The following is a 142,795-nucleotide window of genomic DNA, read 5'->3' as shown; positions in this document are numbered from 1 at the left end:
GCCCCTTTCTGCAGGGACGCAGGCAAGTCTCTTGGAGCAGGGCCTGTCTCCATGTGCCCTTCCCTGCTGGAAAACAAGGGCAGGCTTCAGAACTAGCCACTGCATGGGACTCATTTGCCCTGGTGAGTAAAATGTTGCCAGTTCTGCCTGTGTTAGCTGGGTGCAGTGGATGTGAGCACTGTAGGGATATAACCTGCTTGTTGGGACATAACCAGGCAGGCTACAAGCATTTCAAGTGCACAGTGCTTTATGTTGCATAGTCTGATGCCATGTCCTGTAGGAAAGCCAAGTTGTTTCTCATCTTTTCATAGAATTATAGAATCAGAGAATCATAGAATGGTAGGGGTTAGAAGGGACCTTTAGAGATCATCTAGTCCAACCCCCCTGCAGAAGTAGGTCAACCTAGATCAGGTCGCATAGGAACATTCAACCAAGTATTTTTGCAGCCCTTAGGCTAGCAGGTGTCCCGAAAGTAGTCCCCCAGCTTTGTCCATGCAGAGGCAGCTCTTGGAGCAGAGAAGGACAGGTGTGGCAGTGCCAATGCTCTCTGCACAAAGAGTGCAGATGGCCAGAGGTGCTCAGCACACCCCGTGCACCCCAGTCGATGGGGAGGTAACACAGGTCACTCTGGGGACTTGCAGCATCTGGGCCACCTAAAATCCAGCACTTCTCTGCAGAGAAGTCTGTTACATTTTCACTCCAGGGACAAAACCAATGTCTATCACGTCTGTCACTGGGAGCATGCAATGGAGCAATCCCCAGCCTGGCAGGAAAGCCAGCACAAACCCATGAACTGAAACATCTGCACCCAATCCTCGCTGCAAACTCGGAGGTTCTCTGCCCCACCTAACCAAGCGCCTGAGCTGTGTCCTCTGCTTCAGCCCCATAAACCATCCCACTGATTCACAGGGAATTTAAGAGCCAGCTCTAAAACCTGAAAATGAGTGTACATGGGAGGACTGATATCAGTTCTCTGGTGCCTCTCATGCTGCAGGGCTCTCAGCAGTGGGCTCCTGCTCACATGAGCCTGCGGCAGGACCACACTAAGTCCCCCAAGGGCCCTGGTGAAACTGCCAGGCTGGAGTGTGGCTGAGCAGGCCCCTCACCAAGTGCAATTAAAATCAGCACAGAGCAGCCACTCTATGTGGCTCCTCACTGCTGCCTGCCCCATGTGTCTGCCTGTGTTGTAGGCCTGTCCTGCCACAGGACAGCTGGAATGTGCCAGGTTTGCCCCTGTGTCTGGTCAGAGGAGACTATCCTCCTCCTGCCACCCAGCATGCCACCTCCAGCCCTCACCCTAACGCCGGGAGGGTAGGAGAAAGGCAAAAAGCTCAGGGACACAGACACTCAGACAGGTGTTCCTGAACAATAGGAAGATACAAAAAAAACCCCATAAGTGGAGAGATAAATGCAAAATGTAAAGCAATCCGATTTAAGCAAAACTGGCACAAACCATCATCTACCAAAGTAGTGGACTGGGTGATGCTATTGACCTCGTGTACCCCCTGAAGCACCTTTGGCAAGCTTCATCTGATGGGTGTCCCAAGGCCATGCCTTGCCTAAAGTCTGCTCCTCTTCCTTTTCAGCAACCAGTGTCACTTGGGAGCTCCCCACCTGCCAGAGGCTGAAGACAAGCAGAGATACAGGGGTTTAAATAACAGCACAGAGCTACAGCTTTTTACAAAAGCCATGTCAATCTTGTAAAGAGGCAGCAGTGGAGGAAAAACGGGTTGGCTAACTTCTTTCAAACCTGGTCTAATTTTTCATTTTAAAGATAGTCATATGGGTTTTGGATAGCTCCCTGAATGTTTGGATATATTCAGATTTATGTCTAAAATGCTTTTCATGTTTATCATGAGACACGTGCAGCTGCAGTTCAGAGGAGCACTGGGCATGTGCCTTATCTCATTGACTCCATAAGGATTTATACTTGTGCTTTGCTGCTTCCCTGAACTGAAACATTCCCAGGGCCTTATGGTGGGTCTACACGGAGACTTCCCCTAAGGTAAGAGTCAGCTTAAACAAAAACCTACCAACCTACCTACCCTCAGCTACCTGGGGAGTTGAAACTCACATTGCAAGGTGCAGGGTTGTCCTGAGGGCACAGGCATCACGCTTTGCCTTCCTGCAGCACTGCTGTTCTTGAATCTCAGCTTGTTGAAGGAAAAAGAAAGGCAACACTAATTTCGGCAGACAGAATATGCAGAGGTCAGAATTTACTTCAGTGTCAGATATTACAAACTAAGTAGCATTTCAGAGCTGAAGGCAAATAAATGCTAGCCTAAAAACTGTTCTTGGGCTACAGAATGTCAAGTCAGCCTAAAATTATTTGCTTCCATTGCATTTTTTCCCCTCTCGCTGCTAACCAGCGGTGAAACGTCTTGGATGTCTGGGTGCTTTGCAGATCAAGAGGATTCTGTGTCTCGGGCTGGACCTGCAGTGACATCTCGTGGTCCTCCGCAAGAGAAGGTGCAGATTGCCAAGCAGCACAGCCGCCCCTCCCGACTCAAACCCAGCACGGATGCCTCTGGACCACAGCACTGACCAGCACAAATGTGCCAGGGGACTGACCTCCGCCTGGGGCGGCTGAATGCTCAAGCGCGGGAACACACACACCCCTCCTCCCGCAACATCCCTCCCCCTTCCCTTGCAGCACCATGGGAAACTCCGGAAACCATCCTTTTATGCGTGAGGGTAAGTAAATCATGCAACTCCAGTCATTGCGCGGAGAGCCCGTGGATGGGCCGTTTGCCTGCAATGCCGGCGTGCTTTTAACTGGAGACAAACAGCAGAATTCATCTGCTTCCTCCCACCTTCGTGCCTGTCTGAGGCTCCCACGTGAGCAGGGTACTATGCGCTTCGCCACTTCTTTTGTTGTGACTCCCAAACGATTTCCTCGCAGAAAACCAACATGCTTGTGTTTGGTGTCTTAGTGGAGGAAATTAAATCTGACATTTCAGTGTTATCCAGTTTCTCATCCCTCTACACCGTCGTAAAATTTCACCACCTACTCGTTTGTTTTCTTAACACACAAGTACATTGGCAAATACGCAATCCTTGGCATCTTTTAGTCAGAGAAAGGCTGTAATCAGCTTGGACAGAAGTCAGACAGTTAACTTGCTTGAAAAGAGGGAAATGCAATGCAATAATTTCTTTCCTGTGAATTGAGGGCACAAAAACAATTATGGCAAAACTGCAGCATGAGAAGGAACATGGTTGAATAACTCAAAGCTGCTCCTGAACTAGTGCACCAAAAATAACATGAAAGCCAGAGTAAAAGACCCGATGCATTAGATGTCTTCTGTGTTCATGAAAACAAAGTTACAGGAAAAGAGTCATGAAATTTTCATAGGGTAAAATACCTAGACATGCCATCAGGTGTATCAACATTCAGGGTCAGATCATCGGTAACTGAGTCATGCTGGGACAACATGAAGAATGTAGGCACCTACGATCAAAACAAGGATTTGAAAAGCTTCTCCACACTGTCTAAACCATCAAAAAAATTCAGTCCTGGGACAGAGGAGAAGCGTGGTGCTCTGGTGAGTGGCCAGGGCACTGAGTTTAGGGGTTACACCAAGAGCCTGTTCTCTCAGGCATCTTCCTTTGACCAGACCTGGCTCATAGCACAGAGGAGCACCAGGCACAGGCCAGCACCTCGCTCTGCTGGCAGCCCTGCAGGCAGATGGTCCCATGAAGACAAGGAAACCCTCTAACTGTGGTATGCACAAATGCAAATGCTGTCCTCCATCTCGTACACTTCTCCAGTGAATCAGCCTAGGTTTAACGGGAGCACATGATCACAAGTGGCAGGACTAGCACTTACATTTCTTTCTCTTGAATATATGCAGCTATTCTAACTTCCTTATAGACATTTATATGTATATAATTATCTAGGCATTGGGGAAGACCCTTATTGCAGCCTTCCAGTACCTAAAGGGGCCTGTAAGAAAGCCAGAGAGAGACTTTTTACAAGGGCATATGGTGACAGAGGGGGGAGATTTGGATTAAAGGGTGATGAGGCACTGACAAAGGTTGCCCAGAGAAGCTGTGGCTGCCCCATCCCTGGCAGTGTCCAAGGCCAGGTTGGATGGGGCTTGGAGGAACCTGGTCTAGTGCAAGGTGTCCCTGCCCATGGCAGGGTGTTGGAACTCAGAGATCTTTAAGGCCCCTCCCAACCCAAAACATTCTGTGATTCTATGATTTATGCAAGTTTCACAGCAGTTTACAGTTGAAGATGTTACACAAACATAGTTGGGAAACATATATTATATCATAATACTCCGGTTCAGATAAAGTCAAATCTGCCCTTTCTTCTAATCCTTTGACAACTCTTGAGAGCAAGAGTGTGATCAGTCCTACTCCAGTAATTTTCCAGTTCACACGACATTCACTGAAATAAGAGAAAGCTTGGCTGGAGAGAATGTCAGGAGATTGTACAGGCCAGTCACCTGCCCCAAGGCAGGATTTACCTCTGGCTAAGGCCTCGTGGTCAGATCTGTGCCTGATTGCCATCTGCACACCCAAAGAGCTACCCTTGGTTATCTTTTCCAGTGCTCCACAATCTTCCCTGTTACAAAGTTCCTCCCTTGTGACTAATCCAAATCTTCTTCGACTCAATGAACCTATTATTTCCTTTCTAGCCATCACAACCATAAACAACACTAAAAAGATGAAAGGAATAAATTGTTCTCATTGTGTTTGGAGACTTTCCTTTGAGTATTCTGTAGGCAAATCTACTTAAACTCCTTCAGTTTTCTTCTTATATTTCTCATTCCCATGCATTTATGTTCTCATGTTTTCTATATTTCTGCTAAATCTCATTGCCCTTCTCTGAAATACATCCATTTCTTTCCTGGGTATAACTTTTAAAACTAGACCTGATCCTTCATCTGATGCCTCTTTAGAGCTGAGCAGAAAGAGGCATTTTAGGTCAAATGGATGATATAGTCTCTAATACATCTCAATGTTACCGTTAATTGTGCAGCATTAGAATGGGTCACAAAATGAATGCCAGCCTGACCTTTTTCTGTCAAGCTGATCTTTAATTCCTGTCTTTCCTATTTGCAAAGTTTGTTGGTTCTGTCCAATTTCTTGAGATGACTTTGAATCCTAATTCCACCCTTCAACACCCCTGCAACCTCACCTACCTCAACACGTAATACAATAAGTTTTTCCCTGCTGTGTATCCTGCCTGAAATAGATCACAAAACAGTCACCAAATCTCTCTTGTGCATATGCATCCTACAATCCAACAATCAGTACTTATGATCTCATTTTCCTGTATGTTTCCAGAAAAAGAAGAAAACCCAAGACACAAAGTTGTTTTGCCTGTTTGTTTGGCCTTAAAAAAAAACAACAAACACAAAGAACACCAAAAACCCACAGTATTTTTTACTGTAAGCATTCGTAATAAAACATAAAACAGTGGAAGAGTAGACTTTGTTCCGCACAGGGACAAATATAGGCACTTATGGCATGTTTGAAAAGTCTCTGTGCTGTGACTCTACACAGATTTAGAGATTTTACAATATTAAAACTAATTTGTAATTCTGTTTAAGACAGTGCTGTCAATATTTGCTAAGGAGAGTTCAAATATAACACTCAGAGGAAGACAGAATAGGAAGACTTGCCCCATACTTTAAGCACAATTCTTTTCCTCCTCAACTTATTTTTCATGTTTACATTAGGAGGAGCAGGTTTTGAACTCAGGATGGAACCAGCTCTATATTTAAGTCAATTATTAAGTAAGTGGTTATTTCACATTGTTTAGCATAGTTATTCCTCCTATTTCACATTTTGATTAGACTACAAAACTTTGGTCTAAGTGCTTCAGAGTCCTGCAGCTGAGCATCTCAGCACCCTGGGACTGGATTCAGTCTACCAAAGCTGTGGATTCCTACTGTCCTGACTCAAAAAAGTGTTTTAAGGGATGAATTTGACATTCACAGTGTCAAAGTTACTGCAAGCTTTGGTAAAGATGTTAGAGTGAAAAAAAGATTTGTTCAGCACCTTAATTTCTCATTAAACTAGAGCAAACCAGGAAACTAAAATCAATTCAAAACATAAATACAAATGTACATTAAAATTCAAGCTACTACAGATCTTCTTAGTTCAAGTCCTTCTGTCATCAGAAAAGATCATTGATATGCTAGCAAATTGAAGCCCTGCATGTTAAGGCCATATTTCCACCTTTACCATTTAAACTTTTGGCTCCATTCTAAGCCACTAGCAAGCTGGGCTTAACTTGTACAACAAATTAACTCCATTCAGCCATGTTGGAGTCAGACCAGTGCTAGTGCTGCTTTCTGTCACCCCACGACAAACATCACATTCACTCACACTGCCATAAATTCTTCACTGTGTCAGAGGGAAGAGACAGACAACAGCCCAACTGTCAGGGGGCTGACAAGGTACCCACAGGAAAATGATATACCAACTTGGACCATGAGTTGCTCTGCCTTTGCAGATTCCAGCAGGTATGGAAAAGTTGCTGGTGGCTTAAAGAAGTTTGTCCCAAAGAGGAATATCTGTAAACATAATAATAACAACTCATAGAAGACATCTTGTGTAAAGAAAGGGGGAAAAGAGTTCATATGGAGCAAAAGAGAAAATCAAGGAGAGCAGTGGGAACGACAGAACAAATTTAGCAGCTGAAAAGTGCATCCAGAGGATGAGATACTTGGAACCAAGTGAAAATCTTTGAAAGAGACCTTTCAGAGAGTTACAGTCAGTGAAACACTGAAGCATTTCTAGTCCAAAGAGATGCACACGAATCCTAAATACAAAGTGCTCTCACAGTGACACGACTGGTTAGGATTCTGTGTAATAATACAGCTTCTGACCACAGAGCTCCTCATGTCACTGGCTATTTTCACTTGGACACAGAAATTAACATTTGTTAGCTCTGAAAATACTTTTGCTTCATGTGCTCTTGAAAGAATAAAGTTAAAAGGAGGAGAAAAGTATGAAATTTGGTGGCCAGCAAACAGTCTAGAAGACAGAAACTCTTTTAGACTCTGGAAATCCCAATATTACACGATGTCACTAATTGCTGTGTGTAAAGGAGTCAGTTCACTACAGAGCCACCGATTCTTTCCATGACTAGAAATAACTGGTGACCTGAAAAAGAGCCACAATCCGTACAACCCACCATCGAGCTGAGTTGCAGTTGTTTTGTGAGCTGAAGGAATGACTTCACATACAACCTTGAAACTCCTGATGATGTAAGTCAGTCCTTCCTGTCACTGATGAGGAGGAATGTTTCCTCTAGTACTAAGAATGCAGTGCCTCAGATGTACTGTTCTTCATCTCCTCCATTCATGAGCAATGACCACTTGTCTCCTTCCTCCTCCACAAAACCATTACGTCTCAGTAGCTTGTCCGAAGTCAAGGAAGAAAAAGACACTTGGCTACTCTGGTCCCAAGGAGCCAGTCTAGATGAATCCCTTCTCCTATCATCCATTCCAATGTGAACACTGATTTGGGAAGGAGTAAGTGGCTTCATTCGGCCTTGAGCTTGTGCTTCATAACTTTCTGTGTCTGGCTTCTTATAACTAAGAAAAGAAAAAGATGTTTAGTACCAAGACATCAACATGTAGAAACATCTTTGACATGAGAACAAATCAGAAGCTTCTGACAACCTAAATGTTACCTGCACCTCAGACATAATATTAATGGCTAAGAGAACGGGTCACATGGCATTAAGATATTTGGATACTGAAAGGGAGGGACTTGTAATAAAAACTATGTATTTGCTGTGTTATGAGAGGGTTCATAGCAGACAATTGCAGGGGAAAGTACCCCAAAATAATTTTCTGATTCAATAGCCAGTAATAGTGACAGGCCCTTTTTCTCCCTCTCTACTCTGCCCTGGTGAGGCCTCATCTGGAGCCCTGTGTCCAGTTCTGGGCTCCTCAGCTCAAGAGGGACAGAGAACTGCTGGAGAGAGTCCAGCACAGGGCCATCAAGATGAGGAATAGAGCATCTTTCATATGAGGAAAGGCTGCAGGAACTGGGGCTGTTTAGTCTGGAGAAAAGGAGACTGAGGGGAGATCTTATTAACATTTATAGATATCTAAATGGTGAGTGTCAGGAGGTTGGGACATCCCTTTTTTCTGTTGTATCTAGCAACAGGACAAGGGGTAATGGGATGAAGCTGGAACACAAAAAGTTCCACTTAAACATCAGAAAAAACTATTTCAGTGTTCAGATGAGCGAGCCCTGGCACAGGCTGCCCAGAGGGGTTGTGGAGTTTCCTTCCTTGGAGGTCTTCAAGACCCGCCTGGACGTGTTCCTATGCGACCTGATCTAGGTGAACCTGCTTCTGCAGGGGGGTTGGACTAGATGATCTCTAAAGGTCCCTTCCAACCCTAGCATTCTATGATTCTATGATTCTATAATGGTGAATATGCATCTTCTTCTTCACATATATGTAGTATGATGTTCTTTGGAACTTGAAGTTCTTTTCAGTTGAAGTGAAGCTTCAAGAAAGATTACTGTCCTACAGAGTATACTGTAATAGAGCTTCCATAAGTCTGAAGCCAAATATGTACTGGGGGAATTCTCAATATCTAACCACAATGATGTCTGATGCTTCACGTAGTCAGCATGAGACCAAAAGAACTAGAGAATAAAGGAATCCCTTCACAGAAATTTCTCATCCTTTGTATTTACTACACACAGAAAGTTTTTAGGATGGAAATCTTGTAATGATAGGGCTGATTCTGCAAATGGACATGAGCACGTATCTAACTTTTATTCTAGACTGTGGTTCATTGAGCATTTGCAGGATCAGAATCAACATGCAGCAACAAATTTCCTATATTAGTTCATACCATATTTATTATTTTCCTGTATTAGTTTATACCAACTACAGCAGACATATTTGAAGTTTTGAACTAATTTCAGACACCAAAAAAAATCTTATTTTTGAAAGAATTTTGCTCACAGTGCTGTTAAAAGCAGATCCACTGTAACTGCACCCAAAAAGGGCACCTGGAAAATGGAGCATAAAAACAATTAATAGAATTTGAAAAATGTTGTTATAGTTCAGGAATTGGTTTGCTTCCAAAGAACTTGAGCAATATCCTTTATCTGTAGCAAGATGCAAAAGAACAAATACACTGCTTCTCTATTTCCTTCTGGCTAAACTAAATAATCACAACAAGTTCGTTCAAATCTTTTTTAAAGCATCCACTGCTACACTAAGGAGAACTATCTTTTGAATTATTTGTTCACTTGATATTCACAGCAAAACCAGTGCTGTCCATTCCCTCACTTGGTATCAAACTAGATCTCCAATCCAGGTGCCCAGGTGGCACCCAGTCACATTTCTGTAGGTTAAAGAATGCTCAGTACTGTCTTGGTCCAGGGGTGTTTGTTATAGTGACACCTCACCTACCTCTTTTGGAGACAAGCATTAGACAGAATGACCCCAAGCTAAAGGGCTGTCAGGTACTTTTAGGTATACAAAGCTCAAAGTAACATCTCTTTTGAGTCCCAGCAGCAGTGCTGCCTGCAGTTCCCCAACCGATCAGTGCAGGATGACTTGCCATTTCAGCTGCAGGGAAGACAGCACAACGGACACAGAAGAAGCTGCCATTGCAGCTGATCCCATCCAGGGCTGAAGCACGAGGCCAACAGGCATGAACACCCCTAGCAAAAAAATGCATTGATGTGAGCCAGAACCTCCTGTCCCAACATAGATGTTTCTGTCCCTGCACATAACAGAACAGATCAGCAGTTCTACACCATGACTTGCTGAGTCCTGCATCAACACAACCACATTGATATATATATTTCTTCACCCATTTTTAAGTATATCCCTTCCATTGCAAGGGATGACCTTTGCACCAGTTCAGCTACAAGACCGCAGCCACAAAGTAAGACTGTTTGCCCCTTCCAGCTATTCTGCACATATGGAACAAAGCAAAAGCAATGGAAGGAAAAGGCAATAGTCTAGGCAAGGGAGGGAGCAGCTACTAATAAAGAGGAATGCTTGAAGTTTTAAGGAGGAATTTGGAACATAAGAAGGTGTCTGGTAGAATACAAGTAGTAGGAGAGAAAATGTGTGATTCAGGGTGAACAAAAGAGAGAGGACTCAGAAGTGGGATGATATCTCGGACAAAAGCTGGGTTTGAATATACGGAAACTAATCCCCAAGTACTGCCGTGTGAAATAGGAGCATGGTTCTAATTTCATCATCAAGAATTTATTTCTAAGAGTTTAAAATTTGGGGGGAAAAAAGTCTTTTTTCTACAATATGAAAAACAAAACAAAACAAAAGAATGTTATTTATTTTGTCCTCCTGCCAAGTTTCAAAGACTCTAGGAACCTCTCCTTGGTTCTTTGAGCAGGAAACCCTGCGAGAAGCACCACAGAGCTCAACTGTGCTGCTATCTTTGACAAGCTGAGCTCTGGCAGTCACATACCTGCTGCTATGGGTATTCCAAGCAGGTTATAAATTAAGGCAAGAATCAGATTTATTCGTATTCTCCGAACTGTTCTCTTTGACAGGTGAATACTGGCAACTACATCCAGTAAGTCGTTCTGCAAGACAGAAGAGCATTGAAAGTTTTCCATGTGCAGTCTTCAGAATATCAAACCAAAGAGAGAAGTGTCAGTGACAAAAGAGGACAGGTCAAAACTGCAGTGCTCACTCGGATAAGAACAACATCTGCTGCTTCAATGGCAACATCAGTGCCTGTTCCAATTGCAATTCCAACATCAGCCCTGGCTAGTGCAGGGGAATCATTGACTCCATCACCAACCATCGCAACCTTCTTCCTCCCATTTTGGAGCTCCTGGACTTTTGCAACCTTGTGAGAAGGAAGAACCTCGGCAAAGACTTTTTTGATCCCAACCTATATAGGAAGAAAGAAACATATCCAGTTGGTGACATGCTTCATGCTGAAAGAAAGAGCCATTTGCTGTTCTGGGTGAAAGGGAAATGAAGCTCAACCAAGCTGATTCTGGTGGAGGCAACATTTGCAAGCTACACAAAAAACTGAGGGCAATATGCCTTTGGTATAAGAAAGGGAGAGATGCAGTGATGCTGGTCTGCTCGTAGAGGCTCGGCCTGCAGGGCTTCTGAAGCTCTATTGCCCTGGCAATAAAGGTTTGACAATTAGAAGAGCCTATTGTCAACTAATTATACTGCTTGATGCACTAATAAAGATTTCAGTGAAATGCAACACAGAAACTATATGATGAGGCAGTTACACGAAAGGAAACACAGAAATGCCAAGGATGTGCAAGTCTCAAGGAAACTATGAAACTAAAGCAGATGGCTGGCTGAACACTTGTATCCATCCACATCTCAACAAATACAGAGTTGCTACCCATGGCTTTAGTGCTTTACTTTAAAAAAAGGTGGGTGTACTGAAGAGGGATGGGATAATGCCCCTGGTTTGGCTGCCTCACCATGCAGAAATCAGCTTTTCACTACACAAGGCAGAAGCTCTCTTTTAATCTTTCTCTTTTTTTGTGTGGTTTGGGGTTTTTTTTTAAAGTTTTTAGGACTGGCTTACTATTTTTTAAGGAAATAAGTGCCAAAAATGCAATTAAAAATTAGGTTGTCACAGGCTACACTTGTTTGAATATATCACTTGAATGCCTGGAAGCACAAATTAAAGATAGTTTCTGAAATAGTTCTCTCGACAAAGAAAGGTGGGGTAGGAAAGTGCTTTACCACAACTGAACACAAAAGCAAAAGTGTGAATCAAAATAGAAGGATTAAAGCATGGCACTGGGAAACAAAGCAGACCTGACAACATATGAGAACATGCACACCACAGTGCTGGCTGAGGCAGCTGTGTGAAGGGACACCTTAGGAAAGCAAGGGGACACACAGATTAGAGGTTAGAAGCAGACTGATGCAAAGGGAAAGGGGGAAATGAAGATGGAGAGAGTGGCAATGTAGTAAGGTAGAACGAGAATCTGGCTTTGCCTTTGAGCTAAAGTTATAGTTTGAGATCAAGGAAATCTCATATAAACCCAATCTCTTTTAGACTGCTATGCTTCTTAACAATAACTCTTATTATTATTACCATGTTACCCCTAAAGATAATGACAAATCCCCATTTCTCTTGTTGTGAATAGGACTTGACCTTAAAGGAACTTTCCTTTGTCACTAACCAAACATGACTGCCCTTCAGTGAAGGGCTCAGCAGCAGACTCATTACTGCAAGGAGCTCTGTGCCTCTGGAGAAGAACCGACTGCATGTCTTCAGTGGGATCTTAATGCAGTCTTTACTATTCCATTGTACTTGACCTGATTTTCAGTCCAATTCAAGGAATTTTATCTTTATTTAATGTATCCAAGGAAACTCTGAGTTCTTGCTCCAAATTCACTGGGGTAAGCAGAGTTTTAGGACCTCATCATGTGGGGTTTTTAGAAACACAAAGAAGCAGATACCTGAGTAGCAATGGCTTTTGCAGTTTTCCTGTTGTCTCCAGTTATCAGCACCACATCTATTCCCATGTTTTTCAGCGTGTGCACAGCAAGGGCTGCCTCCTGCTTGACAGTGTCTGCTATTGCGATCATTCCACACAAGGTGCCTGCACAAAGAAACACCCTCTGTTAGAGAGCTGCAGCAAGCAAAGTGACAGCAAGAGGACAGGACTTCCCTCCTTCATACCACGGCAGCTTGTGAAATAACACATTCTGGGCAATAGTGACACTCATAAGCCTGAACAGCTGCCTACAGTTTAATAAGTTATGGGCTCTTTCTTACACATACACAATTTTCTCATTTATGTATTTCAAATTGAGCAACAAATGTTGGTATCTAGAGACCAAGAGGAAGGGAAGAAGAGGAAGGTAGCTTTTAAATACGCCTGACTTTTAGGTTTTATGGCATGGACAAATAGGGTGCAAGACAGGGAAATGGTCTAGTGGTTGCTAGGGCTAGGACAAAGGCTGGACTTGATGCTCTTAAAGGCCTCTTCCAGCTGAAACGATTCTATGATTCTAGGTCAAGCCTTGGTATTTGTGCCCAGCTCAGATGTTGAAGCCCCTCCTCCAAGAGGAAGCATATGAAGTATCTGCTTTTATGTTGCCTAATCTTTCTGGGTTGGATCTCTGTTATAATTAATTACTTTCATACAGAGATGTTGCACCTGCCTTCCAACATAAACTCAAAGGTACGTCCACATTTCCTTCAAACAAAAATCTCATGTTGGTTTATCACTGCATGTGACTTTTCAAAAGTAAGGACTGAAGCAGATTTGGCACCCCTGTATCTCTGTGTACTATATCACTAATAGCGATAGGAATGCCAGCTGTACACCAGAGCCCTTATTTCCATGTTGAGAGCACTTGATTTCCCTGGGCTGCTGATGGAGCCCAGGCTGAGACATGCAAATTCCTCTCGAAATTGCTCTGGAGGAGCACCAAGAACATTTATTCAGTGATTGAATCAGAGGCCCCATTTCAGATGCACTGGGAATCTATTCCAGTTACAGCAGTTTCTCATATTAAGATATTGTCTGGGATCTCTCCCATAGAACAGAACCCCTCAGGTAAAACTCATTCAGTCTAATCTATTATTCCTGAATGGTCTAATGCATCATCATATATATTCATGAAATGTTTTTAAATTAGTGATGCAATAGGTTTGTCATGTGAACCTGAAGTGATGTAAAGCCCAGATGGGACATGGCACCACACTGGCACTGCTTTTCTGACAACAGTCTCAGACAACGGGAGGTTCAGAAATTAACACTTAACTTAAAAACTACCCAACAAAATCTTATAAACAGTGTTCTGAGGTGAAAGCTTCTTTTAAGAACACTTTGATGCTTTCCAGTTCACAAGTATTTCTGCACTAAAAGATTAGTAATTTATTGACACTAAGCCCCTGATCAATTTCCCCAGAGTTTATTTTAATCCATTCCATGGTAGGATCAATCAATACGTGTTAAGTCGCTCCAAACAACAGTAGTTACCATCTATAGCCACTAGTATGGCAGTCTGTCCTTTCGTTTCATGGTCTGTCATTGCATCATTTACATCACTTGCAATGTGCAAGCCATTGCGTCGCATCCACTCACGATTTCCAATCAACACCGAGTATGTGTGAGAAGCTGATGGACCTTTGTGCACAGACAAAAAGAAAAACAAGCAGCTCAGAAACAGGGCACACAAGCCAGAGGATGACTACGTCAAGCAATGTTAACTATAGAAAGATATTCTGAAGAGGTTTTCCTACTTCATTTTTGTGTGTGTTCCAGGCTGGCAATGGTCACACCCAAGACACAAACAAAATTAGTGTTGTTGCTGTCATGGCCAAACAGAAATGCATAGGCACCACCTGAAGACAGCCTCATAAAACTTTTCTCCTTCAAAACTCAATCTGTGCCTGTTTATATACAGAACTGCATCATAAGCTTAATGAAAGTACTTGCCTGTATTTGCCTTTGCCATTTGGCATTTTTTTTCTAAGTGCAATATGCACACTTAGCAAATGCCAAGCTGCTTTGTCCTCACAACTAATCATTTCTTTTTAATATAAAGGCTATTTCTGGTAAGAAAAATATAGTTTTGTTCTAATGAACAATGAAACAGTATGTGAAGCACCTCATCATGAATTCAATCCAACTTCACAAGAGCTGTATGAATCAGTTGCGAAAATATTACATTAACACCATTCACAAACAGCACAGTTCTGATGATTAAAGTTCTTATTTTATTTAATTCTTCTAATAGCTTTCTCCAAAAGGTCAGGAGAGCCACAGTCTTCTGAAAAGAACTGTTGAGCTTCTTAAGGAAAGCTTTAAATACTTTGTTTTTCTCTCCTGCACTACAAAAGAGCAAAGTGGATCCCACAGAGCATGAAATGAAAACAAATATATGGGTGTAATCAAAAACATCAGGCACTGAAATTTGGTTTGCAGATAGAACACACTTATTGTGCATCTGCTGAATAGTTGGGGTTTTTTCAAGTGCCTTGAGAGATACGTGAATAGAAAACAAAAGGTCAAATTTAATATGGCACTAAAAGGTAAGATATAAAAAGTAGGAGTAAGATAATATATGTTAAAGAAAACAGCTCTAAATAGGAAGATAATGCTGAGGCAAACTTTGGTCTCTACTGGACCATTCTTCTATCCAAAAATGACATTGGTGGGTACGTCTTATTGCCTATGTATTGTATGGACTTTTCGAGTACTCATCACTGTATTGTCTAAATTCTTACTTAGGTTTCTGAATTGCAGAGATCGAGAGCAGGGGAAAGACAGAGCTTCGATTTCTGTTAAGGCACATTTTTATCCCTCATGTTCTTTGCCTCCTTCTGCTGTAAATGTACCTTTCTGTTGTTCCTAGTCAAGGGGACTGTTTTACAGTGGTCAGCACTGTTAACCCATCAGCCCTCTCATTGCGACTGGTAGTCATGTTACGGGCAGACATACCGAGTGATTCAGAGAGTGTGATCAGTGCGTTATCTCCCGGAAGAGCACTGCTGTTTCTGCTCCTGTTAGCATCCAGCTTACTGAGATCCTCCTCAGCCATGCCCAGGATGGCCTCCACACCTCCGACCTTGCAGCTGATGCCACAGCCCGGAACTGCCTGGAAGTCAGTGCAGTATCCCAGGCTCTGCGTGCCAAGCTCCTGTAGACATAACAAGAGTGTTATCATCAGTCTGTGCTGCCCTAGTGGAGGACAAGTACTAGATGACTCCTGCCAAAAAGAGGCCTCATTCTTCCTCTTGGCCGACCATTGGAAAAGCAGCACGGAGTATCAGTAGAGCAGAAACAAGAATAAGGATGTTCTGGACATGCCGTGGTTTAGACTTCTAGCCAGGAGCAGCCATCTCATCCAGGTCTCAGCCCCAGCAGCAGCAAACCATAAAGAACAGCTTTTCTTGGTAGTTCGAGGATGAAAGGTTCATGACCTCAGCCATGACTAGGAAGTAAAGAGAAATACTCTAACAATAAGCTATACAACTTCTGAAAAATGCAAGTTCTAAGTAACCTCACAGACAACTGGCTGTGGGGAGTCAGCCCTTTTGTATATATGTGAAAAACTCTCTCTAATTCCTGGAGTGATCTGGGTGGATGATAAGGAAACTGGATCTTTCTGTTGAGTTACAGAGAGAAGGCAGTGGCTACCTTCAAGCTGAGGAAATGGATAACCAGGGCCCTAGAAGTTATAGAAATAATGGAGAAAATACACATTTATAAGCAAGATATTTCAGGTTGTCTCTGGAAATTGGAATTACATGTACCGTTCAGTGACCTTCTAACAAAACAGGGATGAAAAGGCAGGTGCTAAGAATATTAGCAAACAGAATAGCAACTCATATAAGCCATGGCCCAGGTATGACTGGGATGACTACAAAAGTGTTGGGGAACTAAGGCAAATTTGAAAACAGACAATGTAAAATACAAGAGAAGCAACTGAATCGTTATCCATATCCTCTTTTTCCTGCTAAATTCCCGTTGTTAACTTCCAAATTTTACCACTGAAGGATCTATCATGAATAAGCCTGATATATATTTGCCAATGAAACTTCCCATAAGTGAATTAATGACATGTCTTAGCAGAAACAAATTATTTATTCAAGCCAGGCTTCCTATTTTGGTTACTATTTGTGCTTTCATTCTTCCTGAAGCATTTGAGGGACACATGCAATACATGAATGACTTCTGAAGATTTCCAAGCTTTGCAAAGAAATGAGTAATTTGTTAATTAATTTGTGAAATCCACAAATGCCAGTTTAGGATTCAGGTTTTTAGGTTTTTTGCCTGATCTGAAGCAACTAACAGAAGTGACTACAGGCAGGTAATGTATGAGATGACATCACACACATTTGCTTCACAATCCTATTTTAAGCATAAATATTCCTCCTGCACATATTCCACAATCCTTATTTTCCCACTAGCTCAGCAAAAACTCAGCAAAAACCTGGTATTTCCCAGACTAAGATGCGCAAACATAAAATCTGACAGCTTTCCAGTCTGCTACTTTTCAGGCAGGCCTGTTCTTCTGGGACTTGATCATTTTATACAACACTGCTGCATTTGCACAGATCCCTTCAGGCCTTAGGTGAAATAGGAAGGCTGAGTACCTCTTTGCAATATTTAGTGACTGCCACTCCTAAAGGATGCTCACTGCTGGCTTCTGCAGTGCCAACCACAGCCAGCACCTTCTTCAGAGAGAGCACAGCCCTGTCTCCCAGCAAAAGCACCCTCATGACTTTAGGAACTCCACAGGTGATGGTCCCAGTTTTATCAAACATCACAGTCTTGATCTGCAAGAAATAACCAGAGTTACTGACTCATATGCTTTAGGCACATAAATAGTGGCAAGACCTTAACAATCAGTTAAATATATATCCACACCAAGACTTCTGTCTTTCCAAAGTAAGGATTCCTGTATATACCTTAAACTATCTGTACAGTAGGTCTCTTTACGCTTTCTTATTCATTCCCCATACAGGGATTTCACTGAAGTTACAACATCACCCTGTACTTATATTAGGATCTCAGACAACAGTCATTGCAGGACTTACACTGTCCTTTATGTATGCATATGTACACATGCAGCATTCACATGACATCTTAATCACTTTTACCACTGGGTATATGATGCAAGGAAGGCTTTTATGAATGCTGTTCTAAACAATTTACATTAGCACTGAAGAAAGAGGACTCAGGAAGTTATTTGGCGATAAGAGCAGGCGGGAAGGCTGCAAGAAGCTGCAACAACAACAACAACCTAATCAAATCCAACCTCAAGCTATTCATCAAATTCAACTATCATTTTTTATCCAGCCCAATGGGTCTTGAGGAATCGGGAGTGACTCAAAAACACTCCACCACATACACTGAAACCCAAAGCTGAAGTCAATTCTAATCTTGAAAACAAACACCACAGAGAAACACACGAACCAAAAAGCTCCACAGTGTAGGCACTTTTTCCACTGGCAGCTATTCTAACTCATCAGCTTTGCAGAATTCAACAGGTCACCTAATTTGCCGAGCCTTGACCCTAGCCTCGTTTAGATTTCAAAAGGTGAGGAGTCCATACACTAATTAGCAGTAATCTGGGGGAGGGGGGTTTGCACAGCCATGGGAAAACTTCTGTTCTATGCTTTATAATGTCCACTAAGAACAAGAATAATCAGTCTGATTAACTTATTCTTACCATCCTTTTCACTAATTTTATGTCTAATGCAGCCTTCCAGAGAATGTTTTAAACTCCAATTCTTTTAACTGGCTGTGCACATATCAAACAATCTCCTCCTTCAATCTCCCCTTCATCACTTTTCTACCTTTGAAGGGCTGTTTCTGCCTTCCTTCCATCTTTCTTGCTATACACTAAAAGAACTTAAAAATCATTCTGTTTTTCTCTTACATCCTACATTTTAAACTACTCTTCATAAACAATATGCAGTTCACAATAGCCTCTCAAGGAAAGAAGGAAAACACTGGGTTATTTGGCACTTTGGCAGAAGTAGTAAAGAGACTGCTCAAGTCAGAAGCCACTGAGGTCATGCAGAAGATTAGCAGCCTCACTGGCAGAAGATTACAGGAACTGTTGTCTCTCAACACTTTGTTGTTACTACTTTGAAGAAAGAAGGTCAGATCTGTTTTCTTCAGATTAATGAGCAGCAACCAATAGAAAACAAACAAACAAACAAATTCTGCAGCCTTTCTCTGGGCCAGCAAGATTTCCTGGGAAATTATATTCCATGTGGTTACAGCTGGGTAAGCTACAAAAGTACAGAATGAACTGTTAACCTTGTGTGCCATTTCCAAGGGCTTTCCACCTTTGATGAGAATACCATTCTGCGCAGCAACTCCTGTGCCCACCATCACAGCTGTGGGAGTGGCCAAGCCTAAAGAACAGGGGCATGCAATGCTCAGCACGGTGATTGAGGTTTGAAATGCAAACCTCAGGATTAGTTCAGCTTTTGAAACGTGTTCGTTCTGATTCTGCAAGAAGAGGGAAAGGAGTGGGGAGAGGAAAAGAGAGATGTATGATTGCTGATAGAAGATGACATAGATGTACAATCAATCATAGCCACTGTAAAAAACACATTTACCTGCAAACTTCCAGTATAGGAAAGCAATCTATTATTGTTACTGTAATGGTAGAGAAAGGTCAATGTTATGAATTGTTTATGGCAGTATTTTCTGGCTGTTTTTCTGCTCAGGCATACATATGCTTTACTCTGCTCTCAAGCTCCCACGTGATAATGTTAACTTGTCGGCATTTCCTTTCCAGTTTTGCAAAGGAGAACCCTATTTCCAGGTACACAGATCCCCACAGTTGCTGAACATAGCAAACATATATCCTAAATATAACCCAGGTTCATCTTCTTTCCACAGCCAAATCCACTATGCCATCAGGAACATGGATGTCCAAAAGAATTTCAAGCAATATAGGTGTGGCTCAGCTCCTTGCAACGCAGCTATAGATCGTGTTTAGCCCAGAAAGACTGCCAATGATTACAGTTTGTAGGAACCTCATACAGAGCTGAGGTTGCAATATCAAAACTTATACACAAAAGGTATGTTAATTACATTGGAAGATACCCTAAGAGCAAAATCCAGCTCATAATGAAATTACTTACAGGAAAATATTTTTGAATAACATCAAAATTTATAAACCCAATTGTGATCCATACTATCAATGTCACTGTTGAAATGGTGATGATAAATGGAACAAAATATCCACTAAACTTATCTGCCAGTTGCTGGATGGGTGCCTATAAAACAAAAAAACGAACATGCATTTATATGTTTATGATCAAAACACATAAGTATGAAGAGCTCATGAAAATATAAAATATTCCTCACCTGATTCTTTTTTGAATTCTGGAAAACATAGTTTTTTGAATAAGCAAATATAAAAAATATAGAATCCCTTTCTTATATAATCAAAATGTTTGAATAAGTTTTCTTACCTTTGACATTTGAGCTTCTTCCACTAACTTCACGATTTGTGCCAGAGTGGTATCATTGCCCACATGAGTTGCATTAACAAGGACTGCACCATGTGCATTTATAGAACCAGCAATCACTGTGCTCCCAGGCTTTTTAGTGACTGGCATAGCTTCCCCTAGAAAGAAAAGGCAGGAACAAATGAGGCAATACTCCTAATAATAGTGAACATAGTTGATTAGCACACAGCTCATTGTCTGCTGGCAAAATCAGCATAGAAATGACAAGAAATCACATACTGTGTATCTCTGTCTAGTGAAGACAAGTGCTGTCGTACTCCTATAAATCTTCTTCTAGGTTTATTTTCAAAGACAATGCCATTTCCTTGGTCCTAGCCCTCCAGTATGCCACCCCTCAAAACATCAAGTAAACTGGTTGTAAAAGGACCTGCTAAGAATTTCTGCAATGAATCATAGAATCACAGAATGGTAGGGGTTGGAAGGGACCTTTAGAGATCATCCAGTCCAAACCCCCTGCAGAAGCAGGGTCACCTAGATCAGGTTGCATAGGAACATGTCCAGACACGTCTTGAAGACCTCCAAGGAAGGAGACTCCACAACCCCTCTGGGCAGCCTGTGCCAGGGCTCCCTCACCTCAACAGTGAAATAGTTTTTTTCTTATGTTTAAGTGGAACTTTTTGTGTTCCAGCTTCATCCCATCCCCCCTTGACCTGTTGCTAGATACAACAGAAAAAAGGGATGTCCCAACCTCCTGACATCCACCATTTAGATATTCAAAAGTGTTAATAAGATCTCCCCTCAATCTCCTCTTCTCCAGACTAAACAGCCCCAGTTCCCGCAGCCTTTCCTCGTATGAAAGATGTTCCAGTCTCCTGATCATCTTGGTGGCCCTGTGCTGGACTCTCTCCAGAAGTTCCCTGTCCCTCTTGAGCTGAGGAGCCCAGAACTGGACACAGGACTCCAGATGAGGCCTCACCAGGGCATAGGCATGGAAGTTTGAGTAATCTGGCTTTATTTCTACCACTCTCAGTTTTCAAAGACTAGAAAAGTTGTCTCTGTGGCAAAGCCCCTGTTTTCATGCTGCCTTTCTGAGAATGTCAGCTCCACAAAGTCTTTTATCCCTTTTTAGCATTAGTGATAATGATTGACTCTCTTCAACTAAGTGTGTCCCTGTTCCCTAAGAAAAGTAAATGCATAACTAAAACAAGTAAGCCAATGCCAACGTAAGGTTTTTATATCCTTTAGTTTATTTATAAGAATTGCATGATCCAATATTTTTCTATAGTAGCTAGCAACAGGACAAGGGGTAATGGGATGAAGCTGGAACAGAAAAACTTCCATTTAAATATAAGAAAAAACTATTTCACTGTTCAGGTGAGGGAGCCCTGGCACAGGCTGCCCAGAGGGGTTGTGGAGTCTCCTTCCTTGGAGGTCTTCAAGACCCGCCTGGACATGTTCCTATGTGACCTGATCTAGGTGGACCTGCTTCTGCAGAGGAGTTGGACTAGATGATCTCTAAAGGTCCCTTCCAGCCCTACCATTATATGATTCTATGATTTACAAAATGAAATTAAAATCTCAGAAGCTGTTGAGAAGTCCTTAATGAGTATCAGCATGATACTCATTGAGTATCAACATTCCTTGTCCACTGGGAAATTCCTGGCATAGCCCTGATCAGTGCTGATGCATACACACCCCAATATCTCAGCAATATATCCCCCTCATCCTTTAGAAGTTATTTCTGAAAAGGTGCCATTTCTACAAATATATTCCAGACAAACTCCCAATCGATCTGTGGAATAATGACCATTATGTTTAGCTCTGTCCATCTCATCAATACATCAGTAAAACTGACCAAACTGAGTGGAAATTATTCAGCTTTTTAGGGTGTGTGCAGACACAGGATTTAGATTCAAGCTCACAGAGGCCAGGCACAGCGTCCATTAAGGTGGGATGTTATTCAGATAGAAGTTTTTGGGTTGGGTCTGATGTCTTGTTAGAAATTGTTCTAGAAGACTTCACTTCTTTGCAGAAGTGTAAGGGAAGTTACCAGTAATGAGAGACTCATCTGCCATAGAACTCCCTTCAATGACCTTTCCATCCACCGGGAACTTTCCACCAGGAACAACCTTTACAATATCACCTCTTTGAACCAGTTCAACAGCTACTTGCTCCTCCCTGCAAAATACACAAGTAGAATAGACAAATAATTTACACCATCTGATTCAAAAGAATATTAATGCTTTCACACTAACTGCATCAAGCCTGGTCTGTGCTCCCAGGCAGGCAGGCCTAAGGGGATTCCATTCATAAATGTATACCTGACAATGGAGTGATCAGGTCCAAGTGTCACCACAGTGGCTTCTGTGGCTTGAAGTGATATAAGTTTAGCAAGAGCTTCTGAGGTCTTACTCTAAGAAAGAGAGACAAATGTTTAAGATATATCGAGATATATAAATGCTGATGTCTACTCAACACAGTGAACTCTAAATGACCTTGTATAACATAGGCTACATCAGAAACATCTGACACAAAGTTCCTCAGAATAGTTTTATTCTACTTTCATCACAAATACACAATAATAATTAGTGTGAAGATGAGTTACCTTTGCTATGTGTTCCAGCCACCTCCCAAGGGCAATAAACACGAACAGCATCGGGGGAGTGTCAAAGAAAGTGACAGGGCTTTTCTCTGCCTTTTCAACTATTGCCACCAGCAAGATGACACACGAATACACATAAGCAATTGTGGTGGCCAGTACGATGAGCACATCCATATTGGCTGTCTTGTGCTTCAGTGATTTGTAAGCTTGAACGTAAAAATACCATCCGCCAAGAAACTGTTGGCGTAAGCATGGACAGACTTGTATTAAGATCACAGCAGTAAAAGCACAGCACGCAATACTGACTGTAGCAGAATTATAAACACATAGTAGATACAGCAAGGCATTGCTGTCCCATGCAATGTTTATATGGAAATAACTTCAGTGGACTGGTCTATTAGGGCTAGGCTGGCTCCATTGTCATCCTCTCACTTGTCTTGCAAAGTAAACAAGGCACAGAAGTTGAGGGGATTTACCTACAGCTACTCAAATAGTTTGCAGTTGAACAGGTATTTCTTGACTTTAACACTACCTTCCCCACCTGGAAAACTATCTGAAGCAACCTGAGCAGGAGCAAGTGCTGTGAGCAATTACAGAATGGATAACTTACAGAAAAGTGCCACTTCATTCTGCATAGGTGGTACAGACACAACAGCAGGGCTGATTCACTAAACCTTTCTAGTCTCCTATCACATCAGATTACATCAATGAGAGATGAACAGAAAGCAAACCCTTAGGAAGTACTATGGACATACCTGAACAAAAGTGCACAGGACAAAGAAGAGAAGATTTAAAATAGATAATCCAGGAATGAGATTCTGCTCCAGTGCCATAGACCCATGGTGTTCACCGTCGGGTATCAGCATATAGATCATTAGGATTAAGACAGGGATACCAAACACAAGGCTGCACAAGAAAGATTTCCTCCACCTGAAAAGTAGAAGCTGTAAATCCCTGGTTGTGGTACACTCTGAAGTACTCAGGCCAAACAGCACGGTTGCAGTGCAGAGCTTGGGGTATTAACACACAGCTTTCGGATATTTGGGAAAGATCTCCCACTTTGGGACAGTTACTCTGCCTCCTACATGTTTAGCTTCATAGACTTCTAGCAGTTAAAAACTGAAACTAATGAAAGCAATAAAAGTACTTGAACCAATGACAAACCATAAAATTAAATATGCTTTACACAAGGATAAGCCAAATTAACTGGGAAGAGGTCGGGGAGGTGAGTTGCAAGAGATGATCTATACATGCTCATTAGTGAGAGAGAAAGAGAAATACTTACTGCTGTATTTCTTTTTTATGATCCAGATTATGTGCATTTGGAACTTTTCTAGCCACGGAAGCATGAAACCCAATTTCCTTTTCATTGAAAGCAGAGGAAAGATGAGTTAATTTTGATTAAACTAACCATATTACTTACATTTAAATGATACTACTTTTAGAAGAAATGTCATAAAAGGACACTGTTCTGTATTTAATAAAGGCCAATTTCTTATTTGTTTTTAGAACCTGTCACAAATGAAAGGATATTTCGGCCAGTACTCAAAATGTGGAGTGCAAAAGATTTCTGCTACCTATACATGGCCAGAGTGTATAGATGCAGTACGTGTTCCAAGTTTCTCAGGCACAGGAGGCCTCCACTGACAGCTTGAGTTCTGCTCCCCTCTTCCTCAAGTGAAATTTATGCCCTTTCATCTCCACTGGAATGAGACACGAGAAATACCACAAAGGGAGGTAAAAATGTACCAGCCACTGGGCTTAGTCAACCCTGCAAGCTTCCCCTGAACATTACAGTTGAGAATATACACCTGAAGTTAAAAATCAAAGTGTCTAGAACCAGTTTAAACCTGTAAAACAACAAACTGCAAGGCAAAGCATCCCAGAAGTAAACATGTTCAAAAAGCCAGTTTTGACTGACACTTCTTTGAATTACTGCAGTAGAACCACCCCTCCCACAAAACCTCATCAAAAACTCAAAGCACATTTGCAAGTATAATATAGTGTAACTTTGTATCAGCCTAAGATGCTCTTGTGGCAAGATGACCTTTACAGAACTACTCAGACAGTCTGAGGTCTACTGGTTAAGATCTTAATTACTGCTGCCACTTCCATTCTGCAGTCTAAGAACTTTTTTTTTCTGAGCAAATACCTTAGGACACAAAAGGCAAACTATCTGCTGTCCTCCTGACTACTCATTGTGTGCACCTCATACAGTAAGTTCTATTCCCTTCTGGTGGGGCAGAGAACATAGTTTTGTCCACAGCTGGGCCAAGATGATGGCAGATTTTATGATCTATGTGGTTATCAGTAAGATAGGATTTTTTTCCTTGAGTGGCTTTTTAAAACAAAAGAGCTATGTGAATTGATGTGGGGATGAATGACTGTATACAGACATATGTAATGCTTGTGGTGTGAGCTGTTGCACAACTTCTTTTACAGCCTTTTTCTCTGGCAAGAGAAAGCAGTATTTCTCTTTTTTTGAAGTATCAACACTTCCCTGAAATGACTGGAAGTCAGAGACATGTGATTTTACACACAGTAGGGCAAAGAATGAATATATGGCACTTTTACCAGATGTAGATAAAAAGGATTATTTTTGTAGTTTTTAGGATGTGTTTTAAGAGTAACAACTTGTAATACTCTGCACTACTGTGGAGCACAGCACAATAGCTTCACCACAAGAACATAGAAACATATTCGGAGATCTTACTAACATTTACAGATATCTAAAGGGTGGGTGTCAGGAGGTTGGGACATCCCTTTTTTCTGTTGTAGCTAGCAACAGGACAAGGGGGGATGGGATGAAGCTGGAACACAAAAAGTTCCACTTAAACATAAGAAAAAACTATTTCACTGTTGAGGTGAGGGAGCCCTGGCACAGGCTGCCCAGAGGGGTTGTGGAGTCTCCTTCCTTGGAGGTCTTCAAGACCCACCTGGACATTCTCCTGTGTGACCTGATCTAGGTGAACCTGATTCTGCAGGGGGGTTGGACTGGATGATCTCTAAAGGTCCCTTCCAACCCCTACCATTCTATGATTCTATGATATGACAATTACTTTGTCACCTGAAAAAGTCAGAGAAATCTCTCATATATCAGCTGGTTTATTTAGTTTTAATCTTCACCTTATAATTGTTCATACATAAACACTTTCTCAGGCCTACCTCAATTATTTTTATAATATCTCGAGGTCCAGTAATTTCGGGATCAAACTGGATGTGAGCTTTGCAAGTTGCAAGTGCAACTGAGGCATAGAATATGCCAGTTGTTCTCATGAGTTTGGATTCAATGTTGTGAACACAAGAAGCACAAGTCATCCCTGTAATCTAAAGAGAAGACAAATTATATACAGTTAGCAGTCCCCCCACATTCACCCAGTACTTGTGGAGGAATTTGAGACAAGGCCTCCCCATGTCACAAAGATACTAATGGCCATTCAAGTTCTGCTGGTACTGACCCAAGGCCTCAGCTTGAAAAATTCATAGACAGGTCTTAAATGAAAGAAAAAAAAACATGGAGAACATAACTATCCCCTTATATTATAAAATTCTGCAAGGGGCAGTTATAGTAATAACTATATATTTGTACAGCAGCACTCCTCATGCAGTGTATTAACTGTAATAGTACAGCTAATACAGTTCTATCAGCAGCTTTGGTAACATTGCCAAAGTGTAAGGGCAACTTCACCTCCTCTACTTAAATTTTCCTGTGGCTTCAATAAGATGTGCTCTCGCTCTCTATCTATTAGGACAACTGCAGACTGTTGTTACTGGTTTCGTAGTAGGTGTATGCCAGTGACCAAAAATAGACTTTTGAAGAATCTCTCCTTTATATAAATAATTTACTAATGTAACTCAACATTCTCAGACCTCTATACAAAACCCCAGGCCTTATCAAACACGTATTTGGTGATAACATTCTCAGCTGCTCGGATTTTACGCTGATGACCAAAGTGCCTTCACAGAAAAGCTCTGTTTCATTTCTCCTTGCTAAGAAAAGTCTATTCTGTGCATAGAGCTATCACTTTTTATTTGAGCACCTTTGGGCAGATTCTTCTAAGACAAACCGATTTTTTCTGTTCGGCATTTCAGAAACAATGGCATCACCAGCCAGAACTGACTTGCTGAAGCCACAACTCCTTAAAAAAATCATTTGCAAGAAAATTATTCTTCTAGACCTTTCCAAAGCCAACATATAACCTCTAACACACATGACTTACGTGAAGCTCCACATTCCCTTCTGTTTCTGCATGATCTTCTATGATGGTGGCTTCAAAACCCAAATTCTGGATCAGCTGTGCTATTTCAAGAGGCTGTATGAATTCTGGCTTGTATTTTATCTCTGCTTTACCTGCCATAAGTGCTACCAAGACTGAAACAATTCCTGCATTGGCAATAACAAAAAGAATTAGATCATGTAATTCCTTTCAGTGGAAGAACAATACAATAATACAGGTAATTGTTAATGAGGGCTGTAACAACTGAAAGATAAGACTAACAATTTCTCTCTGCCTCCTTTTACTGTTGCTCCCTAGTCACAACAGCAAAGTTTATACTGAGATCCAGCCAAACTGCAGCTCCCTTTAGCAGCAGGAGGAACTGCAAGAGTTACACACAGAAGAAAGTGAGTTTTGCTACAATCTAATGACACAAAAAAGACATCCAGAAGCAATCTTCGCACTCATCAGCTCAAGTTCCACTCTCTAAGACTCTCTAAGTCTGGACATCCCTAAACAATCCTCCAGCACAATTACGGGCCTTTTTCTTTTCTTATTTTTCCTTTTTTTATTCTTCCTCTTTTTATTTTTCTTTTCAGTAACTAAAATCACAGAAATCTACATTCAGAATTGAATGGTAAAACATAAACATCACGGGCAGTATGACCATCACTAGGAGACTAGGGACACAGGAATCAATAAGCAAAACTCTCCAAAGGCAGGCCTACACAAATGAAATCAGATATCGCTGAGGCTCATCTGTTCATTCTCTATATGGCTTGGAGGAAAAGTGGCTCCAGCCTGCAGACTTTTAACCTAACAAGTTTTTTGCTTTTGCTATGCCTAGGCTAATATAACTACCTAGGCACAGGAGCCATGTGTTTGTTCATGCAAACTGGCCCTAAGTTTCACATCACAAACATGTCAGAGCCCTCAATAGCTCTGGCAGAGATGGATTGCTCTATAAAGCAATAAGGCTCTGAAAACTAGATGAGAACTGTTTCTCTGTTCTTGAGCCTTTTTTGTAATTGTTAATACATTACAACAGCTTAGTGTCACAACACAAGTGTGTCCTTTGGGTTTGCCCACCAACACACTGTGAGAGTTAAACAGTGATATAGTTACAGTAGCACCAAGAAAGAGCATTAAGTCTATTTAACCTCCAGATGTTGTACCACAGCTTCTTCTATTAATCACATAGAACACCTTTTCCACCCCATGGTCCCTTATAGACTCATTATAGGAACTTATTGTTTCTTTGTAAATGTATTACCATCTTCTTTCTGCAAATTCCTTTCAATGGTAGACACACACGATGCACAGGTCATGCCTGTGATTTGTAAAAAACACTTTTCCGCTGTCACTCCGCAGGGCTGGTTTGGCTCAGCAAGGTGAGGACTGTCTGGAAGAGCATCTGAGGCAGAGCCTTGATGGGGAGGCTCCGGAGCTGGAGGCTGCAGGGCAGCATTGCTGGTGGTGGGCTGGTGGCTGTGCTCTCCAGTGGCAGTATCTTGAACAAATGCACAGTACACTGAGCAAACACTATTCATAGTGTGATCAGATGATGCAAAACTACAGACAGATCACATTATCCATCAAGCAAGGTCTCTTAGTGGTTTGAAAGATGACGTGGTAATCTTGGTCTCTTCATGGAAATAATACAGGTAGTTACTACATGTGTAACAATACACACTCACCAGTACAACTTGCAAGACCATTTAACTCTACAGAACTGGTTTTCACTTCCAGTTGGCAAATGATTCCCTGTAACATCAATGCCTAGACCCGACAGCTACCTCCACTTAATGCATATTGATATCTAGAAGGTCCTTATCCAACAGAGAGAACACAGTCCAGTCATATCCATTCTGTCCTTGTTGTGATCTATGCAGGGTTCACCTCACTTCATCTCAAACAACAAAAAGGACAAGTTTCTCAACAAGCTTCTCTTGTTGAGTTTACACTGCAAAACGAGTAGTGGAAGGATTTGCAGGACCCACAAGACCTTCGCATATACAAGCCCATTGCAATCAGTTTTGTTCTTTACCAGACACTGAATTGACATGCAACAACTGCAGCTGCATTCATGAAACTGCTCCCCTGGGCAGAGGTTTGAGTAAAGGAGCAAGAGTTGCTTCTGAATATGTTAAACTCAGGGGGTCCCCTCCTTTTCCACAGCTGGACCGAGAGGTCTCCCACAAATTACTAATCAAACAAATCATAATTAAACATCACATACAGGCTCCTCCTCATGTGTGGTAGTACCACAGATTCAGAGGGATTGGACCCATGAAAAAAAGCAAACGGGATGTGGCCTGTTGCAATCAAACTATTTCATTCCAGGTAAACTACATCAGTATCTCAAATCAGTGTCTGTAGAGTTGAAGCAGATAAATATCGTCACATTTAAAATTTGCTACAGAGGAGACTGTGCACCATGGCAACTTCTTAAGCATGGAGTACATGTGTAAAATGCACTAACTGTGCTGCAGCTGACATATAAAAGCACCTGCTCCCACCAAAGAGTACCTGAATCTTGCTACTTACTACACTTAAAGTAAGGCTTAGTAAAGTAGAGCTAGTAAAAATACTCAAGAAATAAAGTTCAAAGGAATAAGACATTAAAAAGATATTTTAGCTAGGTAAAACGTGGTTTTAAATGAAGGAGAGTTCAGTAAGTTTGTAGGGTTTATCATTTTGGAACTTAAATAAAAACATTTGGTTTGATAGATCTCCTTACAGCAGCCCATAGATGTAAGAAGAAACCTACTTCAGTGGGTAAGGGGAGTGGCTATTGGAAAGACCTTGTACCAACTTCAAAACTTTTTGGCTTCATAATATAACTCAACTCTTCCACTCACTAGTGCAGTTATTAAGAGTTAAAATAAGGTGCTTCATAGCTGAAAAGTCTCTCCTTTCCTAAGTGAGGTCAGATCAGGCCAGTCTCTTAGAAAAGACAATATCAATGTGATGTTTTAAGAGTGATGGACGCATTGCTGTGCAACCTGATCTAGGTGGACCTGCTTCTGCAGGGGGGTTGGACTAGATGATCACTAAAGATCTCTTCCAACCCTACCATTCTATGATGTGATATTTTCTCTCCAGAAGAGAGTCTCAACACAGGTGTTGTGACACAGCTTGGCACACAACCCACAGAAGAAAAAAAACACAGTTACCTGTCAGCACAGAAGCATCAAACCCCATGTCTTCTATGGCAGCTCTTAACTCTTCTCCATTAGTAACAGCTGGATTATAATGTATGGTCCCAGTTCTGTCAGCTAGAGAAACTGCTATATGTTGCACTCCTCGTCTCTGTGATATGGTCCCTACTATGGTCTGTACACAAGAATTGCAGGTCATGCCATCGATCCTAACAACAGCTGTGCATGTTGCATCTTGCAGCGGCTCTCTGAAGAGATCACACAGCAGAGCAGGTGCTGGAGATGCACCTTTATTTGTTTCTAAACCATTAAGGCATACTTTAAAGTTTCCAGGTGGAAGGGATTCAATAGCTTGTTGCAGAGCTGACAGGGTAATTAAATTTGGACTATACTGAACCACAGCACGTTTCTGCTCCAAAGACACTTTAATATTTTGTATGCCAGGAAGATCTGATATATTTCCTTCAATGTTCCTGACACAGGACTTGCAGTGCATGCCCTCTATCCATATAGACACTGTGGCTGTGCCGCTCCTCTCAGCCACCAACGGATCCACCCCATCACTCTCCAGACTTGCTGGTGTCTCCTTCGGATTTGCACTCTGCAGGCGCTCGAAATCGAGGACACCCAGCTTCAAAGGGGCTGATTTACCTCTAATGGTGCAGGCATAGCCCAGGTCAATTATATGGCTCTTGAGGTCATTGGGCTGAATGATGTAAGGATGGTAAGCAATAATTGCTTCCTGGTTGCCAAGTGACACCTTGATTTTTGCCACTCCATGCAGTTTACTAATCTTTCCTTCAATGTTGGTAACGCAGGACTGGCATGTCATGCCCTCTACCCGAAGTTTTACTACCGCTTCTCTCAAGCACGACAGATCCGCAGCCGCTGTTGTCAACCTCTCTTCTGCTATGTTGGCATCAAAGCCCATATCCTGAATTTCCTGGCAAATCCGTTCAGGACTTATTTCTGACTGCAGATACTTTATTATGGCATTGTTCTGCGCAAGTGAGACTTTGATGCTCACAATGCCCTTCACCTTTGAAATCTGGCCTTCTACTGACCGCACACACGATTCACAAGTCATTCCCACAATGTTGACTGCCACAGTGTGCTCCTGGGAAGAAGAAGAGGGCACAGTTTCAAAGCTCTCCTCGTAGCCCATGTTGTCAAAAGCAAATTTGTGTTTCATTGCAGGCTCCAGCTCACATTCAGGAGGAGAATCACTGTTGGACAAAACCTAAGGATCAAGAGGAAAAATGAAAATAAGATGCATGTATCTTTAGCCCTGTAAAAGCAGCAGTATTCTGCATGTGCTCTCCAGCACATACCAGAAGCGCTCTCAAGTCAGTCCATACTGCTGACATGCTTCACATTAACTTACACTTTGAATATATTACCAGAGAGCTACGTCTACAATGATGAATCAGGCCTCTGACACTTGGGCAGCAATTTAAACATGGGATATAAAAGCAGAATTCTCTCAATATTCCCAATCCAAACATTTAAGATGTGAGCTCTCTGCAGACAAGAGGCACTTTCATGATGCAGCCCCAGCCCTGCTTTTCAGAGCACACTGTCACTGGCACAATGGGCCACATGCAGAGAGTGTGCTGAATGCCTCTCCACAAGTGTGAGAAGCTGGCTCAGTTTGGCCAACTTGCTACTGCTCAGCAGGATTTAAGAATTAACTAAACCAAATCACACCACCCATAGAAAACAGAATCAAGAATTTCCCAGGTGCCTGAGACAAGCCGGCACAGGGAGGACCGGTTGGATAATATCTGAAGAGCTATATGCACACACACAAAGGCCTGTAAAATGCAGGTACTTCCACTATGGTTTCGTTTCATCTCCCTTGTTGTGAGGCACCTAAGAAAGACCATATATTGAGCTACACAAGAACTCATTGGTTTGATTCAACACCAATTTTCAGGATGCAATGGTCCATACTGAAGAGGACTGCCTCTCCATCAAATCATTGGCCCTGCAGTACTGGGACTCTACAGTTTAACACACTGTCTCTCTCACCAAAGGACATTACTGGCTACAAGTGATGAGGCAGATTGAGAAGAAGAGGGACAAAGACCCACATTGTCAGATTTAACAGAAAGAACATTAAAATCCACATCTTTGACTTAAGACAGCTTGCTACTAAAGCTCTAGATGCAAGATACTACAACCAAATCTATTCTCTCGTCTGCAAAGCTGTGTGTTCTCCAGCAATAAAGCACCTGAGGCTGGGCATTACTGTAGCAAACGGCTGCAGCAGGGGCCACTGGAACAGGCTCAGTACTGCAAATCTTGTTCCTACCACCAAGAACACCCCCTCCTAAGCACCACAGCATGGATGAGAAGCATTTAGGCTGCTTATTATCATTAGGCTGCATCCAGTTCATTTGACACAGTATTCAAAATTCATTAACTTGATTTTGTTTCACGCTTAGGCAGCTTGGGAATAATGAAGTCTGGGGGCACGACCAAGACAACAAAAACTGAGCACAATAAATTTGCTTTCAGTCTTCTCAGTACTGTATTTATTTAAACAGAAGGAGGGATATGCAACTTCAGCTCTTCAGCATGCCAGTGAAGCCCCCAACTATCCCAACCACGAGCTCTCCCCACATGCCCCCTCCCTCTCCGCTTGGCCTCGAGGCTATGCTCCAAGGATGGTGGGGGAAAAGAGTCACTGGAATATTTTAGCCCTGACATCCACTTTTACCTCCCCCTCCCACAGGCATGGAAGCACTCAGAGCACGTATGGCTCTCCTTGCACTTCAAAGAAGTCTCACTGCCATCTCCAACATACATGGAAATGTACAGCCAGCCCCTCCTTTCAAAACAGAACATAAACAGTTAATGGGACCTCCCTGCAAAGGTGGTTTCCTGTTTAATCTCTCACAAAGACAACCATATGTTTATTTCCTTCTATTGGTGACATGTTTAAAATAATAGTATGGCCTTATCTATGGAAGAGAAACCCATCTGGAAATGAAAAGATCCTCTCAGTCATCACATTTCAAATACTGGTGAAACTCAAACTCACATTGATTTTAATGTCTACCTCAAGAAACACTATTTACATATTGCCCCTCATCTCCTCTTCCCTATCTCCTGTCCCCAGGTTCCCAAGGACACTTTGTTCACAGTGGCCAGCTCTTCTTATCACAAACACCCAGTAAAGCAAAAATCCACGTGTGAGCTACAGGAGCTCACCCTGTATGTTTACATTGGCTCATATGACAAGGCATACCTTCTGCATCCTTTGGCAAAACAGAGCATGAGAGATGGGAGAGACAATCACCCTCCACTCTCCTGCTCCCTTTCACTGAGTTTCTGGCAGCCGCCTGCAGATGAAACCCAGAAACCATCACAGGCCTGATGTTGTTCACTGCATTCCCTCTGCCTCCACATTCACCGACTGTCTCCATTTTCCTAGGTACCCAGTAATATAAAAGCAATTCAAATTAAATGTATAAAAAGGTTAAAGGATATTTCTTGTCCTCCAGTCTTTTGAAAAACATAGAAGCAAGCACTGATTCTCTTGTTTCAAGGCGTTGTAAGCCACAGAAACAGCCAAACTTGCCCTCTGCTTTGTATTTGGGATAAAAAGCTATGCCAACATTCAGAACAATTGGCAAAAAATATTTTGGTTTTCACTTGACAAAAACAATTGTTTATGCTCTGTAGGAAGAAAAAAATCCTTGCACTCGATTTTGTAAATGAGAAGGAAAAAATAGAGAGGGTATGTGGCTCTATTAAAAAACACAATAGGTTTATTTCCCTTAAAAAAGACTTTAAAAACCCATAAATGCCAAGAATCTCCCCTAAACAATCAGAAATGTCCACAGGTTCAAACACAGTATTTACAAAGCACTTAGTATTGTTTAACAGCTTCAGTAAAGGAAAAAAACACCACTAAACAGAAAAAAGGAGCACAAAAACCTCTATTGCATGAAGGGGTGTTTCTGTAGTAGATGAGAGGAAAACAGCAGGTTCACATAAGGACACAAAGACAAGACATGCGGAAATGTGCTTGTAGTTTTCCTCAGGCACACACTGGGTCTCAGAAAAGGATTTCTTGATACCAGCTAACACCCACACACAAAATAGCATCTATGAGGCTGTATAGTAATTCAAAGACACCATCTGCAAGAGGATCAGAGAAGCAATCGCCTCCAAAATTGCTTAAAAAGGGGTGTCTGGGATTCCCAGGCATTGCCCCTCCTGTTTGTTTTTGCCTAGAGGGAAATCCTAATGAAAAAATGAAAATGTGTCTGACTCCACATCCATACAGGAGTGTGAAAAGACCAACTGCAGTTACTGGCTGTTTTGTCTCGTGCTACAGGAGGCCTGCTTACTTTTAAGGGGAGGTGCCCACCAAGCCTGTTTGCTCTACCAGTCTCACACATATTTTTGCAGTGACTGTGTAAAAAAATATGTAAATAATGAAAACATGAAATCATGACAATTCTTTCCCTCCCCTAATCTTCACATAAAAGATTCAACTAAAAACCACATAGCAGAGAGAGACTGTAGTCTGAAAGCAAAGAATCCCTTCAGAAAGCAGTGTGTGAAGCTCATTTAAACAACACAGAAAAAAAATGGAGAAAATTAAGAAGAAACCCATTGACACGGGAGCAGCAGTAGATGGAGAGAGCTTTGGAGGAAGTTCCAGAGATGGGTGGGAAACATTTACATCTACAGAAGACAGCTCTGAACCAGAGCCAAGATATATAGCAAATGAGACTGTTGATGTGTGTGAGGGTGGCATCTGAGGCCCAGCTCTCAGTATGAGGATTTCAGACCAAACCCATTGGCATAAAGAAGAACCTTTCATGTCTGAGACAGGAGTTGGAGCTCTCTTGTTTGCCCTGGGACAAAGCAGGGCTTGGGGACAGCAGGAAGAGACAGAGGCTCCTGCTCCTCATCCTGATTGCCTCCAGCCAGGAGGAAGGACATCATCCAACAGGAAGGGGGATAGACTGGGGCTGGACTAATTCCTTGGGAAAGCATAGAAGTGGAGCAGGGCAAAGAGACACTGCTGGCTTGGGAACACTAGGTTTCGAGCCCTGTCTGGGCACACAGCTCTTGGCATTACAGCACCCAGAGCTCAGCAGCAGGTCTGGCAGGAAAGGTGGTCATTGTCCATGGCCTGTGCAGCTGGTGGGGTAAAACTACCCCACTGAGGGCTGCCTTCAGAGGGCTAGTGTCAGGCTGCCCCACTGTCCCCCAAAATGGGCTATTCCATTTGGGTACTCCCATTCTGAAATGGAAAGGTTGAGAGTTTAACACAGCAGTGAGGAGATACAGAATAAATGAGGAAAAACAACTGAACTGAGAAAAAACAAAGAAAGAAGAAGAAATCACAGCACTGGAACAAGACTCTTACGTGCACACACACGGTGACCAGTGTCCTGACAATGGATGCAACCCCATGGCTGTGATCTCAACAAGGTTTGTGCCCTCCTTGTCTTCATGTCCCAGCCACCCACCCACCAACCCTGGCCAGGTCCCTATGCTCCCTCTACCCATATTCGATGGTCACCTCGTGGGGTAGCTTGTTATTGGAAAAGCCATTACCGTCCCCTTCCCAAGAGGTGCAGCCACCTCCAAAACACCAGTGTAACATTCTTGGCCTCTGCAGTATGGGGCTGAGGCCCTCCCAGGTGCATTGCACAGCTCCCCGACTATCACCAAAATCCTGCACAGCTCCAGCAAGGCTCCCCTCCTGCTGCTCACTGCCATGCCAGGCAGTCAGCCATCAAGGAGACAGCATCCAGCCTGTTCCGCTCCTTCCCCCTCTACCTCTCATCCTCTGCTCATCCACGAAGGCAGATCTCACTGAACCTCTAGCCAGTATCTCCAGAGGTTTTGGGCTGCTCTTCTCACTGCATCTCCACAAGCTGAAACCAGCTGTTACCCACTCGCCTCCCAGCAACCAGCTGCTGAAGAATTATTGGATCTGTCTTGCTGTTTTACCTTTCCTGCTTCGTTCTTTCACAACCCACTGATTCATGGCTTTGGATTCAGGCAGGCAGTAAAACACAACTGAAAAGCCACATACTATTAATTAAATGCTTCAGATGCCTTCCCAGTTTGCTATAGGCAGCCTGTGAACAACAAAATGAGGACAGAGCTGCCTCAGGAACATCAAAGGTCCCCGGTCTTCAATTTTGTGCCTCTAACAGTAGCACTTTTGAGTGGGTAGAAATTCAGCCCTCCTCGTCCTCAACAAATTTCAGTACAACTTGTCCATCCACCTTGTTGGTATGCATTGTTTAAATGTATTAGATTTATTAAGTAGTTGTTCTTCTATCCCTCTTCCCCCAAACTTAGCAGAGATTAATAAATGTCAGTAGCTACTATTTTTCTCTTAGCAGAGATTAATAAATGTCAGTAGCTACTATTTTTCTCTTAGCAGAGATTAACAAATGTCAGTAGCTACTATTTCTAAAACAACTTGTTATTTCTCAAACAGTCCTGAGTCTTAAACAAGGTGAAAACCACTCTCTTCACCCAAATATCACGATTCAATAAAAATCTTACTTTAAAGCAGCCTTTCTGGTGCTTTTGTTTTCAAGATACTAAGTTAGTTGCCCTAATGCTTCTGCCAAGGGGCTGCTATTCCCATCTGGGAACAGGTTTGTCTAACAGCACAGACGATGGGGAAAGGCTTAGGCAGATGGAGCTGGTCTTACTGAAAAGATACCTACACCATAGTTAACAAACCTTAGAGATCTTAACAAGTACTTTTAATTTAAAGGGATCTATGTAAACCATACTTGGTTTAATGGGAAAGAGGAAAGACTTGCCGTAAATTGATTGTTTCTAATCTGTAATTAAAATAAAGCAAAACACTTGGTCATGTCCTTCACAGCCCTGGTACAAGCAACACATATATCGCAGTGAACCAAGTGCAAAAACAGAGATCCTTTGTTAGAACAAAGTCCTTTATGCCATGAGGGTTTTCTATCAAATATTTATAATATAAGAAGTAACTCGAGGCAGAAAAAGCCTTCAGGTGTGTCCTGCCTGTTATTTCATTCCAGTCTGAGACTATTTAAGCCATTATAGGCACATGCAGTTTCAAAGGACACAAAATTTGTTCTGAAAGTTTCTTTTCCTTCTCAATATTCACTGATCCAAACTACGTAACTGTAATTGACATGCCTTTTAAATAGTAAAATCTCTTTGTAAAATAAGAAACCTCATCATTATGAGGTGTTTATTAATATCTTTCTAAGACTCTTCTTCCCAACAGCTAAACACAGATTCTACGATATACAACACTGAATTAAAAAAAACAAACAACAATAACGTTGCCACAGATGTATTATCAAGCACTTTCACTAGCATCTACTTAGTAGTTGCAAATAAAATACTTATCTACAATTACTACCTTTTAATGTTTCTGTGATTTCTATTATTCCAGAGAATAAACTGGTGTGAGCTGTTGTCAGGCTACTCAAGCAACTGCAGTTCAAAAGGAGAAACACTAATGTGTTTCCTTACTAAGAATCAGCATGCTATATTATTAGAGGTGGAGCTGAAAAAATGCTTATTAGTTACTGCAGCATAACTCATCATTCACATCGGCTTTCAGACATTGCTTTCAGAGGATCTCCAGAAGACTTTGCATTCGTGTACTGCTTATTATGGAGCAGGCGTCCACTTTAATATACAACCCGCGGCCAACATGCTTTGTTTTTAATTCTCCAGTTCAGAAGCACCACTTCCCTCCCAACACACACCAGCTCACTGACCTCTCTTTCAACTGTATTGACTTCTGTCATTGCCATGGAGTAACTCTGCAAAAGTTTCTCTTCTTTCTGCAAGTGACTGCTTGCTTTTACCAGCCATCCCGTCCTGGACTTTTCACCAACAATCAGTAGTTCAGGCACATCGTGAGCTGCCTGCCGCTTACGGATAGACACCAGGGTTATGTTTTTGTTGTTTAAAGTAGCTAAGCCAGACAGTTCCCGTCTCTTTTTATTGTCCAGTTTTCTCTCCATTATCTTTCTGGGCTTTAAATATTGCAATGCCAAAAGAAAGCTTCACAAGAGTGGTTATATACAGTGTCTTATCAGCCACACTTCTTTCAGCTACATTTATAACTGCCTGAAGAGTTCTGCTCGTCTAATCAACATGCTCATTAGGCATTCAATCACGAAATCCCAGGTGTATTCTGTGATCCTTGTGTATACTGCTCACTGCACTCGGCTACCTGCTTTCCCTGCCAGTTTCAGTGCTTCCCACCAATTGGCATCCCTTGTGCTTGTCGAACTGCATTCAGCTCTGCTAATCTTTGCACACGGCAGTGGTGTTGCAGCAAGCTCAGCCAAGGCTGCCTTTCACAAGCCAGTCAAACATGACCTGGGTGCAGCAAGCCAGTGCATAATTAACTCATCCAGCCACGCATTAGCTTCTTGTGGCCATGTGTATAATCATAGCTTCTTGAAAAAAAAGGCAATGTTATTCCCTTTCCTTCTTCTATGAAATTACCAGGGACTTCTTGGATAAAATGTGGTCCCTTCTAACACTGAAAATGTGCCTATGATCACATCATTAGATAAGGTTCCTAGACCAAAGGTCTTTCACTCATTTAGGACACAAGAACATTCATTCTTTGTTTAAGGGGGGGGGGGGAAGGTGAGTACAGTATTTATACTATTCAAAATGTGCCTCTTTACCATCAGCATTTACTAAAAATCAGACGAAATTAAACCACTAATGTGTGCCAGAAAGTAAAGAAAAACAAAAATATTCTCTTTGGCAAAATCTTCTGGGCAACTACAGGAACATCTAATTTAAACAGCCATACATATGACTGTACAACCACTAGAAGTACCTTGAGCCAAGTCTGAATGTATTTCCCTGGGCTTGCCTGCAGCAAAATCATCTCTAGTTCCCTGAGCCCAAAGTAGTGCAGTCCACTTCTGAAGACACTCCTGAACAGGAGCACCTAAAGAGTGGCTAGGCAGGGAATTTATATCATGTAGTTGGTGATGTGTGTTCTGGTCTTGGCTGAGGTAGAGTTAATTTTGGTACAGGGCTGTCTTTTGGATTTAGTGAGAGAATAATGCTGATAACACAGGAATGTTTTAGCTGTTGCTGAACATCAAAGGCTTTTCAGTTTCCCATGCCCTTGCTGGCAACCAGGTGCATAGGAAGCTGGAATAGAGTATGGCCAAGACAACTGACCCCAACTAGCCAAAAGATTACTCTATGCCATAGGATGCTATGACGAGTATATGAACTGGGATGAGTTGGCCAGGAAGGGCAGATCACTGCTCAGGCATCAGTCATCAGGTGGTAAGCAGTTGCATTGTGCATCACTTGTCTTGGGTTTTATTTATCTCTTTTTTGCTATATTCTTTTTCATTACTATCATTATTTATTACTGTTATTATAATCATAGAATCACAGAATGGTAGGGGTTGGAAGGGACCTTTAGAGATCATCTAGTCCAACCCCCCTGCAGAAGCAGGATCACCTAGATCAGGTCACATAGGAACATGTCCAGGCGGGTCTTGAAGACCTCCAAGGAAGGAGACTCCATAACCCCTCTGGGCAGCCTGTGCCAGGGCTCCCTCACCTGAACAGTCAAATAGTTTTTTCTGATTTTTAAGTGGAACTTTTTGTGTTCCAGCTTCATCCCATTACCCCTCGTCCTGTTGCTAGATACAACAGAAAAAAGGGATGTCCCACCCTCCTGACACTCACCCTTTAGATATTTATAAATGTTAATAAGATCTCCCCTCAATCTCCTCTTCTCCAGACTAAACAGCCCCAGTTCCTGCAGCCTTTCCTCACATGAAAGATGTTCCAGTCCCCTGATCATCTTGCTGGCCCTGTGCTGGGCTCTCTCCGGCACTCCCCTGTCCTTCTTGAGCTGAGGAGCCCAGAACTGGACACAGGACTCCAGATGAGGCCTCACCAGGGCAGAGTAGAGGGGGAGAAGAACCTCCCTTGACCTGCTGGCCACACTCTTCTTGATGCATCCCAGGATGCCATTGGCCTTCTTGGCCACGAGGGCACATTGCTGGCTCATGTTCAGCTTATTATCAATCAGGACTCCCAGGTCCCTCTCTGCAGAGCTGCTCTTCAGGAGTTCGACCTCCAGCCTGTACTGGTGCATGGGGTTGTTCTTTCCCAGATGCAGGACTCTGCACTTGTCCTTGTTGAACCTCATGAGGCTCGTCTCTGCTCAAGTCTCAAACCGGTCGAGATGCCGCTGAATGGCAGCACAGCCTTCTGGGGAATCAGCCAGTCCTCCCAGTTTGGTGTCATCAGCCAACTTGCTGAGGGTACACTCTGTCCCCTCATCCAGGTCATTGATGAAGATGTTGAACAAGGCTGGCCCCAGAACCGATCCCTGTGGAACTCCACTGGCCACGGGCCTCCAACTGGACTCTGTGCCATTGATCACCACCCCATTCTTATCTCAACCCACAGGTTTTACTTTTTTTCTGACTTTCTTCCCCATCCCACTAGGAGAGAGGAGGAGTGAGTGAGTGTCTGCACTGTGCTTAGTTGCTGGTTGGGGTTAAACCACAACAATGTGTCATCAATTCACCACCTCCCTGGCTGTGCAGTGACCTCCCTGCACAGGTAAGCCTTAAAATATTTGGTTTTTACATTTAATCAGAATCTCTCGAACTTGCTGGAAAAAGTTGTCAACTTTGCTCCTATGCAGAGGTTAGCACATAGATTTAGAATCTCAGCATATCTCTGGCACATCGTGGAAATCTGAGGGAACAGATGACAGTTGCCCCACTTGTCTGGCAGGATATATTCAGGTTCTTTTTACCTCCAAAAGCAGAGGTACCTCTGCCATATCCCTACCACAAAGGCAGTGGTCCAAAAAGCCACCAATTTGGGATGTGAGCATCCCGGCTTGGCTCCCTGTCATAACTTCCCCACAAAGATGAATCCTGTGCTCAGCTCACACTATCAACAGACTCCAGAATTAAGAACCATCTTTGGAAAAACATGAAGGGAATGAAGGGAATGCCAACGAAGGGAAGCTCAATATACTGTTGCTGCACTACTTTGTGTCAATGTCCTAACAGATGAGATCGGTGACAATACAAAAATTCGGAAAGGATTGTTTTGAAAACATTTTGAGAAATGGCCTTTCTAAAGAGTACTTCTCCAAAGGGTAAAGCATCTTTGTTTGTTCTGTATTTACCAATGAAATCAACTGAAAACACACCTGACCTCAGCTGGACCATTTCTCTAGTGATAAAGAAAACTCTGTTAAAGGTGAAATATTTTAAGGAATTACTGATTTTAACTGGTTTTGAAATAAGCAATTGAAAATCATACAATCTGACTTATGTGAAAACATTTCACTACAATGTCTTTTTTTGCAGATTATTTTAGGAGTATTTGCTTGATTCACTATCTCTGACAGTATCTTTACTATTAAAAGTATCCCAAAGTCTACCTAACATGTTTCTACAAGTAATAATGCACTAAAGTATCATGTGATGAAACATACTGTAAAAATAAGTTGGGTTTTTAGTTCTTGGTTTCAGGTTTACCAGAAAAGCTCGACTTAGGCTGACAGAATAAAGAAATGTTTAGTTAGTATCTGATTCTTCTCAAACATACTTTTCTGCCCCCAACTTCTGAGCAACTCTAAAAGCAGCGGAGCTGAGTTCTTACTTAATGTCCCAAAGTCATTTGTCTTTGGAAGAGTCCTGATTACTGATTTGGAAGCAGAGAAGAAACACACAGGTTTGAACATGTTCAATTTACAAGAAATTACCTACGTTAAAAATAATTATTTGGCTGGGAAAAAAAAGGGTTAGTTCTTCAGATGAAAAGGGCATAACATATATTTCAACCAGCCTGGCTGATTTAAAAGACCTAGTTTAGCTGTGGGCTCAGGCAGAGCTATATGGCAATGGCCCATGAAACTGAGTTTGATGTGCAGCTGACCAAGTTACAAGCAGCTCTTGGAGAAGACGTACCCCTCGCAAAGCAGTAACCGCTGAGCATCTTCTAAAACCAAACAATTTCCATGTACCCTAAGAAACCAGACTGAAAGCTCAGAGGCCCTGTCCCATCCCGATCCCTCCACACCTCTCTTACGGTTCAGGATGCAGGTCAGGAAGGGATCCAATGTCAGCACCTCAAGGGTGGCCACATCTGCCAGAAGAGCAAGGCTGTTGCTGCCTAGAGTTAGCTCTGCGATCACCTGTTGATGAACTCAGATGGATTGCTACTGGTTTCCACACTATTTTCCTTAATTGGTTCAATTAATTGCCTCTTTAGAGTTGATGCTAATTGCGTTAGCTGTGAATTGGGAGTGAGAATTTTAGTTAATGCTGAACTAAGTAAGGTAATGTTGGCCATCTCATCTGATAACAGTATCATTCCCTGGTTCCAGGTTAGATTTCACACAGCTTTGGAGTTTTGCTAGGAAAATCACTCAGGTTTGGTTACATGAGATTTGGATGAGATTTAAATAGTAAATAGGCCCACCACCTTCGCAGCTCTCTGCCAGTGTCAGGCAGAGAAGTTTACATTTTTATGTCAGAAAATGCAGAACATCCCAAGAAAATGAAATCTCTTTGACTTAAAACCTCAGGAGCTGGTAAAAGATAAGCTTACCCCTTTACATTACCCACTACTATCGAAGAGAATACTAAATATACAAGAACTATGTCTTTTCAGGTAAATTATGCTTCCTGAGTGCATTCATCCGTGGCTTTATAGGATGTTGTGGCCTGAATCTAATCTCTCTGTCTCCTTGCCAAAAGAAAGCATCTTAAAATACTCTTAACAATTCCTTGAAAGATGAGACAGTAGGGTTCAAGGAAAAAAATGGAAGGCCTGGAGGTAAAGGGTCATGTTGCCTTAATCTGACAGACAAGAGGAACCGGTTCAGAGACATGCACAACATGTCAATGCAAAGAGGGATGTATTAGTATTAACACATCACTACAGAAATCCAGTCTGCCTTTGAATGTTAATTGTTTTCCTACTCTCCTCCTCAGGTATCATATTAAACCAATAAAATCTAATCCATCCTGAGCCATACAGACAATTATATGAGGCTAAAACCTAAGAAATTCAACAGTATTTTGAGGTCTTTTTAATTTGTCTTCAGGATGCAGTCAGGCAAAATGTATGATTTTTTTTTCCCCCAAAGTAACAGAGTTAGATGGATTTTAGTGTTTACATATATAATGCAACTGCAGGAACTGGAGCTTGAAATAAAAACAAAGCAGGGAGGCGGGGAAGCAAAGTATTGCAAAGCTCCTAGTAACACCACAAACAACAGTGCTTGTAACTCGAGATTATAAACAAGTTGTTAACAATATTGCTTGGGGGGGGTGAGGCAGGTAAACCTATGAAACACCTAGCCCTTGTATGAAACAACTATTTCTCCTCTGTCAGTGTCCTCTTTAGCCAAAAGAGAAGTAGATTGTAAAGGTATGCACTTTTTCTTCAAGCAAATCCCTGTGCTCACTCAGCAGTCATTTTTCAATCCCACTAAGCAACATAAGCCTCATATTTTCCCCGTGAAGTTATTCAGTTGCAGCTGAAAGTTCAGTGGAAGCTTTGTCAGGCTCATGGCATATAACTACATCCTTGTCTTCTCCAAACTGACAGACATACTTTTTACATAAAATAAGTTTTAAAAGGCCACACCTTTGTAGCACTGAAGAGGCAACAAAACTCCCTCCTAAACTATATCTGTTTGTACTTCTGAGCCATGAAATCAGAAAAATAACTCTTGTCTACAGTCCTAAGAAAACTGGCAGCCATTGGATACATAAGCCTTTCTATAGCACGAATGGTATACATATTTCTTTCAACAGATGAAAAAGAAGCAGCATGATTATAAGTAACGTTATTTCTTACACTATAAGAAAAGAGGAAACAGTACATAACTCTGAAATACAAGGAATTGGATTCCTACCTGCCATGAACAAAATTGCTTAAGAGTTGATGGCCTCATTTCAAATCAAATCAGCTCAGACTTTGGCTTCAGATTTTCAGGAAGCAGGCTCAATCTTCTCTAAATATTTAAAAAAGGTTTGTTTGCTCTAAACCAGCAAAAACTGAACGGAGTATCTCTGTTGCAACAGGGCCCCAAAGCACGTCCTAAGGGTTTCTTTTCACTCCACAGCTTGTAATATGACTGCAAATTATGTGGACTTGGTACTTTGTCTGCTTTTAGTAGTGTTGATTTCATTATGATAATTTGTGTTATCCGCCTCTTTATACTGCAGGAATTTGTTTTCGAGTACCTGGAAACTACCAGGCTGATCATATTACTACAGGAAAAGGCACACCTTTTAGGTCAGGGTTTAAGTGCAAAGAACAATTGCAATCTGCATGAATTAATTTGACTTCAGATCTCCCTTCACCTTAACATTCATTCACCTAGCAGGTGAAGAATTCAGCAGAACTCATCAGGAAGTGCCACAACAAAACCATTATTTACATTGCTGTGTTTCCAACTTAATTTTCTGACATTGTCTGTGATTTGCTCTTGCTCAAAGCTGGTTTTGGCTTGTGAAACTTAAGCAAAAGCTTTTTTTGAATGCCATAGATAGCAAAAGGACACACATTTTATCTGTCTTCACTGCAATATTTCAAATGTGACTTGAGTGATATTGCAAAAGTAACTACTTTTAAAGGCTGATTTGAGAAGTCAGAAAAACCTGTTACTTGTGAACTATATCAGCCATTGCTAAAGCCACATTTGCTATCCACATTTAGAAATAAGACTCAAGATCTTAATTCTAGTTTTGTTTTGTAAATTTCTCCGTATCTGTTGTGGGGTTTTAAAAGTCTCTTTTACACTTCTTTTGCATAAATTAAGTGGTAAGTCTCTAAACTAGTAAATTGGACTAGTAAATTGAACCAGTAAATTGGAAGGCTGATTTTTATTTTCCCAGTCAGCAGACATTTACCCCGTGGCAGGCAAACTAACAGCAGACCCTAAGATGGCCTGCCAAATCTGCAATTAAATTTTCCTCTACACGGATCAGGATTGTAAGCCCATCCCTTAAGTGACTTCCATATATAATAGATGTCCTCTAAACTGTCTCCAGCTGTACAGTCTACATCAGTTAGATTTAATGTTAGTTCCTTGCCAGCACTTGTTTCAAATCATTCTTGTGGTCATGTTTGACAGCTAGAGACAGAGATTTCACTCTGATGAGACACCTGACACTATGTAAATAAAGTAAATGACATCATATTTGTAAAGCACACACAAAAAAAGAAAAATGACCCAGAGAAAACTAACTCTGATGTAAGCCTGTATTTCTGGTTCTATGGCCAGTGTTTAATCTCAAGTCAAACCGCTCAGCCTCTGAATAAAAGGATAGATATTTCATCCCATTTCATTTCAAGACAAAAAGACTAAACAGCATCTTGTGATTGCATTACAGGTGACATGTCTAAAATACAAACACTGCCTTTGTTAGGACAGGCTAGACATGTAAAGGCAAGCCTAAATTCAGTTTGTCTTAATAGTTGTTTCTGGCTATCTTATCCTGGCAGAAACCACCTCTGTTCAGAAAGAGGAGTTTCCAGCAATTCCTAAATCCTTAAGTCAGCTTGAAAGCAGCACTCCTTCCTACAGCACCTAGGCTCCTCCCACACAGAGTCCTAAGCAAAGTCCTGTCTGCTTTCTTGGTGTTCCAGGCAAAACTCTGTCTGGGAAGAAGGGGTTCCTCTTTCTACATCATCTGTTTGGTTCTTTTTACTCCTTTCTTCCTTCATTTCTCTGTGAACTGGTTGCAGTTACGGGGTAGAAAAAGGCATAAGGGTGTTTGGGCCTTCCTTGTGATCTCACCCTTGCTGAGTGAACAATCTCTTAGGTGACCCTACAAGTCACAAGCGGCTCAGGTAGCCCCACCAAGCTGACACAAAGACCTTTCTCATCTGCCTTCCACTGCTTGCCCTTTTGGACTTTGCCACATGCTGCCAAGAGGAGGCTACTGCCCTCCCGTGAGCAAACAAACCGGGGTAATGCTCACCGTGCCCACTGACCTCAGCACCACCGATGTGTGGTGGGGCTGAAGGGACAGGAGGGGCAGTGGCAGGGCCTCCCTAACTCCACTGCTGCCCTCGGGTGGGGTTTTCTGCCCCATTTGGAGATGGACAATCTGCCAGCTCTCTGGCTGACTCCCTCTGCCACGGCAGGGCAAGAAGTGACGAGGGAAACCTCTCGTGAGAGCACTACAGGCACACGGGCAGAGGCTTTGTTGTTCCCAGTTGCCAGAGATCCAAACTGTAATGTATGTGAGCTGCTGTCTAGCTAACTTATTTTTCTACAAATATCCTGTTAATTATTTGCTCCTCAGGACTAGGAATTATTATTACAGCACTGTCCTATCCAGGTCTAGTATCTCACATGAACTTACAGTCAACTCTCAAGCAAGAGCCACAGGCAGGGACATGCCAGTTTCTATCAGTGGACAAAACATATTTCTAAGTGCCCGTGAGAACATGTGGAGCTTGCCTGGATAGATCCATACTGATTCACTGCAGAGGCTTATAGAAACTCAGCAGAGAAAGAAAAAAACCCACAAATATGAAACCATAGTCACTGTTATTTTTGTGTCTGCTGGAATACCTGATGATAATTCCCTATTACATCAAATAACACCAGCAGCCTACAACAAGCAGTGGGGAAGAATTCAGGTGGAAATGTCAGATAGTCTGGGATGAAAGTATCAACACAAGAAACTGCTACTAATGTCACACCATCTCTTCCATGCAAATAGATGCTTTGAAAAACATCTAAGAGAAATAGCAATACAGAGTAAACCTCTTTCTGTTTACAGACATTTTTAATTGAGTATTTAACACCTGAATTGAAACATATGCAGTTAAAATCCTGTTTCCATATGCAGACAGCTTTTCTCAGGTTGTTTTCTGTGGCATGCTCATCATAACTCAAACTCACTGTAAAAATAGTGTTTGTTTATTGCATGAGCACACAGAAACTGGAGACATTTTGCTCCTGAAGAAAGTGTTCTTGGGAGCCTGCAATTGTGAGAAACAGAGATTACAAAAAAGCTTTCTGACAGTGAAAGGGAGGGTTTTTTCAGCTCTCAGAAACCCTGTCATTTCCAGAGTTCACATTAGTCTCTTCTCCAGACAAAGAATGTTTCTTCCAAGGACATGTTTAGTCAAAACCAATGCATTCTGCAGCTCGGTATAAAAGGAGCTAACTATCCTGAGAGTTGCTGAGCAACCTTCTGAGATTTATTAATTGCCCTCAATTCCTAGGAAGCACAGATGTTAATCCATGGAAATTCAGGCTCAGTTCATTTATCATTCCCTCCTGGTACCTCTGCTCTTTGAAAGAAAAGGTACTGAAACAGGGATCTATTTTTAAGCAGCCTTAGTTCACCACCCAGAAGAGAATCTTTGACTGAATCCATCCCATGGGAAAATCACCGACCTTTCAAGCTTTCTTCATCTCCAGAATAGAAATAAGTCAGGGGAGGTGACGAGGCACAGTGTCTGCATCTCTCATGTCTGGACTAGCCAAACAGTCTCCTCCAATAAATGTAACTCCCTTCTGTCCTGCTCTGCAGCCAGTTTCTGGCTCCCTTCCTTTCTCGATCAGTGCCAAGGAGCCAGACGTGAGCACAGAATGCAAATCCTGCCTCATCCCGGCCTCATGTGAAACAGTCTGGATTTTCATCCAAGTAGCACTCTCCCTTGCTTCCTGACCCAGGCAAAAAGGAGCACACAGAAACACACGTGCACAAATGCACTTCAAACAAGTTAGTGCACAGCATTTTTTTTTCAATACACGAACACTTTAAAGTTTGATGATGGCAGTGCCCTCCTCAGTCAGAATTTCACACTGTGAAGTTTTGCAGCTTCCTGAGTAGTTTCATAGTTGAAACTTAACACAGATGTTACAGTATGACTGTGAAAGAGTTGGTCCCTCGTGATCCCCTTCATGTCCTGTGCAGGTGTAGATCACTACAGAGACATTAGCATGTGCTATAAGGCAGACAAAAAAGCAAGAAGGGTTTGGGTCTGCTCTTACACACCCTCAAAAATAGTCCCCAGCCCCTCACGAATCCAGAACTTCTAGGTGAAAAAGCTGGGACCTGAGGTGAGTCTTCATGGGTTTTTTTGCAAGCTTGGTGATATTATCAGTAGGGCTACTAATTTCTGCGTATGCTCTGAGATGCTTGAGCACATTTCCTTCCCTAAAATATGGTACACATTTTGATTTTTCCTGCTAGTGACTCTTTAGAACTGACAGAAGCATTCATGGGAGGTCAAAACACTGGCACAATCTATAGGACTAAATTCCAACAATGGAACTAATTTGTTGTCTTACGTGGTCTTTGTCTGCCTGGGACAATTTGTGTGAAAATAACCTTCTGTTAATCACAAGCTACAGGTTCAACCTGATTAAATTGCCTGGTGATACAAATAAACGTGGCTTATAGGAGCTCTTGCAAAAATTTCTGTGTAGATTCAAAGTTGCTTAATTCTCCATTGCTTCTGCCAAAAATAAAAAAGGGCAGCTTTTGCTCATAGGTACATGGTACGAGCACCCATGCCCCAGAACATCTATCTCAAAAGTAAAAAGGACAGCAAAGGACTTTTCCTACTAGAATGGCCTGTATGTAGCAACTGTACTGTTTCAACACATCAGCAAAAATAACCCCATGGCATTTTGTCCTCGCTCTACTAGTGCCACGATTTATTTCCAATATTTGTTTTTAGCTTCACAAGTATTTAGCACACAACTGGTGCAACTTTATTTCTGCCTCCTGTTACCATGCAATGAGGAACAAATGTACTGTAACGTTCAACAGCCTATCACAAGACACGTGCAAAAAGAAAAACAACTTACTGTGTATATGAATGATCTAAGATTTCTTCTGCTAAAAGCAGTCCCAAACATTTTGGTAGCTAAGACAGCAGCCCTGCATAAGACTCAGTGCGTGTTTCTGAAAGAGTCACCAACTGTACAAGAAAGGATGAAAGACCACATGACTGTCATGGGAATATCCTTACACGTTATTAATCCTGTTTCTTTGTGTTATTACTTGCCAGCGGTTAATCTGACGTGGAGTATGAGAAAAAGGGAGTTACAAAAATATACTTTAGAAATATCTGAAATGCCCTGCAGGCTTGCAGAGAACACACTGCGAGTGGATTCTGTGCCTTGCTCCCAACGCCACTCACTTCAGAAGGCCTGTTTGCATGGATTTTCTGTCCTTCAGAGTAAGGACCTTAATAAGGAAAGCAATTAAAATTGACAAGAATTGCTTACAGAGGCAGCAAAAGATTAAAAACTTGCTACATCTCTGGGAAGGTGAGAACAAAGCCGGCTTCATGACAAACCTGGTTTAATTTTGTTGGCATGTCAGCCACGCGGAATTCCTACAGACAAGGCTTTTCACAGCGTTCTCACTGCTGGAGTGGGAACACCACAGAGAGCTCAGAGCTGCTCTTGCTGAAGTTCCTGCCAAGCTCCTGAATGCGTGCATACAGTATCTTCAGCTACATATGCATGAAGGTGGGAAAGTGGTGACAGCTCTATTAGTCTGTGTGGAACATTCACACATTAAAGGTATCTCTTACAGTCAGTGAGGCTGCCAGCAACACGATTTTCACATTGTTCACGTCAGAAGATGAACAGACTGGGATTAAAGAATTGAAAGTATTACTATGGCTTTTTAAACTACCACTAGATGTACTACAGAAAAAATAAGACAACTAAGATGACCAAGAGATCAGAGTACCTCTCCTGTGAGGAAAGACTGAGAGAGCTGAGACTGTTCAGCCTGGAGAAAGCTCAGGGAAGATCTCATCAATGTATATATGAGGGGAGAGTGCCAAGAGGACAGTCAGGCTCTTTCCTGCAGTACCCAGTGACAACAGGCACAAACTGAAACACAGGAGGTTCCACATGAACATCAGGAAACATTGTGAGGGTGACTGAGCCCTGGTACAGATTGCCCAGGGAGGTGGTGAAGTCTCCATTGGTGGAGATATTCAAAAGCTGACATGAGACTGGGCAATTGCCTCTAGGTGGCCCAGCTTAGGTAGGGGGCTTGGACAAGATGACCTCTAGAAATCTCAGCCAAACTCAACCAATCTGTGAATTATAAATTATTAGAACTGAGGAAACTGTTTCAGATAGTTTTCATCACACAGATTTCTCCCTACAAGTAAGTGAACACTGCTTCCACAATAAAAATAGACTTCTGTGAGAAGAAAACCATCTGAGATGACTACAAATACATAGGAAGAGCTGCAGAAGAAACAGGGACCATCAAACAAAACATCTTCTGACTGCAAAGTCAGGTCTGATGAATTTGTGCCAGGATTGGTAGAGGTTTCAAAATTATCATTTGGACTTGTGTGACAATTTGTGTCTACAGCATCTCATGTAGGCTTTGGGAGGAAAAAAAGAAAACAAGACACATCTAAACCAAGCAGAGTACAGGCAGATGCACTGCAATTTGTCATCACATCCTTTTCTATCTCACCTGATTGTTGTGAAGAACTCTTCTTTTCCCCAGTTCAGCATTGGTAAGGATCTGAAAAAGTTATCCAGACCCAGAATATCTATTTGTTTATGCAGATGCTTTGTTACAACGTGCCTGAGCTACAACATTATCAGTAATACACTGCCTGCAAGAACATCATGTTCCCTGGCATACTCAACCTGAAAATACTCATCAAGAAATGATGGAAAGGAAGGGCCATGAAGCTTTAAAATAAAAAAGGTGGGGGGGAATCTAAATCAGAGAGGGCTGTTCCTACCAAAAAAATATTCCCCTATCTGTTGTTTGTCCTGGGAGCCCAAGCAAGAGAAGAACGGTACCTATGAATCATTCTCCCAACAACTCCTTCCATTTGCTGTCACTAGCAAAATAATGTGACTGTATATGCTGTGCAGCACTAAAGCTGGACAGCCCATCTGCACTCACGCCAAAATGTCCGTGTTTCAGAAGAATGCCAGACCTCTGTCCCAGGCTAGCAACGCTGTGCACACAGAGCATACCTAGGTCTAGAATCAAGTCTGAGGCTCGCCCTGCCGGAAAGCTCATGTACTGCATATTTCTGACACTTGAGACTGAAGCACTTGCACTGAAATCCCTATTTCAGTACAGGTAACCTTGGAATGAGCCTTGAGTGGAAAGAACAAGTTCTGCTGTTCTAATCACATGAAACTAAAGGCTTTTCCAAGTACTTTTGCTGTATGATTTACCAAAAAGAGAGGTGAATCTAAACCCAAACCACTGCGTCTGCCATTTATGGCCGAGGCATCTCAAAAGCCAGGTATGTAGGTCCCTCCCTCGTTAATTAATCTTCTTGCTTCTTGGAACTCTTCAGCACTACTTAAGACTCGACTCAATTAAGCTATGGCTAACCTGTGATCCTTCAGCTTCATAATGACACACAATCTAAGATTCATACCTTCTAAGGGAGAAGTCATAAGCTCCTCTTCAAGTCAGTGGGGACACAAATTTTGCTAACTGAAATAGCTCAGACTTCTTGTTCCCTAGAAGAACTGTGCCTCTTCTCTGAACCCAGACAATTATCTTCCAGTGCTGACATTGCAAAAGAGGTGCCTTTAGTTGACAGATGTGAATCCAACAAACAATCTCTTCTGCAACACCCTATATGTGTCTCAGGTAACTGCTCTACCGTGGAAGAGGAAGAAGATTAAGGGAAGGAAACCAGTGCCTGTGGCACCCTGCTTATGAGACCTGTCGGTTCAGAAATAAAATGTAAGGTCATGCTGCTGGACCTCTCAACAGAACTCTCCCAGTTTAATTGCTTACATAAAGGCAGAGATGCTCTGTTAAAGCTATAGCCAGTGGTATTTGGGACGATGAAGTGATTTAAATAAAAATACAAGTAAAACAAACAATAAAATTCTAACTTTGAGAAGCTGACATATTTCCAATTCCATTCCCACAAAGTAAGTCCTTGTGAGTGGAAAACTCAACCCAGTCAGGTCAGATTCAAATAATGATTTCTTAAGCTGAACTCCTCTCACTCCTACTGCAAATGAGACTTTGTTTCTGCTTCAGGCTATAACAATGGCCAAATAAACTAATGACTCATCATTTTCCAGCCAGCACTCTCTTACAAAGAAGACATGAGATGACCTTCATAAACATCCCAAACAGCTTCAAGACCTCAAAATGCACAGGCATTTATGACATGAAAGAGATCACACTGACCTCAAAGAGGCTGAAAGATCATACGTTCTAGAGAGGTTTTCTTTACAGAAAGTATGCTTGAAATACCCTCAAATTTTGGACAGCTTCAACCCTGCAAGAGAGTGGGGACCGAATTACCTGGATCAAAGCATAAAAGGGAAAAAAGGCATCTAGGGATGTGACGAGCAATCAGAAACATTTTGGCCTGTTCTGCCTAAGCCCCTCCTCACCTGGCAGTTTCACTCGGCCCTTAGCAGCATCCGGGACAGCAGGATGAGCTGCTTAACATTTTTTCCGAGCCATTTTAGCAATACAAAATCTTGGTGTTTTAGCATTTTAACAACCAGCACCGTTCAGTCTTATCTCTACACTAATCCTCGGGTCTGTGCAAACCAGACAAAGCAGGAGACAAAGCGAGTGAGTCAGGGACAACCTTGACATTCTCCAGCGGGAATTGTCACCTGTGACTGTATTCACGGGGATCCTTAAGACGGCACCGGGCGCGAGGTACTTTGGACAATGTGCCCTCGGCCCCACATGCAGGACCTTAGCAGAAGGCACTATTTACTGACTACATTTGCACGTGGATACAGGAACAAAACCTGGTCGCAGAGGAGTCGCTGCCTCATCTACTCATCCCGCAGCCCGCCCTCTCCTCGGCACACCCCGCCCGCCCCTCGGCACACCGCCCTCCCCTGGGCACAAGGAGCCGCCGCGGCCAGAGGCAGGGCAGCACCGCTGCCCGCCCGCGCCAGCCCGGCCGCACTCATTCCGCCACCCGCCCTCAGGCCCGGCCCCGGCCCCGCCCCGGCCCCGGCCTCCCCGCCCACTCGGCAGGCCCGCGCCGCTCCTGGCCCCGCCCCCGCCCGCCGTCTGTCTCCCGCGGGAGCCAATAAGAGGCTGCAGCTCCCGCTAGTCCCGCCCCACGCCGCGCGGCCGGGAGCGCCCTTCCGCCGGAAAGGCGTGGCGGCCCGCTCCAAGATGGTGGCGGGAGGGTGGTGTCTGTGTGGGCTCATCAGGTACCGGGGCGCGATAGCGGCCGTGTCTGGGGGCGGCGCGTCCCGGCAGCCGACAGGGAGGGGAGAAGGCGGCCCCGAGCCGCGGCCGCGCTTCCCCACCCGCTGTCTCCCCCCACCCCCCCGTCAGGCTGGGTGAGGTGGGGCAGGTCCCCTCCCTGCCCGGCGCCTCGCTGTCCCAGCGGCTCTGGAGGAGTTCATAACGTGCCTTGCCGCTTCCTTACCCCAGAAACAGACGAGCTTTTCTTGTCAGGCGCGGCTCGGCGCGGGCAGCCCCGTTAGTGCCGAGTACGCGGTGTTTGTCACAGCCCGTAGCACAGCATGCGGATCCAGGCCCCGCGCCTCGGAAGCTCTTCTGTAGGCTGAGAAGAGACTTCTGTGAGAAACCTCCCGTTCCTCCGTTAGGAGATACCTCTGCAGGGAGGCAGTGGCGAGTAGAGGGAATGACCACGTCAGAAGGTGATTCAGAGGCCTGAGGAAGGAGGGCTCTGAGCACAGAAACTAATCTCTTCAGAATCCCACAGGAATGGGAAACGCGGGCTAAGGGTCACACACTGCAAGCTGGCCCTAAGTGCACCAAAGAAGTTCACGTTGAGACAGGCCTGGACACGTTGAGTCCGGGCAGCCTGGACTGAAAAAAGCTTCCAGGTCTATTTAGGCATCACTTTGCTGGTTGTGTTTTGCCAGATGGCATGGAGCCTTTCTGGTGTGTATAGCACGTGGAGATAAATACAGATCTGTGGCATGAGTAAATGATTGTGAGGTAACAGTTGGGAAGAAAAAAAATCTTTGGCCAAACCATGTGGAACAGTGATTTATTACACCCTCCCCCATAATTGTTGAAATGTTGCACAGGTATTGATGATTTCTAAGATTAGAAGGATTTAAGAACTGTTGAGCTTCATGTAGCTATAAGCCCTTCTCTCTGCATCTAATGCATAGTATTTCTGGAAAGCAATTTTGTATTTTAAAATTTCTGGTTTGTTTCAGATTGCTGTGCTCATTGTTAATCCCTGCATTATTTCTAAGTGGAATTTTGTGTGTCTGCTTGGTGGTGCTACTGTGGGGAACCCGGCTCTGGATACAACAAAGGAAAAAACAGTTGATCTCAGCAGGAAAAGATGGAAAGAGGCCATTGGTGGTTGCTTTTTTTCACCCATATTGCAATGCAGGTGGTGGAGGAGAGAGAGTTTTGTGGTGTGCCATAAGAACGCTCCAGAAAAAGTAAGCATATATGTTTATCAAACACTGTATTTCATTCTTAGCTACTGATGCTACTATTTATGCATATTTTGGCATTGTACATATTTAAATGGGTATCATTAATCTACTGGGACATGGCAGTGCTAGGCTTACAATTGGACTCAATGATCTTAAAGGTCTTTTTCAACCTGAACAATTCTAACAACTTCTACTTTGTTTTTCTTTTACCTCTGGATTTCACCTGGTTGCACCTTTCCACTTCATCCCTTTACCTAGATTTTTGTATTTCCTGCTGTGGCATCTCACTTGTGGAATCACAGAATCATTTCAGCTGGAAGAGACCTTTAAGATCATCAAGTCCAGCCTTTGTCCCAGCCCTATTAACCATTAGACCATTTCCCTAAGTGCAACGTCCAACCTTCTGTTAAACACCTCAAGAGACAGTGACTCCACCACTTCCCTGTACAGCCCATTCCAATGCCTGACAAACCTTTCAGTAAAGAGAGTCCTCTTCATATCCAGCCTGAACCTCCCCTGGTGCAATTTGAGGCCATTTCCTCTTCCTCTTTTATCACCGTTGGAATGGAACTTTGTATAGGCATAACTCTGCAGGAAATAACTGATAATCTTGTTACTTGCCTTTTGGAGCAGGAGGCAAAACAAGTTAGTAGCTAAAGTGGATTTAACATTGGCGCATCCAGTGGCTTGCAGAGTCATCTGCATTTTACTCATACTGTGCACTAGACAGACATCTTCTAACATAAGGCAAGGTGTTCATAAGTTGGTAGAATACTACTGAGCTCCTGTGTTCTACTCAAAAATATTCCTCAGGCCCTCAGCCATATGTTTTTCTGTAGATCAGAAAAAAACCTGGGAATATAAGGAAAGGAGTGCTTTGGTTTAAAATCATTGCAGAGCTAGGCAGGCTTTTGTTCTTACATGCATTACAATTTTGAATGCATAATATTTTAGTTTCTTGTGAAGAAATGCAAAGAGACGAGCATACCAAATTGGTTTTGTTTGTTTCTTGCAGGTACAGAGACGTAACGTGTGTTGTTTACACTGGTGATAGAGACGCCACCGGGGAAGAAATAGTAGAAGGCGCTTTCAGAAGATTCAGTATTAAATTAACTCATCCTGTGAAGTTTGTATTTCTAGAGAAACGCTACCTTGTGGAAGCTTCTCTTTACCCTCACTTCACTTTGCTGGGACAAAGTTTAGGATCAGTGTTTCTCGGCTGGGAAGCTCTTCTAAAGTGTGTTCCTGATATTTATATTGACTCAATGGGTTATGCCTTCACGCTTCCCCTCTTTAAGTATTTAGGAGGCTGTCGAGTTGGGTGCTACGTCCATTATCCCACTATCAGCACGGACATGCTCTCTGTCGTTAGGAATCAGGATACCAGGTTTAACAACGCAGCCTTCATTACAGAAAATCCTCTTTTTAGCAAAATTAAACTCATCTACTACTACCTGTTTGCTTTCATGTACGGATTGGTGGGTTCCTGCAGTGATGTGATTATGGTGAATTCTTCTTGGACGCTAAGTCACATCCTTTCCCTCTGGAGAGCTGGTTCTTGCACTAGCGTTGTGTATCCACCCTGTGACGTTCAGACCTTCCTGGATATTCCCCTGGAAGAGGAAAAGAGCACTACTGAACATTCCATTGTTTCCGTCAGCCAGTTCAGGCCTGAAAAAGATCATCCTTTGCAAATCAGAGCCTTTGCTAAACTGCTGAAAGAGAAGAGACTGAAGCAGCAGCCCTCATTGAAGCTTACCTTAATTGGAGGCTGTCGGAACCAGCAAGACGAAGACCGTGTAAATAACCTCAAACGTCTCTGTGAAGAGCTGGGAGTTGGTAATGATGTGACCTTCAGAGTGAACATTCCCTTTGAGGAGCTGAAGAGGCACCTGGCCAAGGCCACCATCGGCCTGCACACCATGTGGAACGAGCACTTTGGGATCGGTCAGTATCTTCCCTTGGTGTTCAGCCATTTGTCCCAGCTGGGAGGAGGGCTTCAGTCAAGGCTCCTCAGTGTAGGTGTCTTGAGAACAGAGGTCCGAGGTCCGCATGCCAAGCAAGTGTCCAGCTCCCATTCTCCTCAGAGGCGATCTGGTTGAGGGCCAGTTCAGATGAGGAACCACTAGGTGCTACTGTGGTGCAAGCTGAAGAGCTGTAGAGGTCTCAGACTGTTAGCTATGGGCATACTCCAGTGACTCAGACAGCTAGTCCCACCTGTGCTGCCCAGGATGCCCTGCCCAACCTCCAGCTGTTGCCCTGCCAAGGTGCTGATCACCCTGAGGTCCCTTGGTAGTTTTTTCCACCTTACCCTGATGCCTTCCCTACCCAACAGAGATTCCAAAAGCAGCAGGTTAAGCACCTCAAGATTGTGATACGGGGCTCCACTGACTGCAGGGTGAGCTTAGACACGGTTCATGTGCATAGAGGTTTTAGTTTCAGAGCTGCTGTTTCAGAGGTATAAGTCTCCCACAGATTCTGTCCCTTATTTGTAAGGCCTATGCAGATGCCACCAGGTATCCTTGGTAATTCCTTTGCAGCAGGCACCTGTGCTAAAGCAATTAAATCATGTCTGTCATAGCATGGAGCAGGATGCAGAAGGAAGCTGGGACTAGGGCTGCAGCATGCTCTCACACAGCATTAAGGTATTTGGTTCAGTTTATTTGGATTAGTTGAGCCTGACCTTGAAAGTGAATATCAGATTGCCCATCCAACCATAAACCTACAGCAGGGTAAGTGTGCAGCCAGGCAGATGAACACTGTAGTTGGCTAGAATGTGACTAAACTGCAGTTAATCTCATCAGACTTTCTTAGAATAGAAGCGAGGTAGGTATTGGGAGTAGTAGTTTATAGTCTGTAGGAATTTGGTGTAAAAATCGCACTGTCTCCCAGAAGTAACTGCCACAAAATGGAAATAGTGGCTTCTCGTGTTTTTTTCCCCAACAAAACAGATTAATGAAATAATTAAAAAGAAAACCCCACAAAGTATACAATTACACCGTGATTTTGAATTTCAGTATGATTTCATCTTAAACTTGTTCAGATTGGAAAAGACCTTTAAGGTTATCGAGTCCAACTGTTAACCCAGCACTGCCATGAACCTTTTCCAATGGCTTTTGACCTGTAAAAACACCTTCCAAAACTTTGGAGCACTTATGTATGGTTGGCAATTTTTGAGCTTGGGGAACTCGTGAAAAATCAAATCAGAACTGAGAAGAATCAGCAATTAAAGTCGTTTCTAAGTCTGTTCTGGAACCGTGGATGAGGATGTATACATTATATGCTATTCCCATCCCACTGCTTTTGGCTGAGCAAAGCTTACTGTCAGACTCCTATTTCACTAAAACTCCTTCCATCAAAAATGCAGATGTAGCAGTAACAATTTTTCCTGGTTTGTCTCACTGAGTTGTCAGAAGCTCTAAAGACTCGTTAATATGCAAAATATTCAACTCCTGAATATCATCTGATTGAAATGTGCTTTGTCAGCTTTTCTCTCAGGAGCTTTCTAACTGTTAATAGTCTTCAGTGTGAATGAGAAAGTGGAGTTACATTCAGCTCTGATTTTTCATTATTTTTTGCAGCTGCCACCACACCATAAAACCAATGTTCTGTCACAGAGCAGAACAGAACCATGCAGTGCTCTGTCACAGAGCTACCTTCTGTGTTTATCTTCACATTTGTTTCAATATCTAGTGCTTTTTTTCACTGTATATACTGGTGATGTAACAAATTTTACCTGAGCTAGGTTATAACTTAACCAATTCTGATTCCTAATTTCAATTTTGTGATTAAGAGAAACTATCATTTCAGTGCACATTTATATCAGCATGTTCTGTATCTTTTACAGGAGTAGTTGAATGTATGGCAGCTGGCACAGTTATCCTGGCTCACAATTCTGGAGGCCCCAAGTTAGATATTGTGGTTCCTTATGAAGGACAGATTACGGGCTTCCTAGCAGAAAACGAGGACAGTTACGCTGAGACGATGGCTCACATCCTCTCTTTGTCTCCTGAAAAAAGGTTGGAGATCAGAGAAAACGCTCGTCGCTCTGTGCACAGGTTTTCCGACCAGCACTTTGAAGAGTCATTCCTGTTGTCTGTGGAGCAATTATTTAAATAAATGGATATGGATAAAAATCTATATGAATAAAATTATCTTTTTATATCTGTGTGTCACCTGTAAATAGCTCTAATCTATGATGCCTTGGTCCCATTCAATAAAGAGATTTTTTTTTTCCCCTTCTCTCGGGGTATCTGCTTTATGCAATACTGGTTTTTTTTACTGGGAAGGAAATGCTCCTGCAAATTTAATGTGTTGGCTACATGACAGTACGATGCACTGCAAAACCTGCTGGATTCACAGAACCTTTGTAGTTCCTTGGTAACAAAACTACATAGAATCACCGAATGGTAGGGTTGGAAGGGACCTTTAGAGATCATCTAGTCCAACCCCCCCTGCAGAAGCAGCTTCACCTAGATCAGGTCACATAGGAACTGGAAGTTCTTTTATTGACTGATGCTTTCAGTCTCCACCCCTTTTGTGACTCCACCCACAGTTGCATTTTTTTAAAGTCAATGCTTTTGTTTGACACCTTTTGTACCCCAAAGATTTTTTTTTTCCCAGAATCTGTGGCACATTTTCGATTTGCTGCCCCTGTTGTGTGGCAAAATTCTGTTCTGTGGTATTTTCACTGTGGTTCTGGAGATGCCATTACCTACATCAGTTCCTTTAGGTCAATCATACGGTGGTTTTGCTAGCTTGCATTTTAGTAAGTGTGATAATTGCACTTGTCTATGATCCTGACATTAGTTGTTTCTTCTTGCAGTGTGACAACTCAATGGTATTTTTCCAGTCCTATTCTGTTGAGAAATTTTCTGTTCCTATAGAATAAAAGTGTCTAGATTAGAGGGCATAATTAAATGCCACACAAACATGAACACTGAAGCCCTAAACTACTGCTTATTGTAAAACAGAAAACCCTGTGAACAAAATGTTCACCAATTGGACATCTGTTTTTGAATCAGTAATGGAAGAACAGTCCCTTTTTTGAGCCATCAAAGCACTATTTTGTATTTTAGCAAACTAAGAGAAGTACAAGAAGCTACTGAAGTCAGACTTTATAATGTGTTTTTCCTTCTCTCTGGGATTGTATGAAATTTTGTATGTGAAGAAAATATGGTTGGAAGAACCTACTGCCCCATGTTTTATTAGGAATTGGGGAATGCACAATTCTCATGGTGCTAATAAACCCTTTTATTGCTACTGAATAAATCTGCTGAGCAGCTGGTGATGCTGTGTAGGGTCAGTACTGGGTAAATGAAACTATAGATTATAAAGCTGTATTGGCAGTACACAGAAATAAGGACAGCTGGAAGAGCTGCTTAAAACATGGAGTCAACTGAGATAGGGAAATACAATATACTGACTAGGAGACTTTCTTAAATGATACAAAAGCAGTTAAAGAGAGGATGCTATCAGATGCAAGCAAGCGTTGTCAGAGATGTCCTGCACAGTTTAGAACAATAAAGTTGAAAGTAGCAACCTTCTATTAATTCAGCATTTAGGACTATTGAAAAGCAGTTGCTTTACTTGGCATTTAATGTCAGCTATCCTTCAGTTTTGTTACTGATGTGGTTGAAATTTCAAGCAAGTTAAATTTTTGGAGCAGTAACTGTGCTGGGGCTCCAGGTAGCTCTTGCTTCCTGATTGCCTTTTTCATGATATGCATCATCACTTAAACGATTGTCAGAGTTACCAACTAGTTTGCAAGGTAAACTCATATTTTCTTCATCTGTTTGATCTTTATTTATTGAAAGGATGACAGGCTCCATGCTTCTCTCTGCTGAGGAAGTTGCCACTTTTTCCAGAGATTCCTCCAGCTCATGTTTGAGTTCATCTTCAGAATCTTCAAAATTTCTGTTAGGCAAAACAAGATAATAGTATTAATTAAATATATCTTTGTTACAAGCCTTTCTCCTTTCAGAGTGTTTGAAACTTTGTTTAAACACTTGACAAAGAATATACAAGCAACACACATAACGTGAACTGTTTGTTCTTTCTTCACGAGGCTGTTTACCTGTATGAGGTAAGGGAAGAGGAGCTGCAAAGCCACGTTAATACTTGGCACAACATTTTTAATGACAATGTTGGCATGTGGTGTATTAAATTACAGGATTAAATTAGCAGACTCTGCAAAACAAGTCAGTTTTCTTCATTTATGAATTTAAAAGAACAGAAGAAAAGCTTTAGGCAATGCAACCTGTCATTTCATGGAAATGTTATGTTGTATGGATTTTTCTTCTGATGTGCTTAACTTACGTGTCTTCATCATCTGATCTTGGCTCAAGTCTGCCTTCATCAACAGCAATAGCTGAGCATGTTTCTGAATCATCTTCCTTGTTTTCTTTTGGAGGCAACACAGTTAATCTCCCTTATGGAAAGGAAGAAAAATGTTTAATTGTGTATTAGCTAAGTGTAAAAGTGTATGTAAAGTAATAGCAAATAAGTAAACACTTGAATCTTTTGTGGTTCAAATTACAACAATGTAAAATACCTGCTTCTGTTGTTCTTCATCACACATTTTAGACAGTGGCTTGTAACTTCTGCTTAGTAGAAACTAGAGTGTAGACCATAACCAAAGGTCTACTAAAGTTAAGAAAGAAAGGTGATCTGCTGTTAGCAGGTTTGAATTCCCAATACAGGGATGGGCATTTTCAGTGGGAAACTTTGGGGGGTACTGTTTGGGAAAGACTGACAGTTACTGCTTGGATATACCTATGGTTACCTAAAAAGGCTGGCTTCCAAAGACTGATGGGCAACCCTAGCCTGAAGGCGGAAGAACAACACTGAGTTGTTGTTTTAGTGAACTCTAAGATGATCCAAGAGAAATCTGTGAGTTTGGATAACACTGTACTCCACAAATGTCAGCTTGAGTAACAGGGCAAAACTGAGTCTTGAGAGAGCACTGTATTTCAATAAAAAATGAACTGATAAAAGCAACAGCAATTGGAATAGCTGTGTGACTTATTCTTGCTTTAGCTCTATGAACTGCTGGCATTAGGGAAAAGCAGTTTCAATCTACCTTTTTAAAGCATAAGCAATAAAGCTAGTCTTCGGAGAGGAATTTAGCTGGTTTATTTAGCTGTTTTACCCTTCAGGATGGGGCAGTTTTCAAAGAGCTTCTTATGCTACAAGACAATGTGAGACATAATTAGCAGGAGAATGCTGACTGCACAGCTGCAAGTGAAAGATACTTCTCATGATCCATTAAGATTGTTGAAACTTGGCACATACAATTTAGCTGTCTTAAAAGTCCTGTTGTCCAATTATGCACATTCAGTAGATCGGCAATTGTGCATAAAACCATGATTCTGGGCTATATTTCATAGAATCATAGAGTGGTAGGGTTGGAAGGGACCTTTAGAGATCATCTAGTCCAATTCCCCTGCAGACGCAGGTCCACCTAGATCAGGTCGCATAGGAACATGTCCAGACACGTCTTGAAGACCTCCAAGGAAGGAGACTCCACAACCCCTCTGGGCAGCCTGTGCCAGGGCTCCCTCACCTGAACAGTCAAATAGTTTTTTCTTATATTTAAGTGGAACTTTTTGTGTTCCAGCTTCATCCCATTACCCCTTGTCCTGTTGCTAGATACCATAGAAAAAAGGGATGTCCCAACCTCCTGACACCCACCATTTAGATAATTGTAAATATTAATGAGATTCCCCCCTCAGTCTCCTCCAGACTAAACAGCCCCAGTTCCTGAAGCCTCTCCTTGTACGAAAGATGTTCCAGTCCCCTGATCATCTCAGTGGCCCTGCACTGGACTCTCTCCAGAAGTTCCCTGTCCCTCTTGAGCTGAGGAGCCCAGAACTGGACACAGTACTTCACAGTATTTAAAGCACCTTTCTGTGGAAAATACTCTGGCTTTTTAGCTAACAACTTGGATTCAAAGTAAATGTCATTTTTAAAACAGCCTGTTACTTTAGGGAAACTGCAGTGTAGGTGAGTTTGAATTAATTTCAGTGTCAGCTGTATCAGCATAGACCACCTTGTAAAGTCACTATTGTGGTCACCATCTACTACAATTTACAGCTGTTCTACAGAAACACATATATTTATATAAATGCTTTTTACAGTGTTCTTCATCCTCAACAGTTGCAGGGGCTAGCTCCTGCTTTGTGGTACCTGCTAACTTGCCGGCTGCAGTAGCTTACCTCCATGAAAGTAACAGCCGGCAAGTAGGGCTTGCCCTTTGCCCTGCTATTGAAAACAGAAGAGGCCTGAAAGAGGCCTTCATGGCTACAGGACAGAGCAGTGGCTGCTGGGACAGGCTGCCCATGTCTCTCCAGCTTGCCAACTGGCAGTTCACATCACAGACCCTCCACCAACAGTAGAAGAAATAATAACTTGCAGAATTTATAGTGACAAATGTCCTACCTGTTTCTTCTTCAAGCCGGATGAAGGAATCATTTGACAACTCTGCTTTTGCTAAGATGTTCAGGAGTGTCCCTGGTGGTGTTTGTTTCCACTGCTTCCTGTGTTCTGGGATGTCTTCAGGCAGAATAGCATGGTCAGCTGAAAAACAGCAAGTTCTCGGGTCACTAAAGCATGACTGTAGCTTGGTACTGTCTTTTGTCACATTCAGACTTCCTAGTCTTGACACTGATTTCTTCTTTATGTGTAACGCTGGAAACTTTTTTTTTGTCATTTATGGGATATTCCTGAATTTTTTCAAAATATTTGATCTGATGGATATTGTAGAGAAAAAAATAGTTTGGACTGTTTGTCACTAAAAGTTTATAACACCAGTTTTAATGCTCAAGTAACTGTTTATTAAGCCTGGGATTGGACAGGCTTCATTAAGCAGTCCTTGCTCTCAAACTTGTTGGCTTCTTGGGGCTGAAAAAATGTCAAAGAAGTTCTTGTTTCTTTTTCATCCTATGAACTTTCATCTCAGGTAGAATGAACAGGAAGAGACATATTAATAATATTCTGCCTTGTGTTCACTCTCCGTGCAAACTCTTCAGGTTACTTCTGTGTATTGGAGGCACTAAGAGCACACTAGAATGCTGCAAGTGGTCCTTGTTTGCAGCAGTCACTGGAGATACTTGGCTGATACCGTAGGAATCATAGAATCTTTGGAAAAGACCTTTAAGACCAACAAGTCCAATTACTAACCTAACTCTGCCAAGCCCACCACTAAGCCATGTCCCTCACCACGTCACCTACACGTCTTATCTGTCTCCAGGGATGGTGACTCCACCGATCTCCCTGGGCAGCCTGTGCCAGTGTCTAACAACCCTCTCAGTGAAAAAGTTCTTCCTAATCTCCAATCCAAACCTCCCCTGGTGCAACTTGAGGCCATTTCCTCTTGTCCTATCACTCATTACTTGGGAGAACAGACTAACTTCCACTTCTCTACAAGCTCCTTTCAAGTGGTTGCAGACAGTGATCATGTCTCCCCTCATCCTCCTCCAGACTAAACAAGCCCATAGACACCTATCCATTAGCTTTCTCTGAAAGGCAGCATCACCACAGGCACACCTGGGTGAACACGTACTTGTGACTGTGTGGCAACACTGGTGTGTGGGGAGGGAAACCAGAACTCCACCAGTCTCTGGGACAGTGCTGGGAACTGGCTGCCCCAGTTCTTGTTAGTCATCAACTCAAGGTCTGAGAAAGCGGTGTTGGTTAGTTGCATAGACTGTTAATTTTAGCTGTTGTTACCCAGGCCACCACATGATTCATCAAATGCAGCCCTCTTCATGTGTCCGGGCAGCACAACTTGATTGCAATATTATACAGAAAGGAGAATGACAGCTGCATCCTATGGTACAACACATGCAATAACTTCAGTTACTATGAAGTCCTGCAATTAAAAGCTTGCTAGACCCTGTGAACATTCTGGTATGGAATTGTTTTGACAAAGGTCTGTAAGTAGTATAGCTGCATCTTAGCAGCTCCCTACTTCCACTGAAAACCAAAACTTTCTTACCAAGTTCATTTTCAGCCATAGTAGGACATACAGATGTGACATCAGCACCAGCTAAAAAACTCAGCAGTGTCTGAGGGGCTCCAGCTTGCCAATGTTTTCTGTTTTCTTTCATGTCATCTATGTCACTGGATTCTAAGGAGAAGAAAAAGAGAAGGCAAAGTTATTTCATTCGTTTTAAGTAGATTTCAGTGTGACTATAATATAGGATATAAAAAGAGAGCTCATCAAATAACCTTGCTATAGCCTGGAGTTACTGAATTTACTTAACTCCTATGTAATTTTCAGGATTAATACTCAGCACTGCATTTCTGCACGAAATACCTGTTTGGTGTTCAAATTGTTCTTCCAAAGCTCTGTTCATAGGATCTCCATAAACTTCCACCAATTCCTCCTTAAGATTCTCACCATCCTCCAAAGTTAAAGTCTCGCTGAGTTTATCTAGTATCTGAAAAAACAATAGGTTACTCTGCAAAAGAAAATAAATTTGAGACAATAACTGATCACTTTTCCCTTTTAATGTGTTTGCCAGCCATTCTCTTGTATGTACAGGAAAACCGGGTAACAAAAGGTGAAGCAGCAGAGCTCAAAAGTCACATTGTGATTTGAGTGTCAGAGAGCTGCATGAGATGTGAAACAAATGAATGACAAAACACTGCTTTAAAAATTAAGAATATATCTTCTAGAAAGAAATTACATTCTCAATGTTGCTGTTAGAAATATTTTTTGATCTTATTTTTTTTATTAGTAATACAAATCTTAGGAGGTAGCTATTACACATGTCAATCACTTTAATAAATTAAATAACATAAGGTTTTTACTTTTTGTAAATAACAGCTGGTTCATCACAATATTATTTTTTACTATGGGATACAGTACTAGTGAAAAGAAACAGGAATCATAGAATGGTAGGGGTTGGAAGGGACCTCTAAAGATCATCCAGTCCAACCCCCCTGCTCAAACAGGTCCACCTAGATCAGGTCACACAGCAGCATGTCCAAGTGGGTTTTAAAACCTCCAGAGAAGGAGACTTCACACCCTCCCTGGGCAGCCTGTGCCAGGGCTCCCTCACTCTCACAGGAAAGAAGTTTTTCCTTAAGTTGAAGTGGAACTTCTTGTGTTGCAGCTTTTGTCCATTACCCCTGGTCCCATCACTGGACACTACAGAAAAAAGTGTCACTCCATCCTCTTGACATAAACCTTTTAAATACTTGTAAGTATTCATGAGGTCCCCCCCCAATCAATTGCACTAAAACAATTTACAAATGAAATTTGGCGTTTGCAGACTAACTCAATTTTGAGAAGGGGTTTTTCCTCCAAGCCCAATTTACAACATTTAAATGCCCACAGTCCTTCAGTTTTTACCATGTGAAAGACTGACCCAGATATCATCCAATTTTCTTCTAAGCAAGTATCCTTTTGAAGGTCCGACATATGCAATACGTCAATGGCATACTGACAACCTCAATAGGAGGCTTCATTAAAACAAAGGTAGAGGACAATGGTAATGGAAGCAAACCCTGGATAATGGAGTTACTGTCATGGTTTCAGATTACTGATGCAAATACTTTGAGTATAACTACAACATACCTCAGCTTTTTGAAGGTTGTCTTCCTCAGAAACACATACATCCAAGTTAATTTCAAACTTTACTCCTCCCTAAAGAAAATTCAGACACTTCATTCAAGATCACAGTTGAACAAATTGCACAAAAATAGACTTTTCTAAATATAGTTGATGGATTTTTTCCAAATTACTGAATCCACTTTTTAATCTAAGTTGTCTTTGATAATGATTTAAATCCTTGCAATACAGGGTTGGTTCTTAGCTGCTTCTCAACCAGTATTAATGGTCTCCCATAACACCGTCATCAGAAAGCTCAGGCAGTGTGGCTTGGATGGGTGGACGGTGAGGTGGATCAAGAGCTGGCTGAATGACAGAGCCCAGAGGGTGGTGATCAATGGCACAGAGACAAGTTGGAGGCCTGTGGCCAGTGGAGTTCCACAGGGATTGGTGCTGGGGCCAGTCTTTTTCAATGTCTTCATCAACGACCTGGATGAGGGGACAGAGTGTACCCTCAGCAAGTTCCCTGATGACACCAAACTGGGAGGACTGGCTGATTCCCCAGAAGGCTGTGCTGCCATTCAGCGAGATCTCCACCGGCTTGAGAGTTGGGCAGAGACGAGCCTCATGAGGTTCAACAAGGACAAGTGCAGAGTCCTGCATCTGGGAAGGAACACCCCTCTGCAGCAGTACAGGCTAGGTGTCGAACTGCTGAAGAGCAGCTCTGCAGAGAGAGACCTGGGAGTCCCGATTGACAATAAGCTAAATATGAGCCAGCAATGTGCCCTCGTGGCCAAGACGGCCAATGGCATCCTGGGATGCATCAAGAAGAGTGTGGCCAGCAGGCCAAGGGAGTTCTTCTCCCCCTCTACTGTGCCCTGGTGAGGCCTCATCTGGAGTCCTGTGTCCAGTTCTGGGCTCCTCAGCTCAAGAGGGACAGAGAACTTCTGGAAAGAGTCCAGTGCAGGGCCACCAAGATGATCAGGGGACTGGAACATCTTTCATATGAGGAAAGGCTGCAGGAACTGGGGCTGTTTAGTCTGGAGAAGAGGAGACTGAGGGGAGATCTTATTAACATTTATAAATATCTAAAGGGTGGGTGTCAGGAGGTTGGGACATCCCATTTTTCTACAGTAGCTAGCAACAGGACAAGGGGTAATGGGCTGAAGCTGGAATACAAAAAGTTCCATTTAAACATAAGAAAAACCTATTTGACTGTTCAGGTGAGGGAGCCCTGGCACAGGCTGCCCAGAGGGGTTGTGGAGTCTCCTTCCTTGGAGGTCTTCAAGACCCGCCTGGACATGTTCCTATGCGACCTGATCTAGGTGAACCTGCTTCTGCAGGGGGGTTGGACTAGATGATCTCTAAAGGTCCCTTCCAACCCTACCATTCTGTGATTCTATAATTCTGTGATAATAAAATGTTAAAAAATTAGCATCCTGACTTGACTTCAATTAAGCTCTGAGTAAATGTGATTTCCCATACACTACTAATGCAGTTTGATATAAAGATGAGTAGGTAGGGATCAACTACTACCTCAGAATATCTAAAAAGAGTCTCCTTCAAATGATTAGAAAAGCTTATTGATCTTTTTAGTGATTCTATCTTTTCATATAAACTTTTAATGAACAGTGGACCAGCACTCTTGATTAGCTGACTTCCAAATAGCTTGATATCCAGAGCTACCATGGTAACACAATAATTTGAAATGTACAGATGCAACACGAAAATGTAAACATATACAACAGTAAGGATGGATACCTTTGTGTTATGTTTCTTTTTTAAGACTTTTTGGTCTTGCTTGTCCTGGAGCCTGACTTGTTTACAGTTTTCTTCCATGTCCTGGAAGGGGGGGGGGAAAAAGATCAACTTTAAATACACTATTTGGAAACAGAATATACATGTATATTTTAGCTTGGAGGAGGCTGAGAGGAGATATGATCAGTCTACCACTTCCTGAAGGGCAGTTGTAGCAAGGTGGGGGGTCATCTCTACAGAGAGTAGAGTCTAGAGTAGAGGATGGTACTGATACCTGAAGTGATTCTTCTGCTGTTCCAGCTGTATCTTTGGTTTCAGACTCATCCTCAGCCTTCCCTTGACTCACAAGATAGGTCTTATCTTGTATTTTTTGGTTCTCCTAGGGAACATTTTTACACAACATTCATTTCTATTTCAAATTAAGTGTGTTAGCTTAACAAAGAAAAAGGAACTATGACTCTGTGTGTGTTTGAGCTTTGGTACCTGGAGTAATTCTGCTCTAAATCTGAATTCTTTGATATCGCTGTGATATTCTTCCCGAATTTTCTGCAATTGTTTCAGGTACTCCTATTGATGAACAGTAAGTTAGAACATGCATGTGATAGAAATACATACAGAAATAATACTTGCTAAACAAAGTATTCTATGGATAGCTAACTGTGTATACAGGAGAAAAAGAAATTAGTGTCCTTTACTGCCAATTTTAAAGATTGCTTGATCACTCCTATTACAGGGCACTTTGGAGGTATAACTCTTCCAGACATTAACCTTTGTGAAGTTTTCCAGTCTGTTTCTTATTAACTTGTCTGTAGACTTGTATCTAAACCAGCTAATCCCAAGAATAACCTAAGGACTGTCTAAGTAATGATGCTAAGGTTGCAATCCAAAAATAGAGGATTGGAAATAAGGAGGACAAAACATGATGTAATAGTTATTGTATTGTAACCTGCTTCCCAAAACGAAAGAAAATCTGGTGATCTTTTCTTAGAGAAGCTTCAACATTCCTATGGTTTGGAACACAAACCTCAGATTTGGTCAAAAGATAATTTTTGTATTAAGGATGTCTCTGTTACTGTTTACATGCCAGTCTATCCCAATTTGCCCTTTTACAAATGGACAAATTGGTTAAATGTCATGATTTGGCATGTTTAGTAGACTTTGTGGAACTAAACAGCAACAGTCTCTGAAGAATGTGTACCTGATGAGTATGTTTTTATTCCAAAGTCTGACCATTACATAAAAGTTATTATATTCATATTAATTCCAGCATTTTTTAATAAATCAAAGATAAAAAGAATAACTGTATTTACATGTGTTCATATAGGAAAGAAATATAGGTTTATTTTCTCTGTCATCCAAAACCAAAATCAGAAACACGTATTGTTTCTGTATAAAATAATCTCCAAAAATTGTAACATAAAAAGGGAAGTAGTATGCATCACATTCTACTAACTATATCCCATTCTAAATGTCATAGTATGACTTACAAACAATATATGTGCATTAGTAATGTATATATGACTGTTTTCTCTGATTTGTAAATGTGAGGATCTATTGTCCTCAAACATTTGTTTGGTGATGTAACTCCTCTAATCTCAGCAGAAGTTAAAAAAAAATTAAGGCCACAGTTTATGAAATTATTATGTACATCAGTTTTTGTGCAAGTCTTCACCAGTTTATGTAAGATGGAATCAGATGAAAACAGCTTATATTTCCCTAGTGGCCAGATGAAAAGGAATCAATTCTTATGTAAAGAGCACTACTGTCAAGGAGCGTACAAAGACAGCTTTAAGTAGATAAGGAATATATTTCATTTACCTGCTCTTTCATTTCATTCTTTCTAGACACGTCCTGATGATGGTTTTTGAGATGTTCTTCCTTTTTTTCCTGCTGCTGTATTTGGTCGTGATATAGGTCAGCAGAGGATGGTCGCAGTCCCTACAGATGTAGGAATAAATCCCAGAGTAAAGGCATCTGCATTTAGAAACCTTTCCTTCAGTGCTCACACAATTCACTCTCCCTGTTACACCTGAATAGTGCAGACAAGTGTGTATTTTGGAGGAAAAACTTATAGCAGAATTTTAGATTGCTAGAGTTTTGTATTAGAAAATAAAACCTAAAGATGAGCATCTGCAGAGCAGATCAACGAATTTGCTAGAGCAGAACTTTCTACCCATCAGTGTTGCAGATTGCTGTTGAAGAAATTTCAATTATTTTTTGGATTTACATTTAGTTTCTTGTACAGATTTTATTCCATGATTCAGTATTACTTACCAGCTGTTTTTCAACATTTATCTTGTACTGTTGGGCTTCAACACGCCTTTGAAGATATTCTGCACACCTGACAGAAGAAAGTGATATTCACATAGAATCATAGAATGGTAGAGGTTGGAAGGAACCTCTACAGATCATCTAGTCTACCTCCCCTGCAGAAGCAGGTTCACCTAGATCAGGTCGCATAGGAACACGACCAGGCGGGTCTTGAAGACCTCCAAGGAAGGAGACTCCACAACCCCTCTGGGCAGCCTGTGCCAGGGCTCCCTCACCTGAACAGTCAAATAGTTTTTTCTTATGTTTAAGTGGAACTTTTTGTGTTCCAGCTTCAGCCCATTACCCCTTGTCCTGTTGCTAGCTACTATAGAAAAAAGGGATGTCCCAACCTCCTGACACTCACCATTTAGGTATTTGTAAATGTTAGTAAGATCTCCCCTCAGTCTCCTCTTCTCCAGACTAAACAGCCCCAGTTCCTGCAGCCTTTCCTCATATGAAAGATGTTCCAGTCCCCTGATCATCTTGGTGGCCCTGCACTGGACTCTTTCCAGAAGTTCTCTGTCCCTCTTGAGCTGAGGAGCCCAGAACTGGACACAGGACTCCAGATGAGGCCTCACCAGGGCACAGTAGAGGGGGAGAAGAACCTCCCTTGACCTGCTGGCCACACTCTTCTTGATGCATCCCAGGATGCCATTGGCCTTCTTGGCCACGAGGGCACATTGCTGGCTCATGTTCAGTTTATTATCAATCAGGACTCCCAGGTCTCTCTCTGCAGAGCTGCTCTCCAGCAGTTCAACCCCCAGCCTGTACTGGTGCGTGGGGTTGTTCTTTCCCAGATACAGGACTCTGCACTTGTCCTTGTTGAACCTCATGAGGTTCCTCTCTGCTCAACTCTCAAGTCGGTCGAGATCCCACTGAATGGCAGCACAGCCTTCTGGGGAATCAGCCAGTCCTCCCAGTTTGGTGTCATCAGCCAACTTGCTCTGTCCCCTCATCCAGGTTGCTGATGACGTTGAACAAGACTGGCCCCAGAACCCATCCCTGTGGAACTCCACTGGCCACAGGCCTCCAACTTGATTCTGTGACATTGATCACCACCCTTATATTCTACATTTTATTTCACAGACTCTGCTATCTTCTGCACAAATAATTCTCTACAGGTTCTATCATATGTGACAAACAGAGCTCTCTTTGTACTACAAAAATAAATATGTATAAAATATGTATAGATATGGAACACGAGTAAAATAACAAAATGAAAACTTAGCCACTTCAGATATTCCCCTTCCCATTAATTATTTCAGATACACTAGCCTTCTGAAGAGTGCAGCAAAGTCCTTCTCTGCCTTTTATTCGATAAATGGAATGTGAAAGTGTTAATAAAGTTGGTTTTCCTGATCCTCAAAAGAAATGGAAATTGTCAGAATGGAAGTTGTGTATCCAACAGCTTTTCTTTTTCCTTTCTCCTCAGTACCTAATTCTATCAGCCTAACTTTGTATTTATGTGGTTTCCTCTTGTGGTTTACCTCTTGGTTTTAGGTATTAAAAAAACAGCACTCACTCATAAGCTCCTTGATTTCTATTTATTTAAATTCATACCTTCAGATTCCACTTGTGCCCCAGGGAACAAAACTGCATTGATTTTGTCCTTAGACAAGATATTCTATAGCTGATGATACTTAACTAAAACATCCTAAACACTGTTGTCATTGAACAAAAATTAATGATTCAGTCAGCCTTAAAGGAAGGATCTGCAGGTAGTGAGAACTGAAAATCCCTTACCTTCCTTTCTCAAGATTTTTAAAGCTCATCCACACCTAAAATGGCCAATCATGCAATGACCAGGCAATCTTTAAAGTAACAAAAAGGTTGTGCCTCTGCTTTGTAAGAGAAAAGCTTTGAAGTAAATGCATTCCTGGACAAAGAGTCTTTATATCTGAAACCAAAATACAGGCTCTGCAGGAAAAACATACATTTTCATGACCTGCCTCCTACTCTGTTCCCTCAAGTGGAGAGCTGGTTTTGGTTTTTATATCACTCTGATCGTGGTGGGAAGGAAAGACGGTGTTTATCCTTGAGATAACCAGAAAGACTACAAAAACCATGTATTTTACTTCTTACCTAATAAAATGCTGCGATTAAGGAGACATTTCGACAACGAAATGTTGTCAAAACATCAGGACATTCAGAAGGAACTTCTGGACAGGCAGAAGCTATGTTGTTGTGCAATAATTGTATGTAAAAAACTATCAAAGACTAAGCAGGGAAGGAATTATACTGAATAAACCACGTCCAGTGTTACCTATTCAGGAAGGCTGATAAGTCAAAACATGTAAGACCAGTTCACCACTAACAAATAGAGTGAGAAAAGCTTACCAGTTGGGTGGTGGGGGTGGAGATGCAACTTGTCCTTTTATTTTATAGTATTCCTCAAATCTTTGGCTGATATGAGAAAGGTCATAATGTGCATTAGCTTTCCTCTGCAAGCTGTCAAGCTTACTGTAGTAATGACCATAATGGCCACGTACTCTAATACTTTCTGGCCCTTCTTCCATCTTAAATTTGGAGATCTGTGGCTGAAAATGTAATAAAGGATGTTAATTTACCTGTTCTTGTTTGTATCAGTGCAAGCTTGAATTAACTTCCTGTCCTTCTAGTTGCATAGTCATATAAGCTGTCTACAGTACACTTAGTGCAAGTCTTCCAAATCCTTTCACTTACAATCCAGAAACTTCCTAACTTCTCAGGGCTTATGTAATCTTACTATTTTCTCTTCTTTTTCCCCTGTTCCATCAGCTCCTGTCATTAAGCAGCAGCCCATATTGTTGTGTGAGTCAATCAGCATGGGGCTTTGCACTCTGGAGTGTTATTGCCCCAGAATCCCTTCATTGTTTTGAAGCCTAAAGCACTGAATTAATTCCAGGAGAGTCTAATTTTGACATGTGAGAGCAAGGGGAACCTGGGATGTAGTTTTGGGCAGTATATGCATCGCTTGCTGGTTTCTGGGGAGCACCATGCTACTTCATTTCACCATCTCTTTGATTATATGCCTGTGGGATCTTGCCTTTCATTTCTCAAAGTCCTTACTGTGATGAAACATCCCTGTATTTCTACTTTGTGACAAGACTGTCTTTTCCATTTCTCATAAGAAAAATAGAGAGAAGGTGATCGTCTCGCCGCCGCTGCGTGATATCAGTGTGGCAAGACATTCACAAACTTTTCTATGGTGGGAGACTTTTAAAGGATCTTTTCTAAGAGCAGAAATTTGACTTCTGAAGATGATTAAATATTATAAAAACGCAGATGCACAACACCTGAAAAATAGGCCGTTGTTCCCTTGAAGGAGGTTTCCATGCATTTCTTTGAAATAATTCTTGTTTCTTCACAGGCACTACCATTCCAGATTCTGGAGAAACTTGGTCCTGGACTCTCCTTTGTAGAAGTTTATATGCTTTTAACAATAAAAGATCAAGAGGTTACATTCTATGCTCTCTACACTATTAATGATCCTGTAGTTGCAAACCATAGTAGGATGCATATACCTAATATGGGCAGGTTGGGCTAACAAACACCGTCACCATACTTCACCCTTCCTAGGCATTCAGCCTTTCATTCTTAGAATGGCGTGCTTTTGAAAGCATTATGATTTCTCACACTCATGTGAAGTAGATTAGTTTTGCAAAGCACACTGAATAATAAATGGAAGACCTCTATAAACTACAATGCTGACTTCAGGCTGGTACCAAGAACAGAAAACAGGAGGTGTGATTCTTAGGCTCAGATTTCATTAGAGGCTTAGACATTCCCTTTCTAAGCCTGGCCCTTGGTATTCTATAAATTGCTAGACAACGTTCATGTGCTTGTGAAATCTGGTCAGTCAGAAGTTTGTAAATACTTTAGCTGCAATTATGGAAAGCAATGTCCTTCCTAGGATTAAACAGTTTCTCAGTGAGTTTTAAATCTTTCCTGAGTAATGACTGTGAGAGTATCTTTCCTGGCTGATAAAATATATGAAAATTATGAGTATATGACCATAGAAATTTTATAAAATGTCTAAGTGATTTAGGTGTTCAGGTGCCTCTGTCCAAATTGCATTAATCCTGAAGGCAGATGAATCTCATTGAAAGTCATTTCCAAAATAATATGGTTTTCTACACTGCTGAAGAACTTTCTTTGGGGAAAAATAAAGTCCATAGTGTGGTTAAGTAACTACATAGGTTTATTTCGAGAAGCTTTTTAAACTACTTTAATACTTTCAAAGATAAATGTAAGGAATAACTATGATATATGGAATACCGAATAAGGAAAAAGTTATGCTGCCAGAAACGTGCCAGGTATTCAGCAGTTCATACAAAGATACCATTTAGACTCCCGTTTTCTAAGAACGTGCACACATAATCTGACCTACCAATGAGTACTAAATCCAAATCGAGTTCACTGTCTCTCACAATTTAATCTAATCTATAATATTTTGTAAAATACATTTTTATTAGTTTTATTATTTTCCTAGGGCAGCTTTTCTAGCTGAACACTGCCGAAGAACTGCTCTTGAAAGCTGTCTTTCCTGAACAGGACAGCTATGGAGTGAAGGCTTCTGTTGTTGCAGTTCTCTCCTCTTTTTATTTTTACCTTTGTGTGAAATTCTTGTACTCAAATGTGCCATAATGACTGCTGGAGAAAGTTATAGCCATCACATATAACTAACAAATGTTAATGTAGAATTCATGTTAAACAACATTATTATTACCTTGTATCTGCTTGGTTCCAGACTGTGATACTGAAGGAGCCTTTCTATTTACTATACTGAAACCGAATTCTTCCTGTGCCAGCTGTAAGAAAAAAGATCTCTGATAGAACGATTTCTACTACTTCCATACATGATTTTCTCGGTGCTTAGCAGTAAAAGCACTTACCTCAGGGGGCAAATACCTGAGAACAAGCTTCTGCAAGAAAGGCTTCCTTAGAATAGAACTGATAGATGGCCGGTCTCTGGGAGATACTTTAAACAACTGGGAAATTAAGATCCTCAGATCATATGAATAGTTGGGAGACACTGGGTGAAAATGTCCTCTGCAGATCTTCACCACCAGCTGGTGAAAACTATTGCCTTCAAACTTAATCAATGAAAACAGTAAAAAGAGGGCAGTAAGTACTGCTGGTTAGGACAAACTAGATAGCCCAGCCTGGAAAAAGGTACTTGCTGACCTTGCACAACTGCTTTCCCTATTAGTGCTGCTCTGCCTTCTCTCACATCCAAGCTCAGCAAAAGGTCAACCTTTTTCTGTTCTGTTCTGATCCTTTTTCCTGTTGTTGGGATTAGTCTCTGTTGTGTTTCCTTCACATAATACTCACAGGCTAAGGGTAATCTGAGGCTCAGATCAGCCTGAGGACAACACAGCTTCCTGAAGATGCCCTCTCAGTTATTTTCTGACAGCTTCCAAAGAAAACAAAACCCTTAGGAAAATGCTTCTGGGGACTCAAATTCTTTTCAGGGGAAATGTGGGTTTCAAACTTTTAGTAAATATAGACTGATATTTTCAAATAGAAATTAGTAAAATATATGCCTAAAGCTTAACCTCGAAGTTTGCCTTCAATTCTTTCCACTGTTCACCTGCCTTTTGAAAAAGTTTAGTACTTACTAAAAAGTAAATATATGTTTGATGTGTGTACATACACACACACATATATACACATTGTAGAAACACAACAGAACACATAGTATGCACAAAACTGACTCAATATGAAAAATTAAATACTGGCAGTCATTCTTTAATATCAGTAAACAAGTTGAAAATAATTCTAGCAGCTGGCCATTAATACTTTTACTGACACTGTTTTTCCACGCTGTTCACTGCCTTTTTTAATTATATGAAAACAATCTGATTTTAAGGTACTTACAGGATGCTTTAGTGCACATAGCTCATAAAGCACACAGCCAAGAGACCAAACATCTCTGTGAATAAAAAGTAATTAAAGTTTCAGGGAACAGACTATAATATTTTCACACATGTAACAAGCACCTTTTCTCAGCTCTCGAATTTATTTAACATTATTCCATCACGGATCGACATTGGTGCAATTTTTAACATTTCATAAGATGTACTGAAAAGAACAACTAGACATTTCTTTTTAGTTGTGTTACCAATATTTCTGTGATACTGAACTAGGTACCATCACTATCATGATTCACTGTAATGATTCAATAGTGATATCACTATCACTGTTATGTCATGTGAAAAGGCACATGACATAAAGAATGCCTGCTTAATATTCCTAGCAGGATGAAGGGCAAAGCTAGCTCTGGCTGACCTGATAATTAAGGAGACAATAAGGGAGCAAATCTGTGTGAATAGCACCCTTAGATCTGAGATGCCACTCTGGGCTCCAGAACATTTGGTGTTGATCACATTACCCTCAAAGATAAGGGGGTCTAACCTACTCAGCTCCTGACTTTTTGGTGCTTCTCATCTGATATTTTGTGTCAAGCTGGAGTGAGCCTTTACAATTCTCAGATCTATTTGTCTTTCCTGCAGGTGGCTACTGCAAAGCTCCCAAATTGCCAATGTTGCAGCTTTCATTTTAATGCATTTTTATAGATCATAAATAAGTGTATCAAAAATTAATAAACTTGGAACTGAAAAGATCCATTTCATTGTCTATTACATGTTGAAAACACAGGGAGAAATTTAATATTTAATGGAGAAGCAGATAAAGCAAAGGAAAAAATATCTACAACTAACCACCTGCCACTAGTAAGAAGGAGTATTAGAAGAGAATGAGATTAAACTTTATGTTTAAAGCACAACTTATTTTATAAAATCAAAAACCATAATTATACTAAGCCTGTGATGAATCACAATAATTTCATGATTGCTATACTCTGGACACTCTCAGTCAAAACACAATTGGCAATATTGCACAGTATAACATGGTTGCTGTGTACAATTGATGCACCTAATTATTGTACACAACAATAGAAAACTTCACAAAGGGTGACAAGTGAAATTCCTGGTGCCCTGCAGAAATACTGATTTAAACCACGACATTACTAAAATAAGTTCTCTTGTGCACAAGCATACAAAGGAAAGACACAGACTTACGTTTTATTGTTATATGGTCGATTTTCACAAATCTCAGGTGACAGATAATAGGGAGTCCCTACACAGGTATGGGCAAACTCCACAGTGCTAATGAAACACAATGAACAAAAAGGCTTACACGCTGAAAAAGTTCACAAGCAATTGAACTAGAGGCTTCTCTGCCTCAGGTGAAAAAGGCTGGACTCAACAATCCTAAAGGTCTCTTTCAGCCAAAACATTTCTATGATTCTAAAAATCCACATAGGTCATTACTTCTGCTCTCCAAGTAGTTGAATAATGAAACATTCCAAGGAAAACTAAAGTAATTACCAGTTCTGTGCAAAAATTACCAACTATTTTTATAGTGGAGATTGTCTGCACTTCAACATAAAACACAAGAATCCTCTTTTCCCCACTTTTCACGAGCATTGTAAGCAAAGAATGTTTATCATTAACAGAGAATTCTGAAAGCTGTCAAAGATGCTGCAAAACATGAGAAGTCTGAAACGTCTCATTGAACTACGAATATGAGAGGTAGTAGTCAGTCACACAAGCCAGAACCAGTGAAAGGAGTAAGTGCTGTCCAGAAACTAAAGGAGTAAATGAATTGTAATTCCATCTTTGGCCCTGATTTGTGAAGGTGTAACCAAATAGCACCAGTTGGATTAATTTCACTTCCTTTTAGTTATCTGTGGATGTCTCCAAGTCACTGGCAAGTCAGTGGAGAGAAACAGACACTCAGAGAGTGTGAATCCTCTCACTCTATACTAGATGTCAATAAAGTTGTAAGTAACACTCTTTGAGCATATGAAGTGTGAGTACCAGAGACACAGACCCCTAACTGCAAGTAAAAGTACTGGACGCTATCTTGCATTTTGGCAAACAGAAATGAAAATGCCTTTGTATACCCCAGGGGAAGAGGAAAGGAGAGCCTTAGAAACTTAATTCACTTGTTACATGAGGAAAAGTGCTATCAAGCTCCAATGATTTTGTTGTATAAGCCTATTAAATACTCTTTAAAAATATCTGTACTTGGACATTCAAATTCTGAGGTTTACTTCCTATCTGCTATGTACTATTCTGCTATGTTAAAGCAATCTATAATGCAACTATGCCCTGAACACTTTCAAAGGTGGGCACTTTCTGCATAAGCAGTTTAGAGGTGGAAAACAGAGGCACTGAAGAGTAGGTCTCTGATCACAAACACACCTGTCACAAAGATATAAGAGCTGGCAAAGATTGCAGCTAGAATAGCGATAGAGCATATCCCTGGAGATGAGCGGGCTTGGATCAAGGTACTACCCAATCAAGCTAATCCAATATTGTCATGGATTTGTGTGGAGCTGCTTTTTTGCTTCGTAAAAAGGGGAGGCAGCTGCAATGGTGGCCTCGGTAAATAGTTCTTGAAACAAGCCCTGGCTCTGAGGTGGACTCACCTCCAGCCTGGCCATGCCAATCTGGCATCTCTGCCATCATTATTTAAGAAGGGAAATCTGAGCTGGAAGATGAGGTGAAGGAGTGGGACAAGATGGAGGCAACCACGTGGACCCCACAGTCAGAGAAGTAGAACATAGGCTATGCCCCTGCAACCCATGGAGGGCAATGGCAGGACTGAGAGCCACCAGCAGCTCCATGTGAGTGCACTCAGACGGGCGAGGGACTGTGTGAGGAGGCAGCCATGGCGCAGGCCGTGCTGGAGAGCCTGCAGGCCGCAGAGCAGACCCACACGAGAGGCAGAGAGGAGCTGCAGCCTGTGGGATGAACACACATCAGAGCAGCCTGTGCAGGGCTGCCGGGTGTGTGAGGGACCCCATGCTGGAGCAGGGAGGACTGGTAAGGAGTCCAGCTGCATTGAGGAGAGATAAGTGGTGGGAGCCATCAGGAAAAAACTGACTGAAACTCCCATTCCCTCCCCCATTGAGCTGTTCATGGCGAGAGGAGATAAAGACACCAGGATCAGGGCTCTGAGCCCAGGAAGAAGGGAGGGTTGGGGGGTAAGATGGTCTTTAAGGGCTGGTTGTGGTGTTCATCATTGTATCACTCTGTGGTGTTTTCTGTTTGTTATGTTTTGGGGTTTTATGGTTTTAGTTGGTGGTGGATTTGATTAAGTTCTGTTTTCCTCCCCAAGTTGAGTAGTCTTGTCTGTTTTGCCTGGGACCATAAGTGGCAACTGAGCCCTCCCTGTCCTTAGGGTATTCCAAAGGCCCTTAGTACTTGTGGCTGATCATGGTCCTTTGTTCCTGGATGAGCCTAAACCACCACAAATACACTCCAACTCTCAGCAAGACTTCCTAGCTCTGATGCACACTGAACTTGCAAGGTTATGCAGGCCTAAGCCCAAAGCCAATCTGATGGGTCCTTGACAGAAATTACATGGGCTGTGTGTCCATGAAAAGAATGTATAAAGGTACCTAATTCATGTACACAGTTAAGTATATCTGAAGAGAATGAGCAAATTGTCTATGTTGGTTAAAGTTATCTGTTCTCTTTACTACTGTTGCTGTGTAGACAGAAGTGTCATTAAACTTCTACTGACTTAATTTAGGGATAGGAAATGTTTTAACAAATTAATTGCAGTAGGTGGAGTACAAAGCAACTGAGAAGGACTGATGCTACTGGGACAACCTGCAAAATTATCAATAGAGGAAATCAACTTTCCATACAATACCTAATTAAACTGTAGATGTTCTTAGCCACAATATCCTGCCAAGGTCAAAGATAATCAAGCAGCTCAAAAAGAGATCAAACTCAAGCATTGTACTGTTGTTAGCAAGCCCTCTGGAATGTTTTAGTCGCACCAAAAAGCACTGTCCTAGACAACATTTGGCCACTATGCAGGACAGGGCAACCTCGTCCTCAAAGCTAGGAAAGATAAGGCCAACCTCTTTGGCAGAACATAGTTTAGCCATACAAATGCAAGCCATGCTGTGCCAGGCCATTTACTCTCAGGCCTATAGGGTGGCTTCTCTCCCTTTAAAAAAAATAATATAGGCATACTCTGGGTGGATATGCAAATAAAACCTGTACAAACTGTTTTCTTATATTTTTTCCTAAGTTTCTAATGCTTTTTTCTTTCTTTTTTTATGAGGCATCAAAAGTGACTCTCATTAGCTGCAAGAGCACAAGTGGTGCCTCCACAATCTCTTCATGTCAGTTCCACAAAGAATAAGGAAAGACTGAAGCTTCCCCACCCTATGTCCTATACATAACAGAAGTCTGGTTACTAGGCCAGATACATCTGTGGTTTTATGCAGGATGGCATGTTTTAAAATAACAGAACAAAATTGTAGTATCAAACTGTAGTGGTTTTGCCTGGGCCACTACACAGACCCTTTGTATTCCAGACCTCCTGCACAAGCACAATCCACAAACAAATTTGCACATTCAGGTTGCATTCTGAGCACGCTCTGAACAGTCCTATCTGGTGTAGGTCACAGACTAATTAAAAAATGTCCTTACCTGTTCAACTCTCTTGCTATGCCAAAGTCTCCAAGCTTTGCTACTTTTCCATTATTGCTAAGAAAAATGTTCTGCAAATAAAACCAAAACTCATGTATGAAAATGAAATATGGCAGGGCTTCTTAAGCATATCTTTTTAAAACACAAAGACACCCCCCTCTGCAGTACCAGTCTTACTACCTGTGCTTTTACATCTCTGTGTAAAATCTTCTTGTCATGAATATGCTTCAAGCCCAAGGAGATCTGCACAAACCAACTCAGAATCTGCAGTGGAAGATAAAGGGAACAGGTATCTATAAATTTGTGTGACTCTAATGTCCAATGGGGCATCTTACTGAAATGTATCAAGGCAACAACAAAATCTGAAGTATGTAGCACATATAGAATATCAAATAATAAGAAATATTTTTTTAAATAAGTGCCATAGACTTCTCCTTTCCTTTTTTAGTGCTATCACAAAACTAAATGGAAATGGTTACCTGCTCCACTTGCCTTATCCCCATCAGGTTTTCACTGACTACGACAGGATGAGTACTTGAGCAAGGACTGAAGAACCAAGTCAAGTGACAGCAAGAATACTAGACCTTCATTTAGAAATGAGTTAGAATAACAACTCAGACAGAATTGGGAAGTGTCTTTTTCACCCTCAGTGATGGAAGTCATACCACTCAGTCGTTGTATTTACAGTCTTAGTGAATGTGGTCCAGACAAAAAAAAAAAAAAAAAAGAAAGAAACAAAGGACAAAGGACTGAAATTGGTGAAAGAAGGGAGCGGTGAAGAAACTTGCATGGTAAGTAAGCCTTTTACCCAGTACAGCTCTTAAATATACCTTTAACTTTAAATATAAATGTGTTTTCTTGAATAAAGGCCTTTGAACTTAATTCAGAAACAAAAGTAAAATGTGCTTACATGCTTTTCTATTTAAGAAAATTAATGGTCATGAAAGACTGAAAAGTAATAATCTTCTATTTTGTAATGCTTTACATGAAGCAGCTGATATTCTGAATAAGGCCAATGCCACATATGAGGCTTTCTTAGTCATACATTTGAAAATCTAAAGATATTTTAACAATGCTATGTTAAATTGGCAGTTTGCTGTCCTTTCTTGATTGGCAGATGTATCTTTAGCTTCTATAATCCATTCTTCTGTCTGTACTTCCTTTGCCTTTCCTTGGGTACATATTTTTCTGTCCTGTTGTCAAGGGGCTTCTGTGTCTTGGTTCTCTCTTTTATGTTTTCATGATCTGTGGTTTTGTCCTCTCTTTATTTTTTCTCATGTTCTCTCTTACCTCTAGTATGAGTCCCAGTAGGATCTTAAAATTCATGATTTGTGAACCTGGAATTCACTTCCAACTGACTTCTCTACTAAGAAGTTCCCCTTTTACTACTAAAGCAAAAAGAAAAGCCACAATATTTCTGAGTTTTTTACCGCTTTTATGCTTTAGAGTAAATTTCCACCAACAGGCTTGATATTATCTGTGTTGTTTCCAGATAAATTTTCATTGCACCTGCTAAAGTAGACTATGCATGACTAAATAACCTCAGAGTTCAGCACACTAAGATCAACATGTAAGAGAAAATTTCCTTCAGAAAGCTAAGAGTTAGTAAGAAAATAAAGGAATAAGTAAGGAATAGTGAGAACTTCTGAACTGCAATACCTATTATACTCATCTATTTACAAAATAAAACGTATATGAATGTGGCTTAAAAGCAGAGAGATGTTTGGGCTTGTTTTTCTGTGCTGGTTTAACTATCTAAATGGCATCAGGAAAGTCTCAATCCAAATGAAACGAATCAGAGATTTACCATTGAGCTCAGTATAAAGCAGGATATGCTGCAATGCAAATACCATAAACAGATGAAGAACTTTTACAGAATATATCCCACATAATTCTAAAATACCTTTCAATATAAAGTCTTTCTGGCTTAGTAGGTATACTACTAATACAGAAGAAAAGTGCATCCACGTTGGAAGGAGCAATGGGAGGGAAAGGGGATAAAAATGGCATCAAAATACTGCTTAGGAATCAAGATCTTAAAGCAGTGTAAAAAGCAAACTCTAAACTCCCATTTTAACTAACAAAGTTTTTTTAACATGCTCAGTTATTTTAACAGGCTAGAAAACAAGTGATCATTCAAACAATGTGTTTTTTCATAATATGCCCTTTTTTCTAAAGATAATTTCTTTCACCTGGTCTTCTTCAAACAGCACTCCATGCTGCATATTTATCCGCTTCATTAAATCTCCACCATCACAGTATTCCATCACAATATATAGCTTGTTGTTTTCTGAAAGCAAAAGTAGCATTTTTCCTTTATTACTCATTACTACAGCAATAAATTCATCCCAGCATCCAGCATTCATGCCATAGTATCTTAGGTCACATAAACACACATGAAGAGGCAAAGTGATGACTGAACTTGATACCTCACATTTAGGAGTCAGGACCTATCTCCACTGGAAAGTAAGGGGCTGGGGACAGGCTTAAAGTTAGGCAATATTAACAACGTAGGTTTTGCTGTCTTTTACTCCTATAATCACAAACCAACCCAAAATGTTAAAAGTAAACCTTGCAAAGAAGCATAGAAGGTTACGATATTTGCATGCTTCATCTTGGCCAAAAGGATGACTTCTTTCTCAGAGGCTTCTTTTTCTTTCACATGCATCTACAAAGAATTAAGAAACTATATGCTAGCAATGATATGTTTAACACTTTTAAAAATATTTACATGGTTATAAAACATTCCTGCAAAAACACTATGTACCAAGGTGAAGCAGAAATACTGAACAACATTTTTTCTGAGTTGGAATCTCGAAGTTACATAGCTCTTCCCAGCAATAATAGATAAAGATTCGTTCTTCTATTGTAACTCTCTAATATATTATCAATCCACTAGTGTGGCCGAAAACAGTGAAAGACCTGGGAAGAGCATGTGGGCACTCATTGAAATTGACTGTTGAAACCTCTGTATTGAAATCACAGGGACTGTAATTGCCAGTCTTTCTGGAACTAGATCAGGAGTGATATTCCTCTGGTAACTGAGCTATGGATCCTATCCTGCCTCAACAAATAGAAAGGCCACACTTTTATGGCCCAATTCAGCTCATTCTAAAACAGAAGTCTAAACCACATAGGATCAACAGCTTCCTAAAAATAATTTCCCTTCTCCTAGAAAGACATTCTAGCCAAGCAGCTCAGATGCTGACAGTTACAGAATGGGAATTCTATCTGGTAAATCAAACTGCCATAAACATAAAAGAGAACTAGAAAGACTCCCTTGTGAATTACTCATGTCTGAAAATATGGGTGAGGGGAAGAAATTAAAAAGTTGAGAGAAATGTATCATAAAATTGTTGTTATTTCAGTGCTAATAGTTCCACTGTTGTTGAGCCACCTTATAAAATTTGAATTACATAGTGTCACACATTGTAGGCAGGGAGAAGTTTCAGAAGGAACAAAAATGCAGTGAAAAGTAAACACTGTTAATAGAAAAATGCTGATTTTATCTATGCATGTAAAATCACTAAATTAGCAAAGAGTACAGTCTTTGGAAAGTTTAACTCTATATAATCAAGATGGAACTACAAAGGAGATAAACTGTAACCCAAGTTCATACCCTATCTAAGTGCAACAACTACAACCAGGTAAATAACTACTGTTATCATACAGGTTTTGTTGTTTTACCTTAGTTAAATTGATCTCTTTGATAACACATTGCTCATTATCCGCTTTTCCTTTTGCCAAGAATATTTTGCCAAAAGATCCTTCTCCAATTTTTTTAATGATTTCATATTTATCCATGATATCTTTGTCTTAAAAGCAGTGTCTGAAATAAAAGAACTCCCAAAATTAGTATTAAATATAGCTAAGTGGCTGTAACATCTGAGTTTGTACTACTGAAATTGACAGTAACTTTTAAGACTAGTAGTTTTTACCACATTTTATTGTATTTACCACATTTTGCTAGTGCTGATGATTACTGCTAAAAATGTAATCTGGAAGTCTGCAAATTACTGTGGATGTGAATTTTCTGTAAGCAGCAAGCTTATGAATGTCTCATAAAGAAAAACTTGAAGCTTGGTCCTAGTACACCCTAAAGCTAAAACATAAGAAGGCAGTAAAAAAGTGCTATGTAAGATTATGACATGATTTTGGAAAGTCTCACTCACCTCCTGAAGGTAACAATACTGTTGCCTTATTCTTTGAATAAGGATAAATAAATCTATTTAATGTGTATTTAGCTTAAACTAATGTGCTCTAATGACAGCAACAAAAAGAAAAGCCAAATTTTGCAGACCACTGCCAAGTGTAGTCGGGGATTGGCAGTCATCAGGAAACCTCTGGCAGAAATGGTAATGTCACTGGTCACTTGCAACATACCTACAAGCAAACCTACAGAGCTAAAAGTGAGCAAACATGGCAAAACTGTTCTTATCCATTGGCCTTATTTTTAGCAAGGGAAATTTGCTATGACAGTAGATGTTCCCGAACAGGAAGGTCAGGCATGCTCTACAACAGGTTACCCTAGGAGTCTGTCTGGGCTCCATGACTGGCAGTTTCCAAGGACCACTTTGACACAGCAGAGTGTCCTTCAGGCATTTCTAGTTTAGGTATTTGGACCAAAGCCAGCTCACGTTCGTAGTAACTGGTGAGAAGCAGCCTCTCCAGAGAGGTGGGCATCTCTCACAGGCCTGAACGAGCGTTCCCCAGACTTCCATACACCCTGACCTCTCCTCCCACCGCCCAGGGCTTTGCCTCTGCGCCCAGCTTAACGGCAGTGAGGCGCGAGGAGGTGACAGCAGCAGGGTCAGACCTCGGGCAGGGAGTTGCCCAAGGGAGAGGCGGCCACCTCCGCCCTCGCAGCAGGGCCGACAAAGTGACGGCTGCCAGCCGCCGCGCCGGGGCCTGGAGAGACGCGCCTCAGCGGGCATTGGGAAGGGCCGCCGCCGGAGCTGACCGTGCCCACCCCGCTGGGGGATCGCTCTCCACCGCCCCTCCCGCCGCGGCTCTGGTGCCGTTGCCATGGCGACGAGGCGCGCCAGCCGGCCAGCCTGTACCGGGGCCTCTCGTCATTGCGGCCCGGCCTGGCTCGGTCCTGCCCGGCTCCGCTCGGCCAGACCCGACCCGGGCCGGACCGGGCAGGGCAGCCGCCGGGGTCACGGTACCTGCCTGCGGCCAGCCGCCTCCGGAGCCCCGGAGCCAGGAGGAGGAGCCCTACGCGGCCCCGCGGCCCCGGCGGGGGTGTGGCGTTGGTGGCGGCAGCGCCCGCAGCTGGGTGCGGAGCGGCGGTGGCAGGAGCTGCGGGAGCCGTGTTTCCATCACGCAAAGACCTTCCTCCCACCACCACTGCCCTTTGCTTTTGGTGGTCACTAACAGCAGTGGCCCAAAAGAAAATCTGCACTGCCTCAAGTTCTTGAATCCTTGGCGGATCCTCATGTGTCCGCCTACGTGCAGCACGGGAGGTGCAGCGTGAAAGCACTCGGTACCACACCTACAGATTTCCACAAGCTTTTCATATTAAGTATTCCCTAACGTTATTCCATGGACATAGTCCGGAACAGCTTTCCCAGAAAAAACTCTGCTGAGAGCATTTCTGCCCCTTCGTAAAATAAGTACTTAGTACCCAATAGCCAGGAGAGCCCAAATGTAACACTTAATGCCTTCTACAGCACAAGGCTCTCCCTATTAAAACAGGAATACTTGCCCTTACTTACAAACAAACTAGCTTCCTTTCACCTATTCAATGGCATGTCCAAAAATCTTTTCCCCGAGTTAAGGCAAAAGCTCAGCCTCACAATTTTTCAGAGAACTAAATAACTGCGTGAACTAAAGCTTCAAATATTTAACATAGCTAAATGTTTTCCATTAACAGGCCAGACAAGATCAGTTAGCCCTACTACCCAGTATTTCCGTATGTAGTCTGGAAGACAAATGACACATTCTTACAGCGTTACACCATCTCTTTGAAATACAAGGGGACAATTTGAATAATGCTATTGGCACTAAAGCTTCTGCCTGAACATTTCTGCAAAGCTGTTGCCAACTTCAAATACATTTAATATCTAGACTTGTTTAGCTATTTGCAAGTGTTCTAGCTAAAAATGTTTGTCAGGCATTTTCCGCCCTCAGTGATACAGAGAATATGCCTACTCAGAATTTTTTGACTAATGTACTTTTATTAATAACTACACACATATTAATGACAACATTTTGGATTATAAAAACTGGAAAGCCTAACTTCAGTTCCTGTAGGCAAATTCAAGTTTTCAGTCACTGTGTTTCAGTACCGTTTTAATTTCCGACACCCAGTCTGGGTCATCTTCCTCGAAGTCCCTAAAAACAGATTTCAAAATGTTATTTCTGCAAAGCAAAATACAACTTTATAACTCTTTTTTTTTTCCACTCTAAAATGACATTATAACTAGGAGAAATTTTGTTATATCAACATGGGAGCCTTATTTCCTGCACCATTGCAGTTAAGGAATCAACAGCGGTACTCTCTTGTATTTACCCAAATAAGCTTTACCAAAAGCAACCTCAAATGCATATACCAAGAGACTGCCAATGTGCTCCTACTAACAGCCTGCAGCTGAACTGAAGCAGTATGTGCCTGAGGAGCTCATCTTCAAATGCCACAAAAATAAACAATGGCATAAACTGAGATTGTAAGGGTCCAAGAAACCTTCTCAAAACATACAGACACCATAAAATACAATATTTCTGTGTAGAGCATGTTGATGTACACACTCTGCTCTTTCAAAACCAGGAGAAGAGAGTCATTCATACAAATAGAACATAGAAGCTAAAAAGTTTCTACAAATATCTCAATAAGTAGGTACTAAAGTGATTTTATTGCATTATGCCTGAAAGAGCAGGAAGAATAATATATAAATATACCAAACATACAACCAGCCAAGTGGTTTTGCCACTGGTTATCTGATTTCAAGGTCAGGGTACAAAGATGTTTGATGCCAGAAGGTTTTGCACTTTCCTGTGGGCCTATTTTCATCTCATGCTTCCATTTTTGCAAAGTCATTAGCAAGTTATTAGCATATCTGCTGATAACCTGCTTAATCTCAACATCAGCAGTAACTGTAAACGTAGCAAAGAAAAACTTGTAATATATTAAATGCTACTGAATTTTAATATCATTATGTCAGAGAGGGATGGATTTAAGTGCTGAGGAAGATAATGAGGTGGTTGTGAGTTTTTTTTCCAGGGGAGTGTCCTTTTGCAGAAATCTCTTTGAGGAACCAAAGAAAACAAAAATACAAAGATGTTGTTTGGACATACGTGTCATCTTCATCAGATCTAGGCTCAAGTCTCTCAGGGTCTATAGCAACAGTTTCACGTTCACCATCTACTTCATCAGGCGCTTCCGTTTCATCATAGAGTGGACCTCTACACATATTTTCAGAAGCTTTGGAAGAATAAAAGTGAAAATGTCACCAAAATCCTTTATTAAAAAAAAAATCATTAGGAATAGAAATACAATATAGCCATTCTAATTCGTCTCTTAGTTCTAGGCAGATTCCAGCACAAGCTGTTACCTATGCAAGGGAAGTGCAGAACAAGTGGCTGAGCACATCTGTCAACTGCAGTTAGCTTTTGCCATCCCATCTTACCATCCTGTCTTCAAAACAGGGCACTACTGACTAAGCCAAGGTGGATTTGGGCCACAGGGACACAACCCATTATTGCCTCTCCCTAAGGCTGACACCTGGCCACTTGGCAGGACACAGACTGCACGGCTCTGCAATCGCAGCATTTCTGTCCCAACCTTAGTCAGTCACTGAGCTCTAAGTGAAAGTTCTGCACAAAGAGATGCAGTGGAAATGTACAGTCACTCATCAGTTCTCAGCTTGGACTTTTGGAATCCCAGCTTTCATTTGGCAATCTTTTTAAAAATCCCAAACCAGCCTGCTGTGACATAAACTCAAGTGCACCAGCTCAGCACACAGCTCAGCACACAGGGGCTATGTATATTTGAAATAAAAAGTCTGTAGTGATAAACTTGTTTGCAAAAATGTTTGCCCTGGTCTATAAATGTTTACCTGGTTTATAGATTGTGTATGTTTTAAATGCTAAGCTGACATCTGCGTTGCTGAGAATGTTCATCAGGGTCTGAGGAGTTTCTTTGTTCCACTGCTTACGTGGCTTATTTTCACTGTAGTTTATAACACAGCCACCTAGGTATGAAATAATTTAAAAGAGACAATTAAGAGACAATTGCATTAGCAGTGTTGGCTTCAAAGGCCACATTCAAGAGAGAAAGACGGAAAGAGATGTTTCCATCTGTAGCACCGCTGACCTCTCAATATGGTGAGGTCGACACCATCAGAGAGGAGAAAAGGACAGAAGATAGCACTGGAGCCTTCTGCCAGCAAGGAGCCAGCAGAAACTGGCTGAGGGGTGTGAGGACTCACAGCCTCCACAAGCTTATTTGGTAGCTCTATAAATCCCACAAAATGGAGTCTGTGGCCATTTTTTGCAACACCTAACTATAAAGGATTCTTCTGCCCTCTTCCCTTGCCCTGCATATAATTGTCATGTAACGTTCCTCCCACAGTGTGGGAAATTTCTGACCATTCATATCTTGATTACTTCAATAGCATCTGTTCCCATTTCCTTAAGAATACATATATAAAAATCACATGAATCAATTACAACAAATGCAGGGAATGTGGGGCATTTAAAAAATGACACATTTTTGAGAAGAAACCCCATGTTAAGTGTTCTAATTCAAAGCTGCTGTTGCGGAAGTAGGTGGCATTACCTGCATGGTAAATGTCAGCAGAAGGAGAGGTACAGATGTTACAGATGTTACCCAATGGTATGCTGTACTTCAAAGACAGGGAGCTGCATTCTGCATCAAGTGAATTCCTTAGTGTTATCCCCCCCCCCCAAACAGCACATTAAGAGGAAAGCCAGTAGGATCATTTCTTAGCAATGATTCTGATTTTAGGGTTGCTACTGTTATCCGTAGCTGTTGTCACTCCTTGCAATCTTCCTTCCACACACAACCACGAAGAAATTCTCTTCAGCACAGTGCACTTTCTGACTGTTTATTAATAAAATATTTTTTAATTATTTTGACAACATTTTAAACATGCCCCATAAAGTCTTGGATTTTAAGACCTGTAAAGAGACACTGATATTACTCAAATGAAATCTACGCTTAATTAAGTCTTACTTTTAGCCTCTTCGGGTGTAAAACTGAACGAAAGCAAAGATGCATTTTCCAGGACATCCACCACAGTATTGGGTGTCTTCTTTTCCCACTGCCTCCTATGGGGATGTGACAAATCAGTGATTCCTGGGAGGACATCAGCAGTTTCTACTGTAATTGCAACAACAACAACAAAAAAAAACAGATGACAACCAGCATCTAAACCTTCTCCATGCAAACTAGTTCTAAGTGTAAAGAACTTCACTAAGAGTGATGTTTGATTCTGTGGGTAAAAGTCTGAACTTGGTAAGAATTCTCCATATGTTCACTCTATACTAAATGTTTTCAAACAGTCATTTTTTAGCACTTTGGCCAAGATACGTTGGAAGTTTTTTAGATATAAGCAGTAAGAATTGGTGTAATTGCAGAAGGGACAGACAGTGGCATGGCCTTCTGTAAATGAGGACTTGTGTGCTCTACCTGTTTAAATAGCTGGATTGTTGACTTTTAGATATAACTACACAGAAAGAAATGCATAAGCCTTAAAACTATAACACTTACCCTCAGATTTCCTTTCTTCTTCTGTGCTTTCACTCAAATCCTTAGCAATATTTTTCCTTTCTAAGGGGCTATGCTTACTTTCATCCTTACTTTGCTTTAAAAGAATAAAAACTGTATTAATCATTATCCTTGTTGTTGAGAAAAACAAAGCAGTAATATTAACAAGGCATTAATTATTTTGGTTTAGCTATGGGATGGCTGGCCTAAAGATCCAAAAGCTAAACCACTGATGCCATGAAGGCAATTCCAATTGCATTGTAATATATTTTTGCATTTCACACTACATGCCCTTTTTGACAATCTCAGGTTTTGAAGCTAAGCACATATGTAGTTACTTGATGCAATTTGTGGCTTTTTTTTCCTTACATTGAAGAATAGTAGCAATATGATCAAGTCATATTCACAGGGGAAAATAAAAAAGATGCATCCAAATATCAATACTTCTCAGACTGACAAGTAATAAAAGAAAAAAATAAGCCTACTGGCAACATGTTTTGAAAAAAAGACTCAATATGGCTGAGCCAGGCAATGCTAAAATGCACCCACAGGTGACTTCCTGGCCACCGGTGACTTAATTTTCCTCACCTGCAATCTCATATGCACCCTAAAACTTTGTAAGATTTATGTCCAGATTAGACTGTTTTCACAGCAGCCTGTTCAAAATACGTCCCTAAAGTAAAGGAAATGCATCAGTTTTTGCAGTATCCCAAAACTTAGAAAAACAGGGGAGGGAGGGGTGGGGTGGTTTGGTTTGGTTGGTTTGGTTTTACAGGGCTACAAGGAAATCCACTTTGGAAATAAACGAAACATGGGAAGCATCAAAAAGTTACAGTGGTGAGAAATGCACTGGAAAACTTGAATGCTGCAGTAACACAGAAGACAGCGGACCTAGTAGGCTGATCTATGGTTTAGAATACTAATAATTTTCCATATTAACTTTTCTATAATATAGAACATTCTAAATTACTAAAATACAAATATTACATTTATATGGAATACTTACCCTATTTTCTCTCTTATATTTTGAGTTTCCACCAGCCATGACACTACCTGATACATTTAGGAATAGATTCAAACATTAACACCTTTAGCAAACATTTGTGGTAGAGCGGTATTGCAGAGGTATGACAGCGACACCACTGAACCACGCAATGAAAATGCTATGAAAGCTATTTCACAATTCTGTCAACAGAGCTCATTCTCAACAGGGAGTCCCACTCTACTATTCAGTTCCAAATTTTGATGTAGCTACATTTATGCAGAAGAAGAAAATCCAATATTTCCTCTAAAAATTAAAGAAAATAACTTGCCTCCCCATGTTCTAGGAAAGAAAGCACTGTCATATTTAAAATATATACTACAGCTAAAAGTTTTGCTCCTTTGAAAATTGAAAGGTTTCATTCTAGCACAAGCCTTAAGACTCACAATGTATGGGTTGTAGCTCTGCACTGTACTTCTCATGCTGGGATGTAATTTATACCCTTCAAGCATTTTTCCATACAAGTTCAATAACGCTGGGTTTTGAAATAATTAAAAGTAGATTTGAACACATAATATAGTTTTATAGCTGTATTTAAGGTTTTACGATTCCTAGTCATTTTGTCATTCCTTATGTCAAGAAAAATGTTGCTAACTTACCTTTTGATCTTGCTGCGTTGCCTTCATGTTTCTGAGTTTCCCTCAATGCCTGTTCAAACTCATTTGTCGTCTGGAATGCATATGAAAAGATGCAAGTACTGTACCATTGAACCTTTCTCAAATCATTGTGTATGCTACCTGTTACAAACAGACTTACTAAACAAAAGCATGGTTAAAGCTAACAGCTAACAATACCTAATTTTAGCAGTATCATGTCAATAGTCAACTTCTCTTTTCAAATCAAACCCTTCTAAAAACCTGGTTTTCTGAGAGTCTAGGAACAGTATTTCTGGCTTTTAGAGTAGGACCCACGTAACAGTACATTTCATACTGTTATATAGCAACAAACTGCAGAAGAAACTGGTTTAGTATCTAAAATGCAGATACTATTCTTTAATCTGGAGACAAAGAATATACTGTACCTCAGGAGGCAAACAATTTTTGATAAGTTTGGTTAAGCAGCCTCTTGAAAGAATAGTACTGGCTGATGGGCGATTCTTGGGATTTCTCTTAAACATCTGTTTTATTAGGTAGTGAAGTTCATAGGAATAGTGAGATGGCAGTGGATTGTAGGACCCTTGGCATATCTTAAGGATGAGATGTTTCCAGCTGTTGGCTTGAAACTGCATTAAAAATAAATGAACATTAGAGTATGGAGTTTAAGCACAACGTAGAAAGAATCTGACATAATCTAAGAGCAACTTGAATATTAATTATATTAAAAATGCATGGTATGTATTTATGTAGACTCTGTATTACCATACTGATTGGCTCCCAGTTTGACAGCTCTAATTCAGGTGTGTGGTAATGACCATTTGTAACTTTCCTTTCCATTTTGAAGGGCTATTACACAGGCATTTATTTGTTACCAATGAAAGAAATATCATTTGCTGAGGAGGAAAACATCACTGTTAGCATACAAAGTTTGACTAAAACCTAGTCATAATGGATACTGCACACAGTAACATGTACAATTGGAAACCAGGTGGGAGTTACTCCTATAAACTGAAGATTGTTCAAATTTTGTTTTTGTAGGAACGTAGCACTGAGAAAATTTGGATCACTTTAATGTCCTTTACCTCATTCTCTTGAGATCAGAAATCAAACTGCAACAGTGAAACTGTAAGTCAGGAAAGACACAGACTTTGATTTTAAAAAAATAAATAAAAGAATCCCCACTAAAAGTAGCTTATCAAGACACAAATATCCTCTTGCAAATCTACAAAGAAATGACTGAGGGTGCTATTTTTCTCAGCTGTCTGTTAACCAGTTTTCTGTCAGAAATTACTGCTTCCAAGTACAAGTCACTGGATAGCTATCAGCAAGGGCAGCTACAGCCATGGATGCATTCAAGTTTTCCAGTGCATTTCTCACCACTGTAACTTTTTGATGCTTCCCACATTTCATTTATTTCCAAGTAGCCCTGTAAAACCAAACCAAACCAAATCAAACCAAACCAAACCACCCCCCCTCTCCTGTTTTTCTAAGTTTTGAGATACTGCAAAAACTGATGCATTTCCTTTACTTTAGGGACATATTTTGAACAGGCTGCTGTGAAAACAGTCTAATCTGGACATAAATCTTACAAGGTTTATTCTGTTTTCGAACAATTTAGAAAATTTAGAACATATAACAATTTAGAAAAATTCTGTTTTCTAACAATTTAGAAAATGGAGGGCTTCACAGAAGGGTCCAATGGATGCCAAGAGCTGCTGAAAAATAGAAGGCATGTAATGGAGGAGGGGTGGGATGGATGGAGGAATACTTATCTCTTTCAGAAGCAGCAGCAAACGCATCAGTCAAATGTATCATTGACTGTGAACCCATTAAACTACGGCTAACTGCTAATAAAGCTTAAAGGAATTCCAAAACTTTTCTGAGTGCAATAAAGCAATACTTACTGGATGTCTAAGAGTGCACAGCTCATACAGAATACATCCCAGAGACCATATATCACTGTAGGTATAAAGAAAGAGGAGAAATGTTGAGCCAAAAATTACAATTTAATATCCTGCATGGAAAAAGTGAAATTTATTATGTGTCCATAACTGAAGAAACTAAAAATAGATGTAACTAAACATAAAAAATAATATAATTATGGGTTTAATCTCTCCAATTGCAATGACTGTGCTTATTTTATCCTATCCTGATGTAAAAAAGGATGGAGGTCATACAATTGTAGTTGTTTTTTTATTCCTAGAATGTCTGTTAAGAAATTTGCTGCAACAATATTTATCCTTTTGCACTTGAAAGCTTTGAATTCTACACCTCTTAACATGAGATGGCAGGCATATAGTCCTAATTCTGAGAGCTGGAATTCTGGCCTTCACAATGAGAATCCTCCTACTGAGAAAAAAAACCTCACATCATCTTCTACCAAGAGTGAGTAGTGTCACCTGCACAAGAAGTATCTGATGCCTTTCTTGTAAGAGGAGCAGAAAAATACTTAAGGGCTAGAAGGCTGCTTCCCTCTTCTGGAAAATGAATCACTTCTTCCAGGTACAACTAGGGTCACAGAACAGATCAAGAGGTGGGACTATAACATGACTTAGTATTTCAGAGCCTGGGAAGAAGCTGTAAACACCATACTATCAAGATGCTCTCAGAAGTTTTTGCATAAAGACGAGAATAACTGGGCTCTATAAATCTAAGTCATTAGTTCTCTAGGCATTATCCATACATTATCAGGACTGGCAGGAAGACCTTAAAACATGTGACAAGCCAAAAAACAAGCGCATCAGAAAGACACAAACACACATATATATATGAACATGTACATATATGAGTGCATTGTTTGTATATGTATATTTACTCTCCTAAATGCACAGAGGTCTGCACACCAGTTTTCAAACTTTTTAAGAATAAAGATATTGTACTCTCAGTTACCTGAGTGGAGAGGAATTTGTGCAACTTTTCATCTTAAAAACCCTGTAACTACTCCTTTCAAAATATTTTTCAGCTCAATATCCTCTCTCAACTCAATATTGCTAAGCCACAAAGACAGAGACAGCAATGAACAGACATATATGAGCCAGGCCATTCTCTGTGACCACTGAAAACATAAATACCTTTTGTTGTTGTATGGCATGCTTTCCCATATTTCTGGAGGTACGTAATAAGGAGTTCCCACATAGGTGCAAGCATACGACAATGGACTATTGAAACGACAAAGAAGAAATGCCAACAGAAAAGCAATGATTCAAGAACTCTGTACTATTTATCTGTGGTAAAGAAGAACTCTACACCACTGAGATCAGTGGAGATATCCACCTACTGTGCAATAAGGCGTGCAGATCCAAAATCTCCCAATTTGACTTTTCCATTTTGAGTGAGGAACACGTTCTGCATTTCAAGAGCAGAGGTTAACATACTGAAATAGTCTTCTAGGAAACATTTTTTCAGTTGAGAACACAGAATATACCGTGACAATCACTTCTGATACTTAATCTTTGTGTTTCCTTTTACCTGCTTCTCTTAATACTTCTACCAATAAAAAAGTTAAGAATTATGTTGTGTTTAAAGGAAAGTGGAAACGCCTAAAGCCGCAAGGGCAGTAGGAGAGGGAGAATCAGCACTTAGAAATGCCTTAATCTCTATGCTGTACTCAAACCACTAAGGTCACACGTTCTTCTCAGTTTCTGTCTTTCTTCTAGGAAAGAGTAAGCAAGAAAAATGAGAAGCACAATATTTACAAACTGTTTACTCTGTACAACTCTTATATTTCTGTTATTGTTTTAAATTCTATGCAGTCTGTCTGCAAGCAATTGGTGCTATCATCAGTGTGGATATGAAGGGTACAGCTATACTTACAGCTATACCCACAATATTACATAATACAATACACCCAACAGTTTCTTTTACTTGATATTCTTAAGCCTAAATAAAAAACACAGCACATAGCAGTAAGAGGAAATTATGAAGGAGAGAGTTGAGGTCCTCATGCAGAAGAGACTTATTAATGGCAACAAAACTTGCTCTGTTCACCTTGGATTTGATATCCCTGTGCAACACACGTTTATCATGAATGTGCTTCACACCCAGACACATCTGCACAAACCAATGAAGGATCTGAAAAGAGGAGCTAAGGGTTATAATGAGTGCTTTACTAACAGATAAAAAAGAAAGAAGAATAAAACCAATATTTCAGAATACGTGGGAGTTAAAAGTAACTCTAGTATAATGGCCTCTAGTCAGTGTGAAAGACTGAACTCTTTAACATGAAGTATATTTTAACATGGCAGGAGGAAGGTTTGCTACCTATGTCCAGAAAACCCTAATAATATATAACGGTAATGAAGCTTGGGAGTCACTACATGATACTTTATAAGCATGACAATTACAATTCCATAGCAAATTAGCAAATTAAAGAAAACCCCAAACACCCTGAGATAACATGCTGTTTCTAAAAACCAATGTACTCTCTTCAAAGTTCAAAATAAAGTTCTTAAGAGACGCTGGGCCAATCTAAATATTATATTGTTAGATTAGGTGAGGACTCTGGTCTTTTAAATAAAATGATGTAATGGGATGAAGCTGGAACACAAAAAGTTCCACTTAAATATAAGAAAAACCTATTTTACTGTGGGGGTGACGGAGCAGTGGCACAGGCTGCCCAGAGGGGTTGTGGAGTCTCCTTCCTTGGAGGTCTTCAAGACCCGCCTGGACGTGTTCCTATGCGACCTGATCTAGGTGACCCTGCTTCTGCAGGGGAGTTGGACTAGATGATCTCTAAAGGTCCCTTCCAACCCTACCATTCTATGATTCTGTGATTCTAACTGTATCAGAAAGTAGTGTTCGATCACTACAACGTCACTTTGGACTTTCTCTGAAGTAATTTTATAGCCTCTTTGACAAAAGGAGTTGATGGCTGCTGAATGAAGTAAACAATTAATTGCTACGTTAATATGCCAGCATTTTGTCTCCTAGTTTCATTTATCTTACCAGAGTGCTTTATCTAGTTTTCATTTGCAGTACCTCTTACTGTGCTACAAACACTGAAGGCTGATGCTTGTGTTAAATTCTTTCTTAATTGCATAAATTTATGCACACGAACCTGACTGTATTTTTCACATTACCTGCACATTTCTTAAATGCAGACAGCAATTTCTTTTCTATTCCTTTCAGACCAATTTTCACCTTGTTCTGCTGGAAATTATCAAAGAAATAGTGCTTCTCTTCTATCTATAAGTGCCTTTATTTCATTTAAGCTACTTTAAGGCCTTTCCAGATCTATAATTTGTTTTATGTGGTGTAGGGTGCTTCAGTTTCCACGAAAAAGTATTCTTAGGTCCTTGGTTCAAAACAATTTCTCTTCTTACCGTATCTTCAGGGAACAACTTTCCTCTTTGGTGTTTAATCTTTTGCATTAGATCTCCATCATCACAATATTCCATCACTATATAGAGATGTCCATCAGCTAAATTTTAGATGATTTAAGAATAATTAGTCATTTCATTACCAGTGCAAGTATATTATTGTTCCTCTAAAGCTCCAGCTACATGCTATTACATATTATAACCACCATGTATTTTGTTTATAATATGTGCTATAAACAAATACACACAAAAAAATTTGATCCCTCAGAAGTGTGCAATTTTAAAGAAAATAAAGATATTTAAAGTTTTAAGACTTACCTTCAAATGAATCTTTATAGGCCACAATATTTGGATGTTTCATTTTAGCCAAAAGAACTGCTTCCTTCCTAGAGTTCTCTAGATCAGATGGAGACTGAAAATGGAAGTACACTTATACAAATGTCACACTAATGTAAAAAATATTTTTAAGACTTGTTCTTGAGTTATTTTAAATCTCACTTCAAAACTTGAAAACTCCGTAATTTTTGAAGCTATGGTTTATTACTATTGAGAACTTTGTTTTTCTGGGTTTGGTTTTGTTTTCTTCTAATTTGAGAGGATATTTCCTACTTCTGTTTTGGGGTTTTTTTTTTCTCTATTTTAACAATACAGAACTATGTAACAAAGCTCACACCCTGACTTTGGAACAGTTGACAGAGTCCAGCGCAGGGCCACTAAGATGATCAGGGGAATGATACATCTTTCATGTGAGGAAAGGCTGTGGGAACTGGGGCTGTTTAGTCTGGAGAAGAGGAGATCTTATTAACATTTATAAATATCTGAAGGGTGAGTGTCAGGAGGTTGGGACATCCCTTTTTTCTATAGCAGCTAGCAATAGGACAAGGGGTAATGGGATGAAGCTGGAACACAAAAAGTTCCATTTAAACATCAGAAAAAACTATTTCACTGTTCAGGTGAGGGAGCCCTGGCACAGGCTGCCCAGAGGGCTTGTGGAGTCTCCTTCCTTGGAGGTCTTCAAGACCCACCTGGACATGTTCCTATGCAACCTGATCAAGTGAACCTGCTTCTGCAGGGGGGTTGGACTAGATGATCTCTAAAGGTCCCTTGCAACCCCTACCATTCTATGATTCTAAAGCCAAGTGACCAGGTATTACTTAGTTTCAGCCTCCATAAAGCTGGTGCCTCCCATTTGGGGATTTTTTTTTTTTTTTTTTTTTTGCTTAACTAAGTGCAGAGGAAGTAACCTGAATAACTGATTACCAGCAATAACATGAGGCTAATTCCTTCATTAGGTGTTGCAGATGAAATCTGCATTCTAGTGAAATCAATAGGAATCCAGCCAATGGCATCAGGGGAATAAGAGTTTCACTCTAAGCATCTTCCTGCGTGGTACATTTCCCAAATTTTAACCATATACTTTCCGAAGCAGATCAGATTTTGCTACTTTACTTATTACCAACATCATCTCAGATATAGTTCTAGACTAGCCATACCATGCAACTGGCTAATCACAAAACTCTCAGCAAAAGACTTAAACATTTCAAAAATAAATTCAGATTTATGATTTTTTTTCCTAAGTGGTGCATGAGGTGACGTATGTGTCACACTTACCATTGGAAGTCTTATTTCCTTCATTGCATACTTCTGGTCACTGTCTCTGTGATGAACTAGGAGAGCTCTGCCAAAGGACCCCTCTCCCAGTACTTTCAACACTTTATATTCTTCCATTCTTTATAAGCTTACACTTCTCTTCAAACACTCTCTTCCATGGGATAATCTTCTAAACATTGTCATTACCTTGGCTCATTTTCTGAAATTTGTTGTTAACATAACCTGCATGAGATAAGTCCAGCAAAATAACAAGAGGTGACAAATGTGGGTAACTACAACTGTTCAGCATTACCATCAATACAATTCCAACAACTGTTACCATGATTTTGCTGAAAACGAGGCCTTATAAAGTTCAACTCAAAGTATCACATGGTGCATCTTTGCATTTTAAAATTTTGAATGCTAAAGCTCCTTGAAAATGTAAATTAGAGACCTACAATCTATCATCTTCTTTTCGTTACCTGCACTTCTGCATGTAGTTTCATAATGCTAAACAAAACTCACAGGCACTATAAACAATAAGCCTCAAGCTTCAATTGACAATTCTCACCCCAAACAGCTCACACAGGATCAAACCAGAATAAGTTAGTAGTGTTCATGCACAAAGAACTCTATGTCAGGCAGATTCGGTAATAAATAGAATAGTTCAGTTAGAAAGGACCTACAATAATCACCTAGACCAACTGCCTAAGCAATTCAGGACTTACCAAAACTTAAAGCACATTTTTTAAGGGCATTGTCCAAATGCCCTTAAGCATTTGGCTCAAAGCATCAACCACCTCTCTAGGAAACCTGTTCCAATGTGTGTCTACATTCTCTACTAAGCACTGCTTCCTAATCTCAAGCCTGAACCTCCCCTGATTGCAGCTTTGAACCGTTTCCATACATCCTATTACTGGATTTACAGACAGGGGGGTGGGGTGGGGAGGGGCGTGGGGAGGGGGAGGGGGTGCGTGTCTGTGTGTGTCTGTGTTCGTTTCTGAAAGCGTTAAATCCCAATTCACTCCAGAGGGTGGAAAATAAACATTCTGACTGATTTACTTGAAAACTCTGAAGGCTCCTAAGTGGTGACTAACAGACAGTGTTTTCCAGACGAAGGGGCACACCTGCGGTGTGTCCTTCACCTCAGTGACAGTTACCACTGGTAGCTTCGACTCCTTCACCCTCAGAAAGCCCAAGACCCACCAGGCCCCTGAACGCGTGAGGCGGAACTCACCTCACAGGGCCGCGCAAACCACTGGGCCTGAGGAAAAGGCCTTAGGGTAGCACCATCACCCACAACGGGCTAGGGACCAAGGGGCGAGAGGAGGACGGCACTGCCTCAGAGGGCGGGCGGGAGCGGGGACGCGGGCGGAAGGCCCCGCCTGCGGGCTGAAGGCCCCGCCTGCGGGCTGAAGGCCCCGCCTGCGGGCTGAAGGCCCCGCCTGCGGGCTGAAGGCCCCGCCTGCGGGCTGAAGGCCCCGCCTGCGGGCTGAAGGCCCCGCCTGCGGGCTGAAGGCCCCGCCTGCGGGCTGAAGGCCCCGCCTGCGGGCTGAAGGCCCCGCCTGCGGGCTGAAGGCCCCGCCTGCGGGCTGAAGGCCCCGCCTGCGGGCTGAAGGCCCCGCCTGCGGGCTGAAGGCCCCGCCTGCGGGCTGAAGGCCCCGCCTGCGCCCCCGGCCCCGCCTGCGCCCCCGGCCCCGCCTGCGCCCCGGCCCCGCCTGCGCCCCCGGCCTCTCCCGTTCCCTGAGGCAGGGCCGGGGAGCCATGTGACGCCTCGCTTCCGATCCCAAGACTGTTTTATACCCGGTCATATTTAATAAAAAACACCCCTGTCATGCTCAGCATATCCGTGGGAAGTCTGTTAGTACCTCTATAGCCTTTTTTGACTCCACGTCGCACAAAAGCCAGGGTGCAAATCCCTGTTTAACAGTATCACAACCGGTTTCTCTACTACAGCAAGAGGCTACTAAGTGCCAGAGCTTATGACTGGTGACTGGAACAAACGAAGCCGCAGGCCACGTGAATTGTACTTTAGCCTTGGTTTTTATCTGTGGACATGTAAGGGGTACATAGGGAAGTGTAACTAAAACTTTAACTACGAGATACTCTGTGACAAAACGAAAGGAAATGTCTCAAGACAGTAAAAAAAATACACCACAAAAGCTGCTTGCAAAGCATAGAAGTCCTGAGCAGGGCTGTTGGCAGAACGATTACCACACTTCTGTTTTTAATACTGGAAAAACCATTTCCACTTCAGCCTCAGCCCGATTCCATGCAGTCCATCACTGCCCCTGACAGAGCTGCTACTTAATACTTTAAAAACTGATCAGAGTAAACTAAGACTCAGTCTGGAGTTTTAGAAAGCAGGCATTATTCTATGTAAAGCTGCAGTAATGGAGACACATGGTGATACTTCCTCTGGAGTGTATCTGCCTTATCACAGCAAGGCAGCTATCTTTATTGTTAAGTGAGCTACATATTTGTTGTATTTCATGTAAAATACACACATATTCATTTTAGTTCCCGGTAATTATTTACATACCTCCCTACCCCCTTGCACATACTCCATGATTTGAGTCAGGGGTCTTGGGGGGGGGGGGGGGGGGGGGTGTGTGTCTCTGGTGGTCATTTTGAAGATAGGTAGTTGACATGGTTCACCTTAAAAGGAATTGTTTTTCCAGAGACCTTGCTACTTGCAGGTGTATTCACAGAGATCGTGTTGGCCACTGCTATATCTTTTTCTATGCTATTTATTACCCCCTCCCCTTATCTTCCCTTTCCCCTATATTCTTGGTTAACTCAATAGTACTTATGTCTTCCTCCTGAGTACAAAGTTTCCGCTATCTCCTCCTGTGTGCACTAAAGTGTCTTGCAGCAGTTTCTCTTAACTCAAGGGCTACGTGAAATTCTTTATTGTTCAGTCCTTGTATCACTACCACAACACATAGATCACAGAACTACAGAACGCCCTAGATACCCTAGTCAGTACATGAACCCCAAGCTACAGCAGCAAAATCCACCACAAGCGTAAACCAGAAGTGCCTGCCTAGACCGTGTCCTGACCAGGACATATTCAATCCTGTCTTCTTGTAGTATCTGTTGGATGCTGGGACTTGCTCATCAGTGATCATGGTGACGAATTGCAAAAAAACTTATCTACGCAGGAATGCAGATAAGCCAGGCACTTCTTTATTATGCAGCACTGGGAAAAGAGGGAGATAGCTCCTCCATTGTTAGTTACCATTTTCAGAGTTTTTATACAGCTCAAACAAAAGAATCACATTTGCCAACACAAGCATGCATAAAATATCCATCTATCAATTTAGCCCTTCACCTTGATTGGTTCCCAACAAACACAAAATTTCCAAAATCACAGTGATTGGTCAAAAAAGATATCAGTCCCTTTGTTTTAGTACCAACTAAGGTAACAGCCAAGGTAACCTAACGAATACATTTACCAGGGTCTTGTAGTTAAGGTAACAGCTAAGGTAACCTAACAAATACATTTACCAGGGTCTTGTAGCTAAGGTAACAGGTCCCCATCAGGTGTGGTATGTAACTCTTGCAGTTTGATCCTTATGTGATTCAAAGAAATACTTAATCAGTAGGTGTTTGAGTTATTTGCAAGTGCTTAGCTAATTGATTTAACTATTACTAGGTGATGAACAAGTGCTTAACAAGTGCTTGACTACGTATTGTGATAAGTTGTTAACTAAAATAATTGTGTATCTGCAACAGTCAGAAAGGTTTCCCTAGTGCAACAGTACACTTATTAGATGCAAAGAGCACATCTCTCCTGCAAACGAGGAGATTCTAGCTGGTTATAAGGACCAAGGTCTGTTTAACATCAAAATTTGAATGCTCAGCTAAGGTTTAAGTTACAGCTGATGTAAACTCTGCATACTGAAGCTATGGAAATACTCAGCTTCTGCTGAATGTGAAAAATTTCACCACATTCTGCTCTGCCAGTTCACTTCCAAGAACAGACCAAGATAACTTTCATAGTTCTGATATCATCTGGTACCTTAATTTCCTGTCTAAAGCCCATAAATAAAGAACAAATGCAACTCAGATGATTAGTTTAATGAGTCTACCATATTACATACTAATGCAAACCAACATTAGAACAGTCACATAGTAATTAGTGTATGAGATCATCTAAGGAAGAGTACTTGTTTATGAGTAATCCCAATAACTAAAAGGATTAAATTCAGTTTTGTTGAAATACTACCTAAAAAATGGATACAGCAGTTAAAACTCAGTGTACACCTTACTAGCTGGTTTCAGTTTTCAAAGCTAAATGTTATTATAGTAGACATTGCTTTATTGAAATGTGTACATTATTTGTTTCTTAAAGTTAGATTGTGCAAGTCTACAGAATTTATAGGAATGGCAACAAGAAAACAGTAGATACTAGTAATATACTACAAACTTAACATGAAGTGTTAAAGCTAGTCCTTAATTCATTGTCATGAATCTTATTTAATATGAAGATGTTGATGCTTACAAGTACTAAACCAAGCCAAATTCACCACAATTTTGAAGAAGCAGAAACTTTAAAATTTCCAAGTTTAGTGACTCAGGCAGTCAAATTCTATCTCAAGCTATCCACACAAGCTTTAGATAGCTCTGTTCTGAGCTGCTAAAAAACCAAACCACCCCCACCTGTCCTTAATAAGCATCCAATTTTTAACCACCATGTAGCACTATTGCTACTTTTTTACTCTTCTACTTCAGCACTTGTTTCTTTGAGCACATTGCTATGCTTGTGGATAAACGTAGTGGCTTTTGATTTCAATTCTCCCAAATGCTCAAATGAAGAGACACATTAATCTTGATCTGTGACAGCATCTGACAGCTTGCACATCTTCTCCCGAATGCGCTGAGAGTATCGCAAAGGGGTTACAATTTTCAGGTCATTTGCACTGCAGTCATTTGCCTCATCGTGCACCTTAACACTTGGGAGAAGAAAAAAAAATATCACTAAATAGCATCATACAAGTTACCTGTGTAGCATCTAGCAGAAGAGCAAGTCATGATTCCTAGTCACCTCATTCCCATTCCCCCAACCAAAGGAAACAGGCTCTTACCCGTTTTCAGAGTTAAAAGCAGGTATACAACTCTCTTCTTGGGCAAAATATTTTCATCTGGAGAACCTCCTGAAAAGTTTGTAATGGAAGTTTCCTTCCCTGTTCCATTGGGGGGAACTGTTTATGCTATGAGGGATAGCAGACAGCTACTAGGAGTCCAGCTTTGTTAGAAGTTGTGCTCAGCTTTGACATACAAGTCTATCTTTAAAGAAACTTTGTGGCAAAAAATAGAATTTAGACGTTGTTTTGTCCTGAGAGTACTACCTAGACTTTTGCTTCAAGATGAAATTAAGATAATCTTTATAGGACAGTTGCATCTCGGGGACTTCTTTGTTGTAAGACATTCAACCACATCTATATTTGAAGGGAGGACTGGAATCACCTACTTTCTTCTTCACTTAGCTCAGTGTAGAGCTGCTGCTACCATGTGGGCTGTGGTAGGGGATCCTAAACTTGGAATTTATGCTTCTGCTGCAAAAAAGATTGTTCACTCTATAGTGAGGCATTTAAAAAGCAAGCCAGTTTGAGTATAGGAATTTATTTTAAGATTTCCTTCTGAAGGAAGAGGAATCAATAGTTCAAAAGTTCTTGAGAGCTTTTAACCATATGTTCTTAAGTGCCATGCCTCTCTGTTTCAACAGGACAGATGTTACCATTACCCCAGACACTGCAAACTTTCCATTATTACCTGATGTAATCTTACCTTTCCAAGTATGGTGTGGAAGATGGATTATGTCTCATTAAAAAAGAGGTGTCATTCTCCTTCTCAGGAGAATGAGCTGCTTGGGCTGTATCTTTTATCTCATCCTCATTCTGCTCTTCTGTTTCACATTCTTTTTTATTTTTTGCACGTTTATTCTTGTGCTTTTTATTCTTTTTTGGCAAGATCTCTTCTCTGTGTTTCAACTCTAAATTGATTTCTTCTTTTCTGATCGCTTCACTGCTAGTGTCTGCCTTGTTGTCATCATTTTCTGCTTTTTGGTCATCATCAGAGCAGAGATCCTTGAAGGCCACTTGAACTTGCTCTACAGTTGAATTTGGTTCCTTGTTGATTTCCACTGCCTCACTGAAATCAGCCTCTATCACAGTTCCTCCTAAAACTGAAATATTGAAGAAAGTACAAGGCGTGATTAGTTACAACTGAAGAGAATTTTAGAGACCTCTCAAAATATTTGAAGTTTTACATAAGAATGAAAGTTAAGTATGTGTTGAGTTTGAGTCACAGCAATTTAAGTTACTAATGCATCTACACACCTTCAAAAAACCTACAACCTGAAAACTCAGGCTAACTACCTCCTGAAAAGTCATTCTCTTCGTTCCCAAGTGCAGCAGCTCAAACAAGTATTTCAGTCAGTTTCTAGGATAAAATACTTGTCAGGTTAAACTATGTTGAACAGGAAAATGTGCCGCTGCTTTGCTTCCAAAATTGAAATATTTACGTCTTTTAATTTACACTATGCCATGCATCCACTACTGAAGGAATGTGTCAAAGAGGCAACTGATATTTAGCTCAAAGGAATGTTTTTACTCTCTCTGATTTTCTCACTAAAATAGCTGGACAATATTGCTTTGCTAGACCTTGAGTAGGAAGTTTTAATATGAAGGCATTTCCTCCACTCATTTTAATTTGCCCACAATGAAGAAATAATAGTCAAACTTGTTTTCAAAGACAGTTGAGTACAAAATGATCTTAGAAAAGTTTCCATGAAACCGAATTTAATACAGGCACAAATAGTTCCAACAGTTAACTTCTGGTGCCTGCCAAGATGGACACTTAATTAGAATACTCACCATCCTCAGACTTAAAAAGGTTTTCAGTATTTTTCATAGTGTCTATTAGTGTGTGTCGTAGTTCATCTTTGGGCTGGAAGAAAGTTGAATGGTTTTAGAAAAGCAATTCCGAAATTAATCATCATTTCAGCTTATTTGGTATAACAGAGGGAAAATGGTACAGACCACATTTACTGTGAGGGTGATGGAGCACTGGAATAGGCTGCCCAGGGAGGGTATGGAGTCTCCTTCCTTGGAAGTCTTCAAGACTCACCTGGATGCATCCCTACGCAACCTGATCTAGGTGGACCTGCTTCTGCAGGGGGGTTGGACTAGATGATCTTTAAAGGTCCCTCCCAACCTTTACCATTATATGATTCTATGACTCATGCTGTAAGCCCTTTATTTAATGCTGTTCAGAAATAAGCCAGAACACAAGTGAAACCATCGTGACTTAATACTAGCAAGATTTAAGTTCATCAATACACATAAAATGAAGTTCTATTTTGGGTTTCTAGTGATACAAGTCTCAGTCCTTTATTTCTTTTAGTTGGAACATCATACAGTATTTTGATGACCCTAAAACTTTCTTCTTGAAAGTAGTATCTATAGGTGTTATAGAGTAAAAGAAATCCAATTTTTTGTGTTCAAGTCAGTCATATGGCTCTTCTCCTACTATAAACCAAACTATTCAAATCAGAAGTAGTTGTATTTTATAGAACAAATACAAAGGCATGAAAGTATGGTATCTCAAACTTCAAGACAAGGTGCTCACCATTGCTCCTGCCAAAATGGCCTCCTCAAAGACAACAATAAGCTTTTCAAGAGGGCCCATCTGTTGAAGACGCATCCAGCAGATCCAATATTTTGCAAGCTTTTTAGCCGCAGGAATGCTCTGTGTCAAATCTTCCAACATGGTACGTACTTCATCACCCTGACATCCCTGAAGTCAACACAAACACAGAGATTTAAATGCAACAAACATTTTGAGTTATGTTTTAGCTGGTTTTAAGCTAGAAAACAAGTGTTTTTTCTTTTTTAAAGAGTAATCCTGAAAGTTGAAGAAGGCAAGTATTTCCAAGACTCAGCTATGAACTTGAGCAGAAGAATTGCCATTCACCTGTTCTTCCAAATGAGACTTATACAGTATTTAAATAGAAGGGACAGTAGAATGCATAGACATCTTCAGAATTGGTTAAAACATATTTTTTCAGAAGTCCAGGCAAGTTTCCACAAATGCAAACTTGTTTCAATTTAATTACTTCATAGCTAATTTCATTACATTATGGCTTTTCTACTTTATTGTGTTGCCACTATTGCCTAATTGTCAAGTACTTCAGTAAGTTAGTGAAGCTTGAGAAGTAATTTCTTCAGCTGTTAGAAAAAAGCTACAATATTGCTTAACTTGGGGATCACAGATCCCCTGCATCTAATTCACAAGTCCAGCACATTCAAAGAAGTTACAAGTTGCAGGGATATATATTATTAACACTTGATAGGCCAGGGACTGATTACCTGTTCAATTAACTGCAGACATTCTGCGAGAGTCTTGTTGACCTTTTCACTATGTAATACATGCTCTAAGGAATCACTCGAAGACAACTCTTGTTCTTCACTTTTAGGCTGCGCTGCCAGAAGCACAGATATAGGAGGTCTCCTCATCACTTTGCCTCTAGATGCTCTCCATTCATTCAGGCGAGCTCTGTATTTAAGAATATTATTAGCTGAGGGAGCAGATGTTTTATCATGTTTTAAATTGACACTAACTAGGGTAAGTCATAGAGACATACTTTCCAGACAGTCCTCTCCCTTTAATCCTAGAAGGAACACAAGTGCCACTTAGACCTGCATGGAAATTTCAAAACCATGCGTGTCACTATCTGCTTTAGGTGTCTATCAGGTTAGAAGGTGTTAATCTCTTTTCCAGCAGCAACAAGATACTTTGGCTACAGACCCTTTTTTTCCCAAGGGAGGGTAAAAAATACCATTTGTCTGTGCTGCCTCTCTTCTCTAATCCCACTTCAAACCAGAAGACTTGGACAGGAAGACTATATCTAAAGACAGAAAGCATGGAGAGCAGCCCAGAACAATTCCATCACATAGCTTTTAAAGTCTGAAACTGATGTTTAGGTGTAATTCAGCCTTCGCAGACATTTCATTTCAACCCTGTCACCCTAGACCACCAATTTTTGGTAACTATGACATTCTAGAAGGCGATCTACCAAGAATACTAAATACTTTTTGATTATGAATCTTCACCCTACTGTGTAAATTACATTCACTAAGCTAAAAACATATTTCATTGACAAGTGCACTTCTTGAGTCCATGAACACGCTCATTTCTGTATACATCCTGCATCAGTCTTTTTTTGAAAGCAGTAACTTGCATGTGCAATTCACAAGATTATCTGTCATGCTTAAGGCCATCACAATGCTTCACCTAAAAACCAGAGAGAGCTCAAGCAATATACATTTTCTAAGAGTACAGAACAAGGATGTAAACCTGAAGAGTTGCTGCAATTAGTCTGAATCCTGATTTCCCACTACTAAGTTCACAGTTTTAGTCTATGGCCATTAAGAATCAAGTTCAAACATGCAGTTCTCTTATTTTTCAGTGCATCTACAGCAAGAAATAGATCAAAATAGATACTCTTGGAAATAAAGTCTAAATACCTCCCAGGATCAAGCTACAACAGCAATTCAGTTACCTTCTCTCTTCTGCTGACTCTTTTGGCAGAACAGATTTTCTGTTGCCCTTAGTTTTTGAATCCTGTCCCAGCTTTGTACCAGGGAGAACAGGATTTGGGTTTGAATCTTCACAAAAATCTGCCTGTTTCTTCACTCCTAATACTCTGCGGTCAGAATTGTTACAAGCAGCCTTTGGTGAATGTGGTCCCCTCCCACTAATCATTTTTTCGACTGTTACTTTCTTTGATACTACAGCAGATGTCAGTTGCTGTTTCTTCAGACTGGACTGAGAGTTAATAGCTTTGTCAGATGGTTTTCTCTGGAATGGGAGGACACCATTTGGTTTTACAGGATTAGTGTAATTTGTGACTTTGCTGGTCTTCTGAACTACAGTACATCTGCTCATGGGCAAAGAATTTGCTGCTGGTTTGGTGGCAGAAGGAAAAAGTTTCTTGTCCGGCAAAGAGCTCTTTTCCATCTCACTTTTTGGTGCTTTTCGGAAGGAGTTTATCTTGGATTGGATAACTCTGCCACGATATGTACCAAGTACTGGTTTCTTTGGTAGGCTGACACTTGACTTTTGGTTTTCTGCAATCAGTTGCTTCTCTTTTATGCTTTTCATTTGCAAGAAGGACTTGCTAAATGACATATGCTGAGATTTTATTTCAGTGGCTTCATCCTTGGAGGCATGATCTTCAGAGTTACAGTTTGTGCCTGATGCAGAATTTGTCAGTGTGATTGTTGAAGAGTTAAAAATAGTATTTTTTCCTGAGGTTCCACTTGATTGATCCCATGAGAATTTATTAGCATTCTCTTTATTTTCCTGAAATCAAAAGTTCATCCATGTTATAAGTACATTCATGTTGCATGTTACTTGTTTCTAAAGAGTGTTTCACTCCTTTACAGGACTCAAGTGATTAACAGTAAATGCCACTTTAAAAGTGGCTGGAAAAGTAGTGTATGTTTATATAGAGAATAGAATATTTGTTAACTATTATTGCAGAAATCACATAAAAGTCAAATTAAGATTAAATTCTATCTTCTCCACTACCTCCTTCTAGCATTCCTCCACTTAGTGTAGATAGCTTACTAACACCAGTAAAGCCTTTAATCGGGGCATTAGGATATGTTACCAGAATAGAGTGAGTTTTTCTTACTAATGAGCTGCAAGATGCCATATTTAAGAATAGATATGCGAGTTCTATACGGCCTTACTACTCCCTGAAACTCTCAACCATATGTTCTCAGCATAACCATAGTCCAGAGGCCATGAGAAGTGGGACAAGTTTCTTTTTCTCTCCGAAGATGTTCTACAGCAACTAATTCAGCACTGTCCAAGCAGCAGCTTATGGAACAGCAAAAGATGCAAAGGCAGGACAAAAAACAAGTGAATGACACATGGATGTGTGCAGTCCACGTGTCATTTCCTGGTCTGTCATTCAGGCTTAGAAGTTGGATTTGACCAAGCCAATAACTAGAGCTTGAGTAAAAGGGCTGTTATTTCAGAAAGCTATGTAGCTTAACTCAGCTTTAGAGATCACAGAAAACATTGGCACAGACCAAAATATTTCCCTTCAGGAAATTTCTAAAAATCCTTTGTTCTCACTTTCAGATTTCCCCCCATGCCCTGCTCAATTTTTAAGGTTTTTGTGTTTCTCCTCAAACAACCCCAGGTCTCAAATCTTTCAGAACCTAAATTCAAAAACTGTACAACATTAACACAGTTTTTTTGTCTACTGCTTCCCCCCGCCCTTCCCCAAGAACAGGTCTGAAGGAGAATCCATATTTTGCTACTTAAGCAGCATAACCGTTTGCATCTTAATTCTGGAAAACTGACACAAAATGATATTGGGAAAATGTTCCCTTGAACTCTGATTCAGTATCAGCGTCTACTTCTGATTATATTAGATTTGCCAGCATCACATTCAACTGTCAGTTTTGTTAGTTTCTTGGGATTTTTTTATCCAAGAGAGTACAATATAAGAATTCTCTACCCTGACAGAAGGCTGTGCTCAGATCTTAACTTCCCTGCAGACTGGAAATAAATCCAAAGAGTTATGAGAGTCTCCAGAAAAGTTGTTAAAATTGAATCATTATTTCAGCAATAATAGTATCCTCTTTAACCCCTTCTTCAGTCAGGTCGCACAGAGTATTAATATGATCCATTAGGTACAGTAATGCAACAGGTCTCTAAACAGCATAAACAGTCCCTACAAGTTTTTTAAAACTACACCTCTGTACCTGCAAACTATTTAAAACGCAGTTTAGGTGAAGAGAATGTCGTAGTCACAGAAAGAGTGCCATCAATATTTGAATATAAGTCAAAAACTTACCATTCCTGGCTTTGGAGATGTTGAAGGCTGTATTTTGTCTTGCAGTTTATTGCTAGTTGTTCTCCTAGTTCTGCTACTGTTTAAAAAAAAGAAGAAATCTTAAATCATCCTGTAACATAACAAATTAATGTGTTTTTAGAGTAAATTCATGTGGTCCAGGTGGCAGCCCGCAGGTTGACTTCACACTGAAGCGTTTCTATTCAGCTTGTACTCTTCCTCCAGAAAAAAGAAATGACTGAGCAACTACTGATGAAGGCCCAGGCTACAAAACATCCCTTCTTGCACCATAAAGAGCTGGCTAATAGAGGGGAAGAAAAAGAGAACAGACCCTATTTGCTGCAGGTGCCATTCTCATGTTTAAAGATGAGCACCGACCTGTCTGGCCCGATGCATCTGCTACAGAAGGTCAAGTTTCTAAATGCTGCAGTTAAGAGGGAAGAGGGAGGAGCATAAGGAGCCCAAGCTCAGCTGCTGCAGTCATCAGAAATCAAGTCATTGAGGCGAGTCTGAACATAGGGTACATAGCCTACCACACTGACAGGTTCTGCAGTCAGGCATCACAGCTGGCATCCCATACTACCCAATGAGTAACAAAACTACCAAGACCAGTATTGTCTCCTAGCAACTATGAAAATATATTGACAGCTCAGAGGAAAAGCATCTCAGTTCAAAAGTTACAAATCCAAATTCTGGCACTATTGCCTGTAACTGAAAGTTAACATCCCGGTTAACAACTGATATCTTTGCATTGGATGATCTCCTGAAAGCTGGACAAGTTGAAAATGAATGCACATTAGTGAAAGTAATTAGTGAATTTGAAATGCTGCAGATCATCCAAGTTGGAAAAGACCTTTGAGTAAAACCATAAACCTAACACTCCCAAGCCACCAGTAAACCATGTCCTTAAGTGGCACATCTAGACTTCTTTAAATACCTGCAGGGATGGTGATTCAACCACTTCCCTGAGCAACCTGTTCCAATGCTTGATAACACTTTTTGTGAAGAAATTTCCCCAAATATCCAATCTAAACCTTCCCTGGCCATTTCCTCTTGTCCTGTCACTTGTTACTTGGGAAAAGAGACTGACACCCAACTCCCTACAACCTCCTTTCAGGCAGTCAGCGTGGAACAGTGATAGCCTCACAAAAAAGGAAATTCCTGCAAAATTAAAACACTGGTCACCCTCACCTCCATGATGTCTCTAAACAATGAGTTAACTGAAGAGTACTAAAAGCCCTGTAATTTAATAGGTTGAAAAGAAACTGAAAGCAAGGAAAACTGAAGTAGCTCAAATGCTAATTTAAGTGTGTTGCTACAAAAAAAGTACTTGGCATTGATTTTTTTACACAAAATAGATTTCTAAAACATGAAAGCACTTGCCTTTTCCTGTTACACAGAGCAAGTCTTTAACAGACTATATTTGTCCTCATCATTTATGTGTATTTCACATTCAAAGGTCATTGTTCAGCTAGATTTTTACTACCAAGTAGTTCTGTGCTGTTGAACATGGGACATTGAGTATACAAAATAGTAAGCAAGATTCTAATTTAGATGGGACAATTTGTAGACTGAAATTTACTGTTTTCAAAAATATTGCCACACTAAGTACTAATGTTAGAGCCAGAATCTTCTGTACTCCTTTAGACCACCGTCTTTTAAAAAGCAAGAAAAGTTTCTCTAGACAGGGTATTATACTAAACATCCAGACTTAGACAACAGGAGGAAGATTTAAATACAAGTCAACAAAAAGAAGCAGTGATAATTGGTTCCCACATTCCATTCACAGAACATCACATATCTACCTGGCAGCTATCAGGGAGGCTGCGTTTTGCTACAGTATATTTGCTTTTAGCAGAAAATAGGGAATTAGTAACTATAAAAACACAATGAAGCTGGATCAAGTAGATTGCAAGCATGTGCAGCATAGACTGAGTAGAAAGAGAGGAAAGAAGTTATTTGCAGAGGATGCAAACAGCAAAGTGGCATCTGAAATGAGAGCTCTACCATGATGGTATCCTGTCCTGTCTGAGTCTCTAGAGGAGTAGATAGTATACTTCATGAACTGAGTCTATTATCTAATTGGTTAACAAAAACCTTTAGTATTTGCTGACAACACGGGGACTTTAGGAAATTCACATGGTCACCAGTCTCATTGCATGGTCTCACCTTCTGGCTGAAGTTCTCTGCAAGAACTGCTCTTTGTGTCTTTCCCCACCAACCATGGGCCTTTCTACTAAAGGAACGTAAGTCATAGCAGAAACATTACCTGATTGATGACTGGTTTTCTTGAATGGGCACACCAGAAAAGGTCTTTTTTCTTGAGAGATATTCTTCAACTTTTTGACGTCTTTGTTCTAGTAAATTTTAAAAAGAACCCAAACAAGGCTTGTTACATTTTTAGTTAAAATAGTAATGCCAAACTTTGTCTCTTAAGAAGAGAGGAAATGTGATTAGAAAAGCATTAAGACATTATGAAACAGACACCATGGATTAAGAAATTGTTTACTTGAACATTCACATCTTATGGTATTTTACATATTGTCTCATTTCTTGATAAAGACTGTATTCCAGGGACAACTGAATGTAATTTCATAGCTATACAAGATGGCTGTTTTGGTGTACCAAGCTAAAAGTAACATGACTTTACGATGTGAAGAAGTCAAGCTCGCTCTTTCACTTTCTGCATGCCTTCCCAATACTTACTGTTGGTTCAGCAAGCACATTTTGCCCTTGTAACAGTAGTATGGTAAGTACAGCACACATGAAACACACCATACACATGAAGCAACTGACCATCTGCAAAATCATTTGCTTGTCTTCCATTGCCATCTGTGCATCTGCCCAAATGTTGGACTAGCGGGAGCATTAATAACAGCACAAAGTGATCCTTAAAAGGTCTTAAGCCAGTTGTCACTGTCTTAATACACAAAGTCACTCCAGAACAGGATACTGTTTTTGCTGGTTAACTGTACACCAGAGACCTGCCTCCTTTATAGGTCTACATTGTTATCTTGTTCGGAAACCTCTCCTTCTTCTTGGAAGGAGTCAGTGACCTTGGCTGGCTAGAAGCTGCTGGAATAAAATGGTCCTACCACCCAAAGCAAGCTCAAGCATCCACACAGTCTAGACAGTTAAGACTTCGAGATTTACAACTATCTCACATGCGAGGGGATGCGTGACAAGAGCTGAAAGCATCATCTTTCAGTCAGAAAAACAATTCCTTTGTGGCAATGTACCATCCTCCATCAGAAAGGCTGCATTCAGTAGTGGAATTCTCCAATGAACTTGCACCCAACTCCTGCCCCTCCTAGGCAGACATGAGTCCCCTTTTGATTTTTCTTTGCATATGTTCTTTATCTTTGACTATAGTCTTGCCCATTGTTCTTGATTCACACTTCAAAAGTCCATCAACACATTCTCTCTATTCTCTCATCTCTGTATTATCAAAGTCCAGACTGTAGAAAGTGCTAAAGTGTTATTGCCTTTGAGGATCTAAATGTTCATTGTGAAAAGAAAGGAGTGTGCGCTCTCCATGGTGAAAAGCTGTCATCCCACAGAATGACGTAATTACCCTCAGAACCTCCTCCTAGCACGGCAGAGCTGAAAAGACAAGTTCTTTCTCATGCACTGACACACTAAAGCCTGAAACGCTGCAGCCAGCAGAGCGGATTAAGACTTAGGCTTGCTGCAACGCTGTGTTTCATTTAGGATATAGAGCTTTTTTCAGCCGAGCTATCCAAGCCCACGCCGAGTAAAACCCAAGGGGGAGCGTACATCATCTGTTTCTGAAGAGCTTTGTACCAGAGGCGGACCTGCCAAGAGCTGCTGCCCAGCAGCAGGCCCAGTATGCATGACAAAGCCTCCCAGGCAACTTTGATTTAGAAACTCAGGTCTCATTGCCTCCAAACAGCAAAGCCCCACCAAAGCAATTCAGTTCGCTTAATTTGCAGCAGACAGACCGGTCAGAAAGTAATAGACAAGATGAGTGGTTGCTTCAATAGAATTCTGTCAAGTTAAGGCGTGCCTTTTCTCAGAAAGGAAAGCTTTTGCCCCCAAAGCCCTGCCTAAGGAGGACAGCGTCAGCCCCAGCCCTACCAGAGGCGGGTGAGGCCTTGCGGACCCGCTCGCTGCCGCAACCCGCCCGGCCCTCAACCCTACCTGAGGTGCTCGCCCATGCCTCCCACTTCCCGGGGACAGCGACCGGCTCCCCTCTCCGACCGGCTCCTCCCTCCCCCTCTGCGGGCCTCGGGCGGAGCGGCCACGACGGGCAGCGTTACCTCGGTAGGCCGGCTCGGACCTGCGCGTGGCCGGCAGCTGCAGCGAGCCCCGGGCCGCCATGGCCGGGCGCGATATGAGGGGCAGCGCGAGGGCCGTTTGGATCGCCCGCCGCGCGGTGCCTCGCGGGCGGGGCCGGCGCGAGGCTTGAACGGGCCAATGGCGAGCGGGAGGGCGGGGCCGCGCCGCGGCGCCCGGGGCGGCGGCCGCGCAGGGCGACGGGAGGGGCCGGGCAGGGCCGGGCGGCGCCCCCTGCCGCGGCGGGAGGAAGGTGGTGGGCGCGCCCCTGGCCGCCGCTAGAGGGCGCGGAGCGGCCGGGGATGGGGCCTGGTCTGCCGGCGGCGGGCGGGGAGCGGCTGCCGCGGCCTGGGCTGCCGGCGGCGGCGGAGGGCGAGGGGCTGCGCGCCCGCCATGGACAGGTTCGCGTGGACCACCGGGTTGCTGGAGCTGGGGGAGACGCTGGTGGTCCAGCAGCGCGGCGTGCGCCTCTGCGACGGGGAGGAGAAGGTGACGGGAGCGGCCCTGCGCAGGGCCTAGCGGCGCGGCGCGGGCCGGGAGCCGGGGCCGGGACGGAGGAAAGGGAGAGAAGGGCAGGGCCGTAGGGGGTGGCAGGGGACGCGAGTGTGGCCGAGTGGGAGCGAGACGAGGGGTGCGGAGGGGCCTGGGCTGCAGACAAAGCGTCATCAGAGGTGTGGGCTGAAGAGTACGTTTTCCTCCAGGGTTTTGCTCTCAGGGCTTGGCCGTGTGAGAAGAGGATTAGGGAGGAGATGCAGTCCCTGTGGGACTGAGAAAAGCCATGGACGGTGTGTGCCATATGGAGGGAGGGTTGACATCTCCACAGGGCGTGTGTAGCTGGTGTCGCAGTCTTGAAACTTGATGTCCACTGCTAAGGCAGTCGTTCCCTGCGTGGAGGACTGGTCATTCTCCTCTCTTGCTCCGCCCAGCAAGCTGAGCTCTTCGGCCTTGATGTCATGCGATTCATTCCTGAGTCATCCTGGTAGCTGTAAAATACGCTTTACCTCTGTTCCTGAAGGGTACTCTCTTGCCTTCGGCTCTTAACTGAGCCCAGGCACTTATTACTTGGCATCACTGCCCAGTAACTCTTGATCTCTTAATTTTTCTACACCACAGTAACTGCACACCCCTATAGAAAGCTCTGAAAATGTGCCTCAAGTTTTACAAATAGGAAGCAATTTGCTACCAGAGATTTTCCACATTTTGCGTAACTTTTACTTTCTTTATCAGCAAACAGTGTTCCAAAGCAAATAGCCCTGTTTAAAATACGATATTTAAGAATGTTTGTATATCTTGCACAGTATATGCAAGGGAGGATCCTTCAGGATTTCCTAGGGAAAAGTTTATACAGTTGAAAAAGGAAGTTTGTGTATATCCATCTAATCCTTTCATGTTAATTTGCTCCATTGTTTCCTGAACTTCATTTATTGTGTTTTCTTTAAAAAAGAGAGTGTTCTTAAAATATTGGCTTAATGGATCTGATTACTATGTGGTGTCAACACATGGTGTTTTGAAGATCAGTGTTTGTGCAACTTACTGGTTAAATTTTTCATCCATTTATTTTTCCTGTTTAGGTGAAATTTGATAGTGGAGTATTACTGCTTAGCACACACAGACTAATCTGGAGGGATCAGAAGAATCATGTAAGTCCCACTTTTGTCTCTTTTATATCATTCAATTGTAAATTCCATAATAACAGGTAGACTGCAATGAGAAGAGTGCACACAGACAGGAGATTCTTCCTTCCGTTGTGTCTCTCTGGTTTTACCGGTATAGTTCATTTTTGTTCTCACAGAGAAATGGGGGTGTTTTTTCAGCCAATTCTGCTTTAATAAAATAATCACGTAGAGATGAGAAGAGATGGGAATGAAACATATAATCATTCATTTTCTATGGCACAAAAATAGAAGAGATAAGAGTCTGGTATCATGCACATAAAAAACATTGGTTTTGAGACCTAAGTTGAATTTGCCAGGCAAATCCTAGTGTGAACTCAAGTTTCCCTGTCTTCTGCTCCCACCACATAGTCACAGACCATAATTTGATGATAGGATGTGTTTGGTGTTTGCTCCAAAGCAGGGAGCTACCAAGAGCCTTCTGAACATAAGGTCAACAAGGATGTTCTTAATTTGGCAAACCAATATATTTTTTTTTCTTTAAGGATTGTTTGGAGGAGAAGCAGAACTATTTTTAGTACAAATTTTTCAAAATATTTTGAGAGCTGGTCCCCAGGGTGAGGTAACTGTTAAGTAAGTCAAGGGCTGATTGTTCAGACCATGAACTATTCTGTATAAATTAACCATTTTTTGGGACAATTGGTGGGAGGTAATTTATCCATGCTAAACAGCCTGTGTTACTCTGTATTTCTTCATCAGCATCTCTTTTTGAGAGATGGGCATGTACTGCTACATCTACTGCTTCTAATCTTCTCATTTGGACTTTTTGCTTGCTTGCAGTAACATTAGGCATTATGACTTCAGCAGGTGTGACAACTGTCCATATGCTTTGTCTCTCATACAATCAAAGAATGGTAGGAGTTGGAAGGGACCTCTAGATAGAGATCATCCAGTCCAACCCCTGCTCAAGGTTCACCTTGATCAGGTCACTCAGGAACATGTCCAAGTGGGTTTTGAAAACCTCCAGAGAAGGAGACTCCACACCCTCCCTGGGCAGCCTGTGCCAAGGCTCCCTCACCTGAACAAGGAAAGAAGTTTTTCCTTAGGTTTAAGTGGAACTTTTTGTGTTCTTGCTTTTGTCCATTACCCGTTGTCCTGTCACTGGACACTACAGAAAAAAGTGCCACCCCATCCTCTTGACATACACCTTTGAAATACTTGTAAGTATTAATGAGGTCCCCCCTCAGTCTCCTTCAGGCTGAGTTCCCCATCTCTTTCCCAACAAAAGGGGGACGTCTGTCTCTTGTCCTTGACTTATTCTGCTCCTAGGCCATATGGTTTTGTTTACTTTTCTAAGATCGTTGCATTTGCTAAATCAGCTGAGAAGAACCTTGGAGATTAAGAAAAATAGTTTTATTTTAACAAATTAATTTAGCTCAGCAAGGATTCTGACAAGCTCCAGGCTTGATTAATAGAGGAGTCAGAAACATATGACTAGGAGATTGGCAAAAATTACCCAATTCTGATCAGGGGGATATAAACATAAATTACGTTGTTAGTGTGGTAAATAAAGAAGATTCTTTTTCAAGCTCTTAGGACTGAAATATGGGGAGCACAGTGCCCTTTCCATATTGAGTTGTTGGCTAAGCTCAGCTGTGATGCAATGTCAGCCTTAGCTAGCTTGTGTGGAAAAGTCTCGTGGAGAAAGTCCCCTTTTATTGTGTCAGCAAATTTTAGTAATAAATGGGGCACTTGTCTTTAGGTTAACATAGCAAACCTTTTTAGGCAACCAGACAGCTATGTTTAATATTTATGTATTATTTATTTAGGGTAAAGAGGAATAATTTTGGTAGTAGGGATTGAGAGGGCCCTGTAACAGTATTTGTTGTAGCCTGGTGTTAGGCCCACTTACGACAGATGGAAGAGAGAGATTCGAAGAGGGAATGTAACCTATGTTTCCTGTGTTCTGAGTGACTGTCAGTCACCAAGGTTTTATGCAGAAGACCATGTTCAACAAAAAGATATTCACCAAAACAAGACCAGGCACCCAATTAGATTATGTGAATTGCTCCCTTGAGCAATTTCTGTCTCAAATATAAAAAGGGTTTAACCTGGTTAGGTTAGTCTTCCACAGATGGTACAGTCTTGTTTCTCACTCTGCTTTTTTTGTCTAAAGCACAGTCCAGTAAGTGTGTGTTGCGATGAATCAACTGCTGGGTGAAGTCCTTCGGTGTGGGATAGCTGGAAAAGCACCTGTTGCATTCAGAGGACAGCCTATTTTTTTTTACATGTTCGACAACATCTAAAAGACCTGTGCTTTTTGCTATTGTTTCAGCTCCCAAAATGTCATCAATGCAAAAATGTTAAGAACTTACAAGCATTATGTACCTACAGAGATAAGCTGCAGTAGTGTGGAAATTTTGGTTTAAATTTTGATGCTTAAATGCTAAAGATTTCTTTAATTCCTGAGTCTTTCTACAAATCTAGCTTTAGTGGCTAAAGTTGACACTGAAGTTTAATTTGACTTGGTTTCAACTTTGTATTAGTCTTCCACTTCTGTTTCTCTTTAATAGATTGTTTCTGTTGCTGCCATCATATTTTATATGGAGTGCCTGCACCTGTAGAAATGTGTACTGTTTGTGAAACGGGGAAAGAGAGCACTTGGTTTTAGAGAATGGTCAACATATGGCTTTAATTTCACTTGTGTTGTGTTGATTATTCCAGGAATGCTGCATTGCTGTACCTCTGTCTCAGGTCGTCTTTATTGAAGAGCAAGCAGCTGGAATAGGAAAAAGGTAAAGTGATAGTCATTCTCTTTTTCAGATGGATAGTGTGCACATGAATGTTAGGCAAGATACCCAAGGTTATATACTAATTCATGATAGGTTCCATTTGCAATCTTAAGTTTCCAGATTGACAACCACAAGGATCTGCTTTCCTCATTTGAGGTCAAATGTGTAAGAGAGTTGTGACAAAATGGTGTTTGACAGGATTTATTTAATATCTGTCTGGTAATCACTAGACAAGTATGGATTCTAGCTTGTCATTTTCATTTCATTAGTCATAAGTGACAACAGTGATTATTGCTGAATCTAAATTTGAAAGCTAATTTTATTCTTTTGTGCCACAGAACTGCTTGTGGATAGAAACTCTGCTAGATCCTGTATTATTAAACTTTTCATGACCGTAATACTGATTTTGAGCGTGGAAATGCTAGCAAGGTTTAGGGGGAACTTAAATGTTTCCACTCACTTGAATAACTATTTCAGTATGGTATGTATATAAAGAAGTTTCACAAGAAAAAGAGAAAAAAATATGAACTGGAGACGTACATATGCAGTTGACATCTGCTTGCAGCCTGCAGTCCATGGGTAAGGTAATACTATGGGGGTGTCCAGAGGAAATCATGTTATTCGCTGTTGCTGGAGAGGTCCAGTAAATATAAAGACCCATGAAAAGAGTATCAGTGAAATGAAATGGGAAAGCAGATTCTCAGCCATGCTGTGATAGCAGTCTGTTACATTCTTAAAATAATGCTATCTCAAGGTTTGTTTTGGTGGTAGGTGTCATTTTAGACTGTTATTTCCATGCATGTTACCTCTTACTGTTAGTTTTGGACAAATTCACATACAGTGTTTGCAAGTGACATAAAAAAGTGGGATAGATTAAGCAAAATATTGAGACCTTTTGTTTTCCTGTGACAAAGATAGTGTATTTTGGCAGTAGTTACTGCAATTCATAAGCCAAATCAAGTGACTACTTGATGATTGTTTTTTATCTTAACTGAAAGACATTTTCATAAATTATTACTTGAAATGTTAACATTTGTTATGTTTATTTCTTAAGAATTGGTGGTGGGTGCATACTACATTTGTGAGATGTTGCTGTTTTAGAGGTTATAGTAGTTTTTCCTGCAAGATCTGTTGTAACATTGACTCAAAATACTTTAATGTTGATGCACAAATGTAAAGCATTATTTGATGTACTTCAGTTCTTAAATGAAAAAAAGTTAATAGAAGTTTAGATTAAATGGTTAACTTTGATTGTAGAAATGCTTTTTTTGGATATTACAAAAAGCTTCCTCTTCTCTTTAACTTCTTAGTGCCAAAATAGTAGTTCACCTTCATCCTGCTGCTTCAAACAAAGAGCCTGGTCCATTCCAAAGCAGCAAATATTCCTACATCAAACTTTCTTTCAAAGAACATGGGCAGATTGAGGTAAGTTTTGTACCATGCAAGTGCAGCACATTAGATCTTTGGACATGCTTTTCCTCACTTGCTGTGTTAGTGATAATTTTCCATGATCTTTCCATGTTTACTTTTGAGGTGGAGCTTTTTCAGTACATCCTTTTTGAAGACAAACACTATGAGCCTTTGCAGTTCTAGACTTTGGTTAAATAATGCAAATAGAGTCCCAAAAATGTCAAGAGGCATTATTAGGCTTTGTCCTTATTTTAGTAGTCTTAATATAATTTTATACTTATTTTTTTAATCCTTTCAATTGAACACAAGATTTTCCAAAATGAAATCTATTAAGTGCTTAACAGAGTAGATGTTTCTTTCTAGCTAATCCTCTACTGAACAGGAATCAAGCAACTTATTCCTAATCATCTCTCCGATTTTATAGCTGAACACTTTGTTGCCTGAGAGCTTTGTTTCATTTAATGTTTTATAAATATTCATTGTTTTTACCTACACTAAATCTCCAAGGCTTTGGCATGCTAAAAGCCCTAATGCTAATCCTAAAAAACCCAGAGAAATTGCACTCTGCAAAGCAGTTCCACAGTATAAGATCCTCGCTTGAAGAGACTGAGAACTTCAAGTTTGATCAATGAAAAAAGTCCTACCTATTCACTGTAGAAAATCTGATTTTCAACTTGAATTAGTTATAAATGTCTTACAAATTCATCTGTTTGATCAAACTGTTTCAGTTCTTTGTGAGGAGCTTTCGGCTTAGGATGAATGTGGATTTATGCCTAGCTAAAATTGCACAGGTGCCTTGCCTAATTGTAACCTTATTTATTTTAATGCTAATATTTGTGTCTGACAATCAAACTTACTGTGCTTAGTGGTTGCCTAGCTTATCAATCCAAGTCTTTTACAGTAGCAGTACTCATGCAAATTTAACTTATAACTACATGGCTCTTCCTCTATGTATTGGACATTAAGAATTTTCAGGTCATATGAGTTGATCTGAAAAGTACAGAGGTACTCTGCACAGTTTATGAAACATCTGTTGTCACTCTTTAATGTTTGCAGTTCTATAGACGATTATCAGAAGAAATCACACAAAGGAGATGGGAGAACATGCCTGCTAGTCAGACCATTCAAGTTAACAAAGACCCACGGGTACGTAGAGAGCTTCTGAGCAGAATCTGCATGTTATCTCTTGTTTGCACTTCTTGCTGCGCCCATATACTGCATCTGGCCTGCCCTTCTGACCAATGCTGAGGGCACATGGGGGAATTTAGCTTTACTTTGCCTATTCACTGGCATAAATTAGCTTCTCCTTTGCAGTTTTCACCTTATATAGAACACTGGCTTGTCTTCATTGTATTTAGACTTGGGTACTTGATGATGAGCTCATTTGGTTTTTATGTCGTTGGACACATGCACATATAATTATGCAAATAGTATATATATATGTGTATTTTTTTGTAGCAAGAGAGATCTAATGAAGGTAAAACATTTTTGGTTTTAATTATGGTTTCATTTGTGGGGTTTTTTTGAAGCTGGAAGTCAACTATATAAAATAAAACTGTCATGTAACTCTTTGGAACCTATATATGTTTAAACGTATATTCTAAATGTACAGTTGCTATGAACAATCTCTTTGTTATATGTTAGATTGCTTTCCTTATCTGCCTGTATATTTCCATGTTATAAACTCAGATAAACATGTAGATGTTGCTTCTCCATACAAGTATGTTGAATATATGACTATATTGAACATGTAGTACTATATGAATGAAACGGGGTAATTTAAAGATTGTTAAAAATAAAATAACATATATCCTTTGTAAATATAGAACCTATAAACATAGCAGCATTTGGACTCATGAGGAGGCTTGCACTGCATCAAGAATCACTTAATGAAAAAGCTTTACCTCCTATTCTAATTCTTAAGTCATAGCAAATCATTAACACCAGTGCTAAATTTGCAGTCAGAGATTTGAGGACTAGCAGCACTGCCACTTAGATACCAGCTTTCCCAAAACACATCTGGCATCAAATGAAAGGTTCACCATTGCCTCCACGCTGATACTTCTCAGCAAGGTAAATTAGACTGCACTTAACATTGTGTTTCTGGGGCTGTGTTTCTTCAGGACAGATTTCTTGAGGTTTGAATACACTCATGCATTTCCACAGCTTTAGTATAGGTGTTCACACGGACTTAGGCTTTAATTGAGATGGAATGCTCAGTCTGCATTAGGCTGTTAAACATCTTCATATTAATGGCTTAGATATGGTAATCTTATTATTTGTTTACTACAGCAAATTCATACATGTTTTACCTTTATTGTTTATTTTGTTTTACACTCGTTTTAAAAATACTTTCAAGAAATATATTAAGTATTGTGTTCATGATATCAGCTCTCTGGGGGAGTGCTTCCTGTCTTCTAAAGTAAGATTTTTCACAGTAAGGCGGATGAGAAAACTTAGCATTTCCTATTTTGATTCCTTTCATTATTTTCTTTTGCAGGCAGGAAGAATAAGGGCTGTAGGAATTGTAGGGATCGAAAGGAAATTAGAGGAAAAAAGAAAAGAGACTGACAAAAACATTTCCGAGGTAAAAACTACTGAACTTTCAAGGTCAACCACCTGTCTGAGCCATTTACATCCATTCACACTGTCTTTTTGGACCAGCTGAGACTATTTATTGTTTTTATTGATTAAGAGTATGTAATTTACAGTTACTTATTTTGTTTTGCTGGTACTTTACATGTTCATTTAAACGGCTTCTTCCAAGAAGACTGCTCTTTGAAACTAACTGTGTGTATTAACAGAATGAATTTTGGTAGAAGCCTGAGTTTAGTGACTTTTCCTCAGGGCAGGCAGAACTCAAAGGCATCTGCAGAAAGAGACTATTACAAGTTTTGGGGTTTTGTCCTCCCCTTTTGTTTTTTTTACAGCTGATTTTGGTTTCAATGGAAAATTTCGTCTATATTAAGAAGGACATGCTGGTACAAGTATCTGCACATCACTGTGGTGAAGTTAGGTTTTCAAATGTTAGATTTAGGTTTGTAATTACAGCAAAATATTCTGCAGTACAGACATCAGCAAGATGTTACAAATATGCTTGCAAAATAGCCATGCTAGATGAAGACCTGCCTTTTCCCCAGAAACAGCACAATAGTTGAAGTCCAGATATCAACACTGATGGACTACAGAGGCAATTCATTTCTTCACATATATATACTCGGGAGCAATATCCTCAAAAATAGTCTGGTTCTGTCGTGATAGTAGAGATTGACAGAGAAGCACTCATAAACTATATTCAACAGATTTGTTCCTGTGGCAAAGTTTTTCATGGGATTCAGTGTGTCACAATAAGAAAAGGCATTCACTGTTCTGATACATAAGAAAATTACAGTACCTTTGCAGTTTCACATACTGGTAGCAATCAACTTTTTCCTTTCCGTTTATGAGGAACTTGAATGAAGTTCTGTGTGTAGTTACAAAGGTACTGTGGCTACATGCATGTGTATATAGTTCAAAAGGTATTGTCTGGTTATTTTTTCCTTCAGTAGCTTTGTCGGAGAGTAAAAGAAATCCATTTATACATGTTGTATGGAAAACATGGCTTTTAAAATCCTGTCTTCCTCCAGCTTTAAATGTTATAAATGACTTAATTTAAAAAATGGTGCCCTGGCTTCCAGGAAAAGGCTTCCTGCATCTGCTGTTCACTGCTGATAAGAATCCAGTTCTTTAGACTTTTGTTTATCTGAGGAAGTTCCTGTTAGGTGTGTGCACATTCCCCTTTGTTTCCAGGCCTGCCCTCGGTGAGTCAGGCAGAGGAGGAGTTAGACACAGCATGCTGTTTATTTAGTTAAATCAAGGATTTCTTTTGATGAATGATGTTTTCATGCAGGTTATAGCTATTAGAAATAAGCTGGGAAAAGCCTTGTTAGAAAATGTTTTGTTTTCTATGTGTGTATGTACGGCACATATACAAGTGCTGTAGAAGGACTTTGATTTACACTGGAGATTGTGAAATCTATTGTATATTACTGATTTTGGCAGATTAGTAAGTGAGGAAAGAAAACTCCAAAGAGAAGCTTTTGTTCTGATAGTGGTAGATTATTGTTATAGGGTGGTATATCTTCTTTTTTCCCCTTGGACCAAGCTTTTTCTCACTTAATTTTGGATACCTAATTTAGGTACCAAGTGTGAAGAGGCCAAACTTCTCCAGTCAATGAACACTGGCACCATTAGGAGAGATACAGCTGAAAAGCAAACCCTATTGTCTCCTGTAGGCATCTGTTTTTTTCCTCTTTGCATGTTGAGTCTCCGATCAATAAGCCTCTAAGTAATGTGCCTAAGTGTGGATGGAAGCAATTTGGTCATCCTGTGCAAAATCTACTAAAACGTTACCTTTCTAGTGGGGGATTAGGCAGAATGAGAATCACATGGAAGTAGTGGCCAGAAGCTGTAGCCAAGATGTGTCTCTGGTCATTTGACACACCCTAACTGAAAACCTTCACTTATGGCTTGAGGACTTCGGTGCTACTGTCAGGCAAACATTAGTTGAAAAGGGAAATCTTTCTCACACTGGCTGTTCAAAAAAGGTTGATTGAAAAGGTTGAGCACCTGGACATGTTGTCATGTATTTGAGAGAGGTGGGTGAGAAGGCTGAATGTGTTTACTAAGCATGGAAGAAATGAGAGTTGCTTTTTAATGTAGTTGCAAACTAGGTTTTTTGTATTTTTTTTTACTGCTAGTTGGTCATCATTACTAAGACTTTCTAATTTCAGTATACCTTCAGATTTTTTAAAAGTATGTTTTATTTAAGCCTAAAAATGCCCTTTGTGGGTTGTTGAAGAGTTGTTGTATTTGAGACTGTAGCAGTTTACTAAGCTTAACAGCCTTGATATAATTGTGCTCCTGTGATGGGTGTCCAGTTTAATTTTTTTTTTTTTTTGTGGAAACCAAAGTTTCTTAGACTAGAAAAAAATGGATTTCTACAAGTACTTTTTCCCTTGCTGTAGCAGATATTTTGAGGTTTAGGTCCAATAACTAGAGTTTTCAGGGGGTGCTTTTAATCTAGTTTTGATCATCTTTCTTGTGTACCTTACATAATTTTTGAAGTGTTTTTTGTTTATTATGGTAGCACCACTATTCCTATGTATGTGATACTTAAATGATGAGATGTTGCCACAAATTTTTGGAGGCTTTGTCTCTTCAGTGAAGCATACATGTGAAAGCATATAACCTCTTCCTTGATCATTTGAATTACTGTGTCTTACTAACTTAGTAATATCTACTGATTAAAGTAAAATTGTCTTGCCAGGAAGAGTACTTTTGTAGCTTTACAGCTGTCTTGCTGCTAGCAAGAAACAGTAGATATCCTTGAGAGAGAATTAACTGTTGGAAGAAAACCTACCATCACCACCAAGAAATCTGCCCCCAGCTTTTGGGAGAGCGCAATATACTTTTCTGGGCCTCTTCCTGTCATATGGCCTTCATATTGAACTAGTGTGCACACACTGGAATAGTGTGTGCTTGATTCTTTTCTTCATTCTTTTTGTTTATGGGTTATATAATTTTGACTTCAAGACCCGATATTAAGATAGATATATCAGCCAGTTATATAGAATGTCTCCCATTGTGACATACTAACCTAAAATGGTAACAGCTCTTACAAATAGCTTGGACAGCTGGGCAAAGGCAGGTCACTGTATCCATGAAGCTGAATGCTGTAATTATACTGATCTGCAGTGTCTGCTTTTCATTTCAGGCTTTTGAGGATCTTAGCAAACTAATGGAGAAGGTATGGCATATGTCACTTATCCAAGTAGACTTATACTTTCATCTCAGTTGTAAGCATGCTTTTCTCTGTTGAGCTGGAAGTTGACTTATCTGTGTGTCTTTCTTGATAGGCTAAGGAAATGGTGGAGTTATCCAAGTCAATAGCTAATAAGATTAAAGAAAAACAAGGTGATATCACTGAGGATGAGGTAAATGAATTGTGTTTTTAAAGTCAACAGAAGTATTCCTATGCAAAGCAAAAATCTATCCATTTAATACCTGTAATGTCAATAAAGACCACTTTGTGGTTAGGATTTTTTGTGTTTTAATTCTACCTAGAGTAAAAGTGACTCACCTATTTAGGGCAGGCTTTTCTTTTGACTCTTCCTTAAAAGCCAAGATTTTACTGCCTTTGTGTAAATTGTTGTCTTTTTTACCCTACTGGTCAAAAATAAATTGTATTAAGTCATGCCTTCCCCTTTCTAGTAATTTACTTTATTGATAGTAAACCAAATGGATTTATTTACTAAAAGTGCCTTATAGTAATACAACCCAGAATCATTCACTAGTGGATGTACTTTCAAATTTATTTATTTATTTGTTTAGACTATTAGGTTCAAGTCCTATCTACTGAGTATGGGGATAGCTAATCCTGTTACCAGGGAAACGTATGGATCTGGTACACATTACCACATGCAACTGGCAAAGCAACTAGCTGGGATCCTGCAGACACCATTAGAGGTAAAGTACCTCATTCTGCACCAGCATTTTCCATGTGTTGTTGAATTTTGATGTAAATGTGTTTTGGCTGTAGTACTGTGCCTCTTTCTTAAGTCTCAGATTTAGCAGCACAGCCTCAAATTCAGTGTTTATGGAAGGAATATATATCCTATTTCTGAATAAGAAAGTTTAAATATAATTGAGAATTTTTCTTTGGAGTAATGGCTTCTCAACTGCCAATTTGCAAAATATCAGTGACATTTAGAAAATCATACTAGCAGTCCTTTTGAACAGCCCTGTATTCTTCCCTTGCTGCAGAATATTACTTTTTTAAAGAAAGAGTGAAGCAATAGTGACTTGGAAAATAGAAGTCTTTAAACTGCTTTAAAATTACATAATTTGCAAATACAGCACAGAATTATTACAAAGATTACCTTCCCTTAGTAGTATCTCATATTTTAATTTATATGAAACTATTACAGAATTCATGATTCCACCAAAAAGGTAGATTTCCTGTTGCAACTGACCAGGCTATCTGTCTGCCAAAAAGCGTGCATATTATGGTATTTTTGTGACAGCTGTGTGCTACCTACAGTGGTCAGAGTGGAAAAATGAGTGTGTCTGAAAAGTAAAAAGGGTAAATTGATTGATGAATTTAATATATTGAATTTCCTTGTTGCTGTAATTTATTCTCTGCTTTAAAATCAAAGTAATTCATCCAAATCAAGTTATTTGGATGTAGCATCAGAGTTTTTACATTTTTAAATGATTAGAGAGCAATGTAACAACTGACTTCTCAAGCTAGGAATACATGGTATTGCCTGGGCAGTTTTTCTCATTGAGCCCCATCATTTAGCTCCTCTGTTCTGCCTTTTTAACCAGTCAAATACAACTTGAGATATTGTGTTTACTGGGTTAATGCTATTTCTCTTACCAGTCTTGTGCTTAACACAGGAACGAGGAGGAATCATGTCCCTTACAGAAGTGTACTGTCTGGTAAATCGTGCACGAGGATTGGAGGTGAGAAACTGGGTTTGTTAAATGTTTTATGACATGTACTTCAGTGAAAAGGTAATTCAAGAAGAAAGGTAAAAATATTCCCTACTGATTGCTCACTCTTCTTAACAGCAGGAAGGGATCGACCCTTCATTAAAATTAGAGGGTTTTACCTCTTTGCTTTCTCTTTTTTCCATGCACTGTTTAAGTGTACTTTGTAAGTTGTCATAATGTATGCTGCTTTTTAGAATACCATATAAAAGGGAAAATCATCCTTATCTGGAAAGAAAACTGAAAGGATGGAGAGTACCAAAAGATGAGGAATGTTATCCTTTTTATTTTCTATAAAATACATCAATTCTTTCTGTAAACAGGGCAAGAAGGATTATTATAGGACACATAGTAAGGGAACAGAAAGGAGCATAGAAGCCAAGAAAATAGTCTGCACGATAGAAAGGAATGAGAATTAACAATATTATGTAGCCAGCTGTATTTTATAGCTCTAGTTACTAAATCTGTTTGGTTTGGTGTTATGCTGCATACTTGAAAAGCAAGCATGAGTAAATGTGGTTTACTATTTTAATAGTTGCTGTCACCAGAAGATTTAGTAAATGCTTGTAAGATGCTGGAGTCACTGAAATTACCACTAAGGTAAGAGCTTTACAGATGTGTTTATGAAACAAGGTGCTTGGAAGTCAGCCCATGGTGCTTGGATGGCTTAATATTTTATGGGCAGTGAATTTTTTTGTCTGTTTTTTTAAACAAAGTCTTCCTTTGCTTAAGGGATGCTGCTATGTGCACCAACATCCACTCTACATTAAAATACACATTTTAGTTTCACTTAACTAGGAAGACAATATTCTTCCTTTCACTTTGAAAACAGTTTTTTCAGACTGGGAAAAGTGTTTTAATTAAACGCAGACATATGCCCTGCTCTTTCCAGTCTCTCTTCAGATTTTGAAGATGCTTTTCATGTGAAGATCATTTTACAGAGATTTTTTTTGCCCTTTTTTGTTTGTAGATGTGAATGTACTAGAAATGTGTCCATAGGTGATGAGCACAGGGTTTTTAGTTAATTCGACTCTCTCTTTTTATTTAGGCTTCGGATATTTGACAGTGGTGTGATGGTAATTGAACTCCAGTCTCATAATGAAGAGGAAATGGTAGCTTCTGCTTTAGAGACAGTAAGTGTACTTCATTTCCTTCAGTGTTGTGACTGTGCTGGAGAAATTTAAACACATCAGCTATGAAAACTTGAGGTGCAGTATTTCCTTTTAAGGTTTTGGAAAACAAAATATTCCTCTTCCAAATCTTTGAACAGTATTATTTCAATCTTCAAAGTGCTGTGCAGGTAATAATCTTAGTCATTGCTTTCACCTTAAGCAATATGTCAGTTTTCCATCTCTTCATTAACCTTCAACCTTCCTCCAAGTCTCTCATGCTGTAAGATGAAATTCATGGCATGTCTTAAGCATTTAACAGAAGTGAACTTCAGACACAATGTACTTGAAGGCAGTGAAAGTAGCTCTTAAACGTTGATATTGGCTGTTTATTTCATAAAATGGCACATTGTACGTGTAACATCTTGTACTGAGTTTGCTGCTGTGAAGAGCACTCAGGTGGAGAGTAGTGCCTATAAAATAGCTTCATCAGGAAAAAAAACCCAGTATAATTTGCTCAGTATGGTAAAACCTTTGTGGTCTTGTTACCTCTGGACTCTTTAAAGTCCTGCTATCCAATTATTTGTTGCGCTTTCCTGTGTCTTTTTTCAGTGGAATGTAATTTTTAGTTTTTCATAAAGTTGAGTAAAGGCTGACTCAGTGTATCCAGTGTTAAATGTCAAAGTCAAGAGGACTTTGACTTGGGCAGTCAGGAAAAAAAACTATCACTAGATACATGAGGTAGATTCTTCAGTGTGTTTTGCACAGTTGCTACTGTATAGCTTTCTCTTTAGATAAATGTATGTAACTGTCTAAAAGATTCCTAAATTATCAAACCTGAAATGCTTAAATCTTCCAATACATGTTAATCCTTTCAGTTATTTTCTTATGTTTACAGAAAAGTACCTAATCTGTTTTAGGAGGGTTTTCAGATTATTTCTGGCCTCTAATTAACTTGTTGCCTTCAGTAAGAATGCTTATCTCTTTGAAAATAAAGGAAAAATCTTTTCTTGATTACAGAGGTCAACTCTGCACAGCAACAGATGGTGAATTTATTACTGAAGCACCTTTTTCTTTTATATTCGAAATACAAGACTTTGATTCTATGGGAAAATGTAAGGGAGAGGCTTTGAATGGGGAAAGCTAGTCCATAAGAAAGAGGAAGATGAGATCAGGCTTGAGGCCAAAAGCACCCTGTACTTAATGTGTAGTGTACAGTAAGATGAAATTTCTGAAAAGAAAAAGGAGGTAACAGTGTTTCAGACGAGAGAGAGATGGGGTTTTGAATGGCTAGTGAAGACAGGAAATGCCATGGAACTCCAAGGAACCTGAAGTTGCCCTTGATGGGAGCAGTGGTTTGGGAAGGAGAGATGATTAATCACCTGTATGCGTGTTAGATTGTATCGCTGACTTCCATTACTCAAATTTGATCACTTAGCTTCAAACCATCTCAAGTTAGGACTAATGTAATCTGAGTTTCTGACTGTTGCTGAGAATGACACAGAATAGACCCCTCCCCACACAGTTCTGTGGGAAGCAGGAAATGGCAGCTACATCTGGACTTACAAGTAGCTTGAATCTGAAGCAGTGGAGAAATGGAAGAATTATTAGTTTGTAGGATAATGAAATGGTTTTATCTGGAAAATTCAGCAACTGCATGTCCAATCCCTGTAAGAAGGTTTCATGTTAGCATGTGTTAACTAGTGTGGTTGAGACAGTGGGGCCAAAGTTCTGAGTCCCAAGTATTTGAGTCTTAAGTATCTGTATTTGAGTTTTGAGTCCAAATATTTCTCAAGTATGCAGTAATATAGGGTGGAGTAGTAAGATTTGGGGATTTTTCTATAGACAGTGGGGTTATTTTAAGTCTCATCAAACTCAAATTCTTCACTTCCATCTGAAATGACTTAAATTTCTAAATGGATGACCTGCCCTGAAAAGGTCTTTGATTTCTTCATTTAGGCTTCACTGTTTGCAGAGTCTTTTACAATATCTAGACTCTGTAAATACTGATTGTGATGGCATAGTGCTGTCTGAGCCATTCTCATTTTTGCTCTCATTTTGTCTCAAGGCATCTTTTGAAAAAAGCTCTGAAGGAAAGGGGTTTTTTTCAATTTTTAAAATTTTTTACAGATTTAACTCTTCTAGGTTCCTCCTTCATACTTGTCAATTTTCATAGGGCATAGGAGGTATTTTTAAGGGGAAATACTAATTTGTACTTCTTTAAAATGCAAACGAACTAGTTGTCCTCACAAGGGATTTGCTGTCAGTTTATCACTTCACAAGGCTAGATTTGATTCAGTAGCTGAGAGAACTTCATCATTCTTTTAGTGCCATAGTTTGTTTATTTGTGTACTTTGTTTTTGACAGGTATCTGAAAAGGGTTCCCTCACAGCTGATGAGTTTGCTAAGCTGGTGGGGATGTCTGTTCTCTTAGCCAAAGAAAGGTAAGTAATAATTGCTATGTTCAATGCCTTTGTTACCATGTTGTCCTCAAGTCATACAGTCTTCTTTTGGTTTTTCTAGGCTGCTTCTTGCTGAAAAGATGGGCCATCTCTGCAGAGATGATTCAGTGGAAGGCTTGAGATTCTACCCGAATTTATTTCTGACACAAAGCTAAAGTAGTTTGTGTACAATTTGTGACGTAAGAGCTGACGAGAGAGCAGAGGGCAGAACCCTTCCAACAACTGACTTTACAATTTTTGTTAGTCAACTGCAACGGTGATGAACATTGCAATGCTTCACACTTCTCAGGTATTTCAAGTGCTGAATCCTCTACGTGGAGCTGAAAGGAAATAGGAATCACTAAGTCAGAAGTACGTTAATTGTCTTACACCGGCTAGCTCACGTTTCAAGTTTTATTTGACATGCTCTGTAGTTTCTCCTTTCAAGAGAAGTCAAGTGAAGATTCCACACAAGTGAAAGTGAAGAGAATATCCCTGTAGTCTGCCATAAGTGTCGGCACCCAGAAGACAGGACACTGCATACTCCAGTTTCAGTTTGTTTACATCCAGAGCAGCAAAGCAGACAGACGTATCCGTAGCGATAAGGAGAGTGACTTTGGTGTCTACTGAGGTATGAGGAATAGTGTAGAATAACCCCTTCTCCCTGAAGTGATGAAAAGTTTTCTGAGAGGATCTTGGGGTTCTTTGAGACTGAAAGAACCTGTTTCAGGAAAGATTAGTATACATTATGTGGATCTAGAAATCACAATCTTTAGTTTGTCATGTCTTATGCTAGTATCTCAGATGGAAGCATTGCTAGCTCAGGCTTCCTCCCTTCTCTTGCCTTGCCATCTTACTTCCTGTCTCTTTATGTTGCACTTTGGGTGCCCCTTCTCTGTCCTGTCTTTACATAGCAGAGTAGTACCTTCTGTCACTTTACCAGACCCATGCTTTAATGTGCTTGAGTTTTATCTTGTGCTTCTCCCAAAAGATCATTTGCTTGTTTCATCAGCCCGTTATCTGTTTGGGAGAGATGGTTCATTTGCTTATATCTTTTATGTAAAAATTAGTGTTCTTTCAATATTGAACGGAGGAAGAAGACTATCACAGAGTATTTAACAAAGTATTGTTTGGTATTCCTCACCCTGTGTTCACACTGAATACAATTTGATAGTCTCAGTTTTCATAACTCCAGTGGAGTTGTTACATTACTTGAAGATCTGTTGTCATGGTAGTAATGGTAAGTGGATGTTTACAATCCACATCACACAGATTTTCAGTGTTTTGAAGTAAACAGTTTTAATAAATTACAAAATTCATTCAAGGTATGGGCAAGGACAACATATAGGTAACTGCATTGTGGATGTAATGGCTAAATCACCATTCCAAAAAAGGAGAAAAAGACTTTGAAGAGCCTTGAAATATTTTCAGGACTATTTCAGCGTTACCATAGCCTGTCAATAAGGAGTTCAGTGCACAGGTCCCTCCAGTGATAATGCTTTTGGTTCATAGGATGCTCATTTAGATCTAGGGAACTGCATCCTCTTATCCTTGTCATAAGCCAACTTATCTGCAGTACTTTCTGTAGAGCAGTTTTCCTCTGATTCATGATGGTGCTAAAACACAGTCCCACATTATTCTTACTATGTGACCTATCTAGTACCATCTCTCCAGGAGTCTTATGGGCTTTGCTGCTTTCCTTCATCCTCATGGCAACCTGCGGAAGAGATCACTGCAAGGTGTGCCAAGCATCACACATCTAAGGAGGGACTAAGAAGGGAGAAACCGAGAAGCAAAAAAGCTGGTTTGTGACATCTGTTTCTTTTGCCCAATCCCCAAACTTGTCAAGGGAGACCAGTGTTTTTTGGGCCTGAGCCTCTTCCCACAAGGGGGCATGGCTTCTGCAGAAAGAACAAAACCAGAAAGGACAGGCCAAGAGCAAACTCCCAGCTTTTGTTGCTCCAATCCTGAGTATTTCATTATCTTAATTAAGCAATAACAATACAGCCTATTTAGAATGATGATACCTTCCCGAGCTCTTTACCAGGATTTTTCCTTGACTTTTTTTTTTTTTTCCTACAGGGAAGAAATCTATAGGGTAAATTGTATAGCTGGTTTAGAATTTAAATACACACATGAGAAAATTACTACTAGAAAGTAATAAAAATTAAAAGATTTTTCTTAAATAGACTGTTCTGTCTTTTTTTTTTTCTTCTACATGTTTTGGGCACCTTTACAATCCATGGGACAGTTTTTCAGAGCACACCACATTTTTGCTGTCTCATTTTGTACTTAAAAGGATATGAGACAGCTTTTATTTAAAAGGCAGAATTAAATATAATTAGAATGCCCTGGTTCTGTTGCTGAGTAGCCTGTGACGCGTCCCAGCCAGAACTGCAAAACTATAGCTGTTCACACAAGCACCAGTTTCATAAGGGAACCAGTCTGAGTCCGAGCTAAGCCTGTGTCCTGTGCTAGCGTTGGAAAGGCATTTGATACATCCCAACGTGTGTTCCCAGCTGAAAGACAACAGAGATCATCTCTCTGGTACTGTACTGAGAGACAGGTGTGGGGTGAATAAATGGAGTGACATGTTGACAGGTGTGTGGTATCAGGGTTGTCCATCACACTGTCCTAAACTGTCACTGCCCAGTCCTGTTTCCATTGCTGCTACCAGAAAAAAAATAATCCATAGACTGCACTGAAGTAGGACTATAGGAGACGGGAAAATACAGGAGTTGCCATTCTCACAGATCATTCTAGTTTGATACAGAAGGTGGTGCCTACGTGAACCTTTCACGTTTTGATTATTCCTAGGATATTTGTATCGTGATACGTGAATATTACCTCATTTTGCCAAGGCTGTCCAATCATACAGTCCCTTGAACTACAGATCTGTAATGTAGGTCTGTTCAAAAAATGCTTGCTGTTTCATGGAGCAGTCTTAAATGATGAGTATGTTTTTCATTTGAGGGCATGAACCTTCTTATACCTCTGACAAGGAGAAGAGCACCAGTGCAAATCTTTTCCTTTTTTCCTTTGCCTTCATTTTCATGAAAATTATATTCAGCCTATGGAAACATGGATCTAACCTGAACCATGTTCCTGAACTGCAAACATTTTTTTTTTTACTCTGAAAGATATCTGTGTATGTGTGTATGTATATTTGGAAGTCTTCCAGAAGTGTATCTTTAATAAGCACTACTGACTGTATATTGATCAGCTGAACTCCTTGATGCTCATTCTTCTAACACGTCTTTCACAGTTAGTCCAAAGGGCCTGATGATGCTTCTTAGTCAATCACTGAATTCATGAGGACAGTAGTGAGAGGCAGCAGGAGCCTCTTGCTGACAGTAGTTCCTGCTTCTTCAAGCTTGGGAGGCTCTTGTTTGTACCTGGGCAGTTCTTTCAAAACGTGCTAAAAAAGCAGGATTGGGTGATTCAAAAATATGTGTGGATTTGATATGAAATCATTGTTCTCTCTGTGAAGAAGCCCCCCTCCAATGGTGGGTTTGGTTTGGGTTTTTTTTTTTTCTGACAATTGCATTGCTTCTCCTATTCTAGCAGTTCTTATTTCATCCCGATTCTCAGTGTGTCATGCATTCATGTGAAATGCAAGACTCTCTCCTTCCAGGTCATCTTCTGCTGGGAAGACTTCAGCTACCACTTTGTTTTCCTAAGAATGAACTGCAAGTACTCAAGCTGAGAGGATATTCTGGGCCTGTCTGTTGGCAGCATTCATCTTTCTTTCAAGGAAATACCTAAATACTTTTCGGAGCAGAGGCCCAAGAGTCATACCTCCCAGGTAGTTGTCCTGGCCAGCAGGCTCGAGAATCATTTTTCTCTGTGGTTTAGTATTATTAAAACTAAACCACAGACACTTTAGGAGTGAGGAAACCTCAGTTTCAGAACACCCCATAGCTTGCTAATTAGCACACACTTGTGAGGGGTGAACCTGACAGAAACCACCCTGCTGTGTGTCCTGCTGCAGCTGGACGACCGGGCAGGATCTCGGGTCTCTTGCTTTCCTGATGGACTGTGAAGGCCAGGACTTCAAATTCCCACCGATACAAGAGCCCATTAAACCCTGCTCTGCCAAGCTCACAGCAACGACAGGCAAGGTAAAGGGGGCTGCTGCTGCTGGAATAGTCGCAGCACTTTTTTGAATCTAATCCTGCTCTAAGCATAAGGCTCAGACTATTTAGATGTTTTGTGTTCTATTGTTCAGTTCAAAGCATTTTATGTACTTGGAGGGTTTCACTTAGCTGATGATCTCAGGGAGTAAGTAAAGGATATGATCTAAACTGATATAATCTAAATGCTGTTTCACTGGGTTTTTTTATGACAACAGTAAAAAAGATGGTGCTGCTGTGTCCCTTGCTTCATACGTGCAGACCGCTCACAGAAACTCAAAGATGGGACTTGTTATTTGCTTTTAACCAAAAACCTTGCAGGGGGATACATGCTATGTGAAGTAGTGCTCCCTTTTTTGCAAAGAACAATAAAGGCAGCACAGTTGCACAGAATAAATTTGTGTCTGTTGCTGGTGTGGCATTTATACGGTGGCTGTTTAATGATTCACTTCATGGAGGCAGACTTATTTTTTAATGTTGCCTAAATATAACAGTATTTGACATGGTATATGAGACATGTCTGTTCTTTCAGCCAGACTCAGCAATGTGTGTACGTGTGTGTGACATAATGCCCCCAAGTTTCACTTCACATCAGATGGAGAATGAGGCGTGTCCCTAAATTGCAAAGGTACTCTGGTTTGATCCACCCATTAAATGAGAATGGCAAAGCTCCCACCGACTTCAAACTCAACCTTTGTTATAATTGTCAAATGTTGATTACTTAACAGCTCTGAAAATTAGCGTATTGGATATGACTGAGCTCTGACAGCAAGAAGAAAGAGCTTAAAAGACATTCTGGAATAAGATCACAAAACTATTTGGTCTCTTCAGCTGAGTTAGGCACAACTGTTGCAAAGTGACTATTTCTGATCTTTCTGTGTTCCTATTGTTTTTTTCCACAGTGTTTTGTGAAAGCCCAAGATAAGGATAATTTTTGTTCTGCTGGGACTGTAATCTATTTATAGGCTACAAGGTCAGAAAAGACTGTTAACGACCATCTCGCCTGACCTCCTGGGTACAGAAGCTGTAGGACTTCCCTTACTTAATTTATGTTGTTTGAAGTAGAACTCCTCTTTTAGGAACAAAAAGAGAGTGCAGCTTCTGGGAAATCCCAGTGCAGCTCTCGGCAAATTATTCCAATTACTATTACCTGTTGTAAAAATGTTTTTAGTGTATGTAATCAGAGCTTGTTTAGCTTTGGCTTCTAGCCGCTGTACCTTGTATTTATTAAGTCCTCTATCAAGAGTGAGTTGCCTTCATGCCAGGTGTCCTGGAATGTAACAGTTTCTTGAACAGATAAATCGCCCAAAGTTATCCTACCCACCACATTGTCCTATTTTCTGCTCTTCTCAAGGTTCTACATAGTTACCTAATAACCATCTTAAATTGTGAGTGCCAGCACTGGGCTAAGAAAAGTTGTCACAGAAGTACTAATTCCAGGGGTAATTTTTTTCCCTGTTTTTATAGTCCCAGCCATGACACATAGACTGCATGCCCACGCTATCAGACCTGTGCTGGAACCTACATTTGTGCTCACTCCCCATCCACATAGCTCAGATGCTAACGTGCTGCAGCTGTCAGACTTCTGCTGGACTCTCATTCCCCTGGGTAAAAAGAGAGAAGGGGGGTCTGAGGGTAGCCTCCTGTAAAACTGTGTTAGGCCAAGTGCATTGCAGTCTGGTTTCCTGGTGGGTGTCCAAAGGTAGACTTTTCCTAATGCAGTACAAGAACTATAAGCCTGAACCACAGTGGGGTTATTAACCAGCCGCATAGATGAAAAGGCTCAGGGCTTCATCTGATTAAGCCCGCCCTACAGCTTCCCCAGCAGCTCACAGATGCTTTCCTGTGGATTTCCTTCCTCAGGGGTTGTCCTTCGTGCTATGGTTGTGCAATTACTCCTCATAGTGAAAGATGAGCTTCACTTTGTCCTCTATTTTGAAAACATATCAATGGTAACTACACTCTCCCTAAACTTCCTGTAAGGTTTGTGTTTCCTTGTAGCAATTCAGTTGAACTCATCTTTTTTGTGCTTGGTCAAAACAGAATCAAAGAATCATGGAATTAAGTTGGAAAAGACCTTTAAAATCATTGAGTCCAACTGTTAACTCAGCACTGCCAAGCCCACCACTAAGCCATGTCCTTCAGCACCTCAGCTACACAGCTTTTAAATATCTCCAGAGATGGTGACTCCATCACCTCCCTTAGCAGCCTGTTCCACTGGCTAACAACCCTCTCAGTGAAAAAGCTCCTCCTAATCTCCAGTCTAAACCTCCCCTGGTGCAACTTGAGGCCATTTCCTCCTGCCCTATCAACCACTACTTTGGAGCAGAGACTGACCCTCCCCTTTCATACTTATAGGTGGGATAGTGGCAAAAGACTTGTAAAAGTAAGGTGACATCTTTCTCTGTTCAAAACCTGTAGGCAGCAGCATGAACTAACTGAGGTGATAGTGGGAGCTCAAGATTAGCCAACAGCTGGATATGATGTCTGGATCTTTGTAAAGCAATGAGTACCCAAGAGAGAGCTGCAGGTCCTATAAAGCCTGTCCTGCAGCCTTTGTTGTTAGATATGTAATTTTATGGGAGCTATAGTAAAATATATATTATTTGCTAAAGACCAGCTTACTCAGACATTGCTCATTGGTAGTAACCTGTCTTCAGAACTTGCCATTCTCCCAATCTGTGTGTTCCCTGAGAACCTGAGCAGTGATGATGTTACATCCTCTTTTATGTCTTTGATAAAAGTTTAAAATTGCTTAAGCATCCAGAGAGACACACACAGGCTGGGAAGTGAGGCTGTGCAAACAATATGAAGTTCAACAAGGCCAAGTGCAAGGTCCCAAACACAAATACAGGCTGCACAATATGTGGATTGAGAGCAGTCCTGCAGAGAAGGACTTGAGCATGTCAGTTGATGAGAATCTCAACATGACATTTCTTGCAGCCCAGAAAGCCAACTGTATCCTGGGCTGCATCCAAAGCAGCGTGGGCAGCAGGTCAAGGGAGGGAATTCTGCCCCTTCACTCTGCTCGGTTGAGACTCCACCTGCACTACTGCATCTAACTCTGGGGCCCTCAACATAAGAAGAACTTACAGCTGTTGGAGCGAGTCCAGAGGAGGCCACAGAGATAATCAGAGGGCTGGAGCACCTCTCCTGTGAAGTTGGTTGTTTGTTTGGTTGTTCTGCCTAGAGAAGAGGAGGCTCCAGGGAGACATTATAGCACCCTTCCAGTACATAAAGCAGCCAACAAGATAGCTGCAGGGGCACCTTTTACAAGGGCATGTAGTGATAGGCCAATGAGTAACTGCTTTAAACTGAAAGAGGAGAGATTCTGATTAGACATTAGGAAGAGGTTCTTCCCTGCGAGGGTGGTGTGGCACTGGCACAGGTTGCCCAGAGAGGTTGTGGATGTCCCATCCCTGGAAGTGTTCAAGGCCAGGTTGGATGGGGCTTGGAGCAACCTGGTCCAGCCCATGGCAGGGGAGCTGTAATGTGGTGATCTTTAAGGTCCCTTCCAACCCAAACTGTTCTATGATTCTATGACTGTTCTATACTATAACTGTTCTATTCTATAACTGTTCTATGATTCTACCATTTCCAAAAGGTGACATTTTAGTTTCTCCCCATTTCCAGCTTTCTGAAGTCTCCCCCTTAACCACTGAATATTTATGTTACTGGTTTGGCCCTTACCTTGTTCATCCTTCACAAATGACTAGCTTATATCCCAGCCAGCACTACTTTGGGGCTTTCACAATTCATTTTTCTTTGCCAGTGTGGATGAGGGCAAATAGAGATTCCTCTTGCTTGCACGCTTCTTTTTCCAACTCAGGATATTATTACTTCTCCCATTAGGAAGCTTGAGGTTATTTTAATATCAGCAAGTGGAGACTTTTAGTATATTTTGCACTGACAGAAATCACACACAATGTCGCATCTCTGCCCCCTACGCAGAGCAGAGAGGGAACTGGGTAGCCAGCCCTTCTGCTTTCACACCTGGTGGTCTCTAGACAATATGTGCTACTACACAATCTTGACTTTATGCCAATGGGAAAAAAAGGACATTTTCTTCCCGACCCAACTGTGCTGGCAGGGAGAAGAGAGCCACAAACCAGCACACCACCTTATGGCCACTGAAAACCACCAACACAGACAATCTGGTGGTGGTGCCCTTCACATAAATACTCTTTATTTTGCTTGGAGTAAAGTCAGGCAGATTGGTTTCAGCTGGTGGCTGGAGCCAAGGTGGCTGTGGTGGCCTGGGTAAGCAGGGGCAGCTACCTGCAGCCCCCAACACCATCTGTCACAAGCCAAGTGTTTTCTGTGCAGCTGCCAGCAGCTGGAAAACAGGTAACTGCATTTTTAGAAGCCAGGGTGCCTTTCCATGCCTGGCCTTCCCATTGTGGCTACCATCAGTGTTTCAGCCACATGGCCACCCGAGGCAGAGTGGTTGGCTGGGTTCTGTGCCCAGGCAGGGTCTGTCTGCACACTCCCCTACTGTTTATAGCACTGGTGGCGGATGCTACAGATCAGCAATTAAAGGTCACTTTCTGTATCCTTCAGCGCCTACGTTCAGTTTGTTCTCAGCATCACTGGCTAAACGAGTCTTCCTCTGCTCCCTCTTTCTCCTGTCCCTTCTGTTATTAGTTTCACACTCCCCAGGGAGACCAACTTTAATGGCAAGGCACCAAGCATTTTACTCTCCGCTAGTCAGATGCCTCAGAGACCAGCTCCACTGAAGTATTTTAATGAAAAATATGTTCCTGATGAAATTTGGATGGCACGTTAACAAAGACAGATCTTACTCCTTAGCATCACAGCAGGTGTATTATGTGCAAACATAATCCAGTGTGCTTCAAAGCATAGAATAATGCAGCCTGTGTACTTATCCTGTGCTCACCCTCCTGTTATCTGGGGTCTTCACAATCTCTGTCATGTAATCATAGGGGTGACTCCTGTCTCTTAATCACTATTTTTTGGACTCCATCCCCATTTGGAAACGGTGACACAAAGGCGAGACGGGTCTAAGAGACGGCACAGAGGGGAGCACAGTGACCTGAGCTGCAGCCTTCGTTTTGTCTCTGGATTTACAGCTTGAGCATAATCTCAGCAAATCAGTTTACCCTGGCAGAAAAATGAAGACAAAGCTGTTTTCATCAGGAGGGGGAAACAAAAAGACCAAAGATCACTCATAACTCATGGAATACTCTAAGGCCATTGGATCAAAGGCACTATAATAAGTGCAAAATACTGTGATACGAGTAAAATATCTTGCCACATGTTCCAGACTCATCCCTGCTGTGTGGATTTCTTTACTTTCTCCTCTGCATTTTGATGGAGGAATGACATTTTTTTTCCTTCCTGGTTAAATCTTTTAAAAATACCAAAGCACTCCAATGCCTGCCAATGCACTCACCGATGTAAGATTTTTCAGATGTTAAATGTAGGCAGTGAGACCAGAGTCTCAGTCCTGGGACTTCAGAACACACATTTTGAGAGGCACTTTCCTGTGAACTTCCCCATCATCTGCAATCTCCTCACGGTGTTATTTTCTTCATTATCACCTAGGATTGATTACCACTTGTTTCATTCAAACCAAGCCCAGTACTAGGGTGCATCCACTTGTGTTGGCTTGTACCTTAGGTGACTGACCATTGTGACAGGAGCTCCTGGCATAAGCCTGTGCCTCCCTGCCTGGAGCTGAATCCTTGCTGCCAGATGAGTCACACAGACCACGACCCCACACAGGAAGCCCTCTGCATTCTAAGGAAGGGTTGAGCCACGTCACCGAGGAACAGACAGTGTAGCTGTGAGTGTCTGCTAGGAAAATGCAGTGACTTTTGCTTATTAGACTGGACACACACATGTGTGTATCCTTTTTCCTCTGAAACATCAAACGAAACCTTACAGTCACCAAAAGGATAGCTGAGTTTAAAAACAACAACTGCACACAACTGTATTAAAACAAAGTGGGAGAATATGAGGAATTTGGATTGTTCCACTTAAAATGTTTAAAACCAGCCTGGATACATGATACATGAATCCTTCACTTTTCACTGTCCAGAATACTGTCTGAGTTCCTCAGCAGGTGTTTATCTTGTTTTCCTGAAGGTCTTTGGCAGTACTCTTAGACAGCTGCGTGCCCATATAGTGTCAACCACCGCTATGGAATATAGAAATGGAAGAGAGTTTTAATGCAGGTTGATGAGAGCCAAGCGACAGTGGGAAGGCCAGAGACAAGGAGGCTAGGGCAGGCAGCAACCTCCATCACTTTGCTGTGGCTCTGCCCTCAAGAGGGCAGGGGTACTCCTCTAGTGTGGAAGTTGTGTCTTCTTGGTCATAAAGACGATACAAGTTGACAAGGAACAAAGGTTTTGTTTGTTTGTAACTTTGGACACCAAAAGTTGACAATGACTTCGTCTCCGGCCGTTATGCCATCCCCATGCTTATTGTAGATGAATTAGGGAAAGCAGGCAGATCCATTATACGTAACACTAGCTGATTTAAATGTCCCTTGAAATCCTTTCATAGCTTTGTGGGCCTGTGGGTATCCATTGGCCCGTATTTAAGCCGCAGGCTCCGTGTCAGGGAAATAAATTAAACTGCGGTTTGAGATAAATGGATGAGTCTGTTGCAAAAAAAAAAAAAAAAAACAGATGGAAAGTTTGGTTTTCTTAAAGAAGTCTCTCTGCAAGGGGATGGTTTTATCCTGTCACAACAGTCTCTGGTAATTATCCGTAAAGAACGGGATCGACAAATACCCACGTACGTGGCCTTTGGCTGTAGATGGGCACACCAAGGAGCCAGTGCTGCTCTTTGCTGTTGATGAGGCCGTTTGGTGCCCTGTCTTTGTGACTGCAAGCT

The 142,795-nt window shown here is 41.1% G+C and overlaps 6 protein-coding genes across 9 annotated transcripts; 2 read left to right on the top strand and 4 right to left on the bottom strand.

The window, feature by feature from the left end:
* Positions 1-7,291: 7,291 nt before the first annotated feature.
* Positions 7,292-31,100, bottom strand: ATP7B (ATPase copper transporting beta). 2 transcript variants are annotated; one of them, XM_062020466.1, is made up of 20 exons: positions 29,909-31,100; positions 28,006-28,263; positions 26,736-26,899; positions 25,681-25,842; positions 23,801-23,877; positions 23,271-23,445; positions 22,519-22,752; positions 22,235-22,326; positions 21,964-22,091; positions 19,917-20,071; positions 19,584-19,718; positions 18,748-18,942; positions 17,073-17,255; positions 15,415-15,613; positions 13,951-14,097; positions 12,419-12,561; positions 10,662-10,865; positions 10,434-10,551; positions 9,555-9,657; positions 7,292-7,556 (listed from the first exon to the last, which is right to left on the bottom strand). In XM_062020466.1, exons 1-20 carry the CDS (start codon positions 31,083-31,085, stop codon positions 7,292-7,294), a joined length of 4,314 nt encoding a protein of 1,437 aa, XP_061876450.1. In that variant the 5' UTR covers positions 31,086-31,100. The 2 variants fall into 2 exon arrangements, with proteins under 2 accessions (XP_061876450.1, XP_061876451.1); XM_062020467.1 differs by having other exon boundaries at positions 28,006-28,242.
* A 21,966-nt stretch (positions 31,101-53,066) lies between these two features.
* ALG11 (ALG11 alpha-1,2-mannosyltransferase) lies at positions 53,067-58,570 on the top strand. Its single transcript, XM_062020465.1, has 4 exons — positions 53,067-53,111; positions 54,099-54,332; positions 55,345-56,276; positions 58,177-58,570. The coding sequence occupies exons 1-4, from the start codon at positions 53,074-53,076 to the stop codon at positions 58,446-58,448; spliced, it is 1,476 nt and encodes a 491-aa protein (XP_061876449.1). The 5' UTR covers positions 53,067-53,073; the 3' UTR covers positions 58,449-58,570.
* Positions 58,571-59,928: 1,358 nt separating this feature from the next.
* NEK5 (NIMA related kinase 5) lies at positions 59,929-84,257 on the bottom strand. Its single transcript, XM_062020464.1, has 22 exons — positions 84,141-84,257; positions 83,025-83,121; positions 82,646-82,743; positions 80,634-80,717; positions 80,454-80,524; positions 77,016-77,102; positions 75,814-75,868; positions 74,829-75,029; positions 74,663-74,744; positions 73,230-73,366; positions 72,292-72,491; positions 69,919-69,985; positions 69,463-69,582; positions 68,128-68,211; positions 67,919-68,023; positions 67,648-67,728; positions 65,914-65,982; positions 64,648-64,771; positions 64,327-64,458; positions 62,769-62,906; positions 60,648-60,759; positions 59,929-60,245 (listed from the first exon to the last, which is right to left on the bottom strand). Exons 1-22 carry the CDS (start codon positions 84,255-84,257, stop codon positions 59,981-59,983), a joined length of 2,526 nt encoding a protein of 841 aa, XP_061876448.1. The 3' UTR covers positions 59,929-59,980.
* Positions 84,258-86,693: 2,436 nt separating this feature from the next.
* NEK3 (NIMA related kinase 3) lies at positions 86,694-100,048 on the bottom strand. Of its 3 annotated transcripts, XM_062020461.1 has the most exons (16): positions 99,967-100,048; positions 98,751-98,972; positions 97,458-97,551; positions 97,143-97,240; positions 95,809-95,892; positions 95,099-95,166; positions 94,893-94,979; positions 93,726-93,780; positions 92,247-92,447; positions 91,825-91,894; positions 91,190-91,236; positions 90,187-90,280; positions 89,650-89,796; positions 88,511-88,645; positions 87,750-87,876; positions 86,694-86,789 (listed from the first exon to the last, which is right to left on the bottom strand). In XM_062020461.1, the coding sequence occupies exons 2-16, from the start codon at positions 98,865-98,867 to the stop codon at positions 86,723-86,725; spliced, it is 1,491 nt and encodes a 496-aa protein (XP_061876445.1). In that variant the 5' UTR covers positions 98,868-98,972; positions 99,967-100,048; the 3' UTR covers positions 86,694-86,722. The 3 variants fall into 3 exon arrangements, with proteins under 3 accessions (XP_061876445.1, XP_061876446.1, XP_061876447.1); XM_062020462.1 differs by lacking the exon at positions 95,809-95,892; XM_062020463.1 differs by lacking the exons at positions 91,190-91,236; positions 91,825-91,894; positions 92,247-92,447.
* Positions 100,049-103,361: 3,313 nt separating this feature from the next.
* On the bottom strand, positions 103,362-114,964 carry CKAP2 (cytoskeleton associated protein 2). Its single transcript, XM_062020460.1, has 9 exons — positions 114,888-114,964; positions 112,877-112,964; positions 110,611-110,686; positions 108,298-109,100; positions 107,105-107,291; positions 106,365-106,532; positions 105,611-105,683; positions 104,523-104,919; positions 103,362-103,687 (listed from the first exon to the last, which is right to left on the bottom strand). The coding sequence occupies exons 1-9, from the start codon at positions 114,946-114,948 to the stop codon at positions 103,558-103,560; spliced, it is 1,983 nt and encodes a 660-aa protein (XP_061876444.1). The 5' UTR covers positions 114,949-114,964; the 3' UTR covers positions 103,362-103,557.
* Positions 114,965-115,228: 264 nt separating this feature from the next.
* On the top strand, positions 115,229-133,987 carry VPS36 (vacuolar protein sorting 36 homolog). The gene is made up of 14 exons (XM_061994180.1): positions 115,229-115,392; positions 116,475-116,543; positions 119,241-119,311; positions 120,619-120,733; positions 121,775-121,864; positions 123,219-123,305; positions 126,474-126,506; positions 126,616-126,693; positions 127,091-127,225; positions 128,159-128,224; positions 128,787-128,851; positions 129,300-129,384; positions 131,728-131,804; positions 131,884-133,987. Exons 1-14 carry the CDS (start codon positions 115,297-115,299, stop codon positions 131,975-131,977), a joined length of 1,161 nt encoding a protein of 386 aa, XP_061850164.1. The 5' UTR covers positions 115,229-115,296; the 3' UTR covers positions 131,978-133,987.
* The last annotated feature ends 8,808 nt before the right edge of the window (positions 133,988-142,795 follow it).

The sequence above is a fragment of the Colius striatus genome, chromosome 1 (assembly GCF_028858725.1).
Source record: "Colius striatus isolate bColStr4 chromosome 1, bColStr4.1.hap1, whole genome shotgun sequence".
Lineage (NCBI taxonomy): Eukaryota > Metazoa > Chordata > Aves > Coliiformes > Coliidae > Colius > Colius striatus.
This window is presented reverse-complemented; position numbering and strand designations above follow the sequence as displayed.

Coding starts and splice junctions, on each gene's coding strand:
- ATP7B (XM_062020466.1), bottom strand. CDS start 31,085: ATGAAACACAAATTTGCTTTTGACAACATGGGCTACGAGGAGAGCTTT. Junction 12,562..13,950: donor CATACTAGTGGCTATAGATG/GTAACTACTGTT, acceptor TTCTTTGTGCAG/GCACCTTGTGTGGAATGATC. Junction 7,557..9,554: donor TCTTCCCTGCAGCTGAAATG/GCAAGTCATCCT, acceptor TTCTTTTCTTAG/TTATAAGAAGCCAGACACAG.
- ALG11 (XM_062020465.1), top strand. CDS start 53,074: ATGGTGGCGGGAGGGTGGTGTCTGTGTGGGCTCATCAG. Junction 53,112..54,098: donor TGTCTGTGTGGGCTCATCAG/GTACCGGGGCGC, acceptor GGTTTGTTTCAG/ATTGCTGTGCTCATTGTTAA. Junction 54,333..55,344: donor ATAAGAACGCTCCAGAAAAA/GTAAGCATATAT, acceptor TGTTTCTTGCAG/GTACAGAGACGTAACGTGTG.
- NEK5 (XM_062020464.1), bottom strand. CDS start 84,257: ATGGATAAATATGAAATCATTAAAAAAATTGGAGAAGGATCTTTTGGC. Junction 80,525..80,633: donor ACAGAGATGTAAAAGCACAG/GTAGTAAGACTG, acceptor TTTTATTTGCAG/AACATTTTTCTTAGCAATAA. Junction 74,745..74,828: donor TCAGGTATTTGCCCCCTGAG/GTAAGTGCTTTT, acceptor TTTTTCTTACAG/CTGGCACAGGAAGAATTCGG.
- NEK3 (XM_062020461.1), bottom strand. CDS start 98,867: ATGGAAGAATATAAAGTGTTGAAAGTACTGGGAGAGGGGTCCTTTGGC. Junction 97,241..97,457: donor CTATAAAGATTCATTTGAAG/GTAAGTCTTAAA, acceptor TCTAAAATTTAG/CTGATGGACATCTCTATATA. Junction 88,646..89,649: donor TACACCCGAAGAGGCTAAAA/GTAAGACTTAAT, acceptor TTTCATACCTAG/GTGGCTGTGTTATAAACTAC.
- CKAP2 (XM_062020460.1), bottom strand. CDS start 114,948: ATGGCGGCCCGGGGCTCGCTGCAGCTGCCGGCCACGCGCAGGTCCGAG. Junction 112,965..114,887: donor GTCCGAGCCGGCCTACCGAG/GTAACGCTGCCC, acceptor AAAATTTACTAG/AACAAAGACGTCAAAAAGTT. Junction 109,101..110,610: donor CATCTCCAAAGCCAGGAATG/GTAAGTTTTTGA, acceptor TTTTGATTTCAG/GAAAATAAAGAGAATGCTAA.
- VPS36 (XM_061994180.1), top strand. CDS start 115,297: ATGGACAGGTTCGCGTGGACCACCGGGTTGCTGGAGCTGGGGGAGACG. Junction 116,544..119,240: donor GGAGGGATCAGAAGAATCAT/GTAAGTCCCACT, acceptor TGATTATTCCAG/GAATGCTGCATTGCTGTACC. Junction 120,734..121,774: donor AAGAACATGGGCAGATTGAG/GTAAGTTTTGTA, acceptor TAATGTTTGCAG/TTCTATAGACGATTATCAGA.